This window comes from Carassius auratus, chromosome 6 (genome assembly GCF_003368295.1).
Source record: "Carassius auratus strain Wakin chromosome 6, ASM336829v1, whole genome shotgun sequence".
NCBI classification, from domain to species: domain Eukaryota; kingdom Metazoa; phylum Chordata; class Actinopteri; order Cypriniformes; family Cyprinidae; genus Carassius; species Carassius auratus.
The window spans coordinates 15,709,113-15,853,291 of NC_039248.1; the positions used below are offsets into that span (position 1 = coordinate 15,709,113).

The 144,179-nt window shown below is 38.9% G+C and overlaps 3 protein-coding genes across 4 annotated transcripts; all 3 read right to left on the minus strand.

Moving 5' to 3' along the window:
• Positions 1–48,049: 48,049 nt before the first annotated feature.
• Positions 48,050–50,266, minus strand: LOC113098340 (uncharacterized). Its single transcript, XM_026263367.1, has 2 exons — positions 49,478–50,266; positions 48,050–49,130 (listed from the first exon to the last, which is right to left on the minus strand). The coding sequence occupies exons 1-2, from the start codon at positions 50,062–50,064 to the stop codon at positions 48,272–48,274; spliced, it is 1,446 nt and encodes a 481-aa protein (XP_026119152.1). The 5' UTR covers positions 50,065–50,266; the 3' UTR covers positions 48,050–48,271.
• A 22,099-nt stretch (positions 50,267–72,365) lies between these two features.
• Positions 72,366–74,906, minus strand: LOC113098363 (protein phosphatase 1 regulatory subunit 27-like). The gene is made up of 3 exons (XM_026263395.1): positions 73,595–74,906; positions 73,173–73,323; positions 72,366–72,997 (listed from the first exon to the last, which is right to left on the minus strand). Exons 1-3 carry the CDS (start codon positions 73,824–73,826, stop codon positions 72,877–72,879), a joined length of 504 nt encoding a protein of 167 aa, XP_026119180.1. The 5' UTR covers positions 73,827–74,906; the 3' UTR covers positions 72,366–72,876.
• Positions 74,907–75,074: 168 nt separating this feature from the next.
• On the minus strand, positions 75,075–119,576 carry LOC113098347 (protein disulfide-isomerase-like). Of its 2 annotated transcripts, XM_026263376.1 has the most exons (12): positions 119,269–119,576; positions 117,938–118,144; positions 116,762–116,895; positions 116,549–116,686; positions 109,043–109,096; positions 87,628–87,732; positions 87,353–87,478; positions 87,070–87,270; positions 82,923–83,043; positions 80,769–80,950; positions 78,040–78,150; positions 75,075–76,343 (listed from the first exon to the last, which is right to left on the minus strand). In XM_026263376.1, the coding sequence occupies exons 1-12, from the start codon at positions 119,405–119,407 to the stop codon at positions 76,278–76,280; spliced, it is 1,584 nt and encodes a 527-aa protein (XP_026119161.1). In that variant the 5' UTR covers positions 119,408–119,576; the 3' UTR covers positions 75,075–76,277. The 2 variants fall into 2 exon arrangements, with proteins under 2 accessions (XP_026119161.1, XP_026119168.1); XM_026263383.1 differs by lacking the exon at positions 109,043–109,096.
• Positions 119,577–144,179: the final 24,603 nt, after the last annotated feature.

Below are 144,179 nucleotides of genomic sequence, written 5' to 3' on the forward strand. Positions count from 1 at the left end.
AGAAAAAGATATACATTTCAGATATTGCATTGTACATACAGTAGGGAAATGTTTATTCAATCCCCTGCTGATTTTGTAAGTTTGCCAACTTACAAAAAAAAAAAAAAAAAAAAAAAAAAAATGAAGGGTCTGTAATTTTTATGGTTGGTTTATTTTACCATACAGAGAAAAAATAACTAACAAAAAAAAACAAAACAGAAAAAAACATTACATAATGGTTAGAAATTGGTTTGCATATCAGTGAGTAAAATAAGTATTTGTTCCCCAAGCAAAACATGATTTTAGTACTTGGTGCAGAAACCCTTGTTGGAAAGCACAGAGGTAAGACTATTTTATAGTTGGTCACCAGGTTTGCACACATCTCAGGAGGGATTTTGACCTACTCCTCTTTACAGATCCTCTCTAAATCCTTAAGGTGTCTTGGCTGTTATTTGGCAACTTGGATTTTCAGCTCCCTCCATTACCTTAATGTGCTTCTTCTTAAGCCATTCCTTTGTTGCCATGGTGTTTTTTTTTTTTTGGGTCATTGTAATCAGTGGATCCATAACCCATCTTCAGTGTTCTGGCTGAGGCAAGGAGGTTCTCGTCCAAGATTTTGCAGTACATGGCCCTTTCCATTTGCCCATCAATGCGGTTAAGTTTTCCTGTACCCTTAGCAGAAAAACCACCCCAAAGCATAATGTTTCCACCTCAGAGTGTTCGCGAGTGAAAATATGTCTGTTCTAAACATATACTTAGCCCCCAACTAACACACTGGCGAGTAAAATATGAGAATATATTAGCCATTGGCTAATATTAGACATTAGTTAGTTGCAAATTTACTTGCGATGTAGAGGGCTCAATTAAATGCAAATCAGTCTCTAACCTTTAAATAATGTGTTTTTCTGGATTTTTGGTTGACATTCTAGTATTTGGTTGATATTATAGTTACTGAACAGAATGAGCCACTTTTTTATTCTAAATATAAGCAGGCTAGACATTATATTACTCACACAAAGCATGTGACTTTAGAATATTTGAAACAGTCTATGAATTTCTTTGTGCTTTTTATCCTTTTTTTTGAGCTTTGGCAGACTATGGTCATCACGAACTGACATTGTATGGCAAGAATTGTTTACTTTTGTATTACACAGAAAAAATAACATATAACATAATACACATAACACATAAATAATAACAAATAACATTCAGGTAAATAAATAATGACAATAATGAATATCAATTTATGGTAAACTATTCCTTTAATTTACATGCTCCTCTTTCTCTTTCTATTGCTCATGCCTTTTCAAAAAAGAAAGGATTTCTTGGAATTTTATCAGCATAACCTTTGATCCAGCTGTCCTGTCTATCTGTAGCTATATTTCACCATGTGTCAAATAAGCTTGCTCACTTTTCTGAAAGAAATCACCCAAATATTCCAATAACTGATCATTTTCACTTTGGCGCTCTAATCCAAAACAGATCTTCAATCTTAAAAGAGCAAATATATCATAATTTCCACTTCCATTATAAATATATTTTAGTATTTACAAACTTTTTTAAGCTAAAATTTAAATAGTTTAGCATTTAGCTGTACTTTATCTTTTCTCGTGCTCTGGTGAATCTGGTATATTTCAGGCATCTCTCCCTGATACACATCAGTCAGAGTGTCTTATTTGTCTTCATGCCGCAGTTGGTTAAATTGAGACATGTGAGAATCTCATCCTCATCCAAGTCTGTGAGGACCCTAGCCTGTCGCAGGTAAGGGATGATAACACAGGGACGGACGCCAAGAGAGATGGCATGACGGTTATCATTGATAAGATCCCACAATTCTTCTTCCTCAAGATCCTTCATGTCTGGAGTATTTAGGATAATCTGAGTCATGCTGAATTTCCTAAATCAGATTCTTTGCCAAACACATAAATAGAAAAGATGTTATTAAAGTAAAATTAAATAAATAAATAAAAACACTAACTACAATAAAAAGAAACAAGTCCAGTGCAGGCATAAACACAGCAGAAGTGAAATGAGAAATGAGAAGCAGTGAGAATGTAAAGGAGAGTTCAGAAAAAATATCCGCCCCTTTCACAGGTGCGTGAGGAAACCTGAAGGACAAGGAAAGGTTTCCCGAAAACACATACAAATCTGGTGTGGATTTCCCCTTAAATAAAAAGAAGTACACAGCATTTTAAACATACTTAAAGATGCTTGACATTATACACTGATTATTTTCACTAGGGGATTGGTTGAATTAGAATACATAGTTATGCCACTCAGATTACCAAATAAAGCAATAGAGAGATTTTATTTACAAAAGCAAATCACAATATAGCTACCAAAACATAGACCCATCCACTCATCTTGTGTGAGTCAAGCAAGTTCTTCCTATCTAAAACAAATGAAACAATCCGTGAACAGGTACAAAGTCCAGCAGGAAAAAAGGATTTATGGGAAATTATATGTCACATGCAAACACAGTATTTACATCCTTTGCTGATTATAATCTGCTTTTTCTAAGGTATGATGGTGCTAAAATGTTTGCTTAGGTCACTTCAATGACAGCAGTCTCCACTGTCATTTGAATGTGCCATGGATGGTTTCCTTTTTTTTTATTCTTCTTTTTTTTTTTTGTCAAACTGTCTGTTCGGAAAAAAAAAAAAAAAAAAATGGAACTGGTTCCATTTTACTTTTGAAAATGGAACTTCAAAAGTACTAGATAAAAGATAAAACCCCCATACAGATTTAGCACAATGATAATGTTTATACTGGTCATGGTGACGTGCACAACATGCCAGCATTACAAAGAAGAAAAAAAAACTATTCTAAAACACGTGTGCATCCTCATTTTTTGAGTTGCTGCTATTTAAAGCTGCAGTCGGTAACTTTTGAAGCTCTAGCGGTTAATAAACAGAACTGCTTGCGTGTTGCAGAAGGACATGGTAGCCAGAGCTACTTCTCTCTGTTTATGTCTATGAAGATTACGGACCGCAGCTCTGATTGGTTGTTTCTTACCGGGAGCGGTAAGAGAAACAACCAATCAGAGCTGCGGTCCGTAACTTTTTTTTGTGTTAAAAGTATACAAAATGTATATAATAAGCGAGTACACCATGAATCCATTTTCCAAACCATGTTTTTAGCCTGTCCTGAATCACTAGGGTACACCTATAATAAGTGTTTATATTCGGACTATTTTAGATTGCTTCATGTGTACCGCGGCGGAGTAACCCAGTACCTTTGTGATTCTTCATAGACATAAACAGAGAGAAGTAGCTCCGGCTACAATGTCCTTCCGCAACACGCAAGCAGTTCTGTTTATTAACCGCTAGAGCGTCAAAAGTTACCGACTGCAGCTTTAACAGACATCAACATATTACATATATGATCTACCCTAGAAACTAGAACTATAACAAGTAGCTTGTTGATGATGACAAATTTAGTTACAGTGTGTAATATACAGAAAATATTACGTAATTTACACTCTTATGATTATTAGAATCAATGACATGTTGTACTGATATTTCCTATTCAAATTAGTAATTAACATTTCTGCATTTGACATTGAGAGCATAGGCCGAAATTTAGATATATTTTTGAGATGGAAAAATTCAGTATTACAAATAGAAGCGTGGCTTTCTAAAGAAAGATTGCTATCAAATAACACACCTAGGAAATCTGAACATACATGTTGTTGGTTTAGATTATTTAACAAGTTTATACAATTCTTCCTCTCCTATAGTAATGAATGAGTGGTACTGTTCCTCAGGGGATCTATAGTGATGCGATTCTATAGCTGACGGCTGAATGGTTACAATTTTATCTCTAATAGTATCTGTGATGAGCGAGGCGGGGCCGAGAGCCATGGGAATGGAGCAAGGCCGGTGGAGTGATTGGGAAATGAGTGACACCTGCTCCACTCACCGGTCTCGCGTCCCACGGAGGAGATCGGAAGGACACAAAAGAGGAGCGACAACGGGAAGGATGAGAGAGGACCAGGCCTGAGCTTTATTTTGTGTTTGGTTTTTATTTGTGCGCTACAGTCGTCCATGAGGGGCTGTCGCGCTGTTTGTGGATATTTTATAATTAAAGTTTAATTTTGAATGTCTGCCAGTTCCCACCTCCTCCTTCCCTTTGCAGCTCAACTAACTGCAAAGGCTCGAATTGGACCCCACACACCCCTGTCCACATCCCTGAGACTGGTTGCCCGTGGCTCTCCAGCTGGTGGTGGAGGCATCCATGTGTACCACAACATGGCTCAAGACCTGGTCTAGCGGCACTCCTGCCTGAATAAATATGAGATCTTACCACGGGGTGAAGGTTCGATGAGCTGCCACACCCACCTCTGGACTCGGCCATGAGGTCTCATATGAAGCAAGCCCCAGTGGTTTAACTGCCGCTGCAGCAGCCATATACGCTTGGAGCCTCTGAAATTTTTTCAATGGGACCACTTTCCTGTCCTTGAATGAATTCAAGCTGTTCAGCACTGACTGTGCACGTTCCTCTGTGAGGTGTGCTGTCTGTTTGAACTTATCCAACTCCATACTCAGAAAATATATCTTCTGCATCGGGGAGAGTTTTCTCTTTTCCCAGTTGAACCAAAGGCCCAACAGGCTGATGTTCCTGAGCACCAAATCTCTGTGCTTGCACAACTGATCCCGATACGGTGTATGAGCCAGTCATATAGACGTTTAGTGAAGACACGGTGGGGGGTTGGGAGGCAGCCCCAAAGTGCAGGACCTTGTACTGATATGCCCATCCCTTAAACGCAAACATGGAAGGACTGATTTGCCTGTGACGTGGAAGGATTGACACATTGAACCAGTACTCAAACTAAACCAGTCCTAAATGGTTTAGCTCCTGCGTACCTAACTAGCCTTTTACCACGCTACAACCCATCACGCTCCCTAAGGTCACAAAACGCTGGACTTTTAATCCTAGGATAGCAAAGTCCACTAAAGGAGGTAGAGCTTTCTCACATTTGGCTCCGAAACTCTGGAATAGAATTTCTGATAATGTTCGGGGTTCAGACACACTCTCTCTGTCTCTTTCGCCAAGCATTTGAATACTGTATGTGCCAAAACTTAAAGGAGTTTTTTTTTTTCTTTATCTAAATATTAAAGTATTGATTAGAAATGGGTATACAAGGTGCTTTATTGGGACTTGTTGGTAAGATGCTCTATAATACTGATCCACTATTTTGAATGTTCACAACTGCACAACAGATTAATATTAAATCAGATTTTGCTTACCATCTGTGTATAAAACTGTCAGCAAAATTTGTTTACAACAAGTCAGCTAGCCAAGTTACATTAAATAGCAACCAAGCACAAAATCCAGCTGATATTGTCCTTAATAGTGTCTTTTACCCCCGGGCTCACAAACAGGGTTTATTGTTTTAGTTAGGGAAATATACAAACGATTAAGATGTCATTACTGCACAGAAATCCAAAAAATTAGGATACAGAGCACTGCCAGAGCATTCTTCCCTTAAGCCCTATTTCTAATCTTAGCCACCCTGCATGCATTTCGCCACACTAAACTCTGTTATACATGGTGAATTGTTTTTACTCCGGCTCAAATGATGCATTGTTTTTGTAAAACAAAACAAAAAAAGTCAACACTTTTCACAGTTTGAAAACTGACAGTTTAAAACTGAGAGCAAGTAACTATTGTATAGTGACTGATGACACTACATGTTATGTGAAATATGCTTGAACATCTGTGTACAATTCTGTTGTAGAGTATACAGGTATCTCTGTGATTATGTAAATGTTTTTATTTTTCTTCTCTGATGTGTACTGATCTACACCAATAAACACTTTGTCTCTTGATCAAAGGATGAATGTTGAACATGAACCATTCTTTCTTAACATACAGCAAAATTCTATGCATTTGTGTCATTCCTGTTTTTAAACAAGACATAAACAATCATCCCTGCTCAACTAGGAAAAACCCATCCAGCAGCAACATGCCCTTCATTGATACTGTACCACAAATGTGTACTTTCCCCTAACGTCAGAGATGTTAAGCAAGCATTCTAACAATGTAAGCAACAATAACAATGATTAATTATGATGAGAACATGTAAAGCCTACAGAAATGCTTTGTGAAAATTAAGGTCAGGAGTGAGACTATTTTGAGAGTTTTTTTTAATAATAGAGAGTCAGACAGGTATATCGATATAATTATATTATCATTATTCTAATATGTATATGTATGTATGTATGCAGGTGCTATAACAAATCTCTGTTAGCCTAACACAGTACATGTAGCAAGGTTTTTTTATTTATTTATATATATAGAGAATATAGAGAGAGTATAGAAGTTTTTATTTTTATTTTAAGAAAAGCAGTTAGAACATGAATAGAGTGCAAGTCTACATGGGCCAAGCTTTTTTTTAATTTTTATAATAAAATTAGAATAGGGCTAACTGATCAAATCTGCAGCCTATTATGATTCAAACTAAGATTTCTATAAAGACACAAAGCACTGCCATCAAGTTAGCATTTTTAAACATTCACTCACTAAAAAAAAAAAAAAATTTAATCAGTGACTTAATAACCACAAACAATCTGGATTTTATGTTTCTAACCCTTCCTAACAGTCATTTTATGAGTGTCTTCAGGACTGTTCGGAGAGGTGGAGGTGGAGGTGTAGCTGCTCTATTTAGAGTGTAATTTGGTCAGTACTTGTCTTTTGAACATCTAGTGATTCTGTTGAAAGGTGCTCCACGCATTATGTTCATCACTTTTACAGGCCTCCAAAATATTATCAATAATAATATAATATTTAATATTATCGCAGAAATATTATCAATTATTTCCTTGACTGTTTTGCTATTGCATGGGATTTTAATATTCACACAGATAATGCAGAAAACAAAACTACAAACTAACTTACTAACTAACTGTTATAAACACTTTTGACCTGATTCATCATGTGCAGACAGAAATTAGCTTGGAGAAAATCAACAGCAGTACAGAGTATGAAAAGACAAAGCTAAGCGGATGTGGCGGAAGACGAAACTTGAAATTCACTATAGCATCTATAAAGACAGCCTTCATGCTTTCCCATGACTAGCCACAGCTAAACAGTTTGTTCTCCAACCATATAAACAGCAACTTAAACTGAGAGACTGACAAACCCCCCAAGTCAGATTCCCAGTAAAATGCTCTCTGAAAGCAAATGCAATGACATTGCTTCCTACTTTTCTGAAGATCATTAATATCAGAAAGGTGATTAGAACATCCTCAATTTATGCAGAGGTCAGACAGATACGGCCGCAATATCAAAAAGAAGATACTATGTCTATTTTTGAAGCAGTTGATAGCAACATTTTGGAAGAAATAGTACAGCACTTAAAATTGTCAACCTGCTATCTCAACACACTTCCCACATCTTTTTTTCAAAAGTGTGCTAAACTGTTTGAAAGCAGATATCTTAGAAGTGGTGAACGACTAATTTCTTTCTGAGACTTTTCCAAACTCGCTGAAAACTGCAGTTGTTAAACCCCTTCTGAAAAAGAGCAATCTTGATAACACCATTTTGAGAAGTATAGACCATTATCAAATCTTACTTTTAAAGGCAAAATGATAGAAAAGGTAGTTTTTAATCAGCTGAACAAATACTTAAACTCAGATGGATACCTGAACAATTTTCAGTCTGGTTTACCCCATCACAGCACAGAGGCAGGGCTCATTAAGATTAAAAATTATATTTGCTTAAATTCTGGCAAAATATCAGTGCTGCTATTACTAGATTTCAGTTCTGCGTTTGACACTGATGATCATAACATACTTCTTCAGAGACTGGAAAACTGGGTCTGGCTTTCTGGGATGGTACTCAAATGGTTCAGGTCATACTTATTAAGAAGAGGTTATTATGTGAGTATAGGAGAGCATAAGCCTAAGTGGACATCCATGACGGATACCCACAAGGATCAATTCGTGCACCATTCTTGTTTATCCTGTATATGCTCCCACTAAGTCATATAATGAGAAAGAACCAAATGCCTATCACAGATATGCTAAAGATTCATAGATTAACCTAGCCTTATCACCAAATGACTACAGCCCCATTGACTCCTTCTGCCAGTGCATTGATGTAATTAACAGTAGGATGTGGCAGAACTTTCTTCAGTTAAACAAGGAGAAAACTGAAGTTGTTCCATTTGGAAACAAAGTTGAAGTTCTCAAGGTGAATGCATACCTTAACTCTAGAGGTTTAACAACTAAAAATCAAGTCAGCATACAATAACCTCAAAAAAAATAGAAATAATTATATGTTTTGTTTCCAGTCAAGACTTGGAGAAACTTGTTCATGCCTTTATCACCAGCAGGGTGGGCTATTGTAATGGTCTCCTCACCTGCCTTCCCAAGAAGACTATTAGCCAGCTGCAGCTCATCCAGAACGCTGCTGCTAGGATTCTGTCTAGAACCAGAAAATCTGAGCATATCACAACAGTCCTCATGTACTTACACTGGCTTCAAGTTACATTTAGGATTGATGTTGATTAAGTACTTTTACTCATTTATAAATCACTCAATGACCTAGGACCAAAATACATTGCAGATATGCTCACTAAATATAAACCTAACAGACCACTCAGATTGTTAGGATTGAGTCAGTTTGAAATACCAAGGGTTCACACAAAACAAGGGGAATCTGCTTTTAGTTATTATGCCACCCACAGTTGGAATCAGCTCCCAGAAGAGATAAGATGTGCTAAAACTTTTAACACTTTTTAAAAACTTAACGCTTTTAAATCTAGACTCAAAACTCATCTGTTTTCCAGTGCATTTATTGAATGAACACTGTGCAACGTCTGAATTAATTGCACAGTATTTTATGAATTGCACTGTATATTATTTTTATTTTAAATAGATTTTTTAATCATTTTCAAAGTTTTTAAATTCCTTGTTTTATTTTTGTGATGATTTTTAAATTATTATTTAACTTTTTTGTGTAAAGCACTTTGAATTACCATTGCCTGGCTAGTTAGAGGGTCAAATAAAGATGGAAGAGAAGAGATCATTGGTAAGACTAATGATGTAAAGCTAATTTTCTACAATCTGTTCCTAACTCAATGATACCTTGTATGTTTGTGTGGATGTTTGTAGTATAATCCGGACATACTAAATATGGCCTGTTGCCATTATCGTGTGACCTACAATGTAAACTGTATTATTATTAGTTTTTCCCCATAATATATATATATATATATATTGTGTGTGTGTGTGTGCTCTTGTTTTTGTGACATATCAGGACACAACTCTGTATAATGACATGGGTATGACAGAGGGTGACTTATGAGGACATAACCCATGTCCCCATTTTTCAAAACGCGAATAAATCATACAGAATTATTTTATTTATTTATTTTTTTTTTTTGAGAAAGTAAAACTGCACAAAGTTCCCTGTGAGAGTTAGGTTTAGGGGTAGGGTTGGTGAAGGGCGATAGAATATACAGTTTGTAGAGTATGAAAACCATTACATGTTGTTGGCGTCTGTATTGCGTTTGAGCTCCGTCACTATATTCTTTTTATTTACTATTTTTAACTTAAAGGGGGGGGGGGGTGAAATTCTCGTTTTCACTCAATATCCTTTTAATCTTGAGTACCTATAGAGTAGTACTGCATCCTTCATAACTCCAAAAAGTCTTTAGTTTTATTATATTCATAAGAGAAAGATAGTCTGTACCGATTTTTCCCAGAAAACACGACCGGCTGGAGGCGTGACGCGTGGGCGGAGCTAAAGAATCACGAGCGCGAGTAGGCTTTTGCGTTGAGAGCGTCTGGAAGCTGTGACACAGATCCAGAGGCTGAAAGAGCAGCATCAGCAACGACGTCTCGTCTCTATGTGGTATGTACTAAAACTGTATATATTTGCTTAGCGGTTTTGGAAAATGACTAAGTTCCACTTTATGTCGTCTTTTTTTTTTTTTTTTTTTTTTTAAGCTGTACATGTGGAAAGTGCAGTTTGATGACAACATCACATGTTGTTTACTTGATGTGCTTACGCGCCGATAGCTAAGTTAACAACACAGAGATATTTGAAGCAGTTTTACTCACCGCATGCGGTTCCAACACATGATCGTGACCCTTTTTCTTTGGGACTGCATTATCCTTAAGAAATAAATGATGTGCAAATCCGGCGTCTAACTGAGCCTTGTTTCTAAAACAAGCATCTTCGAAATGCAGGGAACAAACAAAAACACTTGCACAACTCCGTTGATGCTCTGTAAAAATAAACTCCATCCACTGGTCCCTTAATGCTGTTTTTTTTTTTTTTTTTGGTAATCTGTGCAGGGTTGTTTTGCCCTGGCAACCAAAAACACACTTCTGTGGCATTTCGCGACGCTCTCGCTCTGATCAGTGTATGTCTGTGCTCAGCCTCTCAGTGCTCTGCTATACGGGAGCGCGCGCTCTTCCGGCAGAATTGTCCTTAGGACCCATATAAGGAAATTCCGCTCCATCTAACGTCACACAGAGCCATACTCGAAAAAAACTTTCCGAAACTTGTGCCGAAACTTGTCCTTCAAACGTACAAATTAATTTTTGAAACTTTGTCCATGTTTAGCATGGGAATACAACTCTTTAAGAGTGTAAAAAAACTCAGTATGCATTAAATAGCATTTCACCCCCCCTTTAAAAATCAATTTTATACACCATCGTTTCCGTTTATATAATGTGTGAATATCATCCGCCCTTCCTCTTCTCCAGCGGGGCGGCATTCTTTTTTATGGGTAAGAAGGATGGTTCTCTGCGACCTTGTATTGACTACCGAGAGCTGAACAACATCACGATAAAGAACACCTATCCGTTGCCGTTGATGTCTTCAGCCTTAGAGAGGTTACAGGGAGCATCCGTATTCCCAAAATTGGATTTACGTAACGCTTATCATTTGGTCCGCATCAGGAAGGGGGATGAATGGAAAACCGCCTTTAACACCCCTACAGGGCACTTTGAATACTTGGTGATGCCGTTCGGGGCTCTCCAACTCGCCAGGGGTTTTCCAAGCACTCGTTAATGACGTGTTGAGAGACATGGTCGATCAGTTTATATATGTTTACCTGGATGACATACTGATTTTTTCTTCATCTCTCCAGGAACATGTTCAACACGTCAGATGAGTGCTCCAGAGATTACTCGAAAATGAGCTTTTTGTCAAGGCGGGGAAATACGTATTCCATGCACAGTCTGTTCCCTTCCTAAGGTATATCATCTCGACCAAGGGAATACGTATGGATCCTGACAAGGTTAACCCTCTGGAGTCCATTAACGCGGGTACGCGTTTTGAGTCATTTTCTCCTAATAACCCCGAAAAAGAACTTAAATTACACTTTCAAGTTTTAATCGTACAGATAAGAGCAATACATCAATCGAATCTGTAAAGGTTCTACTATTTTTTTTTTTGGATACAGACATAATAACAGCAAAACTTGCACTTATAGTGCACTTGCAGTGCACTTATAAAATAAAGATAACAAGGTGTGCTGTCTGCAGCCTTTGTCTGTGCTGATCTTCATTTACAAACACATCATTAAAATGAACTGTAACTCTGTGAATACTCAAATGAAAAGACATGAGATATCTATAGAAAGCTTGACATGTATATTTTTAGACTTAACAAGTGCCGCCGAAGAAAGATATTCTGTGATAAAGTAATCCATTTCAAAACAACGGATGTCTGTTTTTCATGTCTCCCTTCATAATATCTAATGTGACCACGCCTCCGCGCTGAACGCACTATTCAAACTGGTTCAAACTGAAGCGCGCGGTTTGAATACGCCCACACAGAAGAAAAAGCAGCAAGACTGTTTTAAGTTTCTTTATTTTACTGTTTGCTTCGCGATGAGAGGAATAAGACATAAATCACCCCAAAAAGATGTGATGTGGTTGAGGATTTGAGAAATGGATTTCCTCAGAAAAAAAAAGAATGAAGCACTTTATTCAGCAGAGATCATAAACATGAGTAAGTCTCTTTTTATTTATTTATATACTTGTACTAGTTTTCACATAAGGTGTAAGCATTTTACTAGATAAACTTTTTCCAAACTATAATTCCTGACTAAATGTATAATCAAGTGAAACATTATGAAGTTTCAATAACAATATACAATACTATACCATTCAAAAGCTTGATGTAAATAATATAAATGTAACAAATAGATAACTGTAACAAATGTAAAAACAATGCTTTTCTTTCAATTTATTCCCCTTAAAACCCAGAAAAATATTCTCAGCTCTTTTCAACATTTATAATAATGATAATAATAATAACTATATATATATTTGTAAAAAATAAGATTGTTAAAAGGATTTCTGAAGGATTTTGTGACTGGAGTAATGATGCCAAAACAATTGTTTGAATAATTTGTCAGCTTTGATTTGTTTCTAATAAACTGTTTTACTGCTCCCCCAAGTGGATATTAAATTATGTTGTGGGATAATTAAATATATTCTTAATAAACTACAAACATAAAATTATATACATTTATTTTGTTCTCACATTCTTTCTTGTAACTCCTCACTCACAGTGGCACAGCTGACTTAGAGGCTCATTATGCAGCTCATTATGCAGGCCTTGTCTTTTCTCAGGTGTAAATCACAATGATATTCATAGTTGACTTGCATATGACTTTTACCAACAAAAGTGTCTTAGAAAATTTAAATCAATATATTGTTTTCTGTAAGTGAGTAAACAATAAGATTTTCACATAATTTAGAAAGAAAAATTCTAGGCTACAAGCTCCAGTTCTCAAAAGTCCCGGGAGCCAATGTTCTCTATGTGTTTTATGGCCTTTTTCAAGTGTTTTGACATTTTTCGTTTTTCACTAACCACGCATAATATTTTTTTCTCAAAAACACAATCATGTACATACATGCATTTCACATATCATTATAGCCCAGTTTGTGCTGATTACAGTGAGATTAGACTTTACCCATTTAGATATTTATAAGAAACTGAAAAAGCACAAATGTCAGGGCATGTCAAAACTTCTCCAGGCCCCAAAAATACCCTTAGACTCCAGAGGGTTAAGGCTGTGATAGATTCGCCATCTCCAGATTCCCGTAAGGCCCTACAGCGGTTTCTGGGGTTTGCCAATTTCTATCGACGTTTCAGTCTTAATTTCAGCCAACTAGTCTCACCTCTGACGGCCTTGACCTCCCCCAGTACTCCGTCCAGGTGGCCGGATGCAGCCGAAACGGCATTTACCAACCTCAAGTGCCGCTTTGTTTCGGCTTCCATCCTTGTAGCCCCTGATCCCACACAGCAGTCCGTGGTGGAGGTCGACGCATCAGAGGTGGGGGTAGGAGCAGTTATTTACTGTATTTACTGTAAGTCGCTTTGGATAAAAGCGTCAGCTAAATGCATAAATTTAATTTAATTTAAATTTAAATTATTTCCCAATGTGCTGCCTCGGACAATAAAATGCATCCCTGCGCGTTTTTCTCCCATCGTTTATCTCCTGCTGAACGCAATTATGACATTGGTAACAGAGAATTGTTGGCCATCAAATTAGCTTTAGAGGAGTGGTGTCACTGGTTGGAAGGTTCAGGGGTACCTTTCATTGTTTGGACTGATCAGAAGAATTTAGAGTATATTAGAACTGCCAAAAGACTCAATTCCAGGCAGGCTCCGTGGGCACTTTTTTCGGTCGTATCGGTCGTATCGGGTTCGGTCAAACCCGATTCTTTGTCACATCTTTTTGATCCCTCCGCCCGCCCGGTGACTCCTGAGAAAATAGTCGTCTCAGCACTCGTATGGGAGGTCGAATCGAAGGTCAAGACGGCCTTAGAAGGGGTAACGCCTCCGCCCGGTTGCCCACTGAATCGTTTATTTGTGCCGGAAGAGTTACGGTCCGAAGTCATTCAGTGGGGTCACTGCTCTAACGTTGCTTGTCATCCAGGGATAAGCCGAACCAAGGTGTTAGTTAAACAACGATTCTGGTGGCCACTTATGGCTCGTGACGTCCACGATTTTGTTTTGGCTTGCTCAGTTTGCGCCAGTGGTAAGTCATCTAACCGGCCTCCTGATGGGCTTCTTCAACTGCTGTCTGTCCCTTCGAGACCCTGGTCACATATCGCACTAGATTTTGTTACCGCCCTCCCGCCCTCTAATGGCATGGCGGTTGTTTTGACCATAGTGGACCGGTTCTCGAAGGCAGCACATTTCATTCCCTTGCCCAAATTACCGACAGCCAAGGAGACAGCGGTCACTGTCCTAGATCACATCTTTCGGTAACATGGCCTCCCGGTAGACGTGGTTTCTGACTGGGGGTCCCAATTTATATCCAAATTTTGGAAAGAATTTTGTAAGTTGCTAGGAGCGTCGGTTAGTCTGTCTTCGGGTTATCATCCCCAGAGTAACGGGCAGTCTGAGCGAGCCAACCAAGATTTAGAGAGAACGTTGCGAGGTTTGGTCTCCAAAAATCCTTCTTCCTGGAGCCAACAACCCTCTATGGTGGAGTACGCTCACAATTCGTTACCAGTGTCAAGCACGGGCCTCTCTCCATTTCAGTGCAGCTTAGGTTACCAGCCACCAGCCATTCCTAGTCTGGAATCTGAAGTGGCGGTCCCCTCCGCTCACGCATTTGTCCAGAGGTGCCAAAGCACCTGGACCAGAGCCTGTGAGACTCTGCTCCGGGTGAGGGAGGGCACTAAGGCCAAGGCCGATGACCACCGGTCAAAGCCTCCCGTTTACGTCGTGGGTCAAAAAGTGTGGCTTTCTATGAACAATATTCCTCTGCGTTCCGTCTCTAACAAATTAGCTCCCAAATTCATTGGCCCGTTTACTATCACCAAGATCATTGATCCGGTGACAGTCCGCCTCAAACTTCATCCAGCGTACAGGAGGATACATCCCGCCTTTCATGTGCCCAAAATTAAACCCGTGTTTTATTCACGTATTAATCTGCCTACCCCTGTTCCCCCGCCGCCGCATCTCGTAGATGGGGAACCGACCTATTCGTTTAATCGTATTCTGGACTCGAGACGGAGAGGATGAGGATTCCAGTACCTGGTGGACTGGGAAAGTTACGGTCTGGAGGAGAGGAGTTGGGTACCTGCTAGAGACATACTGGATCACTCCATTATTGATGATTACAATCAGCAGGTAGGCCCTTCTGGGAACTCCAGGAGGTGTTCTTAGAGGGGGGGGTACTGTCATGGTTGGTAAACCGTGATCTCTGGGTTTTGCACTTTGTGGGTGAAGTCTGTGTGTTACACGTCAGTATACTCATCCCTATATAATGGCTTGTCTAGTATCTTGTGTTTGTGAGAGCGTTGTTTCCTGTTTGTAACCCGTGCCTTGCCTTCTTGTGTGTTTTTTGCGTTGGATGTCCGTGTCTTTCCCCGGAACCCCGTCCACTCTTCACAACCACCATCAAGCAACACAACTTACCTTCTGCTCACTTCCCCGCAGTTCCTGTGTCACCCTCTCCTGCTGCCTACTCACCTTTGCCTTCAGGATTCATCACTCCTCACCACCATCTTGGACAGTGCATTCCTCCAAGCATTATTTGTGTTCCAGTTTTGTATGTCTCATTATTCTCATTAAACATTATTAACCTCACACTTGCTTCCTGGTTCTCCTTCACATAGTCGTCACATATATGCTTTTAAATCTGCTCACCAAACCAGCGCGCATATTTTTATAAGAATAAAGTTTAAAATTCAATCCTACTGATAAATTATTCTGCATGTTGTATCACCATGTGGACTCTGATTGGATGGTAAAGAGGTACTCATGTTTATGTAATGATCTGTTTAAATGAAAATATCTCCAAATGCATTCTCACTAGTTCTTAATTAGGTTGAAGATATCTCCAAACGAACAGGGACTCTGAGTTCTTCTGTTTTTGATATCATCTTTTAATTTCTGACTAGTAATTATTGCAATAGTATCTAGTATCTATTTAAAGAGCCACACAGAAGGGAAATCAAAAATTACCTGTATTACAGTGTATGATGTAGCTGTCCATCTGTGTAAACAATGTGCAAATAATTAAACCAAAAAGTACATGATTTATAAAGTTATTGGCTTCTAAAGTAAGGAGTCGACTCTGAATCGCTGAAACGAGTCGTTATAGATTTCAAATCTTTTGCCCATCTCTATGTACGTCACTAGGAACACTTTGCATAATAATCTCCGCCTACCGTGTTGGGAGAAATGGAACTCTGACCTGCCCCGCCCCCACACTCAGACGATCTGTTTGGTGTGAGAGCATCATGTCGAGGAGACCGTTTGTTTTATTTTCACTGCCAAAGAATGAAGATCAGAAGAACCAATGGCTAAAATAAATTTTCACCACAATACCAGAGCAGTACAACAAATCCCTTTTGTTGTGTTCACAACATTTCACTGATGACTGCTTTTCTAATCTCGGTGAGTACAGCGAGTACACAGTGTTTGGCCATAAAAGATGGTTCATTACCAACTTTATTTAGAACAACGAGCATCTCCGAATCACAACGCCAAGTATGATTATGAAGTTATGTGTCTGTTTTCTCCCGAGCGTCTTATCAGTATGTGTGCTGTCTGCAGCCTTTGTTTGTGCTGATCGTCATGTACAAACACGTCATTAAAATGAAGTGTAACTCTGTGAATACTCAACGAAGAGACATGAGTGAGATATCTACAGAAAGCTTGACATGTCTACTTTAAAACTAAACAAGTGCTGCTAACAGATATTCTGTGATAAAGTAATCCATATGAAAACAACGCAATGTCTGTTTTTCATGTCTCCCTTCGTTATATCCAATGTGACCACGCCCCCGCGCTGAACGCGTTATTCAGATTCAAACTGAAGCGCGCGGCTTGAATACACCCACACAGAAGAAAAAGCAGCGAGGCTGTTCAAGTTTTTTATTTTACTGTTTGCTTCGCGATGAGAGGAATAAGACATAATTCACCCCAAATAGATGTTAACGCATAGTTTACTGTGGAGGTGTGTGCGGAACAACCAATCCAAACTGGTTATGTTAGTTGACCAATCAGAACACAGTATGCTTCCGAAAGGTGAGGTTTAAGGAAACTGAATCTTTTGAACAGCTTCGCGCGAACCGTTTGGGGATCTCTGAGAATTGAGGTAATTTTAAAATGATATTTTGACAAAATGACAGTTTTTTAACCTTGGATGGATTTAAACCTAATGTACAGGACTTATAAACAGTGATAGGAAGCTCAGAATTTTCATCTTACTGGCTCTTTAAATATTACTAGTAATTATTCATTAGAAACTAGTACTTATTTTTTAGATACTGGTAGTTATTCATTAAGTACTAGTTCTTATTCTTTAGACACTAGTACCTTTTTTAAACACTACTAGTAACTATTCTTATCTTACTAGTCAGATCTGATTTTTTTACTCGTCTTATACTTGACTAACTGGGGCCCAGGTCAGGAAGCAGACAGACTGGCTAAACCGACCGTCTACTAGCTGCCTAACGTCACAGAGGTCAGTTAATTCTCAGCACATAGAGACTTTTTAACCTAGATATCACACTATAGAGACTGTGTCTGTTCCCCGAACTAGAAAATACAAAAAAAGTAAAGTAACCTATCCTACAGAAAAGCATTAAAAACGGCTAGATCCGATTAGTTTTCTTCTCATTTAGAAGAAAACAAACATAGCCCCAGGTATTTATTCAATACAGTGGCTAAATTAACGAAAAATAAAGCCTCAACAGGTGTTGACATTTCCCAACACCACAGCAGTAATGACTTCTTCAGTATTAACTACTTTACTTCTAAAATCAATACTATTAGAGATAAAATTGTAACCATTCAGCCGTCAGCTACAGTATCGCATCAGACAGTGTACTATAGACCCCCTGAGGAACAGTTCCACTGGTTCTCTACTATAGGAAAGGAAGAATTGAATAAACTTTATAAATCATCTAAACCAATAACATGTATGTTAGACCCTACACCATCTAAGCTCCTAAAAGAGGTGCTTCCAGAAGTCATAGATCCTCTTCTGACTATTATTAATTCCTCATTGTCATTAGGATATGTCCCCAAATACTTCAAACTGGCTGTTATTAAGCCTCTCATCAAAAAACCACAACTTGACCCCAAAGAACTAGTTAATTATAGACCAATCTCTAATCACCCTCACAATTATATTCTTTCTTAGAGAAAAATGGTATATATGAGGATTTCCAGTCAGGATTTAGACCGTATCATAGTACTGAGAATGCTCTCCTTAGAGTTACAAATGACCTGCTCTTATCATCTGATCGTGGTTGTATCTCTCTATTAGTTTTATTTGATCTTATTGCTGCGTTTGACAAAATCGACCACAACATTCTTTTGCATAGATTTGAACACTTTGTTGGCATTAATGGAAGTGCATTAGCATGGTTTAAATCGTACTATATGACCACCATCAGTTCGTAGCAGTAAATGAAGATGTATCATATCGATCACAAGTGCAGTATGGAGTACCTCAAGGCTCAGTACTAGGGCCGTTACTCTTCACGCTTTATATGTTACCCTTGGGAGATATCATCAGAAAACATGGTGTTAGCTTTCACTGTTATGCTGATGATACTCAGCTCTATATTTCTTCGCGGCCCAGTGAAACACACCAATTTGAAAAATGAATGGAATGCATAGTCGATATAAAAATTCTGGATCACGAGTAATTTCTTACTGCTAAATTCTGAAAAAAACAGAGGTGTTAATTATAGGACCTAAAAACTCTGCATGTAATAACCTAGAACACTGTCTAAAACTTGATGGCTGCTCTGTCAATTATTCGTCATCAGTTATGAACCTAGGTGTGCTATTTGATCGCAAACTTTCCTTAGAAAGCCATGTTTCAAGCATTTGTAAAATTGCATTTTTCCATCTCAAAAATATATCTAAATTACGGCCTATGCTCTCAATGTCAAATGCAGGAATGTTAATCCATGCAATTATGACCTCAAGGTTATAGATTATTGTAATGCTTTATTGGGTGGTTGTTCTGCACGCTTAGTAAACAAACTACAGCTAGTCCAAAATGCAGCAGCAAGAGTTCTTGCTAGAACCAGGAAGTATGACCATATTAGCCCGGTCCTGTCAAGACTGCACTGGCTCCCAATCAAACATTGTATAGATTTTAAAATATTGCTTATTACTTATAAAGCCCTGAATGGTTTAGCACCTCAGTATTTGAATGAGCTCCTAAATTATATTAATTATTAAATATATTATATTATTAAATTCTAATCCTCTACGTCTGCTACGTTCTCAAAACTCAATTTGATAATACCTAGAATATCAAAATCAACTGCGGGCGTCAGATCCTTTTCCTATTTGGCGCCTAAACTCTGGAATAACCTACCTAACATTGTTCGGGAGGCAGACACACTCTTGCTGTTTAAATCTAGACTAAAGACCCATCTCTTTAACCTGGCTTACACATAACATACTAATATGCTTTTAATATCCAAATCCGTTAAGGTTTTTTTTTAGGATGCATTAATTAGATGCACCCGATGTACTTGCTACATCATTAGAAGAATGGCATCTACGCTAATATTAGTCTGTTTCTCTCTTATTCCGAGGTCACAGTAGCCACCAGATCCAGTCTGTATCCAGATCAGAGGGTCACTGCAGTCACCCGGATCCAGTACGTTTCCAGACCAGATGGTGGATCAGCACCTAGAAAGGACCTCTACATCCCTGAAAGAGAGCGGAGACCAGGACAACTAGAGCCCCAGATACAGATCCCCTGTCTCAGATGACCACTAGGACAAGACCACAGGAAACAGATGATTTTTTTTCTGCACAATCTGACTTTGCTGCAGCCTGGAATTGAACTACTGGTTTCGCCTGGTCAGAGGAGAACTGGCCCCCCAACTGAGCCTGGTTTTTTTTCTCCATTCTGTCACCGATGGAGTTTCGGTTCCTTGCCGCTGTCGCCTATGGCTTGCTTAGTTGGGGACACTTCATCTACAGCGATATCATTGACTTGATTGCAAAAACATGCAGAGACACTATTTAAACTGAACAGAGATGACATCACTGAATTCAATGATGAACTGCCTTTAACTGTCATTTTGCATTATTGACACACTAATGAATGTTGTTCAGTTGCTTTGACACAATGTATTTTGTTTAAAGCGCTATATACATAAAGGTGACTTGACTTTACTTATATTATGACTAGTCCAAACGGCTACAGTAGAGTTCAACAAAAAAAATTATTAGTAAAATAAAAAATCATACTAGTAACATTTACAATAAGTACTAGTATCTAATACATTTGTACTAGTATCTGTTAAATAGTAACAGACAAGTACTTCATTAGGTACTAGTGCTTATTTATTAAAAACTATTTCTCATTCATTAGATACTAGTACCTATTAATGGTCCTGTTCTTCGTGATCCCATGTTTTAAACTTTAGTTAAAAGGTTGGGGGTTTGATTCCCCGGGAACACATGATAGGTAAAAACTGATAGCCTGAATGCACTGTAAGTCGCTTTGGATAAAAGCATCTGTTAAATGCATAAATTAAATTTTAATTTTAATTTTAATTTAATGTTGTTGTTAGAGTATAAATAATATCTGTAAAATTCTAAAGCTCAAAGTTCAATGCCAAGCGAGATATTTTATTTAACAGAATTCGCCTACAAAAAACGACCCGTTTGGACTACATCCCTCTAGTTCCTGCAGTAATGACATCACTAAAACAGTTTTTTGACTAACCTGCGCCCACATGAATACACAAACAAGGGGGCATGGTCTTGTTGCACTCCGACCGAGAAGAGGAAGAGCTGCATTTGTGTTTGTCACCATGTCACCGAAAAGCTATTATTTTCATCTCGGAGTCCAATCACCTTTGTTTGGGCTTCCCAGGGACGCTGTACTTGGAGATTAATGGTTACAATTTATGTTTAACTTGGTTCCCGAAAATTATAATCCACATTTAAAACGATGTGCAGCACATTTTGCTGAGGACTGCTTGCTGAGGACAGCTTTCTCAATCTCAATCAGTTTAATGCCGGATTCACACAAAGATTATTCTTGAAAGATGGGGCAGTTCCCTCTTTGTCTGGAGAAGGCATAGTTTATGGACCACAACTGGTAAGTGTATTTTCTTATTTAAAAGACACCGTCTTGAAAGACAGCGGGGTCCGTCTAAGCGATAAACAGGTTTCAGAATGGCTGGCTGGTGAGGATGCTTACACATTACACAAAACAGCGCCTATAAAATACAAATGAAATAGAGTGGTCGTGTACGGGGTCCATACTCAGTTCCAGGCCGATCTCGTCGACACGATCGCCTACGCCAAGGACAATGTCAGAAATGTCTGCTGACGTGCATAGACGTATTTAGCAAGTACGCCTGGGCTCACGTGTTGAAGAATAAGAGCAGTCTCGAGGTCACTAGAGCGTTCGAGTCTATCCTCGAAGAGGGCCATGTGCCGCAGAAATTTCAGACGGATCAGGGAAAGGAATTTTTCAACAAACAATTTCAAGATGTGATGAAAAAGCATGACATTAATCATTTCGCTACCGCAACCGATTTGAAAGCCAGCGCCGTGGAACGATTTAACAGAACGTTAAAAAAGTCATATGTGGAGATTTTTAACGACTACAAATTCCCATCAATACATAGATGTTTTAAAAGACATCATGCAGGGGTACAACACCAGTTGTCATTGAAGTATCAGAATGAGACCCGTGGATGTCGGTGAAGTAAACGAGGATCATGTGTTTCAAAACGTGTACGGCAATATAAAGAAGACAGAGAGACTCTATTTTCTCTATTTCTATTTCTATAGTATTTAATTTCAAAGTCGATGACGTCGTTAGGATTTCTAAAGTGAGAGGCCCGTTCGCCAAAGGTTATGAGCAGAACTACACTGAGGAATTTTTCACCGTATCCTTGCGTATTCCATGTCAAAAACAAATCTTTTAAGGTGGAAAAGATTTTAGGTCAGAAAAAACAAGGGAAATCTACGTTTGTTTTAGTGAAATGGCTAGGGTGGCCTTCAAAATTTAAAAGTTACATAGATAAAAAAAACTCTGCTGGATAACAGATGAGATCATACCATCAAAGGACCGACATGTACGATGACGGGTGGGTACTACGCAAACATTCATGCAATCCTGCGTGCTATAAATCAACTTATCGCACCAGCGGCCATATTGAGTCACGACCAATTAAAAAACAAGGTGATTCTGACCACGAAACCCAACATTTCAGTGAGTTTTCAAGGGAGACCTAAAACCTCTCGGAGGTTTAAACTATCATAAAAAAACAGATTTTACCCTAAATGCCATCATGTACGCCCCTCATCAATGCGATATCAACATGGGGTTCTACACTATGTACGTCTACACGGATATTATCCAATTTCAAGCGGTCTGTGATTCTTATGTCCCTCTTTTAAGATGCATACATACACTAAGTAGACATCGAAAACGCCTCTTTTACCGCCGCGGCATCTATAAAGTGCATTTGCAGCCTTTGACCGCTGAGTGGCGCTTTAACCACAAGTTAGCGCATCAAAGCACATTTTCGCAAATTTACATCAGTTTTGCCTCACTGATGTGTTACATTTGACTGCTTCAGTCACGGAAAATGAAAGAAAAACACTATAGTTTAAATATTTAATATATTTAATATTTAATATTCACAGATGAAAGTTTGGTATTTATGAAGTTATGTTCATTTAGAACAAACGAATTAGAACGAATTCAAGCAGGATAAATGTCAAGCCTGTGCCTGGTTCTTTGCTTATATTTTCTAAGCTACATAATATTAAACCATATTTTTGATTTGACACATTTAAAAGGTGTGCAGTATTATTTATGTTATATTAATTATGCGTTATATTATTCAAAAGAAATTGTGGTTTACTTTGCATCGGAGCATTAAAAGTGTTAGCCTATTTTAGGGGGTAGGCTACATGGATTAATATGCAAAATGTCAACATTTTAATATATCATGCCTATATTTTAATTTATATTTTAAATATAAATATATTTTTCCTTTAATAAAACAACATGCATTTTTGTTATTCGTTACCTGACCTTTATTTTGACATATCTCATTGGGAAAAAGACATTTGTCTGTAAACTGATTAAGAAATTGTTGCATGTTTAAATGTGAAGCACTGTATAATTTGTTCCCATTATTTAGGCCTAATTTGCCTAAAACAATAAACGAATCAAATTAAACCGGCACGATTAAATCTTTGAAACTCTAAAGAATTAATAAAACGTCCTCAGGATTAAACTCAAGTTCTCTCATTATAATCAACAACATTCACACAATGTAAAAAAAAAAAAAAAAAGCTTTAGTAATTGACAACTTAAGTGATTTTAAAGGGAACCTTCTTGACTTGCTTTTAAAGTAGGGTAATATCATATGGCCTTTTTTTTTTTTTTTTAGAAAAAAAATTCTGATTAATGATTTAAACCGATTTTTAAATCAATATTCAAATTGACGAAGAAATTTTACAAATCAAGTTTTAATATAGTTCTTTATCATTCATTTAGCAGTCAAATTTATAACTGCAACAAGATGATTTAAAAAAAAAAACAGTACTGTTATACCTAAATGCTGGAAAGACCTTTATTTTTTATTTTTATTTTTTTTAATACTAGCCCATCATGCATCTAACCATCCACTCTGTCTTAAGAGCTGTTCAGATTAAAACTGGCAGATCAGCAGTGAGCCAGTGTCATGGACAGAGGACCTGTTAATATATGTTCTAGTTTATATTTCCATCTAGTTATGCCACTGGTTTAGATTTTTTTTTTTTAGAACTTGTTTGTAAATAGAGAAGAAACTTTCTGTGTGTCTACACTGGACACGAAAGTTGTCATCTGTGCCCCACAGCGAAAAGTGTGTCTAAACTTGATGACATCACACTATAGTGTCAAATCATCTGAACACAGTGTCAGAACATTTTGTCATAAACAGAACGAGCATCAGTTCACTGATGGGGATCGTGTCCAGTGTATCCATCACTGGGTTCTGCCGTCTTTTGTTGGATCGATCCACTTGTGTCCGGTGTAGGTTTTATTTTACAGCCCTCCTTGTTTTTAATGTTTTTATTAAATATCTGTATTGACTGCATGGTCATATTAACGAATTCTTTACTGCCATGCGACCTACAAAAGTAAAGCTTGTTCAGTTATTTTATCTAAACAGATCAATTAACTTCTTCAAGAATTCAAAATCGGATAGCATGTTGATAATGTAGTAGCAGTGTAAGATTACATCTGTTTGAACGCATTATTGCAAAAGTGATTCAGTGTGAATCTGTTTAAATCATGCTTTAACCCGAAAATAATCAGTAAAAGAAACAGACTAACTCTTAACATCCCGCTCGACTCTTGCAGTCATTGTAACCTTCTGATCAAGCTAAATATGTTTAACATGAATTCTTGCTGAATATGCAGTTATATGGCTGTTGGCATGAATTGTATACTCGTGATGGAGCGCTCTTGGAGCGGGTGAAAACCACGACACTCATATTCTAGTGTTTGTGCAAAAATTATTAATGTGCATTGATGACAGGGAGGCTCCGTCTCATCACTTTAATTTTTACATGATAATGAATGTATAATTTTTTTAATTAACATAATATTGTGGTGTCTCACATACATTAAAAATATACCTACAAAAGCTTGAAATGTTTTTAAACAAAAACGAATTGTGTAATATGTGAATGTTGCATTCCTCATAAGACACTGTCCATATGAAAGAGCAATTCACACCTTTTTCTCAACCCCCCAAAAGCCACACATAACTAACCCCAAAAACCCAACCCAGAAACCCAATCCTCGGTTCCCGCCTCACAGCGCGCGGGTCTCCGAGGCTTCACTGTCTGCGGTTTGACTTTACTAAATCAGATTGAGGCCAATACAACTTATTGATCATGAGCCCAACATTTAGCAAGGCAGGAAAACATTCATTCTAATGGAAGGAAGACGTATTCCACTGAGCTAATGCTGTTAGAGAGAGAGAGAGAAACGAGTCTAGGGCTATTCTTAAACTTGGAGCTCATTATATTGAAATACAAATCCAAACACCAGAAACGTTATGCATTTTATTTATTCACATGCTTTATGGTTGAAATAATATTTTAGTTCACAACTTTAAGTTCCGTTGTATAAAAATAATTGCTTCATTGGCTAATGTTTCATAAACCTTCAGTTGTTATGCTCTTAAATCCATGCCATTATTAATTTCACAGTATTTTTACCACCTAAATGACTAATCTTTAAAATCACAATTCTATAATGGTCAAAATTACTCAGGCCAATGGTATTTTTTAATGACATTATTTTATTATTTTTTATTTAATTTTTTTGAATAATTGTAGCCTACATAAATAGGCAAAGCAAAACAAATATTCGGATTGTCCCTTATTTTTTCCCTTGTTTTGTTAAAGAATAAACACATATTTTTTACAAGAAAATAAACATGATAACATATTATTAATTAATAAAAAATAATTTAAGCAATTAAAACCTTTTTTTTTTACTTGAATTTAAATAGGCTACTATTAAACTAACTTTAAATTCTTAAAAAAAGGAGTTTATAAGTAAAAAGAATTCTAAATGATTATGATAATTTGATTTTTTTAAAATGAACAATTCCGGTATAAAATGGGACAGCAACCTTGTAGTTCTCAACCTTTTTTTCCAGCAGGCCGCACTATGGTCTAAGTGCAAGTCGCGTGTAATTTAAATATTACGTCAGCAATACAAACCAACCTGATTTATAATATTATAGCCTAACTATTAATATATATAATCTATTACTTTAATTGAAGTAAACAATTCTACTCCCTATAAATAAAACACCTGATGCTGTCGGGAGCTGAGCATTTTTGTGAGATTAAGCTTGAAAGCAGTAACAGCACAAAGAAGTTGTGATTGTAACGCCTGTGTTATACTTTCCGCATGAGCAATCCGGATGCGTACACGGCCAGCGCGGATACAGACTTCTTCAATTTATACTTCTGAATGCGCAGGTTGATGGCCAGCTCTGCAATTGCCCAGAATTATTGCACATCTGACTGTCTTTATATTCTTTTATTGATGGATTGCACAGGTTCGAGTAGCAATGAGCTTCTTCACTCTGCCTGCACATGTGCAATTTTGCTTTTGAAGCCTACTGACCATGCACACCTGTCCGCGTGGTCGTCTGCTCAGAGCCTCGGCACACACTCTCCAATGATGATTTTTATGTCACGCCTACCTAGCGGTCCATAGCGGACTCGCGGACGCAGAAAGTTTGACAGAGGCTTTAAGATGCAGGCTTGCATGACCTGACACGCAACATTTCAGAAAATGTGCATTCACAAATGTAGCCTATTTTGATCCAAGTGGAAAGCACTTTTGAATTTAATAATATGAGGTTCTCTCCAGAGATGTTTTGCCACAATTAAGGATTGCTACGTAGTGTATGGTGTTTCTATTTGCCTGAACTTCTTCAAGTGAGTTGCGCGACAAAAAAAAAGAAAATCCAGCACTCCTCCTTCAATACTGATACTGCCAGTATTCACAGTTTGTACATGTTCATTCGTTGCCATTTTTTCTCCCTTAAAAAACAAATGTGTCCATTCTGATGCACAATTTTACCTTAAAGGCAATTTACCTAATGGCTGTTGATGACTATTTGAATTGAATTCTGCCAAAGTGTGCGCTTGTATGTGTTTGTTAAATGCTTATGCCAGTAGGTCTGCTCATGTCTCAAAATAATATATGAAGAAAAGAAAATTCACATAAAAACATTAGGATATAGCGTATATTTCATTAGTAGCATTTTTTTTTAAATGATGTAAAAAATACAATTTTACAAACTGATAAAGTTTTTTTTTGTTAATTCAGCATGTGGTGCGGGCCACATTTGAATTTGTGACGGGCCGCGGGTTTAGAACCACTGCTTTATATCAAACATTTTTAAATCATCCACAGCTGAGCATAGCTGGGGGGCTGATCTGGGCCAGAGCAGAGTGCGATAAGTGAATGTAATGAACAAAGTCATTTTCAGAAGCAAAAAAAAAAAAAAGTAAAAAAATTATAATTACTGTTAACCAAGAGTAACACATTTTAACGGATTAATCGCCTATTTTAATTTGCTGAATGTTTTCTTTATTTTTTATTTTTTAAACACGCTAAAAAAATAAATTACGTTTTTCAGAGGAAAAAAATATATGAGTCGTGTAAATGTTTCATTTTAACTGATTAAACACCTATTTTCGTTTGTTGCATGTTTTTTTTTTAAACACGCTAAAAAATAAATCTGAGTTTGTGAGAGGAAAAAAAATAGGCTATAAGAAAATATTTGACAACAAATCCTTTAAATTTAACAAATTTATCAGAACAAAACAATAATTAAAAATATATAATTCTAATGGATAAATATAATTGTAGTATATAATAATATAGGCTTATTAATAAAAAAAAATCAAGAATAATAACAGAGTTAATACTAATTATTGCTAAATGATGGACCGTTCCCATTTCACTCTGCATATGGAACCTGAAGATTTTTTTAAACCAAGAATGAACAGAAATGAAAATGAAATTAAAACATTTAGCTTATGTGTATATATATATTTATATTTATTTACTGTTTAATAAAAATAGCATACATATGATCTTTTGTGTAAAGGTCTTTTAATTTTTGTTTAGTAGACTGTAGCCTAAGACTATCCTATATTTTAAAAATTAACAAACTGTAAAAAAATTATGTTCTTTTTTGAAATGTTACAATTTTATATCATAATGTTATTGTTGTTTTACTTACTGCTATCTCATTTTATAATTACATTCATTTCGCAATCCGTCCCTTTGCGCCACCTGGCGGTAGTTTCGCGAATGATTTCAACACTCGACTGAATTACAGTTATCGCCGTGGCACCGCAGCGGCGGTATGGCCCAGATAGGCTGGCCACCTACTGTATATCGCGTAAAAGCAACGACTCAGTCATTGCTAGATACGACACCTCGCATTACGCATCGATCAGCAAGGATCACATATTTGTCACCGAGTACCATTTTCTTACTGGAAAGTCATCATAAAACTACACTTTAAACCAAAAAATGGTTTATTATAGACCCGGAGAGACCACTGACTATGTCAACTACTACCGAAATCAGGCCGGCGGGGATTTGCCGGGCTATGCCGGGGGAGGTGTTATGTACGGAGCAGGCTTAGGGGGTCTTTTCAGAGGCCTGTTCAGGATGGCTATACCTCTGTTAAAAAGAGGATTTAGCATCGCAAAACCCCATCTAAAATCGGCCACTAAAAATATAGCATCCGACATCATCTCAAACGTATTGACGCGATCTCATAATGATAAAGCTCAAGACGGATCCGGTCTGATGGTCATGGCACATAAGAGGATGTCTAAACCACCGGGTGTGAGGAGGCGTGGTCAGTGGGGAAAGAAAACAACACTTGGATCAAAGAAACGCTCAGTCGTACGAAGAAAGCGTAAGACGCCTGTTAGTCGAAAGGCGTCGATCAAGAGAGTCGCAAAAACCATTTTCTAACATGGCGTTATTGCACCGCATGTCGGGGCAGTGCATCAAGTCCGAGTTGGACCTATTTATGGTCCCACTTACGCAGACCGTTATTGAGAAAAACAGCTATTTAGAAGTAGCCCCATTATCTGCCATATCGTTTTTTTATCGCCGGCAACGGGGATGATTATTTGCATCTCAATAACACGATGCTCTATCTATGGGTGAAAATCACGGGGCCTGACAGAGCAGTTATTGCCCACCTGGCAAAGGTGGGGCCGATAAATTACCTGGCAGCTACCATGTTTTCACAGGTCGACGTAACCCTCGGCGACCACCTGATATCTCAGAGCTCCGGAACTCATCCGTATCGCTGCATCATCGAAAGTCTGCTCAACTACAGTAAAGATAGGCTGGAAACTTTTTTCACCGCCGGGCTGTTTCACAAAGACACAGCCGCTCACATGGATGTACATGACCCCGCAGGCCGTAACGAGGGGTTTACGAAGAGATCTCTCTACACCAGCCGAAGCAGTGAGGTGGAACTGCTTGCCCCCATACACAGTGACATATTCTTTCAAGAGAAACTTTTAATTAATTAACTTTAAAATTATGGTTTATACAGGCAAAGGATGAATTTTGTCTGATGAGGTCCGACGACGTGGCTTACAAATTACATACAGTGGCGGCATCCCTATTTGTCAAAAAAGTTTCCGTATCTCCCCGGTGAGACTGGTTGACGCCCAGACGCTGCTCTCTACCACGGCCAAGTACCCCATCGATAGGGTCTGTCTAAAATCGTTCTCCATACCCGCCGGCTCTCATGTTTCCAATCAAGAAAATCTGTTTTTAGGAACGCTGCCAAAGTCTATCGTTATCGGTATAGTCGATAATGACGCATTCACCGGTTCCTACAAGAAAAATCCATTCGCGTTCAAAGATTACAATCTGGAATTCCTAGCAGTCTACGTGGACGGTCAAAATTTCCCGCCAAGCCTCTACAACCTAATTTCGATGCCGGTTTGGTGGTGTGCAAATATTACCACCTGGCGATGACAACCGTGAGACACCTTAAAGATTGACCGCTCTGTATCGCCAGGATCAAGATCGGGTAACGAAAGCGTTAAAACACAGCTCTCACGATCCCCTTGTTTAACGATGGTCAAAAACCTGCTCAGGGTATGGCTGTAAAGTTTGACTTTTTTGTAAGGATTCAAATTGGTGCGGCGTAAAATATTTCTTATGGCAGCGTCCAAATCGCTCTCCATGGTCTGTTGAATGTTCTCGAGAGCATTTTCACTCTTGAGCTTATCCAGTTGATGGTGAGGGACTAAATACATCTTTTCGGCATACTCCATCCTAACGATTCACTATCAAGCTCATGTGAAACGACACAGCGACGCTTAGGAGCGGTAACAGGAACCCTCCCTTCTGGTTGAAGACTCGTTTTTTGGCCAATTGTTTTATTGGCTACAAATTTAATATCCGCTTTTCTCTTTTTTAGTTTTTGGTACTGTTGCCTGTTGACTGGAAAGACGCCATAGAGGATGTTTAGAGCCACTTCGCAGAGCGCTAAAATGAATTCGCCGGATGCCGATTGTAAAATAAGGCATCGTTGTTTAGGAGTGGCTTTATGTAGCATTTTTAACACCAGCCAGATGCTTACAAAGTCTGGCGGACATGGTATCACGCTCTTCTTTTTTTTCGGGATATAAACCACTTGACGGTCTGAAAGCAATCCTGTTCTGAGACGGTACTGCTCCAGAGTTTTTGCTTTATAGTCTATCATTGGATAGCCGAAAGGTTGGTCGACCGCGTCGTGATAACACTCCATAAAGTACTTTGTGTTTCCGGGGTACATTTGACGACATAGCATCGCCACTTGAGGGACGTCCCGAGGATTTTTAAACAGGATCATATAAATGGCTTTTAAGCTGATGGTTCGGCTCGACTTTCCCTGCGCAAATAAATTTTGCATTATGTAAATAGAACTGAGATTACGATTGTGGCAGTATTGAGTGAACACCCGCTGCATTTCAACGTTAGCGCTAGCTTGATCCATGAGATCGTCGACCACGAGAAGATTAGGTGGTAACAGGCAGTAACAGTGGTAACAGGCAGTAAATCATCATCATTCAGACTCTGGGGTATTCCTTGTATAAATTTAATGTCTTACAATTGAAGTAAATCATCGTACAAAATTTTGCCAGCAATCATACAACCAAACAATGGGTCTCATTCACGAATTCTTGCGTACAATTTTCTTATTTATACGCACATTTGAACTTCTGACGAGAACTTTCCGCCTAATTCACAACAAGTGCGTACGCACATGAGCTTGTTCTTAAACTCGTTCTTCTGTTAGTGAATTTGGAGTCTTCTAAATTAGCGCCCATGTGCACGAGGTCAGTAATTAGCATAATTCATGCCCAAACCAGCTCCATATAAGGGATTTCCACAACGAGGCACTTGTACAGAGAAAGACAATTATGGCACCGAAACAAAAGACAAAGAAAAATAACTTTAACGATAATGAACGTGAAGTTTTGCTGTCGGAGGTGGAAGCCAGGAAAAAATATTTGTTATTTAAAAGTGTATCCACTGGCATAACGGGAACAGGTAAGAAGGAAGCATGGGTTATAACACAGGCTTGGAGATGGTATAGGGTGAGAGTGGTTGGTGTTGTGGCTTAGGTGTGGTTCCAGTGAGTTGCATAAATCAATGAGGACTTCTCTGGGCAACCTAAAGCGACTGAACAGCCATTCGTCACTCTCCGCGAACATATCTGTGCGCTCTCTAAAGATGCGCAATCTCCTTAAAAGCACGCGCCACGATGTCTTCAAGCAGTACCAAGTGTGCCATGCCTCTAAACACAAGATGAGACACATTAATCACTAGAGTTGGGTCCGAGTCCACCTTTGTCGAGTACGAGTCAAGACCAAGTCCACAAACATCAAGTCCAAGTCCGAGTCCGAGTCCAAAAGGGGCCGAGTTGGACTCAAGTCCGAGTTCTTAAAGGCCGAGTCCGAGTCGAGTCCGCCCGAGTCCAGAAAGTAATTAAATTAAAAAAGATTATAAATTGGTATTGTAAATTTTTACATTTTATTAATATTTTAACCTTTCAACCCATTAAACCGATGGCAATATAAAAATGTAATAAAAAAATACCACTGTTACATCTAGTCATTGCCATTGAACATTTTTATTTTATGTTAACAGAACTAGTTTCCTATCAAAAAAGGTTTCAAAGGTTTTATTGTATTACAAGTGCATGAAAATACAAATGAACCTGTTTTATTATTGTATCACACTATATTGTCCTCCAGTTATATTTATATTTATTATAAATATAATATATTTATTTGTTAACCCTCCATCCTAGAACATCTCACTCAATCCTATTCCTTTATCATTTATAGCACAATTTTTTATACACTTAATTATTTGCCAATTTGTAAATCTCTTTTTTTTTTCTTTTTTTTTTAAAACAAATTCCTTGTATGCGTAAGCATACTTGCCAATAAAGCTCTTTCTGATTCTGATTCTGAGTTAAAGCTGACATTTCAGTTATTTAATGCCTCTCCCCCACATTTGACAGAGGTAAAGTGCAGCCAATGAAGAGATCCTTAATGATGATATTATGAATTTCTTGTTGTCTTGTAGAACTTGCATCATAAAGTTGCACTGCTTGTTTGGCCAATTCTAGTCTTGTAAATCCTGCAATGCTGAGCTGTGCAGCATCTGTTGGTTGCTGCTGCTTTCTTTGGTACTCGGTTGCATCGGTTTTCGGATCACCAGTACACTGAACCGAAAACCGTTTCTTTCGGACGCGTCCGATTTGAGAACCGATGAACCGATGATACCGCGCATGCGTGTAATTTTTCAAGTATTTTGTTAAACATCGGAAAGTGTGCTAAAATAACTTATATATATATATATATATATATATATATATATATATATATATATATATATTAGGGGTGTAACGATACGCGTATTCGTATTGAACCGTTCGGTACGACGCTTTCGGTTCGGTACGCGGTACGCATTATGTATACCGAACGGTTCGTTGGAGTAATTAATTATATTTGAAAAAAAAAAAAGAGAGAGAAAGAAATATAATGATATGCGTTCAACAAGGTAGCCCAATAACCCAAACAACGTAACAGGCAACGCCCCTGACACTCCCGAAGAAGAAAAAAACACCATCTTATATGTTTATGTTAGGCTACTCAGCAGGCGCTCGCTCACTCAGTACACGCTGAAGGCTCGTTGCAAAATAGCCAATGCGTTTAACAGACTAGAAATGAGAAGATCCTCCAATAACCAACAGGTCTGGTGTTTGGGTGCACTTTGGATTCCCTTTAAGCTATAATGGTGATGGCAAGAGAGTGGTGGATAAAAAAACAACGGTATGTCGCATCTGCAACATGACAGGGTACACCAGCGGGATTACAAAAAAAAAACAAAAAACAAAAAACAGCGGGAATATCTGGGATATATGCGTCAGTACTATCTGGGAAAAGACGAAAAAAAGGAGAAACATGCACGCAGCAAACTATCCCTGCAGCATTTAGACACTATAGCTTACAGGGAATCCAACCCAAACACCAGACCTGTTGGTTATTTTAGGATCTTATATTTCTGGTCTGTTAAATGCATTAGACATTTTGCAACGAGCCTTCAGCGCGTGCTGAGTGAGCGAGCGCCTTAGGGGCCGTTCACATATCGTGCCTAAAAACGCATGGAAAACGCTAAGCGCGTCTTTCTCCTCCTTTCCAAAGCGCTCGGGCAGAAGCGCTCATGAGGCGTCTGTCTTTGCTAAGCAACAATGACGTGCTCTCTCCATGAGACGCGGAAATTTCAGCGAAGGATAAATGGATTTGCAGCTCTAAAAATCGCTTGCAGTAGCTCTGCTACTGAATTTATTTCAAAATTGCAATCCATATACAACTATGATCAGCTGATCCTTCATCTTGGCTGAGCTCTCAACGTTGTTACGGGAAAGGATGAAGCTGATTGGTTGGTTCTTGTCACATGACCCGCGGTGCGCTTGCGGCACTCTGAAAAGTTGAGATGTTTTTACATTTTGCTGTATCTAAAACGTATCGAACCGAACCGAACCGTGACATCAGTGTATCGTATCGAACCGAACCGTGAATTTTGTGAACCGTTACACCCCTAATATATATATATATATATACACATTTATTTTTTTAGATGCATGTTTCTAATCTGTATATTATAGATTATGTATGGGCCACAGGGGTTTTCAGGGAAGTTGGACAACAATTAAGACTCTAAAGACTCCATGTTTAATAGGAATAAGGGATGATTTATGAAATATCTGTACTGTATTTATAGTTAATGATGACACATTCACAAATTGAGTTTGTAGTAAACAGAACATGAACACGAGTAGAGCAGTTGATGATACTGAACTGCCGCATGTGCCTGTTTGAGCGATTCTCGTTTTCAAGTAAAGAACCGGTTGTATCGGTTTTCGGATCATCAGTAAACTGAACTGAAAACAGTTTTTTTTCGGAGGTGTCTGATTCGAGAACCGAGGAGCTGATGATACTACGCATGCGTGATTCAGCGTGAAGCCGACTGACTCACTGCGCGTCTGAACCGAACTGAATCTTTTGGTGATTGATTCTGAACTGATTCTGTGCTAATGTTATGAGTGCGGGTAATCCGAGGGCTTGAATGAAGGGCAATCTGACGAAATGTAACTTCATTTAATAACAAATACATCGCAATGGATTATGTATAGTAAGTGGATCATGGTTTCTGCGCTGATGACACCTAATTTACTTTATATCTTCAAGACTTAAATCCTCGTATGCACATTATTGCAGTTACTGTATTTGGGTGTGTTGTTGCAAAAATTAATTGTAAACTTTTCATGAACCAGTGATCCGTTTGTTTTCAACCGGTTTATTGAATCAAACCGTCCGAAAGAACCGATTCGCGGAAAAGAATCAAACTTCCCATCACTAATCCACATTGATATCCAGTGAGTGGTGCGTGTGTTTCGTCTGCAAGCATGAGATGATATGAATCAGAATCAGAATCAGAATCAGCTTTATTGCCAGGTATGTTTACACATACGAGGAATTTGTTTTCGTGACAGAAGCTCCGCAGTACAACAGAATGACAGCGACAGAACATAAAACACATAATAAAAGAATAAAAATACAAATATGTAGACAGTGAATGACAATATACAAATGACAATTGTAGGCAGGTATATTACAGAGTGAAGTTATGTATGTACATATATATTGTGTGCAAAATTAAGTGTATACTAAGTATGTGTGTTAGATAAATAAAGTGTGTGTGCATATAAATATAAAGTGTAGTGTGTTCGCCATTATTATCAGCTGTTCAGAAGATGGATTGCCTGAGGGAAGAAACTGGTCCTGTGTCTGGTCGTTCTAGTGCTCAGTGCTCTGTAGCGTCGACCAGATGGCAACAGCTCAAAGAGGGAGTGTGCTGGATGTGAGGGGTCCAGAGTGATTTTGACAGCCCTTTTTCTCACTCTGGATAAGTACAGTTCTTGAATAGATGGGAGAGTTGAACCGATGATTCGCTCAGCAGTCCGGACTACTCTCTGTAGTCTTCTGAGGTCAGATTTAGAAGCTGAGCTGAACCAGACAGTTACTGAAGTGCAGAGGATGGATTCAATGATGGTGGAGTAGAACTGTTTCAGCAGCTCCTGTGGCAGGTTAAACTTCCTCAGCTGGCGGAGAAAGTACAACCTCTGCTGGGCCTTTTTCACAATGGAGTCAATGTGAATGTCCCACTTCAGGTCCTGAGAGATAGTGGTGCCCAGGAACCTGAATGACTCCACTGCAGTCACAGTGCTGTTCATGATGGTGAGTGGGGGGAGTGCAGGGGGGTTTCTCCTGAAGTCCACGATCATCTCCACTGTTTTGAGGGTGTTAAGCTCCAGGTTGTTGAGAGTGCACCAGACAGCCAGCTCTTTTACCTCCTGTCTGTAAGCAGACTCGTCACCGTCCTGAATGAGGCCGATGAGTGTGGTGTCATCTGCAAACTTCAGGAGCTTGACAGAGGGGTCCTTAGATGTGCAATCGTTGGTGTACAGGGAGAAGAGCAGTGGGGAGAGAACGCAGCCCTGGGGAGCTCCGGTGCTGATTGTACGGGTGCTGGATGTGTATTTTCCCAGCCTCACTAGCTGCTGCCTGTCTGTCAGGAAGCTGTTGATCCACTGACAGATGGAGGTGGGCACGGAGAGCTGATTTAGTTTGGGCAGGAGGAGGTTTGGGATGATCGTGTTGAATGCCGAGCTGAAGTCCACAAACAGGATCCTCACATAAGTCCCCGGTCTGTCTAGGTGTTGCAGAACATAATGCAGTCCAATGTTTACTGCATCGTCCACAGACCTGTTTGCTCTGTAGGCAAACTGAAGAGGATCCAGCAAGGGCCCAGTGATGTCCTTCAGGTGGGCCAGCACCAGTTTTTCAAATGACTTCATGACTACAGACGTTAGAGCCACAGGCCTGTAGTCATTTAGTCCTGTAATTTTGGGTTTCTTAGGGATGGGGATGATGGTGGAACGTTTGAGGCATGATGGGACTTCGCACAGCTCCAGCGATCTGTTGAAGATCTGTGTGAAGATGGGGGCCAGCTGGTCAGCACAGGATTTCAGACAGGCTGGTGTAACACAATCTGGGCCTGGTGCTTTTTTCCTTTTTTGCTTCCGGAAGACCTGGCGCACCGCATCCTCGCTGATCTGAATTGCAGGTGTGGGGGAGAGGGGGGATGCAGGAGGTGAGAATGGTGAGAGTGCTTGATTGGAGAGGTGTTCAGGATGGGTTGCAGGAGCTGTTAATGGTGTGAACGGTAGTTTGGAGAGGCATTCAGGGCTGGTTGCAGGAGTTGTGAAGGGTGTGAATGGTTGTGTGGGGAGGCGTTCTGGGCAGGTGATGGGTGTTCTTTCAAACCTGCAGTAAAACTCGTTCAGATCGTCTGCCAGTCGTTGATTCTCTACAGTGCTGGGGGGTGGTGTCTTGTAATTGGTGATCCTCTTTAGACTTTTCCACACTGATGCGGAGTCGTTGGAAGTGAACTGAGTCCTTATATTTTCAGAATAATTCCTCTTTGCCACTTTGATCTCCTTTTCCAATGTGTATTTAGCCTGTTTATACAAGACATTGTCCCCCTTCACGTAAGCATCTTCTTTGGCCTGACGGAGCTGTCTGAGTTTTGCAGTGAACCACGGTTTGTCATTATTGTAAATTAGTTGAGTCTTTGTAGGAATACACATATCCTCACAGAAACTGATATATGATGTTACGGTCTCTGTGAGTTCATCCAGATCGGTGGCAGCAGCTTCAAAAACACTCCAATCAGTGAGGTCAAAACAAGATTGTAAATCCTGCTCTGCTTCATTAGTCCATCTTTTTACAGTCCTTGATACAGGTTTAGCTGATTTTAGTTTCTGCCTGTAGGACGGTATAAGATGAACCAGAAGGTGATCAGAGCGTCCCAAAGCTGCTCGTGGAACAGAGTGAAATGCATCCTTTATTGTGGTGTAGCAGTGATCCAATATATTACTGTCTCTTGTGGGACATGTAACATGCTGTCTGTATTTTGGCAGTTCACGGGACAGATTGGCTTTATTAAAGTCCCCGAGAATGATTAAAACAGAGTCCGGGTGTTGTTGTTCTGTCTCTGTGATCTGATCAGCGAGTTTCTGTAAAGCTGAGCTCACATGAGCTTGCGGATGGATGTAAACACTGACCAGAATGAACGAGTGAAACTCCCGCGGCGAATAGAACGGCTTGCAGTTAATGAAGAGTGTTTCTAGATTTGAGCAGCACGTCTTCTTTAACACAGTTACATCTGTACACCACCGTTCATTGATGTAAAAGCATGTCCCGCCGCCGCGCGATTTCCCCGTGGATTCTGATTCGCGATCCGCTCTAAACAGCTGAAAGCCCGGCAGATGGAGCGCGCTGTCCGGTATGGTGTCATTCAGCCAGGTTTCCGTGAAACACAGAGCAGCAGAGTGAGAGAAATCCTTATTTGTCCGAGAGAGCAGAAGGAGTTCGTCCGTTTTGTTGGGTAGAGAGCGGAGATTTGCCAGATGGATGCTAGGCAACGGCGTTCGAAATCCGCGCTTCCTGAGTCTGACGAGCGCTCCCGCTCGCTTCCCCCGTCTGCGCGTCCTGAAGCGCTTGATCAGCGCCGCCGCTCCTCCGATAACAACGTTCACTAAAACATCTGAATAATTGAAATCCGGAAAAACATCTTGTGGTGCGTTCTGCCGAATGTTCAGCAGTTCTTCCCTGGTGAAACTGATGGCAGGAATATAACTAAAGACAGGACAAACTAACAAAAACACAAAAACATATGCGGAGCTCGTCACGGAGGCAGCCATCCTGTATCGGCGCCAGCGAGGCCCGATCTACTACTGCTGCCTGCCGGTATAGGTGCAGTAAAATGACATAAGGGGAGACATTCATTAATTTATCATCTCAATTTTATGCTCGTTTTATTGTTACACACGCGGACTCGACTGTACTCGGAATATTTTCCGATGTTCAAGTCCGTGTCAAGTCCTAGTACAAATTCACCCGAGTGCGTGACAAGTCCGAGTTCATTCAAAATTGGACTCGAGTCCGAGTCCAAGTTCGAGTACCCCAACTCTATTAATCACCTTTTATATAAGGATAGATCAGGTGATTATTGTTTGGACCTCCGATATTTTTTATATAAAAATAAAATTTGATTTCTCATAAACATCAAAGAAATCTAAAATTTTGATTTCTCATAAAAAATGTTGGAGATGGATCTTGTTTTACCATCGGCTGCACTGTCTGGATCAATCGCGGCCACTGTGAATAAAAAATATATATATTGTGACGAGTCAGCTGCCTCTTCCCTGATTGTCACCGGTGCCCCGTCCTAAATCGCCACCCTTCACCAGGCTCCCGACTGGAGTGGGTGTGTGAGAGGAGGGGCGCTGGGCGAGTCAGGGCTGGCGGCGTGTGATGGGGCACACCTGAAGGGAATGGAGCCTCATCACCACCGCTGTTTAAAAGCCCAATGCGCTTCTCCTCGGGAGACCGGTCTCTTCACCCGTGCATGCAGGCTGGTGTCCTCGTGGGTCCAGGAAGGTTGCGTTGCGTTGCGTTGCGGGATTCCCGCGCCACCAGAGATGTGAGCTGCCAGACCTGAGGAGAACCGCACCCGTTTACACGGCCGACGGGCCAGGATGCCGGGCCATCCATCCCCTACCAGCGCCGCGGCCAACGAGAGAGATGTGGCCGCTAGAGGAAGCTGCCGCCCCTCGCGCCCCGGACCGAGGAGGTGAGCGCATGCGGCCGCCGGACTCCGCCCCTTACCTGGACTTTTCCTCCATGAACACTGCCCGACCCACACGAACCCTGCAGTATGACGAGGACACCAGATTCCCTGTTATTTTGGACACTTTCCCCCTTTGGCCACTTATTCCCTGTGTTATTTTATGATTTCTGTTAATAAAAGCCTCCCCGAGGCCTGACGCCACGCCCACTGTGTCTGTCTTGTGGTCCTCCCTTGACAATATATATTAAATTTATAAAAAGACAAATTAAAATACGTTCATTTTAATTTATAAAAAGAATAGTTAATACGTACTTACATGTATTAATACCGTCAAAGGCTTGCTGCTCAATATTTGAACCTGAGATAAAAAAAAAAACTGTTATGATATAAAACACATGGAGAGGGTTTTTATTTGCTAGTTTAATGGAGCACACACACACACCCACACCCACACACACACACACACACACACACAGAGACCGACTGTGACAAAGAAATCATGATGTCATAACATTAAACCTTGAGCAGATGGTGCAATTTTCACTATAACACGGTGTCATTTCAGCCAGACTCACCAGGGAAAATGGTGCTAAGCTAGAACCGTGCATTCCTAACCGGGAGCGCTTACACAGCCCTGCGATGTCGAGTTCATGGATGACAAACGGATAACGCGGTGGCAAAACGTAAATTTAACGGACCCAGAATAGGCTCTATGCACGACACAGTTCCGGGTTCGCGTGTACTAGGCCAGGGGTTCCCAAACTTTTTAGCCCGCGACCCCATGATAAATGCGCTGCTGCCCCGCGACCCCCCCCCCCAAAAAAAACACCTCTCGTCGCGTGAAATGTACAGCAAATCGATTTTATGCCCAGTCTCAAAGCACACGAAGTTATATTTTATTGTTCTGCGTGCAAAATCAGTGTTACAATTCTGCATGAGCTGCTCGATATCCACCTGTTCTCTCTCGGAAAGTAACTGTGCAGCTATGTTGGGTTGAACTCGTTCATTATTCTGCCATCAGGAACCAGTCATATGGCGTGCATTTTGTGACACATCTAAGCCTTAGCAGGAGAAGGAGAAGGAGCAGTCGACCCTTCCGTCGCCGTCAGTCCGTGTTCATTTTTGAATGGGATTGAATGGGAGGGCAGACGACAGACCCGCGGCGACGTCGCGGCGACGTCACTGTTGGAACCAATCATAGGCGGCGACGTGACGACGGCGTACGTAAGAAATTTAACAAAAATAGTACGTGTTCTCAGTACGTCTGAACCTAGCTACGTTGCCTTAGATGACGCCTGATATATACGCCGTCTCAATATACGCCGCCTCACAAGACGCCTGATATATACGCCGTCTCAATATACGCCGCCTCACAAGACGCCTGATATATACGCCGCCTCACAAGACGCCTGATATATACATCGTCTCAGTATACTTTGCTTTACACGAAATGTAAGGTTTGCATTACAGTAGATGCATTTGTAACAGGTTGTTTTTAAGATATTTCCCAAAACGTGGTAACAGTGCATAATAATAACTGCATAAAGTCTATTTTATGTTTGATAAATTATGTTTATCTGTTAAGTTGGTGTTGAAGTGAAGTACAAGCACATTAATGTTCAGTTTGCTTGGATGCTACAAACAGTAGGGAAAAACTGAGAGGAAATGCATGATTTCTGCTTGAATTACATTTCTTTCTTGTTTCCTTGTGATCTTGACATAGAAGAGTGTAATTTTAACAGAAATAAAGTTGTATTTATAATAGATATTCATTAGACATTCGATCTTTAACATTAAATGGCATCGAGAACAAAGTCGTTCTAAGCAAACATGCTTAATTTTATTAATTTATCATATTTGGGACGCTAAGGCAGTGATATTAATTTTGTCCACTAGATGACGCCATGGGATTGATTTTAACCCAAATATAAGAAGTTTTTATTCTTATGAATTGAAAAAAAAAACGCGAATGATTTACTTAATTTGGATAACTATGGTAAACTGACAGTATAGTTTATAATTACAGTACATAGAATGCTTTGAAATTTATATTTATCATTATTATTTTTAACTTTTATAGACCTCAAGACATAAAACATCTCGATAGGATTAAATAGAAACCCATATTTAATATTTATTTGATTGACAAAACTGCAAACAAAATTTTCAATGTTTTCACTGACTAAATAAACAGTAATCTGTAAATATAAGATAAATGGGACAGAAACACGTTTCACACTGTGTCACGTCAACTTTCCTTTTAATTTCAGTGTTCAATTGTTTGTAAATCGAGGATAATAATTGTTTCTTCTTCAGCTGCTCATCAGTCTGTGGTCATCATTGCCTGAATGTCCTTTTCATGATCGGTCACACATGTTCAATATTCAGACAGATCTGGACTGAACATTCACTCTGTCTACCGTGCTTCTGTAGCACATGCAGAATGAGAGCTGGAATTGTCTTGGTCTAATAACCATGGACTTCTCATGAAAGATGTAATCTTGATGGCAGTATGCATCTCTGTACAATGCCAATATAAAGCCTCCATGTCTGTGTACCCTCACACATTCCAGTTACCCATACCTGATAAACCCCCATCCAATGAGAAATGTTAGCTTTTTGCATCTATCACTGGTAAAAGTCTGGAAGACCCCATTTGTCTTTAATTTTTATATCTCCCTTATCTTACACACTCAGTTCAGTTCACGGAGCTCTCTTTTACCAAGCTAATGAACTGAATCGGGAGTGTTAAATAAGAGAGACATGCAAAATGTGCATAGCAGAGGGTCCACATGACCAGGACTAAGAACCAGGCCTAGGGATAACCAATGAATGGAGTGCACCTGGCATGCAGAATTAGCTCCAACCCTAGTCAAACACACCTGCATTTGCCAAACAATTAATACAATTTTTTAAGCACATCAATATACATAGTAACACAATTTATCTCTGAAGCACAGAACTTAAAAAAAAAAAGAATAGACAAATAGTAGCCTATTATGATATAAAGTAAACTACAATATATAATTAGCAAACACATTCTTGTTATTTTGTAAATGTATGCAGACAGCACAATGGTTCTTAAGAACATTCCTGGAGGACCCCCATCACTGCACAATATGCATGTCTCCTTAATTAAACACACCTGATTCAGGTCACCTGTTCATTAATACAGACTGACTGACTTGAAATGGATGTGTCAGACAAAGGATATTGTAGCCTACTCTGTGTGACAAAATGATGACTCTTACATCCAGGTACGTTTACAATAGGTGTTTTCATAAAGTGATATATATATAAAAGGCATTGTCATCAAAAGGCTTGTTCTGTTTTTTATACATACATATATATATATATATATACATATATATATATATATATATATATATATATATATATATATATATATATATATATACTTGTTCTTTTTTTTTTTTTCTGTTGAATTCGAAATGTTTGACGTTGTCTTTTAAGTCTTCAAATTAAATGTTTGATACCAATCAAAATGTACTCTGAATTTTATTCACATTTTTAGATTAGTATTGTAATAACCCAAAACTTCAAATGCGTTTGTCATTAATGAATTTAAGACACAGAAAACTTCTCACAACATACAATAAAACAGCAATGCTGATTTATCATTACTAATTGTACTTTTATTTCTGAAAATGAGCAAGCAGTACAAACAGTGGCTTGAAATAATGTCAATTGCAAAAAGACGGAAAAAAAATGTAACTGGAAAAGGGATGCCATAAAACTGAAAAATTAGTTGTATATTAAATGTTAAATTTTAGTGAAATCATTGTTTATCCTACAGGCCAAAAGTTACATATTTAAGGGACATGCTAAATATTTGTGTCTCCATACATTATTCTAAAAAAAAGTTTGATCAACATGAAGATCCCCATTCCTTTAAGACTTTGAGACTTTAGATTTTTAATTTTAAAAATCCTTTAAGATTTTTTTTTTATCCTCCAATGTGTGGATATTTCTTGTCGAAGTGAATTTCTCGCTATATCAGCACAGTTTGTGGCTAAACATTTTGTAAAGCCTGCATTTTTCTGAATTGTACCAATATGTTTCCAATAATATTCATTGTTTCACTGTTATGTGGAACACATCTCTTGCAGCTCAGTCAACAAACTCATCTGCAAAGTTCATCTGTTGACTTAAAATGTTGAAAACATTCATATATATGAAATATATATATATATATATATATATATATATATATAAAACGCCAACACAAGATTACATCAATATAGATCTAAATATGCAAACTTGCTCAATCACTTAGGCTGCTGGCGCCCTCTATAGGCATTTACATTACACATTGTACATACGTTTATTGTTTAGATGAACATTCCTTTATGTATTTTAACAGTGTTCAGTGAAACCATATGATTACTCGCTTTTAATGTTTTATTTAAACCAATTATTGCCTCATCGTTACAGATATTTTAAGTCTACTTTTAAAGATTTACAGTTTAAGCAAATATTTCAAGTCTTTTCTGTATTACAAAAAAAAAAAAAAAAAATCATCAGTAGATTGCTCATTTAACAAAATAATCGTTAGTGACAGCCCAATTTAAAGTGTTTCAAAATGCACCTGAATTTTTAATACACTTCTTTAACAATTTTATTAAAATACCTTTTCATTACCTTCTATTGACCAAAATTATTTAGCTCAATGGTTGATATGCACATTTTATGGTCGACATGACTCTGAAAACAGGACAAACTGAGAACCGTAACAGAGTGTTAAGTAAAATTATTAACATAACCAATATATCAAAAGTAAAACCTCAGAATGGCACAAATCAGAATAATGTTTAATAATTAATGTGTGTGAATTTATGTTGATGTTATTGTGAAAATACAACTAATTTTCAGCTCTGTTGATGGTGTATAATTTGTAGTAAAATAATGTAAAACCAAAAAATTATTTAATTTAACTCTATTTGAGGTATTTTGTGTCACAGTCAGTTGAGGCGGTTTACTTATCACGCGTCTGTTGAGGTGACGTCAGTTGAGGCGGCGTACTAATCACGCGTCAGTTGAGGCGGCGTACTGATCACGCGTCTGTTGAGGCGGCGTACTGATCACGCGTCTGTTGAGGCGGCGTACTTGTCACGCGTCTGTTGAGGCGACGTACTCTTATGACACGCAAAAGTACACGACTGTCGACTTCGGCAGGTAATCCTGTCACATTCCACCCGCCATACCAGTCAAGTAAGTCTGAGCTGCTCACACGCGTGCTCACACCCGTGCGTGCGCGCGCGCACACACACGCACGCACACGCACACACACTCATGCTAATCCGCTAGATGTGTCACTTTATGCTTTCCATGGTGACGCGTCATTGCTTGTCACGTGACATACCGCAGCAACAACAGAGCTGAATGAATGATCTGCTTTTGTCATTTTTCCTTTTTTATTCAAAATATTAACAAATTTGTTAGATATGGCATGAAATAGCTGATATTCCGATTGTCAAATATATGCAAGTGGAAGTGTTTTGTTGTTTAAACACCTTTATAACGATCGCGTTAGTTGAGCTGTATGCGCGATGGGCGCCGCCATCTTAGTTTGTGCCGCAGACGCAGTTCAGAGAATCAGATCTGTTGGATTTACAACACGTGAATTCATCCACTTCTCCCGAAATACATAAAAGTAAGTGGCTGGTGAACTGGGAGAATAATGGAGTAAACTTTAAAGTTACTTACACAATGTGTATCTGATATGAATAAAATGTGTCTAATTATAATGAAAAAGATTATTATTGCCTCTTCCTTTGACATCAGTGTGTATTTTACAAACTCTAAATGTATTGTTTTTTCTAGTACTTATATGTCTGAAACCTAAAATAAACATTATGTGGTTGAAAACACTGAAAAGTTGTGGTGACAGCTCTGAGCGCACTTGTCTCTGGCTCAGCGCCAGCCAACTCGCGAGAGCACATTTGAATTTCACGTCATGCACTGACCGGTGTGGTCGTACACTCCAGGGACTAGCCTAGACTGATCACACCGGTGTGATCGTACGTGCGATGCGAAAGAGTTAAATTAATTGAAACAAAAATATATAAAGCCTATATCGAAATCATCTCGCGACCCCTGCGCCGGGGTCCCGCGACCCACCGTGGGGTCGCGACCCCTACTTTGGGAACCACTGTACTAGGCTACCAACTTCCGGTTCTAATTCCTGTTTATACACGGACAGATATGGCTCTCTTTTATAGTCGCTGTCTTCAGGATTTACCTCGTCTCACAGTAAATGACATAGACCGTTTTGTAAAAACATCATGTGCCGCTCCCAAAAGCAAGCGGGAAAAGGGATTCAAAATGTATATCGGCAGCTATATCGACAATTATGAGGGTAAGTAGCTAATGTTATCTCAATGCATTGTAATCAAGAAACTGACGTGACTGAACTTGTTAACGTTGGCTATATTCTTTCACAATACTCTACTATATTAAAACAGACAAACTAGCACAGTGTAAGAACGAGTGTAATCCAGTTTAGAAATGTATGTTCATCTTTTTCCGTAACAGTGTCAATGAAAAACAAGGTGACAGGAGAGGTCAGCGTCAGGGCAGTCTGTCATAGATCCATGAGGAAAAATGAAAAGCCACATGAATTGAAAGTAGGGTGACTAGGGTCAATGTTAGGGAAATGGTTAGGCCTGCTGATAAGTTGCCCAGTTGATGAATAACATTATCTAAATGTACATGGTAGGGCTGCATGATTATGCCAAAAACCATAATTGTAGATTATTCCCTTGAAATTGTAATTGCGATTATAAAATGCATTAAGCCTCAAATATATATACGGTTTATTCACACACACACACACACACACCTATATATATATATGTGTATATGTATGTATGTGTGTGTGTGTATGTATATATATGTGTGTGTGTGTGTGTGTGAGCTGTAGAAAGAAAAACACCTATCTTATCATCTTAAGCACACAGAATAATTTAAGTGAAAAAGTTCACCTACGTTATTCTGTGTGCTTAAGATGACAAGATTGGTGTTTTCCTTTCTGCAGCTCACACAAACACACACACACACACACACACACATATATATCTGAGGCTAAATGCAATAATTTTGTAATTGTGCCTTTAAACGATTACTTGTCATCTGTAATTGCGATTGCAAATTTGATTACTTGTGCAGCCCTAGTACATGGCTCAGTCTACTGTTTATGGATGTGAATGGATAGGTCTATGTGGCTCTAATCTACAATACAACTGTATGCTTTTATTAGTTATATTGTTCTCTTGTTAACAGTTTAGCTCTTAAGGGGTATTTCTCATCTAAGCTTCTATTTCTTCCTAGATGGTGTTAAAAGACTCGAAACCTGTAATTTTGGTGAGCACCCACTGCTCCTGTGTGGCGGGGTGTGCCTTATGCAACCATTTGGTTGCACTATTGTATCAAACAGCACATTTTTCACAATTAGGCATCCTTGCTGTACCCCCAGTGCACAGTTGCACAGAAACCGAGCAGACCTGGCATAAGCCAAGGACTTTGGTAAGTCATTTGTCTGTCATGTGAATTTTACCTATGCACATGTAATTATTGTGATGCCATGTCAAAATGTCTCATTGCTGTCAGGGTGTGAGGCCAGGTCCAGTGGGAGACATGGAGGTCCGCAAACCCCAAAATTCTACCGCTGTTTGTGTGAGGTGAGACTATATTACCTTTAGTTATATATATAGTTTAGCTATGTGTTGATGTGGTTAATATGTGTGCAATTAATATGCTGAATTTTATTTTTTTACATCTTTTCACTTCAACCTTTTCAGAAGTTCTCTGTACAAAGCACTGGATGGGGAAATGCCAGATCTTGCCACATTGAGAGTGGAAGAAGTATATAGGGACTTTCCCCCTTTGCTTGCACCTCTGGTGACCACCATGGGCATGTCAGCGGAAGTCCCATTAGTTCAGTCAGCTTTTGGGGCTGTCCAGGCCGGGAGTGTGCTGTCATTTCAGCAAAAACCACCAGAAATGCGGGAAATCAACAACATCCCAGAAGCCCCTGCCCAACCTTCCCTTCCCATCCAAGGCTATAGGCTTGAGCCAACCACATGTGCCAATGTGTTATCAGAGGAGGAACATGTATGAAATCGCTACAGGTGTCATTCCACATGGCCCACAGGATTGAAGCTGCAACACGGGAGCAGAGCTCATGCCAGGAATGGCATCGACTGAGAAAGATGCGAGTTACATCTACACGCTTTCACGAGGCATGCCATGTTCGCTGTCATACATCAGCTGAAAATCTGGCACACAGAATTCTGAGGGGGACTGTCATGACGAAGGACATGAGGAGAGGAATCGATATGGAGCCAGTTGCCGTGACAGAGTACTGCAGTTTAAAAAATGTCAACTATTCACCCTGCGGGTTCATTATACACCCTGATGCTCCATGGCTGGGATGCTCCCCCGATGGAGTAGTGTTTGATCCTTCTGAAAACCCACCATTCGGCCTGCTGGAAATTAAATGCCCCAACATCAAGAGTTACGTTGACTGTCCTTACCTGAAAATGTCTGATGGCTCTTTGCAGCTTAGGAGGCAGCACAAGTACTATTGGCAAGTACAAGGTCAGATCCTCCTGACAGGTTTGGAGTGGTGCGATTTTGTGGTATGTGCGCAGGAGGACATGCTTGTTGAGCGCATACACAAAAATTTAGATGTAATGTGTACCATTAGAGACAGAGGAGATCTTTTTTTTTTTTACCACTACCTACAGAAGTGTTTGTGTGTTTAAGTCATTTCAGATATAATGACTGTGTAAGTGTGGCCACATACCACTGGTGGTCCATTCAATTACACTGAAATTATTGTACAGTATTATATTTATCGTTTATTGTATCTTATGCAAACAATATATATATATATATATATATATATATATATATATATATATATATATATATATATATATATATATATATATATATACATACACACACACACACACACTACATTTATACAAGATATACAATATAATACATATACCTATCTATATCTATTATATTACATATACATATCTTTATACAGCATTATATTTATTGTATTATTCATAGTCATTTACACAAAACAATATTTACATACACTATATTTATACAGTATATATATACACACCTATTTTATTACAGTATATATACACATTATCTTTATACAGCATTATATTTATTATATTTATACATTATATACAATATATACCTATCTATTATATTACATTACACATGTATATACTATATCTTTAGGTTCTTATAGTTTTTTTGTGTTATTATAATAAAATATGTATAAGGAAACTGTCTGAGTTTTGTCTGTTGATCAGAGGTATTAATACAGAACAGAGTGTGAAATCCATAGTATTAACAAAAGAATATGTACAATATTTATACAAACCCTAGCACATCATCAAGTTTTTAGACTCAGTGGCTCCATGCCTTGACAAGTGGTCCACATTGGTAGTTCACAAGCAAACATGCCACTGTGAACAGTTGGTTTATGCTACCAGAAATTGACAAGGGAATGATTGTGTCAAACAACTTATGCTCTTTAACACGACGGATAAGACGTTCAACATGTACCCTGAGCCTAGCCACAGACTGAGTGTGTGTCACTTCATCAGCTGACATTTGTTTTCCATTGGTCAGGAAAACAGGCCGGTGGATTTTACATGGCACCAGGCTATCAATTAAGAAGCCCTTATCCACCATGATGGCCATGTCAGGGGTAAGAAGGTTAATGATCCCTGACTGTTTGAACAGCTCCCGGTCACTAATAGACCCTGCATACAGTGCAGAAACAAATGTTATTGCACCATGAGGTGCCATTCCTACTAAAGCTTTGAAGGTGCAGTGAGACTTGTAATTTGAAAAGACCTCACTTTGTAGTAGCAAAGAGGAAGGTGTTTGGCAGCGGATCTCTGTGCAATCCAGGATAACCTGTGTGTCTCGAAATTGATGGAATTCTTCTGGCAGATGGGCTCGTACTTTCTCTTTTGGCATCCAAATGCACACTGACCCCAGGACAAAGTACAGGAAGTTGGCCCAGGTTGTTATGATGCGGCTTACAGTGGTCTGATGTACTTGAAACCGATGACCAAGGTCCTTTTGCTTGAGGCCCAAAGCAAGATGCATCAAGAACAGGAAGAACTCATCTATTGCAGGAAGTGCCCGAGTGTTTCCAGGCTCCTTGAAGACTTTGGAGTTGGTGACACGAATCATCCTGTGAGTTGCCGGTTCAATCAGTTCCCAGAAGGCCATCAGGTGGTTGTATGTTGCAAATCTGTCAAGAAAAAAAAAATGTGCATTGGTTCTCACATGGCATAAAATACTTATACATGGCTTTGTAGTAAGTTTAAAGAACTACAAGTAACTGAATCAACAATCTTGCAATATTGAGTCATGACAATTATGGAATTTGCTATGTATAATTAAACTAACTCTGGTTGCTGTTGAAGACAACAGCTGGTGTTCATACTTATAATTATGTTGTTGTTATTATTTTGTCAGTGTAGAATACGTGTAGCTATCGTATACAACTCCAATAATATTTATCAGAAATGTGGACCAGTGTTTTCAGGACAGTGGTAATACTATTACAAATGTTTACCACAGGCAATACAATCTTACCTTGTATAAAAGCGAATGTCCTCATCGGACCCAGCAAATCTACTGAGACCAAAGCGGTGCATCATCTTTGTTTGCTCCAACTGCTTCCGTACATCTTCTATCTCTCTTTTTAACTCCTCGTTTTCATGTAGAACCATGTCCACGGCTGCAGCTTCGGGAACTGAACAATAATCATGTCCAGTGCTCTCCACATCGAAGTCCATATCTTCCTGTTCTGCGTCCGAGTCAGGATCAGGGGTCAGCGGTCTCTCTCGACGTTCCCAAACACTCAACCTCTGCGGCTGCTCCTGGTAGTGGTTCCACTCAAACAGTGTAGGGAAAACACCTTTTTTCAGACGTTTCAGACGAGCCCCTTCCATAAAGTCATCAGATCTGAAATGAACGCTACACACCTTTGTGTTTTTGTTGACTTGGAAGTCATCTCTCCTGATCTGAACGAGCCACTTTTTTCTGAGATCCTCTTCCACTGGAAATGAATGGAAACTAACCGTAGAGTTGTATCTTGCCGACACAACGCACAACGGCACACAACAATGTTCCGATCTAGGTCGCATTAGCTTTTGGTATCGGAAAACCTTTTTCTCCATGGTTAAGATGTCAAAAACGATATATACTAACAACCAGAAATGTTGAGGGAAATGTTTGTCGCTTTTAAGTTTCGCGCTATACCCAACGATCTCGCGAGGTTTAGCGTCAGATGTAAAGAGGGACCGGAAACTGTTAGCCCAGTAGAGAGTGTAGTCGGAAACACGTCACGATTACCGCTGCATAGAGCCTATTGTTTTTCTGAAATCCTATTGAGAATGAGAAGTCACGTGCCGATTTGGGTTGATTTGGGAGGGGTCTGAGCCGGTCGTCCCTGATGGAAGGATACGCTATCTGTTGCCAGGGGCAATGCCTTCAGAACTTCACAGAGGCGCGACTAAACATTTCAGAGCGCTTTCATTTTTGTGCATTTATTTTGTCGGCGGAACAGATCGAGACGGATCTACGAATATGAGAAAGAAAAGGAAGAAAGTAAAGCAATGCAAAAACATAAGGCGAAAGAAAGTGGACCTTACAGGAACAAGCTCACATCAAGCGCAAAACAGCGGTGTTTGGAGAAGCTCTCAGGCAGCTCCCTGCAGCGGCACAGAGACCTGAACCATATACCTCAGTGCACACATATGGACATTGGGAATAATATTGTTTACAATGTAAGTCAATTTGCATTCACGCTGTTAATGGCTTAATCTTACCCGGACATTTACATCTCGCAATCACACATTTAACTACCCTAGCTAACCCAGAACTGGTTTGTCCACTTTGCAGCCCCCCAACAAAAAAAACCTGGCACAGTATGTGTCATTGGGTTAAAATCAAATTATAACTAAACATACACAGCTTTAGCATACATCAAAACATGTTGGAAACGTTCGTATACATTGAACATCTCGTTACAATCTAGTGTTCAGTCGCAGTTAATTCTAAATGCAATGTAATTACAATACGCTAAAACGCATGTGAATAAACTTACTTTGGCCAGAACAACACTGTTTTCATTACCTGCTGTAAATGGACCCAGCCACAGCAGAAAGCCTCGTAACTTTCCAAAGACTTGTGGCTTTTAAACTCCTGCATTGTGTAGTAACTTAAACCAAAAACAATATAATTCCCAATGTCCATATGTGTGCATGGAGGTAAATGGTCCAGGTCTCTGTGCCACTTGAGAGCTTCTCCAAATACCGCTGTTTTGCGCTTGGTGTAACCTAAAAAAAACGGTATTTCATTGTTCCTATGTTTTCCATACAGTATTGTTCAAAATAATAGCAGTACAATGTGACTAACCAGAATAATCAAGGTTTTTCGTATATTTTTTTATTGCTACGTGGCAAACAAGTTACCAGTAGGTTCAGTAGATTCTCAGAAAACAAATGAGACCCAGCATTCATGATATGCACGCTCTTAAGGCTGTGCAATTGGGCAATTAGTTGAATTAGTTGAAAGGGGTGTGTTCAAAAAAATAGCAGTGTGGCATTCAATCACTGAGGTCATCAATTTTGTGAAGAAACAGGTGTGAATCAGGTGGCCCCTATTTAAGGATGAAGCCAACACTTGTTGAACATGCATTTGAAAGCTGAGGAAAATGGGTCGTTCAAGACATTGTTCAGAAGAACAGCGTACTTTGATTAAAAAGTTGATTAGAGAGGGGAAAACCTATAAAGAGGTGCAAAAAATGATAGGCTGTTCAGCTAAAATGATCTCCAATGCCTTAAAATGGAGAGCAAAACCAGAGAGACGTGGAAGAAAACGGAAGACAACCATCAAAATGGATAGAAGAATAACCAGAATGGCAAAGGCTCAGCCAATGATCACCTCCAGGATGATCAAAGACAGTCTGGAGTTACCTGTAAGTACTGTGACAGTTAGAAGACGTCTGTGTGAAGCTAATCTATTTTCAAGAATCCCCCGCAAAGTCCCTCTGTTAAAAAAAAGGCATGTGCAGAAGAGGTTACAATTTGCCAAAGAACACATCAACTGGCCTAAAGAGAAATGGAGGAACATTTTGTGGACTGATGAGAGTAAAATTGTTCTTTTTGGGTCCAAGGGCCACAGGCAGTTTGTGAGACGACCCCCAAACTCTGAATTCAAGCCACAGTACACAGTGAAGACAGTGAAGCATGGAGGTGCAAGCATCATGATATGGGCATGTTTCTCCTACTATGGTGTTGGGCCTATTTATCGCATACCAGGGATCATGGATCAGTTTGCATATGTTAAAATACTTGAAGAGGTCATGTTGCCCTATGCTGAAGAGGACATGCCCTTGAAATGATTGTTTCAACAAGACAATGACCCAAAACACACTAGTAAACGGGCAAAGTCTTGGTTCCAAACCAACAAAATTAATGTTATGGAGTGGCCAGCCCAATCTCCAGACCTTAATCCAATTGAGAACTTGTGGGGTGATATCAAAAATGCTGTTTCTGAAGCAAAACCAAGAAATGTGAATGAATTGTGGAATGTTGTTAAAGATTCATGGAGTGGAATAACAGCTGAGAGGTGCCACAAGTTGGTTGACTCCATGCCACACAGATGTCAAGCAGTTTTAAAAAACTGTGGTCGTACAACTAAATATTAGTTTAGTGATTCACAGGATTGCTAAATCCCAGAAAAAAAAAATGTTTGTACAAAATAGTTGCGAGTTTGTACAGTCAAAGGTAGACACTGCTATTTTTTTGAACACACCCCTTTCAACTAATTGCCCAATTGCACAGCCTTAAGAGCGTGCATATCATGAATGCTGGGTCTTGTTTGTTTTCTGACAATCTACTGAACCTACTGGTAACTTGTTTGCCACGTAGCAATAAAAATATACTAAAAACCTTGATTATTCTGGTTAGTCACATTGTACTGCTATTATTTTGAACAAAACTGTATGTATCGTGTGAGGTACTGGAGCAGTTTTTAACGCAGCAGTAACTTCCAGGCATGGTAAAACAGTGCAGAATTGTGAGAACCTCCTCTTAACAACACATTTAAACAATCCTGTTTCGCCGCCGGTATCATTCGCTGTCGCTTTCATTCTGTTGTACTGCGGAGCTTCTGTCACGAAAACAAATTCCTCGTATGTGTAAACATATCTGTCAATAAAGCTCATTCTTGCCGCGTTTCCACCGAAATTACCCGGAACATTTGTACCAGGAACTTTTTTTCCCAGGAACTTTTTTCCCCCCAGACCTGTTGCTTTCTGCGTTTCCACCGCGGTGTAAAGTACCGGGTAGATTAGGCAAATAGACTGGTGACGTAGGTCTGCGCGCGTTTCTCAAAACAAAGTACCGCTGATAAAAAAAAAAAAAGTACGCTGATTTTGGACGTGCATCCTCTGTAGTTGGTTCAGACTTTGTGCATTCGTCTCGGGAGTGTGATGTCCGCGACGACGCAAGTCCGGTAAATCTATAAACAGCAGCGTACTTGATAACTTCAGTCTGCTCGTCATGGCTACTCCAATTTTCCTTACTGTATATTTACAATAAAATGAAATATGATATCAAATACCACTGCCTCCTTTCGTTTTCATTTAAGCATAATAACAACTGCAGAAATGTACTTAGTTCAGGGAAATGTGTATATGCAGCCATTACAATGAAACGAAATATTATATAAATTTGCCTTTTTTATTTTCTTTTTAACATATAGATAAATTGAATACAGACCAAAGAAAACCTGTTAGATTTACCCCGCAGCTGAATTATATTTTATGTTTAACCACTAAAGACACATCAGAGCCAGTGGCGCATATCAGAAGGTCTATCCCAGGAGAGGCTGCTCTCTGCGGATACATGAGGACTGAGCTCCCGCTGATCGAGTGGAGCTCACCGTCTACGAGATCGGCGAAACACATTTTTAAATAAGCGCTGTCTTTATAAATAAACAACAGATTTGAGTTTGAAACAACTACATTCTCGCCTGAAATACTTTTAAAATTACATTTCATGACACAATAACGCCCCCGAAAGTTCCGGAACTTTAAAAAAGTACCACCTCGCTAGCAGGGACTTTCTGGGGGGCATTTTTTTACTCTGAACTTTTATTTAGTTCCTGGTTCCTGCGGTTGAAACACACCAAGTACCGGACCAAGTCCCTAGTTCCTGGGTAAAGTTCCTGCGGTGTGAAACGCGGCTTCTGATTCTGATTCCAACATGGCGGAGGCCGTGATATCGAGGGAGGGGCTTTGTGCTATGACGACAACTTCTCATTCTCAATACATAGCAAACTGAATTGTAGCAGGGGGCGGAGCAAGATGGCGCTCTGAGCACACGTGTCTGGTTGAGCTCTGCAAACCTAGCTGTTATAATAATATTGAATTTTGTGAACATATACTTTATTAAGTTTTTTTGACAATTACTGCTCACTGCAATTTTTGGCTGCTGTCCACGGACCAAAATGAGCAAACAAGAGAAGAGAAAGACTGAACCCAAGAGGTCGTTAGCTAATACCGGCTCTGTTGGCAAGCCTGCTAATATTAGCCAACCAGCAAAGCCACCTTCCACTCCTGATAAGCCTGCCGGCACTAAAAATACTCTTATCGACTCAATGCATGACTATTTGGAAGCAACTTCCGACCCATCACAACATGTCCTCATGGAAGAAGACTTTCCTTCTCTCCCTATCACACCATGTGCCTCTCCTGCTGGTAAGCTAAGAAAAGTTATGGACACAGAAGCATCTACCGTTCTCTCCCAACTCTCGTCACTTACCAAGTTGATTAACTCGAGGTCAGATTCTCTCGAAAAAATGGTTAGCGGCAACTCCATAGTGATCTCAGAGATGAAAAAGGTTTTTCAAGAGAACACAAAACATATCACAGCTGTGAAAGAGTCTTTTGATGCTGTCTGTGCCGAGATAAATGACATGAAAGACAGAGTTGCCAATATGGAAGCGCAAGTCGAAAAATGTCAGACAAACGCCGAAGCACAGGAGAGGCGCATCTCTCATCTTGAGAGCTACTCGCGCCGTTGGAATCTTAAACTTTATGGCCTAGCTGAGAAGGAGAAGCAAGACGTGCGGCAAGAAGTCATCCAGGTCTGTCAGTCTGTTTTACCGGAGGCAAAAGATAAACTTCCAGATGTTGTTGACACGGTGCACCGACTCGGCCTCATTAAATCCAACAACAACCAACCCAGAGGAGTCATTATACAATTTACATCCAGGATTTACCGTGATGCTGTCTGGCGTTCTGCCAAGAAGTCAACCTTCTTGAAATACAACAACTTGAAGCTGGCGGAGGACCTGTCAGCTGATGACCGCGCCCGGAGAAACCGACTCTGGCCAGCCGTGGATAAAGCACGCAAGGAGAACAAGCTGGCATTCTTCGTTGGAGGACGCGCGTTCGTGAATGGAAAATACATTTTTCCACCGCAGTGACTGGTTCTGTGATGGCACAAGGTACAAACTGGAGTAAAAACTGGAGTAAAATATGGCTTAGCTGTCTTTACTATCTCTCACATTACAATTATTATTTTTTATTTTTTTATTAGTATTTTTTATTACCTGATTTTGTATGCAATCGCGCTAAGAGCCGATTAGAATTTAACTGCTGTACTTTTGTTGATAATCTAAATATGCCCTTCAATTTAAGCAGGCATGCAGCACTCTGATTATTGCTCACGGCAGAGCTGAACAGCAGCCTTTTTTATTGAGTGAGGTTTTTGTTTTTTCTTTCTATAAAGAGTGAGAGATTTAATTGTTTGTTCTCTTCAAATGTACAATTATTTGAGGTGGTACATATGCCACATTACCTTAACTTACTACTATTTCTTGCTATGTTCTAAGTTCACATTTACCCATAGGGTTTGCAGTTCTCACCTTCTACAGTACTCTTTTAAGTGACCACAGGTTTTCAACGTAACTACTCATTCACTTATTCGGTCTAAGCTTTCTTTTTTTTATTATTATTATTATTTTTTTTTTTTAAGCCTTTATCCTTATGTCTTTGTCTATTATTTCCTTAAATGCGAGAGGTTTAAGAAACAACATTAAACGTAAAGCCGTATTTTTGTTTTGCAAGCAGTTTAACATAGATTTTTGCTTTATACAAGAGTCCCACTCAACAGAACAAGACAAGTCTTTTTGGAGGTCGCAGTGGGGTGATGATTTGTGGATGTCCCATGGCACAGAGCGAGCTGCAGGTGTTTGTATACTGAAACACAGATTTAATGGGAAAATTTTGATCTCTGACTGTGATAAAAATGGCCATTACATTTTTTTAATACTCGAGGCTGCACAGTCTTTTTATATTCTAGTCAATGTGTATGGCTTCAACTATCAAACAGAGAATAATATCTTTTTTGACAATTTGGAAAAGCGTTTGCTGTACTGGTTATCCAAATATCCAGATTCTTTCATAATTTTTGGTGGTGACTTCAACACTGTGTTGGACAACAGTATGGATAGATGGCCCTCTAGAAGTTCAGACTCCTCTACCTCACATATAAGGCTATTTGCACAAAGATTTGATTTGGCTGATTCCTGGAGGGACTCGCATCCAGGTCAAAGAGCATATACTTGGTGCAATAAGACACAGACCAGTCACTCGCGCATCGACTATTGGCTTATTTCAAAAGATTTGAAGGAAGTTAGGACAGATATTTTTCCTACGCCACTTTCAGATCACAAAACAGTCCATTTAACTGTCCCTTTGTCTTCCCCCTCTAGTGCCAAGTCCTCATATTGGAAGCTTAACAGTACTTTCCTCTAGCATAAAGAAGTGATTACCGAAGTTAATAATCTGATAAAACATTATTGGAGCAAAGCTTTAGCTGAAAAGATATTCTGTAATAACTGGGAGCTTCTGAAATATGAACTTGGTAAGTTTTTTAGAAAATACTCCATTGAGGTAGCGAGGAGAAGAAGGGCTGAGGAAACAGTGGTAATAGAGAAGATAGCTTTTTTAACTTCCAAACCGATAGAGGCTCTCGGTGAATCTGATAAGGCTGAACTAAATGACTGGCAGCATAGGTTGGATGAGATTTATAAGTGCAAAGCTGAAGGAGCATTTGTCCGGTCTCGCAAAAAGTGGCTTGAAGAAGGTGAGCAGAATTCGGCTTACTTTTTCAGACTAGAGAAACATCAATCCAACACTAATTCTATTACAAAATTGAATATTAACGGGACAATTTCTAATGATCAGAGCACCATTGCAAAATATTGTGCAGATTTTTACAGTAAACTTTACTCTTCCAAGTATTGCCCTCAAGATGCTTCTTCCTTTTTTAATTCTGTAAATAATATCACCCAGCTGAGTGAGGCTGATAGTGAATTTTGTGACAGGGTAATTTCCCTGAATGAAGTCACAGATGCTATAAAGTATCTTAAGCTAAACAAGTCCCCCGGGACAGACGGCCTTACTGCCGAGCTTTATAAACAATTCTCTGACAGCTTAGCCCCATTTCTTTTGGAAGTCTTTAGGTAGAGCATTGATAGGGGTGCACTCCCTCCCACTTTGTGTCAGGGACTAATCACCCTGATTCCGAAACCAAGAAAGGACCCTCTGCTCTTAGATAATTGGCGACCAATCTCTTTATTGAATAATGATTATAAGATACTGGCACTGATCCTTGCAAATAGAGTAAAACCTATTTTAGATACAGTCATTGATGAGAGTCAATCTGGTTTTATGCAGAATCGTCATATTTCTAACAACATAAGATTAATTTTAGATATAATGGATTACTCAGAACTTGTGCATGATGACAGTTTTATTCTTTTTCTCGATTTCTATAAGGCTTTTGACACCCTGGAACATGATTTTATTATTACGGCTTTGAATAAATTTGGCTTTGGTCAATCCTTTTGCAATGCAGTTCAGATGTTATATTCCAATAGTAATAGTTCTATAAAGCTTGCTAGCGGTACTTCCCCCAGATTTTCCCTGAAGCGTGGAGTGAGACAGGGGTGCCCTCTGTCAGTGTATCTATTTCTCCTTTCTGTACAACTCCTTAGTTCACACATCAAACTTAGTCCGTTAAAGGGCTTGGTCATTGCTAACAGAGAAATACTCATAAGCCTGCTTGCAGATGACACTGCTCTATTTCTCAGGGATGCATCTCAAGTATCGGCGGCAGTCGGCACTATCCAATCCTTTTCTAAAGCCTCCGGACTCTCCCTTAATCTAAATAAATGTGAACTTTTGCCTGTTAAAGCCTGCTTGGCGGCCTCAATCCATGGAATCCCTGTAAAAAATTCTGTTACATACCTTGGTATTCAAATCACTAAAAATGAGCAATCATGAAGCGCTATAAACTACACCCCCATTATAGAAAATACCCAAAAAATCCTTAATCAATGGCTCCAGAGAGACTTATCTTTAAAGGGCAGAGTTCTGCTTTCAAAGGCTGAAGGAATCTCTCGTCTAACCTATGCTGCTCAATCTTTACATGTTGATAACACTACTTGTAAATCAATTAACAAAATCCTACACAATTTTTTATGGAAGAATAAAACCCACAACCTACGAAAATCTGTCACTTTAAGCCACTGTGACAAAGGTGGTCTGAATTTCATCGATTTCGGTGCACTTAATAACACCTTCAAAATAAACTGGATCAAAAACTACTTGAAAAACCCCACATCCATTTGGCATTTTATTTCTCATTTCGTATTCTCAAATTTAGGTGGCCTTAACTTTCTGCTGCTATGCAATTATAGCATTCCAAAAATACCGCTGAAACTTTCTCATTTCCATCAACAGGTTCTTTTAGCATGGACATTGATTTACAAACATAATTTCTCTCCACAAAGCTGTTTTATTTGGAATAACTGTAATATTGTTTATAAAAACAAAACATTATTTTTGGATAATTGGTTTAACAACGGAATTGTTTTGGTTAGTCAACTGTTCAAGGAAGATGGCTTATTGTACAATTACTCTGAATTTCTCAGGCGATATAATGTACCAATAACGCCTAGAGAATTTTCTGTGGTATTTGATGCTATCCCGTCTGGTTTGTGCATGTTATTCAGGTGCTCCTTCAGCTCTCCTCCCTTATCATTTATTCCTCCTGATGTGTGTCAGTCTTCTCTTGGTAAGGTTTGCTTTTCATCTGGTAAGCATCTGAACTCCAAGATAAGATCTATGTTTCAGGATGCTCTAGTTTCTATCCCACCAGCCACGTTTTATTGGTCTAATTTTGTGGCTGATATTAAATGGAAAAAAGTTTGGACTTTACCTCAGAACTTCTTATTAACAAATAAAATTAAAGAGATTTCATTTAAACTGATACATAAATTCTACCCTGCAAGACATTATCTATCAAAATTCAAGTCTAATATAAATGTTAACAGCTCTTTCTGCCAAGGGCAGCCTGAAACATTTATCCACTTATTTTGGTCATGTGAATTCACTTACAAATTCTGGCAGGACTTCCAAAAGTTTATTGCTGATTTTGTATTTTCTGATTTTCACCTTTATTTTAAGAATGTTATTTTTGGTTTTCATCACTTTAATCGCAAAGATGGTAATGCCTTTTATTTTATAAATCTGTTTCTATTTCTAGCTAAATTTCATATACACAAGAGCAAATTCACCAATAGAAAGCCTGAACTCTTTCTACTGATGAAAGAACTTGAACAATATATGATGACTATCTCTTTCTCAAAAAACACAAAGGCTCTAAGGACTATTGAAATCTGTAAATCCCTAAAACTGTTTACATGAAATACTCTCGTGATTTTTTTTTTCTTCTTTCTTTTCTTCTCTTTTTCTGTTTTGCTTTGTTCTAGCTATATGTTATATCTGTATTCTGTTCTTTATTTGCTGTCTGTATTTTGAAAGAATTTAATAAAGCTTTATTCAAAAAAAAAAAAAAAACTGAATTGTAGCACAGGAAGCTAAGCACATGTCAACAGGATGTCGTCGTCTTTTCAAAATAAAAGTATTTTCAACAGGATGTCTAAAAACCATAAATAAAATCATGGTAAAACACAGTGCTTCAGCCAGAAATAAAAGCTTTGTCAAACAGATAGGTTTTTAATCTTGACTTAAAAATGAACACAGAGGGAGCTAATCGAATAGAAGAGGGCAACTCATTCCAAAATCTTGGGGCGATAGATGAAAACGCATGATCGCCCCTGGACTTCAGCCTCGTCTTTGGTGTAAATAATAGTCTCTGGTTTGATGACCGGAGAGATCTTGTTTCACTGCGTTCAATTAAAAGTTCAGATATATACGAAGGGGCCATACCATGTAGTGACTTATACACGATTAATATAATTTTAAAATCAACTCTATAGCGTACAGGCAACCAGTGTAAAGACTGTAAAAATGGAGTGATATGATCCCGCTTATGAGACCTGGTCAGAAATCTTGCTGCTGCGTTCTGAACCAGCTGTAAACCAGAAAGAGCTGTTTGACTAATCCCAGCGAACAGTGAGTTACAGTAATCTAATCTGGAGGTAATGAAAGCATGTATCACTTTTTCAAGGTTTTTAAAAGATAGGAAAGGTTTTACTTTAGCAAGAAGCTGCAGTTGGAAAAGGAAGATTTAACCACAGTATTAATCTGTCTATCAAAATTCATTTGCTCATCAAATACAACACCCACATTTTTTACATGTTGCTTAACATACGGTGATAACTCACCCAAATTTGGAATTGTAGAAGTCACAGACACAGAGGGATTCTGTTTTGCTCTCATTGAAATTTAAAAAGTTTAGAGACAACCATTTCTTTACATCACTCAAACAAAGCAATAGTGCATTCAGTCCATCCAGTGCATTCCGTTTTAGAGGCAGATAAACTTGTGTATCGTCCACATAGCAATGGAACGATAGCCCATACTTTCTGAAAATAGAGCCAAGAGGGAGCATATAGAGAGAAAAAAGAAAGGGAGCTAAAATTGATCCTTAAGGAACTCCACTGGTTATCGCAGCTTTACTTGAGGTATGATCTCCTAACTTCACTTAAAGGTCCTATTTGTCAGATAGGATCTAAACCACTGCAGGGCACTGCCAGTAATGCCAGCACAATATTCCAGTCGATCGAGAAGTACAGCGTGATCGACAGTATCAAATGCAGCGGTGAGATCTAAAAGGAGTAAAACCGCATAGTTACCTGAGTCACATGTTAACAGTATATCATTTGAAACTTTCAGCAGTGCAGTCTCAGTAGAGTGATGTTTTCTAAACCCAGATTGGAAAACCTCAAAGATCAAATTTTCAGCCATAAAAGATTGTATTTGATAAAGAACTGATTTCTCAATAATTTTTGAAATGAAAGACAAATTAGAGATGGGCCTAAAATTTGTCAGAATAGTAGGATCCATACCCTGTTTTTTAAGCAGAGGGCGAACAGTTGCATGTTTAAGCGACTCTGGAAAAGTACCTGTTTGTAAACAGCGATTTATAAAAGACAGAAGATTTTGAAAAACCACATCTATAACTTGCTCAAAGAAGAGAGGGGGCATTACATCAGTTGGGGAACCAGATGCTTTCAGGTGATCCACTATTTCTATCAGATGGTTATCTGTAACAGGAGTAAAACAACTAAAAACAGCAGTACATCTAGAGAGAGTTGAAGGGTCAGATGAAACTGGGTTTACCCCCATTCTTAAGTCATGTGTCTTCTGTACAAAGAAACAAAGAAAGTCTTCACAGGAAACTAATGACACTTCTATATCAAGACCAGTGGAGGGGTTGATGGTGGAATTTATAACATTAAACAGAGTTTTTGGTTTATGACAGTTCTTGTTTATAATGTCAGTGAAATAAATTGATCTTACCGTTTTCACTGCTTTCTGATATTGAGTTAGTGAGTCTCTGAACATTTGCATTGAAACCTGAAGTCTGTCCTTCCTCCATTTTCGTTAAAATCTTCTGCGAATACGCATAAGAGTGCGAGTTGTGTCATTAAGCCAAGGCTCAGATTTCGGTTTATGGAGATGAACACAGGTGGAGTTAAAACTGTGAAGTAGTTCTTCAGCACTTGAATCGGTGTTTAGAACGTCACTTCGTAGCAAACCTTCACTAAAGTCTGAGCGAAAAGCTTCTCTGGTAGCTGATGTGATAAGCCGAGACTGGCGAGCCGAAAACATCGGCGTAACAGTTTTGTTAAAAGATGGAAACGTAAACATAATAGTCTTGTGGTCAGAGAAACCATTTTCACACACCTCTAGTTCATTCAGAGAGCAGCCGTAAGTTAGCACTACATCCAGTGTATGGCCATGCTGATGAGTGGGTACATTGATCTGAAGCGACAGATCAAATGCATTTAGCAGATTGATAAATTCCTTTGCTAAGGAATCTGCTGCACAACAGACATGAACATTAAAGTCCCCAACAATCATTAGTTTGTCATATTTTGCAATGAAATCTCCCAAAAAGACAGCAAATTCCTTCAGAAAATTTGAATTAGGTTTTGGGGGACGATAAATCAGTGCAAAAAGAACTGGGTCGGATAGCTCCAGAGTAAACAACTGTAGCTCAAAGCTTTGGTATTCCTTTGAAACTAGGGGACGGCAAGAAAAAATGTCTTTATAAATAGAGGCCAGACCACCACCTCGTCCCGTTGTACGCGGTGAATTTAAAAACAGAGAGTTTGACGGAACCATTTCAGAAAAGGCGCTAATATCCCCCGGAGTAATCCATGTTACAGTCAAAAAGAGAAGGTCTAGGTGGCGAGCAGAGAAAAAGTCATTTATAATGAAAGTCTTGTTTACTACCAACCTGGCGTTAATCAAAGCCATTCTGAGCAGCGCTGGAAGTTCAGGAGAGGCCGCAGGTTGTTTCGACCGAGGCAGCAGCCGAATATTCCCCGGACACACTCCTCCAGGGCGAGGCGCGCGAAAAACTGGGAGCGGCTCCAACGAGGTGGGAAACACGGGAACAATCCAACCATGCACTGGCTCCAGAGAACGCCAGCGTGGGTAGCATTTCCCGAAGTCCTTCATAAAGCTCCCCGGGGAAGAACACGACTCCCGATGGAATCGCAGGTAGCATTTTAGCTTAGCAGCTAAGCCACCCCGTCGTCCACGTCGTCTCTTTCGCCTTCTGCCCGGCAGGAAGCAAGGTCAACGGCGTATACAGTCCGGAATTGACTTCAGAAAGGTTGTTTATAGGAAATTTCTTCCAACTTTAAAAGAGTACATCGATCATATGTTAAAACTGGTGAAGCACAATGTGTTAAACACTTCATAAATGAGCTTAAAACAAACAAACTCAGGACTATGCTGAGCGAAAGACGGCATGCCAACCACAACGGCGCCATCTTTACCACCTGAATGGATCTGTTCAATAGGTGGAAAGCTGAGCGGAGTCGCCCCGTGTCATCATAAATTCGGGGGCAAGAGAGTTGCTAGACGCTGACCAACCGTAATTCATAGATGGAACCATCAGAAAACTGTCAAAAACATGGTACTCCTGCATGAGATACGATGGTTTTAATTAACAACATCTTTAAAGATATTATGATTGTGTAGTAAATTCAGACGAGAGTGAACTGTGGCGTGCAAACACTGACACAGGGACCTTCAGCTCTCTAAAAAACACCTCCTTCGGCTCTCTAAAAATGTAGAATGGATTTTGTTTAACTGAAACAGTCGGTTTCAGTATATTTTTTTTATAATCATTTCATTTATAACCTTTTAAAAGAACAGAATGTTTTTCAACCTTAGTTAAATTGCTTTAGATTATATAAATTATATAAAGGAGGCATGAAAAGGAGGGGGGTGTCAGAAAGAACGCGTGCATGCGGGCACGAGCGCTGCTCAACTGTTTTTGAGACTGGGGTAAGCTCATTCACAGAGAGTCCGACAGATGGAGCTGTGAGTCCCCGTTTCACAAGCTGTAGGTTTTCTCTAAAATAAGCAAATTTTATTCAGCTAAAACTATTGGTTTTAGTAAGCTTTTTATATTCTTTTAAAGAACAGAATGTTTTTCAACCTTAGTTAAATTACTTTAGATTATTTATATTATATAAATTATATAAAGGATAGGATGTTTTATATATAAATGTGAAATAACTGAAATGTTTTTTTTCAACCTTTAATTGTTTTAGATTATATAAATCATAGAATGTTTTATATATAAATGTGAAATAACTGAAATGTTCTTTCAACCTTTAATTGTTTTAGATTATATAATATTTTATAAATAAATGTGAAATAACTGAATGTCACATATATGAAATAACAGATCCCATTTATATACTGCTCAGGAGGGCGCAGGCCTGTGACACAAGCCATATAACCACACACGCACACACATAACCACACACACACACAAACACACACACACACACACACACACACACACACACATAACCATATAACTGGGACAAAGTTCAAACAATCTAACTGGGACAAAGTTCAAACAACCTAACTGGGACAAAGTTCAAACAACTTAACTGGGACAAAGTTCAAACAACTTAACTGGGACAAAGTTCAAACAACCGGCAAAAAACATCTGTCAAAACCACATGATCGATGCATGGGAGGGTTCATATAGTGCTAAAACTACCCGTCACCAGGGTCTCACCAGGATCCCACCACATTCATTGTCACCTCACTTGGCTTGCTATGAAAGGTTTTTTTCGGGTTGTTTGGCTTACGTCCCCTTCCTGTTTCCCCAGGTGGCGCTCCTCCCCCGAAGATGGAAGATCAGCAGAGCATCCGCCAGCAACAGATAATGGAGCACATGGACTCCCGACAAGGTGAAATGGAATGCGAGTTCGCCGCCCTCCACATGGCCGCTGGCCCGCGAACTCCACTACCTGACCCTCGAGCCCAGGGTGCACAGCTCATCCCCAAGATGACGGCGCATGATGATGTCGATACATTCCTCCAAATGTTCGAGATGATCGCCGCCTGGGAGTGTGGCCCAGGCACAAGTGGGTCGCGGATCTTGGCGCCGTTGCTGGCGGGAGAGGCGCAACAGGCTTACTTTATGCTTACCCCAGAGCAGAGCGGTACATATGAAGAGCTGAAGAAGGAAATCTTAGGGCGGGTTGAATGTTGCCTATTAGCGCTGCCTAACTCTTCCACGACTGGTCCTACAACCCACGGCGGCCTGCAAGTCAATGACCTCGTATGCCTGACCCAGCTCTGGCTACTGGCCAGGGGTCCCACCATACACCAGGTAGTGGAGCTCATAGTAGTGGACCACCTTCTATGGGCCCTTCCCCGTCCTCTCCGGCAGGCAGTCAGCATGCGGAACCTCACCAATGTTGATAAGCTGGTGGATGCCATCGAGCTGGTGGAGGCCACCCAAAACTGTTAGGCTGAGGAGCAAGCGCCGCCCTTTTCCCGAAGGGTGGTCCAGGAATTACGCACGCCGGAGGGCACCTCCTTGTGTGCTCTTTTCACCAAAGAGAGAGATGTGCTGGCCCATGTATGGCCCAGCCACCCCCTTTTATGCGTTTCCTCAGACTTTTACCACAGGTGATCAATCGAATCAGGGAGAGCGAATGCTCTGTGCTCCTCGTGGTGCCATTCTGGAAGAACCAGGTTTGTTCCCAGAGCTGATGCAGCTAGCGAGTACGGCCCCGTGGCCGATTCCGGTGAGGAGTGATCTCCTCTCTCAGGCCAGGGATGCGATTTGACAACCGCGTCCCGACCTATGGGCCCTGCACGTCTGGGTCATCAACGGGTACCTGCGGACCTCCCAGAGTGTTGAACACTATTACACAGGCGAGAGCACCTTCTACTAGAAGGCTCTACACCTCAAATTGATCAGTGTTTTCCAGCTGGTGCTTGGGTCAGGACATAGACCCACAACGCTGTAGTGTTGTAGAGATCCTCTCCTTCCTTCAGGAGCTGTTGGAGAAGGGCAGGTCCACTTCCACGCTCAAAGTGTACGTGGCTGGTGCTAGGAGATTAAACCCTCCCAACCCCCTCTGGTTCTGGTCTGGGACCTCTCCACAATCCTGGACGCTATGAAGGGCACCCCTTTCGATCCGCTGCAGACCGTGGATCTGCGGTATCTTTCATTTAAGACCGCTATCCTTGTGTCTCTCTCCTCAGTCAAGCGAGTGGGCGACCTCTATGCGCTCTCTTGTGAGTGCTGCGTGTATCGAGTTTGGACCTACTGACCTACTGAGTCATTCTCAAACCGAGACACGGTTATGACCCCAAAGTGCCTTTCACTCCATTCAGTGCACAAGTCATTTCACTGTCAGCTCTTCCAAGATCTGATAGCTAGGATGATGCAAACCTCCTCTGCCCGGTTAGGGCACTGAGGATATATGTTGAACAGTCTGCTGTTTTCAGACAGTCAGAGCAGTTCTTTGTTTCTTTTGTTGGCTGTACTAAGGGGCTATCCAAGTCGAAACAGAGCCTTTCCAGCTGGATAGTTCATGCTATCGCAATGGCTTATGAATATAAGGGCATTTGCTGCCTGCTGGGCATCAGAGCTTATTCCACAAGAGGCATGGCCTCCTCATGGGCATGGTCTAGTGGTGTTTCACTCCAGGACATTTGTATTGTGGCAGGCTGGGCCTCCCCGTCTACATTCATTCGATTCAATAACCTTGAAGTTCCTGCCTTACAGGCTAAGCTGTTCTCAGTCTAGGTTTATATCCACTGATTTGTCGGACTGTGTCGTGCAAACAGTGTTTTATGAGCGTGCTGATAGCATGGAACTAAGCCTTACAGATCTGACTGTTATACTGTTATAAGCACATTTGTTCTTAGATGGTCATATTATATTCTCAGACCCATGTTGTTGGTCTGGATATACTCACTATTTTGTACTTACTTTAGATTATTTATATTATATAAATTATATAAAGGATAGGATGTTTTATATATAAATGTGAAATAACTGAAATGTTTTTTTTCAACCTTTAATTGTTTTAGATTATATAAATCATAGAATGTTTTATATATAAATGTGAAATAACTGAAATGTTCTTTCAACCTTTAATTGTTTTAGATTATATAATATTTTATATATAAATGTGAAATAACTGAATGTCACATATATGAAATAACAGATCCCATTTATATACTGCTCAGGAGGGCGCAGGCCTGTGACACAAGCCATATAACCACACACGCACACACATAACCACACACACACACAAACACACACACACACACACACACACACACACACACACACACATAACCATATAACTGGGACAAAGTTCAAACAATCTAACTGGGACAAAGTTCAAACAACCTAACTGGGACAAAGTTCAAACAACTTAACTGGGACAAAGTTCAAACAACTTAACTGGGACAAAGTTCAAACAACCGGCAAAAAACATCTGTCAAAACCACATGATCGATGCATGGGAGGGTTCATATAGTGCTAAAACTACCCGTCACCAGGGTCTCACCAGGATCCCACCACATTCATTGTCACCTCACTTGGCTTGCTATGAAAGGTTTTTTTCGGGTTGTTTGGCTCACGTCCCCTTCCTGTTTCCCCAGGTGGCGCTCCTCCCCCGAAGATGGAAGATCAGCAGAGCATCCGCCAGCAACAGATAATGGAGCACATGGACTCCCGACAAGGTGAAATGGAATGCGAGTTCGCCGCCCTCCACATGGCCGCTGGCCCACGAACTCCACTACCTGACCCTCGAGCCCAGGGTGCACAGCTCATCCCCAAGATGACGGCGCATGATGATGTCCATACATTCCTCCAAATGTTCAAGATGATCGCCGCCTGGGAGTGTGGCCCAGGGACAAGTGGGTCGCGGATCTTGGCGCCGTTGCTGGCGGGAGAGGCGCAACAGGCTTACTTTATGCTTACCCCAGAGCAGAGCGGTACATATGAAGAGCTGAAGAAGGAAATCTTAGGGCGGGTTGAATGTTGCCTATTAGCGCTGCCTAACTCTTCCACGACTGGTCCTACAACCCACGGCGGCCTGCAAGTCACTGACCTCGTATGCCTCACCCAACTCTGGCTACTGGCCAGGGGTCCCACCATACACCAGGTAGTGGAGCTCATAGTAGTGGACCACCTTCTATGGGCCCTTCCCCGTCCTCTCCGGCAGGCAGTCAGCATGCGGAACCTCACCAATGTTGATAAGCTGGTGGATGCCATCGAGCTGGTGGAGGCCACCCAAAACTGTTAGGCTGGGGAGCAAGCGCCGCCCTTTTCCCGAAGGGTGGTCCAGGAATTACGCACGCCGGAGGGCACCCAGCGACAAGTGAGCAAGCCAGCGGTTCCCGGGCCACAGGACGAGCCCATGCCCACCGAAGCTATCACCGCGCAGCTTCTCAGTTAACAATGCCTCTGTGTAGTAACAGCTGCTCTATGCGAAATCACGCCCCGATGGAATTTACCGCTGATTAGAGAACCGGCTTTAGTTGGAGGCATCTGTAGAGATTACTTTTCGGTTCGAGATCATCCCCAAATGCACGCCTGACTGATACCAGTTTGCCACCTTCCAGGGCTCCAGTGCTGCCACACAGTTCTGAGTCATGCCTCCAAGTCAGGTTGGGGTGCCCTCTACGAGGGCAGGCCGGTATTCAGCCTGTGGGCAGCCCAGGAGGGGCGCTTACACATAAACTGTCTGTAGATGAAAGAAGTCGAGAATGCTTTGGGATATTCCCTCCACTGCTTAAGGGAAATTGTCTTAGTCCATACGGACAACATGGCGGTGGTTTCTTAGATACACCGCCAGGGCGGTCTCAGATCACAGAGCCTCCACACACTGGCGCAACGCCTCCTTGTGTGCTCTTTTCACCAAAGAGAGAGATGTGCTGGCCCATGTATGGCCCAGCCACCCCCTTTTATGCGTTTCCTCAGACTTTTACCACAGGTGATCAATCGAATCAGGGAGAGCGAATGCTCTGTGCTCCTCGTGGTGCCATTCTGGAAGAACCAGGTTTGTTCCCAGAGCTGATGCAGCTAGCGAGTACGGCCCCGTGGCCGATTTCGGTGAGGAGTGATCTCCTATCTCAGGCCAGGGATGCCATTTGACAACCGCGTCCCGACCTATGGGCCCTGCACGTCTGGGTCATCAACGGGTACCTGCGGACCTCCCAGAGTGTTGAACACTATTACACAGGCGAGAGCACCTTCTACTAGAAGGCTCTACACCTCAAATTGATCAGTGTTTTCCAGCTGGTGCTTGGGTCAGGACATAGACCCACAACGCTGTAGTGTTGTAGAGATCCTCTCCTTCCTTCAGGAGCTGTTGGAGAAGGGCAGGTCCACTTCCACGCTCAAAGTGTACGTGGCTGGTGCTAGGAGATTAAACCCTCCCAACCCCCTCTGGTTCTGGTCTGGGACCTCTCCACAATCCTGGACGCTATGAAGGGCACCCCTTTCGATCCGCTGCAGACCGTGGATCTGCGGTATCTTTCATTTAAGACCGCTATCCTTGTGTCTCTCTCCTCAGTCAAGCGAGTGGGCGACCTCTATGCGCTCTCTTGTGAGTGCTGCGTGTATCGAGTTTGGACCTACTGACCTACTGAGTCATTCTCAAACCGAGACACGGTTATGACCCCAAAGTGCCTTTCACTCCATTCAGTGCACAAGTCATTTCACTGTCAGCTCTTCCAAGATCTGATAGCTAGGATGATGCAAACCTCCTCTGCCCGGTCAGGGCACTGAGGATATATGTTGAACAGTCTGCTGTTTTCAGACAGTCAGAGCAGTTCTTTGTTTCTTTTGTTGGCTGTACTAAGGGGCTATTCAAGTCGAAACAGAGCCTTTCCAGCTGGATAGTTCATGCTATCGCAATGGCTTATGAATATAAGGGCATTTGCTGCCTGCTGGGCATCAGAGCTTATTCCACAAGAGGCATGGCCTCCTCATGGGCATGGTCTAGTGGTGTTTCACTCCAGGACATTTGTATTGTGGCAGGCTGGGCCTCCCCGTCTACATTCATTCGATTCAATAACCTTGAAGTTCCTGCCTTACAGGCTAAGCTGTTCTCAGTCTAGGTGTATATCCACTGATTTGTCGGACTGTGTCGTGCAAACAGTGTTTTATGAGCGTGCTGATAGCATGGAACTAAGCCTTACAGATCTGACTGTTATACTGTTATAAGCACATTTGTTCTTAGATGGTCATATTATATTCTCAGACCCATGTTGTTGGTCTGGATATACTCACTATTTTGTATACCTCGGGCACATGCCCTGGGGAATAAATGTGTGGATGTTACTACACACACACAGCGTTTTACATTGGGTTCCCGTAGCGTAAGCTAGTTTATGCAACATGAGAGGACTCTCGTAGTCTCAGTTACTAATGTAACCTCGGTTCTCTCTAGATGAAAGCCATGCTCATTTTGGTGGGACGTGTCTTTTGATAGGTTACAGCAGTTGCTGCAGAGCGACCAATAGGCGTGCACATTTTTTGGCTTCAGTATTCTCGAGGAAAAGGGATTTTCCTATAGCGTAAGATAGCTTACGTAACACTCCTTCCCTCATCTAGAGAGAACCGAGGTTATGTTAGTAACTGAGAGCGGTTTCTATAATCTGAATCACTTCACATGTAACCGTAGAAGAATCACTGAATCGGTTTGTTGATCCAGTTATCACGTTTCAAAAGAACCGATTTGCGTAAACGACTTCCCACAGTACAATTGCGGTTCATTCAGCAGAGCTGTCAACCAGGTTCTTGCCTTTCAGAAGGATTTTCACATTACTTTCAGAAACCATTACATTTGGAAATAAAAGAAAATGTAAAAAAAAAAAGCATCAGTTGCATAATACATTTGCCAGCTAGCAAATGAAAATATTGCAACAGTTGTGAAGTCACAGAAGGAAAACGGACATAAATCACATGAAGCTATAACAAATCAGTAGAATGAGAAAAGAAGGTTCTGGCATTGTTACTAAATTTTACAAAAAAAATAAGGTTAGAAAAGTTAACATGGTAAGTTCTGAACAAAAAGACTTGGCGAACGGGCAATGATAAAAACAGATGTAGAATAGATTTTTTATCAATATTACAAAATAAATACAATGAAGATATACACTCACTGGTACACCTTGCTATAGTACCGGTTGGGCCCCTTTTTGTGGCATAGAGGTGTTGGAAACATTCCTCAGAGATTTTGGTCCATATTGACATGATAGCATCACACAGTTCCTGCAGATTTGTCGGCTGCTCTATTGGATTGAGATCTGGTGACTGTGGAGGCCATTTGAGTAAAGTGAACTCATTGTCATGTTCAAGAAACCAGTATGAGATGATTTGAGCTTTGTGACAGGGTGCATAATCCTGCTGGAAGTAGCCATCAGAGGATGGGTACACTGTAGTCGCAAAGGGATGGACATGGTCAGAAACAGGTAGTCAGGTAGGCTGTGGCATTAAAAAAAAATGCTCAATTGGTATTAAGCGGTCCAAAGTGTGCAAAGAAAATATCCCCTGCATTACACCACCACCAGCCTGAACCGTTGAGACAAGGCAGTGTGAATCCATGCTTTCATGTTCTTTATGCCAAATTCTGACCCTTCCTTCTGAATGTCATAGCAGATATCGAGACTCATCAAGATCAGGCAACGTTCTTCCAATCTTCTATTGTCCAAATTTGGTAAACCTGTGTGAATTGTAGCCTCCATTTCCTGTTCATAGGTGACCGGAGCGAGACCCAGCCTGGTCTTCTGCTGCTGTTGCCCATCTGCTTCAGGGTTTGAGGTGTTTTGTGTTCAGAGATTGTGTACTGCATACCATGGTTGAAATGGTTATTTAAGTGAACTTTTATTTTACTTTGTTAAAAAAAGTCTGTGAGGATAGATCTGTATGTTTTTCAGAGTTTGGATAACAGATCCTCCATTTAAATTGTGCTTTAGAGTGGCTTCCTGAAAAAAAAAAAAAACTTCTAATAAAGAAGTTAGTGCATTATTTGTCTAATACATAAACACCATGGAATGCAATAGTAGAGAAATTGTTTAAACAGCAATACCACACATAAAGTAATTTGTTACCAGACTATATATTTTCATTGTTTCAAATAATACATATGTGCGGGGAGAAGGATGATGTTCAAAATCAATTTTCCAGGACAGTTAGAGAACAAGAAAAACTAAAGGTACTCAAAACCAGGGTAACTCATTAGATAAACAATTCTTAATCTAGTTTATTTTGAAAGTCTGGCTAATGATTTTAAAATCTAAAGTATTAGGACCACCCTCCTTATAATTTCTTATCATTGATGTCCTTTGAACACATTCGGTCTCATTTTTCCAAATAAAGCAGAAAAGCGGTTCATAATTTTTAATTTGGTCTAACCTTGGCTAAAAGTTGAGTCTGAGATAGCCTAAGTCAGATCTGCAGATATCAACCCCTAGATATGTTACATTAGTTTAACTTTAATACCATCAACCAAATGTATTTTATGTACATATAACATTTCACCTTTGTTGGGATTTACAACTACTCCTGAAGATTAATACATTATTATTTTATGTATATTCTGTAGCTATGGACACAGACAACATCCAAAATAAAACAGAAAGCATTGTCTTTTTAATGTATATATAGGTATAAAAACATGAATCAATACATTTATCAAATTAAGACTTTCTGAACAATTTCATGTTTTATGTAAATTAATAAAAAAAAAAATCCCATACAATCACAGTGAGCTATTCATCAAACTTATACCATAGTGCATTGATCGAGATATAAAAAGAGAACATGGTTTAAAATAGAAAGTTTTAACTATAACAAATTTACAGAAAATCTGTTGTGACTCATTAGCTTACAGCAAGAACACACTGTGTCATCTACACTGGAACAGTTCCTTCTGGTGGAGGCAAGTGCATCTCGCATCCTAATCACTGGTCCAAATTCACATGACCAGACAATTATAACCAGACACTCCGTCAAGTGTATCAACTACCAGCTCCACTGCATACACAGTGGCTGTTCCACTCCTTTACAGGTTTCATCCTTTTAATGTGGCAACTGCCATAACAGATGAGAGAAATCAGAACTTTATAGTGTCAGGCAAGTTCAGGCACCACCGACCCCAAAGAGTTCAAGCAGTTCTTTGCTATCTGGGTCAATAAGGTCAGCAGGCTTCTCCCCACAATCATTTTCAGCCTCAGTGTCTGCACCCAAAGCAAGCAAGTACCTGAAAAAACAAAATATAAGAAAAACTACCTTTAAATCTTTCTACCTTTAAAAGTTGCTTGAGAACATAGCTGATAATGTAATTGTTTATGAGTAGTAGTAATATATTAAATATCCAGTTCTAATTTGTGTTTACCATAGTCCAAATAATACATTAAATTAAGAAATTTTCTTACTTCGCTATTTCTGGAAAGCCATCGCTACAGGCCATATGGAGGGGAGTCCATCCATCTTCATCCCTCTGGGTGATGTCAGCCCCAAATTTTACCAGAAGCTTCACACACTCCAGGTTTCCAGATAGGACTGCTTCATGAATTGCTGCCATGCCTGGACAATCAGCAAGGAGTTAATGTTAAAGGACAGGCTCAGACAGTTTATTTATCAGTAGGTTAAAGTTTGAGCCACTTTGGATTATACATTCAAAAAGCTAACTAGACAAAAATGGCATTGCTGATTATTAGGATAAATAGCCTTTATTTAAAGATCAGGGATTGCATAACTCCTAATTACTTGCATGCAGAGTATTTAATGGAGACTGAGCATAGATTTGCTTTCCATAGCAGACTCTGTAAAGTACACAAATAGTTGATTTTCCTACCTGAATGGTAGATGGTGTCTAGACTCACTCTTCTGGTTCTAATGAAGCGTCCAATTCTTTCCAGCTCTACTTGACGGACAAAATCTTGAAAGACTATGTCATTGGGAAAGTGAACATTGCGAACAGGTTTGAAAGAAGACTGTGAATGAAAGCATGACACTGGTCTAGTGGCATTTGGATTGCACCCCTCATAACGTATGGTCTGGGTGACTGGACACTGGTAGTATTTCATTCTTTAATGTTCTTGTTCCAAAGATTCTGCTCTAATTCTTAATTTCGGCTTAAAAGTTTCCGCACACTCAGAGGTTTTCAGAATTTCTTCTTGTCCAAGGTGCCGGTCTTGATGACTGCAGCTTCTCAGTCTGTCTGGTTGATGGTTTGTCTCTTCATGTAGAGCACCTTCCTAGATAGTAGTTTAGAAGTTAGTCTGAAGTCAGGGCTCTGTGTACCCTATATACACCCCCCAATAGACTATATTAAGAGATTGTCGTCTCATAGCTCAGATGACTGAATTGGAAGCAGAGTGGGTGTGATCTGGAGTCACACCCCTACAATTCTCAGCCAATTTAGCAATAAAATCTGTAACCTCAGCTTGTTTTCACACATCACATTTGAACCAAGCCTCCCCAGATAAATTCCCCCACCCCCAGCTCCTGTTGCCACACAGCAGGGAAACCAACAGTAATTTCTAGTACACACTGAATAGGGTATAAAAATGGCACGACCTGCAAAACGTGAAGGCAAGGACATGTTTACAGTCACAATTAGAATTTAAAAATAACACAAACAAACAGCCTGGCTCTATATCTTTAAGTTGGCTGCCAGCAAAAAAGATGATCTTGCTCTATTTGCAGATGACTGTTTAATCAGATTAATATGTCATTATTCCTATCAGCAGGCCTTACAGTGATTTCTACTTTAAGTCTACCTTACTTTCTATTTTGTGGGCTATTATTAATCAACCCCTACTAACAGTTTCAGAAGTTTCTCCCTGTTCTGGGTATAATGTAGCATATAAGTTACTTAAAATGGTAAAAACCCAGTGAAACATGGAATACTCCCCTCAAAAAAAATAAAAATAATAATAATAATAATAATTCATCACGTACTCCACTCTTTTTGTCAATATGTTAATGCAGCTCTTAGGACAGCATTCAATGGCAATTGTTGTCAAGCTCAAGCTATAAAACTATGGTACAAGCAGTTCAAAGAATTTATCAGTTTTATAGTCACATAATGGCTTTGTGGGTAGACAAGGCAGTAATTTCAGTCATTTTTTAATTCCTTTTGGTAAAACTGCCACCCAAAAAAAAAAAAAAAAAAATTAATTGGGTGTATATCTTTTGTTGTTTATTTTAGCTTGAGAACCATGAGGTCTTTGTTGTACTAATGAATTACTGAACCCTACTGAATTGTCTTAACTGACTGAATCTGTAATTTTAAAATGGAAAATAATTGAATAAAACGCACACCAAACACATTACTATTTTGTTGTTTATTTGGCCACCAGTTTATATTATCTATTTTAATGCAATGGAATGCTTTGTCTCAAACATTTTGACAAATTTTAAAACCCAAATCCTCTCAACTGAATTTCTGAACCCCCCCTTTCTTTAAACATCACCCCTGAAATTCACCGCTCCTAGAAAAATAGATAAAGACCAACAACATTAGGGTTAGACAAATCACACATGCGCACAACCCTGAACCCTGGCATAAGAAGGGGAAAAGACTGATTATGTTGGTTACAAGAACACTTTCTCCTCCCCATCACTCTGACGTCATCAACTGTTATTATACCTGCACGGAGGAATCTTACACTAAAGTGATGGAAAGCAAGGTATAGGGGAGTTATTGTCCATACAATATGATAAATCTTTATTCCAGTAACGGATATGGAATCTGAATGAAGTGCAAAACATTTCAAATCATCCTCCCAGACAACCAGAAAGCTGACAGGGCCAACTCTGCCCCAGGCAATTCAACAGAAGTGCTGTTTCTGGGCCCTTCAGTATGGAAGATTATAATAAAGAAAATAATTGAAATATAAAATTAAATAAGTTCTACACTTTTACATCTTTAAAAATAATTCAGTAGCAGGTGTTAATTTGGAAAAGGAAAAATATGAAAATGTGGTTTGACTAATGAAACCGCAAAGGTACCTCAGTTTGGTTCACACTGTAATAGCATCCCATAATTTTTATTTCCACCCAAATGGAATGACCTACAGCTCCTCTGCCCTGAAATGTCCACTCATGCATATCGCAGAATTAAGGCAGGATAATTGGCCATCCCCCTCCTTCATCAGGAGAGTATTTCCAGAATTATACTGCAAAATCTTAATACTGATCCTCCAGATCACAAAAGGAGGTAGTGGGTAGGTATAAAGAGCAGTTCAACAGATTACCATTAGAATTAAACCTAAAAACCTAATATGTTTTAATGCAAAAAACAAACTGTACAGTAAAACAATTCAGAGATAAAAGTTTTTGTGGGCAAAGAGGCATTCTCTGGGCTGCAGATGGTTGGGCTGGACTGGTAACGGCAGCTGGCTGAAAGACCCTGTAATGCCCAGGGGCTGTTTAGTTAGGATTAGTTCAGAAAAGCTTTAGTGTTCGTAGACAGGGAGGTCTAAATTGGAGGTGGTGGTGAAGGGGTTTGTCTCGCCTTTTCTTCATGACTCTTATAACTCATCGTGTCCCTCATCCACATCTGAATCATCCTCTTCTGCATCATCAAGATCCAGATCCTGTGGAAAAAGCAAGATTTTTTTTAGAATACAAAATATATTTTTCGTGCAGTGGCAACAATTGGGAAATTTGCACACCGAAACAAATTTTTTCGAGTCACAAGTCATGGTCTACCCTACTAGAAGGCCATGTGTATGAGAATGACTTCAATTCATCAAAACAAATCTGCCCTGCCACAAACATGCCAGTAATCCCTGCAGCAAAACAAGTGCAACCGGCACGAGTTCACAGGAGTTACCAGCAGTGTTCGGTTGCAGAGTCCTTTCCCTCATAGCTGGGACGTGCGGACTAGCTAGTGTTGACTAACTTAGTACTGTCAGTAGTGATGGTAAGTGGTGGGAAGGGGGGAAATTGAAGGTAAATAGCTATAACAGTTGTGTTGGGCATTAGCGGCAATGATAATGTTCTAAATTTAAAATTCCTAGAAGTATTCCTCTGGGTGGATTTCTGTGGTCCTGGATTGCGCCTAATCAGTGTGATAAACTCCAGAATCTGTGAGCCAAATTGTTTAGAAAAAAAAAAATGGGCCACTGGTCTAATATGATCTGGAGATCAGTGAAGCCAGCTTAGCAATGAAAAAAACAAAAACAAAAAACAAACCGGATTAAACCCATTCTCTTGAAATACTGGTAGTTTTAGCTTGAATAGTGGTACTTCGTAACTAACAACCATAACTACTGTTTTCTCATGGTAACTTATGGGTCGGTGATCTCACAATTTAATATTGCAATTAATCGTCATATCAGAATCTACCTTTTACATGAATTGTAGAGACTATGATTTTGTCCATGTAATAATAATAATAATAATAATAATAATAATAATAATAATAATAATAATAATAATAATAATAAGTAATGCATGCACCAATCGGGTTCTGGCGCAGTATGGCTGCCGTCGCATCATTCAGGTGGATGCTGCACACTAGTGGTGGATGAGGTGATGTCTATGTAAAGCTCTTTGAGTGCCTAGAAAAGCTCTATATAAATTTAATGAATTATTATTATTTAGTCAGTCTTTAGAACGGTCTGTGCCATTTATGTTACTCAACTGAATTTTAGTAGCTTTAATAGAATCAATGTATATTTAATTTACACAGTGAAGACTATGCAGTGCTTTAAAATTTTTCAACATTGACAACTGATTTTTTTTTAATATTTGAAAAGCAGACCTCAGAAAAAAAAAAAAAAAAGTCCACGTCAAGCTTTTAAGGACAGATTCAAAAAAACACCTGCATACTCATGGTTTAATATTAATTGGTGCAGATTAAACGTATGATGAAACAATGATAATCATGCAGTAAAAAATTATGTCCTTATTTTAAAAATGTCAAAAATTTTTATTTTGAATCTTCAGAAGCAATGGGTCATCCAGTAGACAATTGATAACACCCAAATTAAGTGTCCGAAAAATAACTAAGGAAATAAGCATAAATAAAAAAAGGGAAAAGCTGAAAATATAATTGATAATGTTTGCAAACATCCAAAACATTCAACATCCAAAATCCAACATTCCAAAAGTTTATTTACTGAAGTAACAAACTAAGCAGAAACCGATTTCTGTGTGACCAAAGCTGCCAGTTATTCAATTGAAATTATGGTATGGTATACTTATGGTATGAACAGTTGTACCAGTTCAATGAAGTTAAACCAAACAATTGAAGAAAAACTGAACTGCAACCAAAATCATACATACATCAGAATCTTCATCCTCCTCATCATCTGCTGGTGCCCCACCTTCTTTTCCTCCGCTCTCCAAAAACTTAGTGAATCCATCTAGCGTTCTCTCACCATTGTAGTCAATTACCTAAAGAAGGGGGGGGGGGTGCAATGATAAAAAAAAAAAAAAAAAATGTTAAAGTCATTTAAAAACAACAACAACTGAGTATTATACAGATATCTTAATTTATGGAGATGATCGCACCTGGGTGACCTTGCAAAACAGGGCTCTAGCCTAGATTTAGGTTTAGAAGTAGCTTACGAAAATCCATCACACTCATTTACCAACAACTAATTAATTCTTTACATTTATATAGCGCTTTTCTAGACACTCAAAGCGCTTACATAGTCAAGGGGTATCTCCTCATCCACCACCAGTGTGCAGCATCCACCTGGATGATGCGACGGCAGCCATAGTGCGCCAGAACGCTCACCACACACCAGCTTAATGGTGGAGAAGAGACAGAGTGATGAAGCCAATCAGCGGATATGGGGATTGTTAGGAGGCCATGATGGTCAGAGGCCAATGGGCGAATTTAGCCAGGATGCCGAGGTCACACCTCTACTCTTTACGAAAGACATCCTGGGATTTTTAAATGACCACAGAGAGTCAGGACCTCGGTTTAACGTCTCATCTGAAGGACGGTGCTTGTTGACAGTATAGTGTCCCCATCACTACACTGGGGCGCTAGGACCCACACAGACCACAGGGTGAGCACCCCCTGCTGGCCTCACTAGCACCTCTTCCAGCAGCAACCTAGTTTTCTCAGGAGGTCTCCCATCCAGGTACTGACCAGGCTCAGCCCTGCTTAGCTTCAGTGGGAAACCGGTCTTGGGCTCCAGGATGGGGGTCTTTTGCAGGCACATCTTTTATTCAGTGCTCCACTTAAACAAAAGATACTCTGGACTGAGGAAAAGTTTTAATTCTAGAAATAGATCAATGCAGAACCTCTAGAGCTCTCAGGGTCTAGACAAGGGGTGAATTCACTGGGTTGGGAGTGTCTTGTTTCCTATGCATGTGTTGTGGGGCAAGCTATATCGAAGCATTTGTAAATCTGTTGACTAATCCAGGTGAAAAAAAAAAAAAAAAAATTCAGAAAAAAAGGGGGGGTAGATTTAAATAGGTTATTTTGTGTAACCCCGGTTAAGTGAGGTATCTCACTATAGGATACACTCCTTCTGTCCATTCCTCAGAAACCCTATTACATTGCATTAAAAGAGATTACGTTACACCAGCCCCAAATGACCTATCGGTAAGCCCCTCCCCTGACATGCAGATGAGCTAATGGCAGTCTAGTATCAGTTACTTGGCGAGTAGAACTGACATCTTTAGGTTTCAGTGCCATAAAGAAATATAGGAAGATTCTAAGCTTGCATTGGTCTAATGGTGCATATGCTACAAAAGGATGAAAAACTATGTGCCTACGGTACTTGTAACACTAATTCCAGTTATCCTGAGTGGACAGGCAATGTAACTTTACTCCAATTCCAAATCCAACCAAAACAAAGCAAAATGTCCCCTAAGCATTTAACAACAATATCACAATTTTCTGGTTGTCATACTAACATTAACACTAATGTTAGCTAGTTTTACCTAGAGATAGCTTTCCCATGTAACTTAAGAGAGAGTCCATGCTAATGTACAAACCTAAATGGCGAACGGTTCTCATGTCATGTACCGTGCAGTTCAAGTCAAAGACACAAAAAGGTATATATACACACACGAGTGCCTCACCATATTAATCTGGTCAAATGTAAATTTAATCTTACTCTGCAGTATTTAAACTGTGTTGATCTGGGATGTTATCATTGTGACGACTGTAACCGTTGTCCCGTTTGCATGGTGATCTTTATTTTTATGTTTGTTTTAAATATATATTATATATCCCTCCATGGTATATTTAAGTCCCCCTTGAAGGTCCATCTGTGTCCCAAATTGATCAGAAACACATCGGAAGGTTTTCCAATGAAAGCCATCATTGTAAGACAGTGAGCATCTCCGTTTGCTTGTCAGAGTGAGCAACAGTGACTAAGGAGGGGGGGGGGGATTGGTCAAATGGCTGGCAGACATGACGGTGTCTGGGAGTGGCCTCCCCCACCTCTGAGTATAAAAGGCAGAAACTGTAGACTACAAAAAAAAAAAAAAGGAAAAAAAAAAAGCACACCTCTTCCTTCGCTTCGCACAGCAGGGACGGTGGCTGGTGAGACACCTCTAGGACTGGCTTGGCCCAAAAAAGGTTTAGAACCACTGACATTAACCAATTGCCCTGACACTTTTTTTTTTGACAGCTCACATTATCCCTCATTCACGGTCATAGTTAACAGTTCGGTTGAATAGTCATAAAACTTTTAAACAAAAGGAATTAATGTATACAAAATTATTATAACGATTGCTTTTATACTATTAGAAATATAAAAGTCAACATTATAATACTTTCGTTTGCCATCAGCATTAAGCAAATAAGCATTTATATAATTTAAACAAATCTTTGAATGGCTAATGAACATTTCACATACCTTGCAAACTTAGTCAAGTTTATATACACATGCTGGTACATAATATACGCATTCTGATCAGTCAGATCAACTGTCAATCAAGCTCTTTGCAAACTGTCAATTCCTTAAAGAATTTTTTGTTTTTTTATATTCACATTACATTATGCTAAAAATAAACCCAAACAGAAGCAAATTGTCTCGAGGCCATACCTTACGGTCATCACCAGCAGGGAAGAACTTGAGCGTGGGGAAGCTATGCACTTTGACAGTTTCAATCTCATTGGCTGTGGAGTCCATCTTGGCCACAACAATATTTGCGGTGTCTTTGAATTTCTCACCCAATTGATCCCAGATGGGTGCCAGCTGTTTACAGTGACCACACCATGGGGCATCTGTATAAAGGAAAAGCAATGGGAATATATAAATAAAAAAAAAATCTTAATGAAAGGTGAATTTACACACACTTTAAAAGTTTGACTTCAGCCAGATATAAACCACAATCATCCCTTTAAAAAAAAAAAAACACTATAGTCTGACTAAAAATTTTTGTCCAAGACAAACTAACCTCCATTTTAACAACCATTCAATTATTGGAAAGTCAGTCATGTTTAACTGACATATACACACAAACCTAAAGGATTATTAGGAACACCTGTTCAATTTCTCATTAATGCAATTATCTAATCACATGGCAGTTGCTTCAATGCATTTAGGGGTGTGGTCCTGATCAAGACCATCTCCTGAACTCCAAACTGGATGTCAGAATGGGAAAGAAAGGGGATGTAAACAATGAGCGTGGCATGGCTGTTTGTGCCAGACGGGCAGGTCTGAGTATTTCACAATCTGCTCAGTATTTTTTTTCTGCTCAAGGATTTTCAGTCCTGTGGGCGAAAATGCCTTTTTGATGCTAGAGGTCAGAGGAGAATGGACCGACTGATTCAAGCTAATAGAAGAGCAACTTTGAAATAACCACTCATTACAACTGAGGTGTGCAGCAAAGCATTTGTGAAGCCACAACATGCACAACCTTGAGGCGGATGGGCTACAACAGCAGAAAACCCCACTGGGTACCACTCATCTCCACTACAAATAGGAAAAAGAGGCTACAATTTGCACGAGTCCACCAAAATTGGACCATTGAAGACTGGAAAAAAATGTTGCCTGGTCTGATGAGTCTCGATTTCTCTTGAGACATTCAGATGGTAGAGAGAGAATTTGGCGTAAACTGACTGATAACATGGATCTATCATGTCTTCTTACCACCGTGCAGGCTGGTGGTGTAATGGTGTGGGGAATGTTTTCTTGGCACACTTTAGGTGACTTAGTGCCAATTGGGCATCGTTTAAATGCCACGGCCTACCTGAGCATTGTTTCCGACCATGTCCATCCCTTTATCACCACCATGTACCCATCCTCTGATGGCTACTTCCAGCTGGATAATGCACCATGTCACAAAGCTCAAATTATTTCAAATTGGGTTTCTTCAACAGAATAATAATAATAATAATAATAATAATAATAATAATAATAATAATATTCACTGTACTAAAATGGCCCCCACAGTCACCAGATCTCAACCCAATAGAGCATCTTTGGGATGTGGTGGAACAGTCGTGCCCCGGATGTGCATCCCAAAAATCTCCATCAAGTGCAAGTTGATCATATGGGCCAACATTTCTAAAGAATGGTTTCAGCACCTTGTTGAATCAATGCCATGTAGAATTATGGCGGTTCTGAGGGCGAAAGGGGGTCAAATACAGTATTAGTATGGTGTTCCTAATAATCCTTTAGGCGAGTGTGTATATGTACGCATGCATGCATGTACCATATTTTTCGGACTATAAGTCGCACCTGAATACAAGTCACATCAGTCCAGAAATACGTCATGGTGAGAGAAAAAAAAACAAAAAAAAAAAACAAGTCGCACTGGACTATAAATCACAATTATTTAGAACCAAGAGAAAACATTACCGTCTACAGCCGCGAGAGTGCTCTTGGGTAATTTCTTGGTCAAATTAATTTTGATAAGTCACACCTGACTATAAGTCACAGGACCAGCCAAAATGATCACAGCATTTCTTGCTCTATTAGAGCATGTTAAAGAGTATACAGGAAAGAGAGCTCTTAAATTAAGTATCCTGTGTAGGTGCCCATGCCAGGATTAGCAGTATGCATTTTGACAGATACAGGAATCTTGTGTTTACCATGTCAGGTTATTAGGAGGGGCACTTAAAAGATCCCGCTTTCAAAAAATCAGGCAATATGCCATGCAAAGTGATCTCTCAAACCAAGGCAGACATGCAATGACAAGACTACAGAACTTGCATTTAAGCAAAAACACTTTTATATAGACAAAATACGTACAAAACTCTACAAATACATTCTTAGCAGGGTCGAAGGCAACCTCTTCAAAGTTTTTGCCCACCAGGACCTTGACCGGGTTCTTATCCCAGTCATCGGGAATGTCCTGACTCATCAAATGAGGCTGAAAGACATTACAATCATTCAAAACAAGCACACAGACACACAAAACAATCATTCCAAAAAGACAGAACACATTTAAGTGCCAATTTTAGGTAACTAAATCTACCATAAAGACTAATTTCCTCCTTTACGTCAGACATTTAAAAGCTGCAGTCTGTAACTTTTTTTTTTTGGTTAAAATTGATCTAAAAATCAATATTTGAGCAAGTACATAACCAGCCAGGGTTCAAAACGGATAGTTTACAACAACGTTTTCTAATTTGAGTGGTACTGGTAGGTTTTCACTGGAAATTTAAGCATGCTGCTGTGCCATGTCGGTTTAAAAAAAAAAAAAAGTTGTCCCAGCTTCTAGGTCACCACATGCGTACAGTAAGAATAGGTTACCAATCAAATCAAATAAGTATTAAAAATAATTTATACTACTGAGGTGGCACAGAAGAACATAAGTGGCTTGCAGATATATTTTCAGATGTTTAATGAGGCTCAGGTGGCAATTAAATTCAGAAGTTCATGTTGAGGTTAATGTTTTAAATAAAATTGATTACAGAAATAAATTAAATAAAAGATCCTTTTAAAATTAAAGTAAAACTGCCAGTAGGTGGCTGCGAATCATTGAGTTTATCACGGAATCATTCAGAATCATAATTCATTCAGGAATGAAGCAAGCAACTGGCTTTAATTAACCCTCTGGAGTCTAAGGGTATTTTTGGGGCCTGGAGAAGTTTTGTCATGCCCTGATATTTGTGCTTTTTTCAGTTTCTTATAAATATCTAAATGGGTAAAGTCTAATATCACTGTAGTCAGCACAAACTGGGCTATAATAATAATAATAATAATATGTGAAATGCATGCATGTACATGATTGTATTTTTGAGAAAAAAAAAAACGTTACACATGGTTAGTGAAAAACTAAAAATGTTAAATCACTTGAATAAGGCCATAAAACACATACATGACATTGGTTCCCGGGATTGTTGAGAACTGGAGCTTGTAGCCTAGAATTTTTCTTTCTAAATTATGTGAAAATCATCTTGTTTACAAATTCACAGAAAACAATATATTGATTTAAATTTTCTAAGACACTTTTTGTTGGTAAAAGTCATATGCGAGTAGGCGTCAACTATCATGAATATCATTGTGATTTACACCTGAGAAGACAAAGCCCTGCATAATGAGCTGCATAATGAGCCTCTCATTCAACTGTGCCACTGTAAGGGAGGACTAACAAGAAAGAATTTGAGAACAAAAAAAGTATATAATTTTTTGTTTGTAGTTTATTAAGAATATATTTAATTATCCCACAACATAATTTAATATCCACTTGGGGGAGCAGTTAAACAGTTTCTTAGGGACAATCAAAGCTGACTTTCAAACAAATTTTTAGGCATCCTTACTCTAGTCACACAATCCTTCAGAAATCCTTTTAACAATCTTATTTTCTACCAAAAAAAAAAAAAAAAAAAACATTTATTATCATCATCATCATTATTATTATTATTAATAATGTTGAAAAGAGCTGAGAATATTTTTCCGTTTTTTTTAGGGGGAATAAATTGAAAGAACTGCATTGTTTTTACATTTGTTAGAGTTATCTCTATTTGACACATTTATATTATTTACATCAAGCTTTTGAATGGTTATAGTATTGTATACTGTTATTGAAACTTCATAATGTTTCACTTGATTATACATTTAGTCAGGAATTATAGTTTGGAAAAAGTATTTGGAAGGTCTAACTAGTAAAATATTTACACGTTATGTGAAAACTAGTACAAATAAATAAAAAGACTTACTCTTGTTTATGATCTCTGCTGAATAAAGTGCTTCATTCTTTTTTCTTAGGAAATCCATTTCTCAAATCCTCAACCACATCACATCTTTTTGGAGTGATTTATGTCTTATTCCTCTCATCGCGAAGCAAACAGTAAAATAAAATAAAAACTCGAAGAACAGTCTGGCTGCTTTTTCTTCTGTGTGGGCGTATTCAAGCCGCACGCTTCAGTTTGAATCTGAATAGCGCGTTAAGCGCAGGGGCGTGGTCACATTAGATATAATGAGCGGAGATATGAAAAATAGACATCGCGTTGTTTTCATATGGATTACTTTATCTCAGAATTTTTTTTTTCGGCAGCACCTGTTTAGTTTAAAAGTAGACATTTCAGGCTTTCTATAGATATCTCTCTCATATCTCTTCGTTGAGTATTCGCGGAGTTACAGTTCATTTTAATGACGTGTTTGTACAGCATACCTTGTGTGTTATCTTTATTTTATAAGTGCACAAATGTGTTTTGTTATTATGTCTGTATCCAAAAAAAAAAGTAGACCCTTTACAGATTTGATTGATGTATTGCTCTTATCTGTACGATTAAAACAGAGTGTAATTTAAGTTCTTTTCGGGGGTTATCTGGAGAAAATGACTCAAAACGCATATGCGTTAATGGACTCCAGAGGGTTTTAAGAATGGGTAATTGAACCAGATGCATTTAATGCAGGTTCATAAACAAAACAACTGTTTGTTTGGAGATGTTCAGCGGCTCAGCTTTGATTTTGCTCCATTTCTTCAACAAATTTTTTTTTAAGCAGTATTTTTTGAAATCTTTAGATTTCAGTACTCAGCACTTTACAAAACTCTGGTGTTTGAGCAGTGAGTGGTTTTCGATAAATGTGTTCAAGAAATCAACAGATGTCTGCGATACATTACTTAATGCAGCAAAAACACGTCAATAAAGCTGGGCATACACAGTGTGATTTTGGCAAGGTACCAACTCATACTGTACGAGTAGATCACATGCGATGTAACGCCAAAGCTCACGATTAAAGTGCACTCACTGTACGGTCCGATCGTCGAGTGGCGATTTGACTGCTCACACTATACATGGGGAATCAACACGTAGGATCCCTCAGAACATGGATATTTGTGGCTGTTTCAGAATAAACATGCTTACCCCAGGATGAACGCACTTTGGTGATATGCACAATTTTGTGCGCTGAAACGGTTTTGCAACAGAGATGGCAACAAATGCCCCGTTTCCACCGCAGGAACTTTACCCAGGAACTAGGGACTTTGGCCTGGTACTCTGTGTGTTTCCACCGCAGGAACCAGGAACTAGAAGTTCCTGGTAAAAAAATGCCCCTCAGAAAGTCCCTGCTGGCGAGGTAGTACTTTTTCAAAGTTACGGAACTTTCGGGGGCGGGACTGGAGCGCTAAACATCCTGATTGTTTGACTTCACGCAGCATTGGTTGAGTTCGACCACCATTTATTTGGATCATTTTAAAAATATTACTGTTATTGTGTCATGAAATGTAATTTTAAAAGTATTTCAGGTGACAATGTAGTTGTTTAAAACTCAAATCTGTGGTTTATTTATAAAGACAGAGCCTATTTAAAAATGTGTTTCGCCGATCTCGGAGACTGAACTCCACGCGATCAGCGGGAGCTCAGTCCTTAGTCTCTTTAGTAGTTAAACATAAAATATAATTTGTTTTGGGTAAATCTATCAGGTTATCTTTGGTCTGTATTCAGTTTATCTATATGTTAAAATAAAAATAAATAAAGGCAAATGTATATAATATTTCGTTTCATTGTAATGGCTGTATTTATACACATATCCCTGAACTAAGTACACTTCTGTAAATATACAGAGAGGAAAATTGCAGTAGCCATGGTCAGCTGACTGAAGTTATGAAGTACGCTGCTGTTTGCAGATTTACCGTATTCGCGTCGTCGCAGACATTACACTCCCGAGTCAAATTCACAAAGTCTGAACTACCGAGGATGCACGTCCAAAATCGTACTTTGTAATGAGAAACGCGCGCAGACCTACGTCACCAGATTATTTGCCTAATCTTCCTGGTACTTTACACTGCGTTGGAAACGCAGAAAGCAACAGGTCTAGGGGGAAAAAGTTCCCGGGAAAAAAAAAGTTCCTGATACAAATGTTCCGGGTAATTTTGGTGGAAACGCGGCAAAAGAGGCACAACTTACAGACAGCAGCTTTAAACCTACACCCAAACTAACTTAGTGACCTTAAGTTTTCCCTCTGTGAAGGCTGTGCAGAAGGAGATGATGTTCTCTGCTGTGATTTCTGAGGTTTCTGGTTTATATTTGGTCATCTCTTCCTCTAGGGTAATGAGGCGGATTGCTGGGCACGCTTCCTTCTTAAGACCAAAGAATTCCAGAATTCGCTGATTATCATCCACATCACTGTCAATAAAGATGAAGAGGATCTGGAGAAAGAGAACAAGGTTAAAGTTCCATGTATTCATCAAAATATACACTGACACAGTTGAATAAAAAAAATAAACCCACTTTGCCTTTGAAACCCTCAGCTGCCTTCTTAAATTGGTCCATCTTATCCTGGAAGTCTTTGGCCGTTTTGGGAACAAACATTAGGATGTGGGACTTGATGACGCCTCCAAATATTTTTGGAGCAGTCTGTAGCCAAGAAATAATCTCAGAATCAATTGTTCAATCAGTTTTTTAATGAAATTATAAATAGGCCAACTGAGTCTGTATGCAACAGGTCAAACACACATCTGTAATGTCAGTATATACAACAAGAGCCAAGTGTGGATAGAGAGTACCTGCTCTGTAAACTCAATGACCAGGGGAAGTTGGTTGGATCTGATGAAGGTCAGTAGCTTCTCTTTGCTGACCACTCCATCAAATGCATTGCGACCTTCATCAAACTGAAAAATAAACAAGAGCAATTCAGCGAGTGTGAGAGAAAGAAAAAGTTAAAAACGAGTTTCTCTATGTCCATAGAAACAAAATGCACTATAATTGAGTGTTAACAAGGGAACTATGCACCACTCAAGCATAGAAACGTGACTGCAACAGTTGTTTGCCACAGGGCAGCAGATTCAATACATATAGTGGGCATTAATAGCACACAAAGAGAGCAGCTGCGTTCTAAAACGAAATGTATTGTCCCTACTGCCTCAGAGTAGGTGTCTGGGTGCCTAGACACAATCCCAAAGCCTCTCTCTAGTGACCGAAGCAGGGCCACTGCTAGCCAAATGGGTGTCCTAAGAAGAATTTTATTGTTGTGGCCACTCCCCAAACGAAGTAAAAAAAACAAAAAAAAAACAACAACTACAATAGGGGTCAAAATAGAACTTAATTACGATTTTTATTTTTTTTATTTACAAAATACAATTCTAGCAAGACTGTTGCCTATGGCTATGATTTTACTAATACAGTTGGCTGATTGACTTTAGTCAAGTGGTGAGGTCCAATTCGTAGGGCTGTAGTACTCGAGTCTGGTCTTGGACTCAAGTCCGGACTATCGTCTCGGACTCGTTGCATTTGCACTCGGACTTGTCTCAGACTTGGCCACTGGACTCACCAAATGTTCTCGATGGTCTCGACAGAGTCCAGCAAAAAAAAACAAAAAAAAACAAAAAAAAAAACTCCTTCAAAACAAAACCACATTTGCATGATGTTGCGACTGAAAACGCTAGGCGCGCAACTTTCTCCTTTTTTCCCAAAGCACTCTGTAGCCTGCACTATACGCTCACGCTCCAGTGGCGTCTGCTGTTGCTAGGCAATCATGACCCGCTCTCCATGAAGATGCAAAAGTTTCAGCAAAGGATAAATGGATTTCCAGCACTAAAAATCCCTTGCAGTATTGCAGTAGCTCTGCTAATAAATTCATTTAAAAAAAAATGGATATCCTTGGACAGCGATCAACTGTTTCTCCATCTTGGCTTAGCTTTCAATTTTGTTACGGGAAAGGATGTGCATGACCAGCAGTGGACTTGCTGCGTTCTGAAAAGTTTAACGTTAGAGGTTTCTTACTCATTTTTCTACCCGTTACATTGTGTTTTAATTACGTCTACACCTAGATAGCCTTAAACTTACCCTTTACAACAATGGAATACTAATTAATGCTGTACAGTATAGGGCAGGGTTCCTCAAATCTTTCCCTGGAGGGCCAATGTGCTTCAGAGTTTAGCTCCAACCCTGATCAAACTCACCTGCCTGTTATTTTCAAATAATCCTGAAGATATACTGATTAGCATGCTCCGGTGTGTTTGACTAGGGTTAGAGCTAAACTCTGCAGGAAAATGGATCTCGTGGGCCAGATTTGAGCATACCTGGTATAGGGGTTGCAAGACTACTGGATTCTACTAATCGATTTTTTTTTTGAGTTACTCGACTACTTGTGGTTCATGCTATTGTAAATGAAAACACATTAAATAGTTTATATCAATAAATACTTAAAGTATATCCTTATGCAACAATTACGTGTACATTTTAAAAACTTTATAATTGTGACATTACATATTTAAAGTTTCATGTAACAGCCAGTATTTGTATCTGTAACAATCACATTTTTCGTATCATTCGGACACGTCATACAGTTACTTAAGACAGTTATGACTTTTTAATATTTTTTTTCTTCGTCATCACTGAACAAGTATGTCATGTTAAACTAAAATTATTTCTAAAATAATATTTATAGTGCAAGCAGAGAGATGTCATGACAAAAATGCGCACATTTTCATTATGCAGAACTCTTTTACAGAGTCTAATCAGCAAAAAGGTAAAAATGCAAACATGTAGGACGAGTAGAAAATTCTGTATCTAAGCTGATTATTAGCCTGCTCTCGAGAGAACTGATTTGGTTTTTGAGAGACTGAGACGCACTGCGTGGGTGTTTGATTTGAGCGCGCTGTGCTTATTCTATTCATTCTTATATCATATCCCAAGGTTAAAATCATTGCCTTTTAAATATATACAAATAATAGAACGTGTATGTTGTAATATTATAGGTAAAATTACTCTTACAAAGCTCTTATTTCTGAGAGATGCACGGAGAGACAACAGAAATGCGGTGTTTGATTTGCTTTGCTGCAGTAGTTTACATTCATTCACTTCATTCTCTATTGTGTGACTTTAGAGGTCCTTTTATAATATTGCGCTGATCCCCTGGCTCTACTGTTATCTAGCAAACACCAGACTGTGTCAGCGTTTATTCGCCTCTCCACACGAGGAAGACTAATTCCAAAACATTTTTTTTTTGGACTTTTCAAATAGCGCGATTCCTCAGCAACTCAGCAAGGACGCATCTCACATGCGCGCCGGTCTGGCGTCACACAGAGACACTTGCAAGTATCGTTTTCTATGGAGATTTAAATGCTGCTTAAAGTTTGTCTATGATTGGAATCGTTGGTGTCGTTCAAGGTTTACTGTCTGTAAGTTTGCATAACTGAGCTCATTCTGTGACCACGCGCTCTCTCTCTCTCTCTCTCTCTCTCTCTCTCACCTCCCTTCTCTCACTTTCTCTGTGTTTGAGCTAATGGAATGATTTTTGGTGACCAATCTTATTTTGACCCATATTTTGGGAAAATGCTTTGAATTTTTTCAAAAACTCAACGGTACACTGTGGGCAAATTCACTACCCTTTCGAGTTGTTCATGGATGAAAACATCCATTCAATTAAACTGCTGTAAAATTGTACCAGAAATATTTTTTTCGCATAACTATTAAATCAACCTCAGTCCTGATCAAAACTACCAAATGTTTAAAAAAAAATTCCAAGATTTTAACTTTTTAATTACCAAGTTCAATGATGTCACTGATTTAAAAAAAAAAAAAAAAAAAAAAAAACACAAAATTACATATTTTCAATATAAATAGTTACATTTTTATCATGTCAAAGATTAGTAACAAGATTGGCTTTGATGCATTGTTAGTTTTTGTGCAGCATTAGATTTAAATTTCTCCCTGATTAGTAGTTGGTGGCTGTTTTTGCCCCATTGACTTCCATTATAACAACATTTTTTGATTGCAAAGCCATGACCACCACATTCTTGTTTGTGGTTTTCCCTTTTGGGAAGAGGTAAAAAAAAAAAATATATTTTTACAGTTGATCACAAGGTGGGACCATTAAACCTTTAGATAGGCCTGTGAAAAAAAAAAGGGCTTAGTTTCTGGCTTGTATATGGAGTTATATAGCAAATTATAGTGTGTGTGTGTGTGTGTGTGTGTGTGTGTGTGTGTGTGTGTGTGTGTGTGTGAGAGAGAGAAAGAGAGGCTGTGAGAGAGACCTTTGTGCACTTACCTTGATGAACAGTATCGGAAAAAAATCCAAATATGCACCTCATGCTCTCAGAACTACATGGAGTAAACAATAAAAAAAGTAGTGTGTCTATGCAGATGCTTCCTTTTGATGGTGAAAAGTACAGATGGCCTATATGTGAAATGCTCATATTTTCTTGATGGTAAAGCCAGTTTAAAACCTTAAAATCCTGTAAAAAAAAAAAAAAAAAAAAAAATCTACTTTGCATTAAATTTATGAACAATGTATTATGAACCAAAGTGCAATACCAACTTCAAATAAGCTGCAGCTCGCTGGAGGGGTCAAGCTGCATAATCATTTCTAAAACTTTGGTACAAGTTGCTTGCTGCTCTTCTCACCATTAAATGACCAGCACGATGCCATGCAAGTGTTTAAATCCACGTACTTTGCTTTTGTTTAGTCTATTCCCTTGTAAAGTCTGACGTCATGTAGCAACGCTTCCGTGTCCAAACACTCTATAAGTTACCACGAGAAAACAACAAAAAGGTGCTAATATAAACTCACAATGTTATAGAATACTAGCAAAAAAGTTATAATCTTAACCTTTAACTCCATACCAAAGTCCCTGATAGCCAGACAATGAAAATATAAATCTAAAAATAAATAAATATATATATATATATATATATATATATATATATATATATATATATATATATATATATATATATATATATATATATATATATATATATATATATATATATATATATATATATATATATATATATATATATATATATATATATATATATATATATATATATATATATATATGTCAAATGATTAACATTTTTAATTAAATTAATCAGAATTTTCAGTGGATTAATCATGATTAATCACTATTTGCAACTACACCTGAATCCTAACCATTTTTTTTCTGAAATGCATACCAAAAGATAAATAACAGGACACAGATACATAATTTTCATGTATTGATTCATCAATATGTGGTTCTTTTTTTCTGAATTTCAAAAGTTTAACATTTACTTAGATCAAATTTACCTGAGCACTATATCAAACCATGCCATTTAACTACAGATAGTGTAAGAGTTTTAAGTGAACCAGTGGTTAAATATAGCCACATATCTATGAAATTATGCATAGAGAAACTCGAAAGAATGAACTCAGAAACACAAACATGCGCCACAATCACATAAGCAGCACTCTGGGCACTCTTGTTTTTGGGAGGTGTTCATTTGCTCTGCCACAATACTTTAGGATCGATATTTTCACGTTCTGAAGGCTTCAAGTGCCAGTAAAACCAAGTAAAAATGCATATGCTTTTCCAAACAGCTGTAATTTTCGCTGCATTGCATGTAGGCGTTCTGCGCATGCGCAGTGTGAAACACAGGACGCTATAACACAGTGATCCTCAAATCTGGCTCGCGAGATCCACTTTCCTGCGAAGTTTAGCTCTAACCCTAATCAAACACACATGAGTTTGCTAATCAGTGTCTTTAGGATCATTAGTAAATCACAAGCAGGTGTGTTTAATTGGAGTCTGCGCTAAACTCTGCATGAAACTCGCGAGCCAGATTTGAGGATCACTGCTATAACGGGAAGAAGAAGCTCCAGCATATCAACTACCAGAGTCGTCTCTGTTTATCGAGCTTGGCATGAATGTATTTGAGAGTAAATGGGGTTAAAAACCTTAAGCTTCTACTGTGTTTTCGTCGCGGCGCTCGCCGCTGTTTTTTACTATCTTGAGAATTCAGAGATCGACGAGACTTTCCTAACCTGAATAATTTGTCACACTGCGCATGCGTGAAATGCGTTAAAAAATTTGACGTAATTAACGACAACCAACTAATTAACGCCGTTAACGCGCTATTTTTGACAGCCCTAATATATATATATATATATATATATATATATATATATATATATATATATATATATATATATATATATATATATATATATACATACACAAATAATTATATATATATATATATATATATATATATATATATATATATATATATATATATATATAAAATTATTTGTGTTTGGGAGACTGTAATGCATATCGTAAGTTTGAAAGCGTTTAGCTTAAATTATCAATATGAATAAACAATGCTCATGAATGGCTGCTGAGGTCATATTCTCAAGTGAAGCGAGTTGAGGCCTGGACCCGAAACAGCGCTTCTTACGTCATCACTTAACAGAATACTTTCACCACCATTAAAAGGCAGCAGGTGCATAAATACACTTTTGTTTACTCCATGTAGTTCTGAGAGCTGAGGTGTACATTTTGATTTTCTGAAATTCATCAAGGTAAGTGCGCAAAGGTCTCTCTCTTTCTCAAACACACACACATACACAGACAATATAATTTGCTGTTATACTCCATATAACTCCATATACAAGCCAGAAACTAAGCCTTTTTTTGCACAGGCCTATCTAAAGGGTTAATGGTCCCACCTAGTGATCAACTGTAAAAAAAACAAAAAAAAAAACAAAAAAAGAAACCTCTTCCCAAAAGGGAAAACCACAAACATTCAAAAATACAAGATTATAAGGTGTCATGGCTTTGCAATCAAAAAATGTCGTTATAATGTAAGTCAATGGGGCAAAAACAGCCACCAACAACTAATTAGGGAGAAAAAAAAATTAATCTAATGCTGCACAAAAACTAAAAATGCATCAAAGCCAATGTTGCTACTAATCTTTTACATGCCCAAGACGGTTATAAAAAGTAAAAAAAAAAATCCAGCCACAATTACTTTTATATTGAAAATATGCAATTTTGTGTGTTTTTTTCCCCCCAAATCAGTCACATCATTTATGAACTTGGCAATTAAAGAGTTAAATTCTTGGATTTTTTTTTTTTTTAAACATTTGGTAGTTTTGATCAGGACTGAAGTTGATTAACAGATTTATGCAAAAAAAAATTGAAAAAATATGAATCTGATACATTTTTAAAGCAGTTTAATTGAGTGGATGTTTTAATCCACGAACAACTCGAAAGGGTAGTGAATGAACAATCCACAAGGGTTAATCTTATGGCCGTTTGTTGGACAAACCACTGTTTGATTTGCTGTAATTTACAGTAAGAGATATTACTATAATTGATATGAAGAATGGAATATTGACATTAATAAATAACAGTTCCCTGTAATGAGTTATTGATAAATGCAATTGAGCCATTTTTCATAATCAATAATATTAATGTAACTGTCATATGATATATATATATGCATTAATCATATTCCTGATTAATTACCCAAATTCCCTATATATCATTTGAGTTAATTATGTACAACCCAGTGCGGCTACACTGTATTTGGGTGCGTTGTTGCAAAACTTAAATTGTAAGCTTTTCATGATTGAGTTTTTTTCAACTGACTAAAGTTATGATTACTGACTTTATATATTTGAATGTTTGATAGAAGTGACGCCATTACGTTATCGCCAATGACATCATTACGTAGAGTGTAAAAGAACCTGTTTATTGAATCGAACCGTCCGAAAGAACCGGTTCGTGGAAAAGAATCGAACTTCCCATCACTAGTCTCAAGCATTCAGAAATGACAAGAACATTTTACTATAATAAAACCAAGGATTAGTTTTTGTAAGGGTTGTGATATCCACTTTTTTATATTATAGAGACTTGCATTTCGATCACAAAAAGGTGGCCAAAAAATAAAGATTAAGTGGATATTTGAATTAAATGTTTGGTCAATATTAAACAAGGATTTGATCATCCTTGTAAGTGTTACAACAGCAATTATCAGGCCTTTGGCGCCCTTTGTAATAATAGCCCATGCAATGTACATAAATGGTTTATTTTGTATTCAATTATTTTAACAGTTATTGAATAAGACCATACAATTATTAACCAATCATTATTGCCTCATTTTTAATAATGCATTTTAAAGGTTGTTTGCTTATGTCCGTTTTTATTACCACAATAAAATATCTGAATACTACACAAATTATTTGAAGCGATTTGAAATAAAGCCATTGTTAATTTGATGTTACCACTGCTACAAGAACCATGTTTTTTTTTTTTTTTTTTTTTTTTATAGTAAAATTATGGTTCATTTTTCGGAAAGGAACATGGAAACTCTGAGAATATTAAGGCAGATGCGGCCGTGATATTATCACAGACATTAAAACACTAACTTAAAACCAAGAAGTTCCTCAGGATTATAAAACCTAGGCTACTTAAGTGATGCAGAGGCCTCATTTTGGGCTTTTTTCCCCCCCTTTTTCCTCCTCTCTGCACAGGACTACTATAGTCTTTTCCTGGCCATAGGGGTCCTTCAGTTATGATCATTTGCAGTCAGCCGACAGCAGCAAAGTGAGCAAACATGAGGTGAGAGCATCACTTCTACCACAAAAGACTACTTTGTAAGTAATCTTCCTGATGCATCCCAATTCCTTAGCATATCCAAAACCTTTTGATGTAACAAACTACAGGGTTTTTCCTACATTGAAATTTTTTTGGCGGCCGGCAAAACGATTTTTTGTCCCGCCAAAGCCTTATTTGATCTGTAATTGGGTTTTGTGAGTGAAGCAGACTACTGACGGAGTGACGGAGAAAACGAGAACAGCGCTCCACCCCCGCGCGGGCACTTTCCATCTTCAGTTCTGTCTTTGCCCTCTCCCTCACATAAAAATCAGCTGATCCCAGGGTCGTCGCTAGTGGGGTGAAAGGTGGTGACGATTATAGGGGCACACGGCTGAGGGGGTGCCCCTGGCGATCTCAACAGCCTGGCTGAGACCAGCCTAAAAAGACGCTCAGGATAGTTGACAGGCCACTGCTGCTTGTGGTCACAAAAGCTTACCATTTTAACGTGTTTTTAAGCCTTGCCACTTGTCGATTTAAACATTAAAAAGAGTTTAAAGCATTCCAACACAAGACACGGAAAAGCTGTTATTCGCGCAGAGCTCGCTATGTTCGGTGAGCACGCGGAGAGAGAGTCGCATATCACAGACAGCAACACTGAACCAAGCTCTCCTTTGTGAAGTTCTCCTCGAACTTCCCCCTGCACCTGAATGAACAAATACATATCGCAGTTTAAACAAACAGAAAAGGATGTGAAAGTCCAATTCAGCACCGCGGTGTTCTGGTGTTCAGAGCTCATGCAGAGAGATGAGTCTCAAAACGCCTAAACACTGAATTTGCCTTATTTTGCTCTTGTACCGACAAATACAAATACAGTCAAATTCATACCGTCTTGGAAAGCATGTTCGAAATAAATGGTCGGTTAGGTCTTTGATGTTTGATGTTCATCAAATTTGATGTGCATTATATTGGATGGATTCATCGTGTCTTAAAGTGACCGCGTGGAATGTTAGTTAATCCAAGAAAATGAAAGATTAAAAAAAAAAAAAAAAAAAAAAAAAAAAAAAAAATCATACACTGCTCTCGACTGAATTACTTCTTTTTACCAATAATTAATGCACAGTCAAACCAGCCATTATTCAGACACCAGATATATAATTTACCTAGTAGGTGCAGGACACTATAATACATTTATGCAGGTGAGTATAGCAAAATAAAGTGAACTGCGACATATTATACCCAAAAATTCTTCATACAGTGGACCACTAGTGAAATTGATTAATAATAATAATAATATTATTGATAATGATAAAATTGGGACCAAAATTATTCAGCACCATGTATTTATAAATAAAAAAAAATCTATACAGTTATGAGGCGTTTTGTGTGTGTGTGTGTGTGTGTGTGTGTTGACAAATCTTTCGTGATGTCCTAAAAGCCAGGATTCCCACACAACATGTCCGCTAAAGTCTGATTTGTGACCTAATGACTCTTTTGAGCCGATTCATTATAATGAATGGTTAAAGCAATTGGTCTGCCCGTCAGTGTCTGAATCGGTGTATAACAAATCATTACTTCTTAGAAGAACATACACATCTGGAATGAGAAAGTAAGTGTGCTTACCCCATTTAGCAAGAGTGTTAAGTAAAATTAGCCTTAATAATCCACAGTATGTATAGGCCTATGACAATGTGTAGTAAATTACCTATAAAATAATTAGGGCCCGAGCACCGAGGTGCGAGGACCCTCTTGTATCTGCTTTGTTTTTTATTATTATTATTCTTCTTCTTCTTCTTCTTCTTCTCCCGAATGAATCGCATTTTTGAGGGCTTTAACATGCTCAAAAAGTCATGAAACTTTGCACACGCTTCAAACCTGGTGAAAATTTTCGTCTGATATAGGATTCAGAAGAGGGTGTGGCAAAATGGCTCGACAGCGCCACCTATACCAAGAAAATCAACAGCCTTCCAGCTATGTTTCACGTACATGCACGAAAATTGGCACACATATGTAACACACCAATACCTACAAAAAAGACTCTTGGAGCGAAATTCTAAACCCAACAGGAAGTCGGTTATTTTTAATATTATGAGCATATTTTGTGTAATTTTGGTCATTTCCATGTGTTGTATTTTAACGAACTCCTCCTAGAGAGTTCTTCAAATCAACACCAAATTTGGTATGCCTAATCTAAAGGCCTTTGTGATGTTAAATTGCGAAGATCCTGACTTTTCGTTGAAGGGCGTGTCCGTGGCGGCCTGGCGAATTTCGATGATTCGCCATGAAAAATGAAGTTGCTATAACTCACACATACAATGACCAATCTGCCCCAAACTTCACATGTTTGATGAGACTCCGAACCTGAACAGATTGACATGCCCATATTCAGTTACAGTCATAGCGCCACCTATTGGCAACAGGAAGTGACATATTTTACGCTGCGACGAACTACTCCTAGAAATTTTATGACATCAATGTCTTTTTTGTGGTCAGTCTAATCTAAAGGCCTGTGCGATGTTCAGTTGTGAAGATCTTGAGTTTTCGTTAAAAGGCTTGTTCATGGCGCCGCGACGAAGTTCGATGTCTCGCCATGCGAATAAAAGATGTTATAACTCAGGCATAAGATGTCCGATCTTCCCCAAACTTCACATGTGTGATAAGAGTCCTGGCCTGAACAGATCTTCAGGCCAATATTCCACCGGGTGTGGCAGAATGGCTCTATAGCGCCACCTATACACTTTCAACGGAGTGCGCCTCGAGCTATGTTTCACGTACATGTACAAAAATTGGTACACACATGTAACACTCCAATACCTACAAAAAAGTCTCTTGGTACGAAATCCGGATCCCAACAGGAAGTCGGTTATTTTGAATTTTCCCTTCAAAATTGCTGTTGTTTTTGCCATTTTCAGGGGTTGTACTTTAACGAACTCCTCCTAGAGATTTATTCAGATCAACACCAAACTTGGTCAGTGTAATCTAAAGCCCTTTGCGATAATAAATTGCGAAGGACTTGAGCTTTCGTTAAAGGGCGGGTCAATGGCGGCCTGACAAATTTCGATGTTTCGCCATGATAAAGGAAGTTGCTGTAACTCAGACATACAATGTCCAATCTGCCCCAAACTTCACATGTTGGATAAGACTCTTGACCTGAACAGATCTACATGCCAATATTCAGTTATAGTCATAGCGCCACCTATTGGCAACAGGAAGTTACATATTTTACACTGCGACAAACTACTCCTAGAAATTTTATGACATCAATGTCTTTTTTGTGGTCAGTCTAATCTAAAGACCTGTGTGATGTTTAGTTGTGAAGATCTTGAGTTTTTGTTAAAAGGTGTGTCCATGGCTCCGTGATGAAGTTCAATGTCTCGCCATGGGAATAAAAGATGTTATAACTCAGGCATAAAATGTCCGATCTTGCCCAAACTTCACTTGTGTGATAAGGGTCCTGGCCTGGACAGATCTGAAGGCCAATATTCCATCGAGTGTTGCAAAATGGCTCAATAGCGCCACCTATACACTTTCAACGGAGTGCGAATACACTTTAAACGGAGTGCGCCTTGAGCTATGTTTCACGTACATGTACAAAAATCGGTACACACATGTAACACACCAATATCTACGAAAAAGTCTCTTGGTACGAAGTCCGAATCCCAACAGGAAGTCAGTTATTTGGAATTTTCTCTGCAAAATGAGTGTTGTTTTGCCCATTTTCAGGGGTTGTACTTTAACGAACTCCTCCTAGATATTTATTCAGATCAACACCAAACTTAGTCAGTGTAATCTAAAGCCTTTTGCGATCTTAAATTGCGAAGATCTTGAGGTTTCGTTAAAGGGCGTGTCCATGGCGGCCTGACAAATTTCATTGTTTCGCAATGAAATAGGATGTTGTTGTAACTCAGGAATAAAATGTCCAATCCTCCCCAAACCTCACATGTTCGATAAAAGTCCTGCCCTGAACACATCTGAAGGCCAATATTCCATTATAATGATAGCGCCACCTGCTGGCAACAGGAAGATTGGCACATATATGGAATAAACATTGATATATTCTACTTATATTTATGAGTTTAAACGCATATTTCTCACCGTTCACCTATTAACTAAAGCCACTCGCTGCCGGTGAGCCCGGGTGCGAGGGCCCGTTCATCGCTGCTTGCAGCTTTAATTTAGTTTAAAGTTAGACTGGAGTAAGATGAAACTAGATCTGTTGCTATAGCTAGCTAAAATAATTATTACATTTTAAATGGGAAAAAATACACTTATACCTTTTAACGTTACGTTTTTAATTGATACGATTATACTAAAATTATTATCAGGTCTATCAAAAAAGGATTTTATCTTTCTTAACTATGAAAGCCAGTCATGGAAAAAAAAAAATCACAGCTTTTTTTGCAAAGAGGTCAAGAAAAGATGACAGTGATCGTTTTTTCATGAATAGGATAAAAAAAAAAAAAACTTTCTTTGTATTTGTTTTAAATTTAACATTTATTGTCAATATTGGACTTGCAGATCATGTGGGTACTAGGTTATTCTTTGCTGTGTGTGGATGACCATGTCGGTCAGCCACCACCGAAGACCAATTTTGACCCAGGAAAAACCCTGAAACTATGGACTCTTTTTTCTAGCATTTTAAATATAGTTGCTCCTTCACGCTTAAGGGAGATTATGGAAAACAGTCTGACACCATTGTATAATGAGCACATGCACCCTAAAGGGAGCAGCCTGGAAAATGGAGCACAGCTGGATTAAAAAAAAACTAGAGGCATTTCATATTGCTTGGCGGGAAAGTAACCTATCCTACAGAAAAGCATTAAAAATTACTAGATCTGATTACTTTGTCTCTTTTAGAAGAAAACGAACATAAGGCCATCCTTAAAATATTTTGGTTTGCAGTAACGGTAAAAAAAAAAAAATAATCTTTTTTTTTAAAAGCATCGGTAGGTAGGACTATATTTTGTAAAGTTTCAATGTAAAAAAAATAAATAAATAAAAATTGTTGATGGTGATTACGTAGGTATGAATTTAAATAAATTAGCATATTGTGACATCACTGACTGGGTCTTCAACCCGTGCCTTCAGGCGCATCATTGCAAACCTCATTTTGATGCAGGCTATATTGACCACAAAATAATAGAAATCTTTGTCAATCTGTCCTAAATTGACAGGGTCAGTCGGGTTACAGCAAACAAGAATATTTAAGGATGGCCTAACCCTAGGTGTTTATTCAATACAGAGGCTAAATTAACGAAAAATAAAACATCAAGTGTTGACATTTTCCAACAGGACAGCAGTAATGACTATTCTATAGGAAAGGAAGAATTGTATAAACTTGTTAAACATGTTAGACCCTATTCTAAGCTCCTAGAACCTCTGACTATTATTAATTTATCATCGTCTTTAGGATGTCTCCAAAACCTTAAAACTGGCTGTTATTAAGCCTCTCAAATTAAAAAAAAAAAAGACCCTAAGAACTAGTTAATTACAGACCGATCTCGAATCCCCCTTTTCGGTCCAAGATACTAGAAAAAAGGTATCCTCACCTAACCATTATATTCATTCTTAGAGAAAATGGTATCTGTGAGGATTGCCAGTCAGAATTTAAACCGTATCATACAGAGACCGCTCTAGTTAGTTACAAATGACCTACTCTTATCATCGGATCATGGTTGTATCGCTCTATTAGTGCTACTGAACACTGCATTCGACACTATTGATCACAACATTCTTTTACATAGACTAGAAAAGCTTGTTGGCATTAATGGAAATGCATTAACATGGTTTAAATCGTATACATGACTGCCATCAATTTGTAGCAGTGAATGAAGAGGTATCATGTTGATGATCCTCTGCTCTACATTTCTTTGCGGCCCAGCGCAACATACCAATTTGAAAAACTAGTGGAATGCATAGTCGATAAAAAAATAAATAAATGATGACTGTTTCTACCGGTTAAATTCAGAAAAAAACCGAGGCGTTAATTATAGGACCTAAAAATTCTGCATGTAATAACCCAGAACACAGTCTAAGACTTGATGGCTGCTCTGTCGATTCTTCATACCCTAGGTGTGCTATTTGATAGCAATCCTTCCTTAGAAAGCCACATTTCTAAAACTGCATTTTAGGGATGCACCGAATCAGGGTTCGGATTTGGACGAATTCTGGGCTTTTTGACGGGGTTCGGTTTCGGCCAAACCTTAAGTTTTTTTTTTACCGAACTGAACCCGAGGCTTGCACTACGCTGGTCAACGTCACGCAGCCGTTGATTGCGTGAAGGTGTTTATATGAAGAACACGGCCCGACAGTTTGCTCTAAACTAAACTGTTCATGAATCTTGATCGGCTGGGACGATTTATACCATAGCATTACAGAGCCAGCCAGTCACATCTGGTGCTGACGTGGAGATAAGAGTTTTTTTTCAGTGAGCCTTTGATTCCTCTTAGAGAGGATCCTCTTCAGTGGTGAAATTCAAACCAGCAGCGATTTCCACTGATGGCAAAAACGACAAAATTCTACCTCTGTGTGCCAGTAAACATCTGTGCCCAGTGAAATACTTTTCAGTACTGATGGGGACATTCGTTCCCACACTCGCAACCGGCTGTCACCTGTTAATCCAGAGTGTCTTTTTAAAAAAATTTTTTTTATTAAACTCATTTCATGTGAAAGATTAGAGGTTTTACGTTAATTTAATTATGATGCAGGAGATGTGTGATCTTACGTAATATTTCTCGTAATATTTAGCTACTGTTCTAATCGTAGCCTATAAACGAAAACTAAACCGCCTACTATCCATGTTTATTGAATTAATGTTCAATTACATTAATTTCAGTTAAATCACCAAACATATTCAGATTTTTAAAAAGAAAAGAAAAACACTTCTTTGCATTGCTGCACTTTTATTGAAAGGTTTTGGTTGTTTACTTGGGTAAGCATAAACTTGGTAATTGTCAAAAAAGTTAATTTTCAAAAAAATTAAAAATACATTGTTGTGCACGTTGTTTACTTCATTAATGTGTTTTACTGTGTTAATGGAATAAGGATGCGAGTAGGATTCGGTATTCGGTTTAGACCGAACCCCAAAAATCTGGATTCGGTGCATCCCTACTGCATTTATCCATCGAAAAAAAAAAAAAAAAAAAAAAAAATCTAAATTATGACCTATGCAAACAATGTAAAATACAAAAATGTTAATCCCAGTGTTTATGATTTCAAGGTAATATTATTGTAATGCTTTTTTGGGTCATTGTTCTGCACGCTTACTAAAACTCCAGCTGGTTCAAAATGCAGCTGTTAGAATTTCTTACTAGAACCAGGAAGTAGGGAAATACCGGTATCTAATTTTCCTGTTGCGGTTAGTTGATCATGCTTTTATCACTGTATACGGTATTGAAATTTTGTTTAAAAAAAGTTGTCATACAGTATAACAGGTTAAACTAGATAAAAATTTTTGTCAAGACAAACTTTAAGTTGGCTTGAGAAAGCCTGACCAGAAAGTTTGAAAAGTTTGAAAAGTTTAAGAAGTTTAAAAAAAGACAGTGATTAACATTTTGCTAGCATAACAAGCAAGTGACTAGCATGTACTTAGAATGACTAGCAAGGTATCTAGCATGTCGCTAGCATAATTAGCAAGTGACTAGCCATGTCGCTAGCATGATCAGTATGCGACTAACAAGTAGCTAGCATGACTTTAGCATTATTAGCATGTTGCTAGCATGTTTCTAACATGACTAGCATACGACTAGCATATTGCTAGCATGATTAGCATGTTGCTAGCATGTTGCTAGTTTGATTAGCATGTTGCTAGCATTTTTCTAGCATTACTAGCATGCGACTAGCATCATTTTAGTATGATTCGCATGTTTTGCTAGCATGTTTCCAGCATGATTAGCATATTGCTAGCATGTTTATAGCATGACTAGCATTCGACTAGCATGTTTCTAGCATGTTTCTAGCATGATTAGCATGTTGCTAGCCTGATTAACATGTTTCTAGCATGACTAGCATGCGACTAGCATGATTTTAGAGGTGTTTCAGTGTTATGGTAAGATATGAACCGGGAAGTTTACAGGAAGCATGTGACACGATGTGGCCAGTGTTGGGCAGTAGCGTCGCTACAAGCAGCGAAGCTACTAGTTTAACTACATTTCTCAGTAGCTTGGTCGTAGCTGAATCAAATAGCTTTTCAGTAGCGAAGCTCTTTTTTTTTTTTACCAAGTAGTGCGGTAGCTTCCACACAAGCTACATTTCGCAAGCATTTCTGAAGCTCAAACTCAAATCGGGAAATACAACTGCTAAGATCGCTGATCCTGGATCAGTAGTGACGTGACGGCACCACTTCATCTTGTTCGTGTTTACGGTGGATAGCAACCAACCAACCATCTTTATGATGCATTACCGCCACCTTCTGCTCCGGATGGTACCACTCCTTGGCCAGTCACGCAAAAATATTTGATGAAATGATGGCATAGGATGAGGTCGGAGTACAATTAATCCCGAGGAGTGAGTCGCCGTGGCCGTACCTCGACAAGTACATGGCACTGACCGAGATAACAGAGAGAAAACATGTTTTCAGATGCTGCTTGTAAAAATTATCAGGGTCCAGCCTGGCCATTTTTTTTGTACTGTTTGGAGGTCTTGCATTTTGTTCTGCAAAGGCCTACAGTATATTAAGCATGCCCATGCAACAGGTGCATACACTTACTTGTGCGCACATTGTTAATTACATGTATTTTGATTGTTTTTGTTGCCAAAGTGATAAGGAACACAAAAAACTATTAAACTAATAAATTACACCTGCCTATCTGTTTGACTGACAGTTTTGAGCACTGAGATAGCATTGACTTGTAATAAAACGTGTTCAACATAAAAATTTAATTTTAAAAGTAGCTTAGATGTAGCAAGCTACTGTTGATGTAGCTTAGCTTGCTACATTTCCCAAGGGGGTAGCTTCAGTGTAGTTAAGCTTAATTTACTGTAGAGTAACTGGTAGCTTAGCTCAATACATTTTCCAAGTAGCTTGCCCAACACTGGATGTGGCGGTGTCCGGTTATGACATTCTAAGATTGACATGGCGAAGGACCAATCGAAGTCTGACTGACACACACGAGCACCCAGCACTGCAAACACATACAGAACACTGGGAGAGGCTGTTTATCATCAGATCGCATAAATCAGTGGAAAATGAATAGAAATTACGATTCTGTCTGAAGAAATATGAAATAAACATCAGTAAATATATCCATATATCTCCGTGGATATGCATCTTTGGTCTATAAATCCTTATTGATGCTGTTCAGTGAGTCTATGTGAACACAAATAAACCGCTGCTGACGTGACTGAATATGAATGAGTGGTGAATTTCTATTAAAAATGTGGCAATACGGATTTATTACTCCTGACATAAATTACTAAATAACGGTCACTGCAACAATGTTTTATCAAAACATTGGTCAAATATCGAAGCTTGATTCTTTAAACTTTCAATTGATGCACAATTTTTTCTAGATAAAGAGTGATGTTTAACGTGCTGTGAAAGTGAAACAATAATAAACTGGGGCCGTCGGCGACGTTTGCAAGTACAGGGGTTTTAATATTCAATCCAGCATTAATACCACCCATTTTCAATTTATTTCTCACCAGTTTATGTTCACCTGGCTGGTTTCGTTTATATTTGCCAAGTTATTATGAAATTTGAAATAATCTTGTACTTTATTTGTCCGATCTACAGACGAAAAGCCAGAATCACTGTCCTCTGAAGCTGGAGAAATGGATGTTATTTTCACTTAAGACAAAAAGATCATACAAGCACTCATTTTGATCTCTATAATATATTCTTCTAATTGTTTTGTGTTGATTCGCTGCACTGTTTTAATTTAAAAGGCTGTCGTGACTTTTTTTTCCTTCCAGTATTCATAAGCTGTATCACGCTGTCAAATAGCCTGGCTGATGAAGTGCTCATTATTTCGCTCTAGTCTTTCTCTCGGTTCTTTGACCTGAGACAATTTATTAATGAGATCCGATAATAATAACATATGTGAGTTTAGCTTGGCAGTGTGAATGAAATGTGTATTTATTTATCCGATCTCGCCCAGAAACGCTGCTGTCATGTGACTTTTTCCCTCAATGTCAACAAACACCTGGATTTTGCTCTTGTTGTGTTCTGAGTGGATTGTGTGGATTAATATTTTATTTTAAGCTCTTAAAAAAATATAAAATGACTTCACCATGTTGTGACGATGGATAGCAATTGAGGTGACGTTTCAGCCTGACAGAGAAAATCTCACAAGCACATATAAACACTAATTTTCATGTGTATAATACATTCTTCTAATTGTTTTGTGCCGTTTCGCTGCAGTGTTTTAATGAAAGTGAAAGGCTGTAAATTCTCTGTGGACTTCAAGTGTTCAGAGAAATGCATCGCAAGCTCGCGGGCAGTTGCCTGCCGTAAATATATCATGTTATTACTTTAAACAGTTCAGAAACATCTGAATTTAGCTCTTCTAACGTGTGGATTGAGTGCAATCGTCATTTTAAAAGGTCTTAATGAATTCGCTCGTTGTGAACTCCGTGGGGACAATGCCTGCATGACCAGCAGCTGATTCTTTGCTCATCTTTCTGACTGCTCTCTGCCCAGTCAATTATTAATGAGCCCTGACCCCTGTAATAATCAGATATGTTGGTTTAGCTTGTCAGTTTGAGGGAAATTGTATTATTTACAGTATTTTTGACCGATTTAAAAGTGAAATTAAACCTTTCAAGCCAACATAATAAGTTTAAATAGGATTTCAGTAAGTTGGCTTTCTCAAGCCAACTTAACTTTCTTATAACAAAAATAACTAAACATTTAAAACAAAGCAATACAGAAATATATATAAAAGTTAAATGTTTTACACATTAAAGTGCAAAAGAACTATAAAAACCAATAAGTATCACTTTACAGTAAGACCTCATTAGTTAACCTTAGTTAATGCATTATATTCAAGGCAAGGGAAGTTTATTTATAGCACATTTCATACACAATGGTAATTCAAAAAGAAAGTCCTGAAGAAAAATAATCAAAAATAAAACAATCAATTTAAGAAATTGAAAAGGATTTAAAGTTTGACTTAATGAATTTAAGAGTTTAAAAACAGAAAACGATTTTACATAAAATATAGTGTAATCAGTTCGGACAACACAGTGCTCATCCAATAAGTGCACAGATAAACAATGAGCAATAACTACATTTACTATAGACCCCTTTTGCGCGGACGTCAGAGGTACGTCACGGCGCTAGCTGGAGGCAAAACAAACGGAAAACTGGAGGCGGCTAATACAAACCAACACAGGGTCGGCTACGCAAGGAGCTTAAAATGTAGTCTTGTTGTGTTGTTGGTTGCCAGAATCGACGGAGAACATTTTATATACATTGTTGTGATTAATTGTGACCGGAATTTAAGAACATGGTAAGAAAGAATAAATACAGAAAGTTTATAATTTGCAGTCTTCAGAATTTTTATTTCTAGAAACTAATTACATCTTAATTTTACTGTAATGTCACTCTTTATTTAAATCAAAGGATCTATACGCCCTCATTTTCTCTTTACTATACACGCTCGGTTTCTCTATCAGGTAAGTGTAGATGTCAGGCCACTCAATCGGAGGTAATCCTGTCAGATCGTCCATCCAATGAGTGATTGTGTACGGGTCGACCAATCTGGTTCCGTCCGTTAAAGTTAACTTTTTCAAATAATTATCGCGGTCCCGGACAGTGAGTGACCTTAAATATTAAGATAAAGCAGATATATTCAGATTTTCTCCAGCCATTGTTAAAAAAAACAAGCTAAGAAAACTCGCTAGCTACCATTTGTTCAAGTGTTGAGGGGAATCTTTCTGCCTCCAGCTAAGCCCCGCCCACACAAATACGTCACATTGTTTACCAACTGTAAAAGGGTCTATAGAAGTTATTAAATTGTTAAAAAAAAAAAAATACAAGTCTTAGTTCATGTTAGCTCATTAAATAACACTGTTGCAACTTTCAATTTTAACAATGTGTTATTAATATATTGGAATACCTGAGATTAATGAATGTTCAGAATAATTTTTTAATTGGCAGTTTATGTTAACTAATGAAGCCATAATGTAAAGTGTGAATGCACAATAAATGATCAAAACTAGAGCTGCAACTAACGATTATTTTTTCTGTCAACTAATCTAACGATAATTTATTCGATTAGTCGACTAATCTAACGATTATTTTTATTACAATAAATAATCTAATGTTTTTTTTTTTATTAGCTAATGAATCCTTTGGATAACTTCACAAAAAAATATATATAAAGTACAACTTCTAATGTGCTTCAACCTATGTGGTTGAAGTTTTTACAGTATAAAATAATAAAGAGGCAAAGAAAATTATTTTACTATGGTAAATGAGCTTATGATAGCGTTTATAATTAAACAACAGTAGCCATAAATTTGCAGTTGTCTGAGACGTCATGAAATGTTCTTTAGCATCACAAACCATAAAATGTAGTCAGGGTTCTGCTATGGTTTAGCATGGTTTCCAGAGATCTGGAGCTGATTCGGGGTAGCTCGGTGGTTTGTGACTGTCTCGCGGCGCGCTGTCTTTTAAGGTGCCGTTCACATATCACGTCTTTTGCGCGCTCAAGTTCGTTATTTCCAATGTAGGCGCGCGATAAATGCGCTCATAATGGAAGCGAAGTGGTCGCGACGCGCTCATTTTTTCCAGGCGCGTCCGCACCGCATCGAGTTAAAAACATCTCAACTTTTCAGAATGCCGCAAGCACAAGAATATCAGACCTGAACCAGGAAGTTGGCCACATGATCACACGGTAGCCAGTTAAACCGTAACACCGGAGAGCGCCAAGATGTTTTCCTCTGAGGTGCTAGCGCATCGCAGTTGTGCTGCCGTGGTACACCATATCGGTTTTGCAAAGGGAACAAAGGGCCATTTTATTTGTCCTCTGTTTAAAGTATTCCCATACTTTTGATAACAGGGGTCTCTGTTTTTGTGATAGAATGCAACTTTCTCCATTCCCAGTATGCCATTACGCGAGATGTAAACAAACAGTGTGACCCGTCGTTGCAGCACTAATCAAAACACTTTCAAACAATATCTAGGGCATTTGTAATCCAGATTAAAGGGGGGGTGAAATGCTCGTTTTCACTCAATATCCTGTTAATCTTGAGTACCTATAGAGTAGTACTGCATCCTTCATAACTCCAACTAGTACACTAGTACTCATAACTAGTTTTATTATATCCATAAGAGAAAGATAGTCTGTACCGATTTTTCCCGGAAAAACACGACCGGCTGGAGGCGCGACGTGTGGGCGGAGCTAAAGAATCACGAGCGCCAGTAGGCTTTTGCGTTGAGAGCATGTGGAAGCTGTGACATTACCGTGAGGGAAAACCATCATCCAAAACAAACCATGGCTTACAGTCAGATTTAGCCGTTTATTTATGATCCAGAATGCGATCGAGGCTGAAACTGAACGAGAGCAGCAGCAGCAACGACTCGCTCCGAGCGGGGCTCGAACCCGGGTCTCCGGCATGGGAGGGGACGCACTAACAAGGAGGCAGAGATATTTTAAGTAGTTTTACTCACCGCCTGCGGATCCAACACACGATCGTGACCCTTTTTCGTTGGGATTGCATCATCCTTAAGAAATAAACGATACGCAAATCAGTCGTCAAACTGGGCCTTGTTTGTAAAACAAGATTCTTCGAAATGCAGGGAACAAACAAAAACACTTGCACAACTCCGTTGATGCTCTGTAAAAATAAACTCCATCCACTGGTCCCTTAATGCGTTTTTTTTTGGTAATCTGTGCAGGGTTGTCTTTCCCTGGCAACCAAAAACACACTTCTTTTGTGAATTTTCGCGACGCTCTCACTCTGATCAGTGAATCTCTCTGATCAGTGAAATGTCTGTGCTCAGCCTCGCTATACGAGAGCGCGCACTCTTCCGACAGAAGTTCCCTTAGGACCCATATAAGGAAATTCCGCTCCATCTAACGTCACACAGAGCCATACTCAAAAAAAACTTTCCGAAACTTGACAAACCGGAAGGAGTATTTTGGGAGCAAAAATACTCCTTCAAACGTACAACTTAATTTTTGAAACTTTGTCCATGTTTAGCATGGGAATCCAACTCTTTAACAGTGTAGAAAACTCAGTATGCATGAAATAGCATTTCACCCCCCCCCCCTTTAAAATAAATAAGTAAATAAAAAAAAAAATTAATAACGTTTGAAGTTAAATAGCCTATTAAAGCTGCAGTAGGTAACTTTTGTAAAAATATATTTTTTACATATTTGATAAACCTGTCATTATGTCCTGACATTAGAATATGAGACAGATAATCTGTGAAAAAAATAATATATAAAAATCAAGCTCCTCTGGCTCCTCCCAGTGGTCCTTTTGCCATTTGCAGAAAGTCATCCGCTCCCGGTAAGAAACAACCAATTAGAGCTGCGGTCCGTAACTTTTTTTGTGTTCAAAATGTAGAAAAATGTATATAATAAGCGAGTACACCATGAACCCATTTTCCAAACCGTGTTTTTAGCTTGCCCTGAATCACTAGGGTGCACCTATAAAAAGTGTTTATATTCGGACTATTTTAGATTGCTTTGGGGGTACCGCGGCGGAGTAACCCAGTACCTTTGTGATTCGTCGTAGACATAAACAGAGAGAAGTAGTTCCGCCTACGATGTTCTTCCGCAAGACGCAAGCAGTTCGGTTTATTAACCGATGGAGCGTCAAAAGTTACCTAACACAGCTTTAAGTCTAAGTATTAGCCATCTGCTGTCAGAAACTGAATGTGCTTTCATTCAGCGCGTCGCTCACGTGTTCCTCCATGTGCTTCTCATGCTGCTTGTTTACATCAGAGTGCATGCACTCTTTCAAGCAGCATACAGCGGTGTTGTGCATTTTAAGCAGCTGATGGGAATAATATTCTTAAAATTAATTCCAAAATCTAAATAATTTGTAATGTATTCACAATATTTAAGTGCCCACGATAACAATATCGTGCATATTAAATCACTGAAATATATCGCATTACCGAATACCGGCACAAGTCTACCAGGAAGTAAGACCATATTACCCCAGTTCTGTCAACACTGCACTGGCTACTAGGGATGCAAAATATCGATTAATTCCATAATTGTCTTTTGAATTAACGATCAATTAATCATTAACCATAATGCTGCAAAATGCATCTATTGCAAGCAGCAGTCACTGCTGAAGGAGTGGATGCCGAGTTGCCATATCCTTCATACTGATATTACATGATTTCTTGTTTGACTATTAATCAAGTTATGGCAAGAGTGAAATGTGTAACCTTATGTGCGCTTATGAAAAAGAATCCTGTTCTACCCTGTATTTATTTTCCTCAAGATTAATGTCCACATATTATGTGTGTGTATCCAACCATAATAAGACACTCGCCAGTGCTAGAAAGCCTTGGATTTTAGATAAGTTCTGTGTATTTGTGTTAGTATCTGTCTGAACAGGGAGAAGCTCAGACAGTCCCAGGACAAACCATCAACTGCCAGTGTCCAGCGTATCAGATATACGTCTTTGGAGAGTTTATCTAGGTTTTGGAAACAATCAGAATTGTGTTGACTTCTGTATTGACGCAATTAGTATCCTCTGTCAGGGTATAACTATGGTTGATTTTGAGTTGTACTGGGAGCGGCCTACGAACTCAGTCGAGAGTATTGAAGCTGATGAAATTGCTGCTGATGAAATTGCAAACTATTTTCTTCAAGTAAAATTAACTCATCTCTGACTCCTGGTCTTCATTGCCAAATATCTGGTCCTTGGGTTTTAACTGTAAATTTCCCTACACTGCCATGAAAGGATGTGCAAAAGCCACACACACACACACACAACGCTTCCTCACTTGAATTAATGGGGTTTTAGTCTGAATAAAATGCTAGTAGCAGGATTATAAAAGAGATGAGATTATGATCATTTCATAAAATCAAGAGTGCACCATACGTTTGAGATAGATTTACTTTGACTTACCTATCCTGCATGGAGACTGCTGAACGCACCTCTTTAAATTCTTTTGTGGTGCTCGTAGTTGTATTTTAAGACACAATTGCAATGTTTTCAACTGACATTATGTCATTTAAAATAAAATGATCCTAATTTATCTGTGGCGCGCTTAACTGCACTGCGCATTAAGTGAACCGCATCCATCGGCGCTGCTGCAGCAAAACACACTGGTGCTCACATTAATTTGATCCTGCTGGATTCTGTTTCTAGAAAATGTCATATTTAGAATTTTTGCGTTCCGGTAGGCTTAGCCTATTTGTTTTTTAAAATCTGACATAAGTGCTTTAGATCGTGACAGTGCGTGCGTGCAGACAAGGATGGCCGAGCAAGGCTTTGACTAGATTTATTTGGAGATTACTGCTCATGTCTCTTTCAGCACAAACCCAAATGTTTCCATATTTGCAATGTATTTGAATAGTTTAAATTATAAGTAGCAAGTTTGAATCGCTAGAATGTGTGCTCCAGCGCGATCGAAACAGCGGAACAGCGGAGACAGAATTTTTTATTTTTTTTTCGCAGGGTTAGGAAAATGTTAGATCGCGACCATGTCTCTGGATGTCGTTCGAGATCTAGCCTTAATGTAGCTTTGTTCTAGTATGCCGGTTTCATTTCTTAAATCTACTAATTTTGCAGGTTTATTTTATTATCTTTCACTTTTAAAGTCACATCTCTTACTGTGTGTGGTAAACATGGGAAGGGAAATTAAAGATTTCATGAATTAAGAATTTGTTTCTATTACCTTGTTCCCTTATTTCAGTTAAATCATGGGTTATTTAGGGAACAAAATTAACGAAACATGGACAATTGCCACAAATTAATAAGTCGTAGGAACGAATTAAGTTGTAGGAATGAATAGACTACCTGTCCTGTCACTGTGTCCCGCAGCCCTGCAAAGCACAGTTATCTGATGAAAAGACTTAGTTACTACATTTCTATTGCTTTTCATGTTGAAGAACTTGTCATTTTTATTTTAATGTACTTTTAAAGTTTACATCACATTAAAAGCTTAATTAGTACACCGAATTAATGATTAATTTATATAAAGTCACCATCACTCACAGCGACTCACACATGTTCTGCGCACGAGCCGCATGCAACCCAACATTAAATCAGTTAACCGACCATCAACAACCTTAATCGATCAATCTCTTATCGTCAATTAACCTATAATCGATTAGTCGTCTGCATCCCTACTGGCTACCTATTAAACATTGTATAGATTTAAAAATCTTGCTCATTACTTTTATTGCCCTGAATAGTATAGCACCTCAGTATTTGAACAAGCTCGTTACATTATAGTTCTCCACGTCCACTGCGCTCTCAAAACTCAAGCATTTTTTGAGAATAACTACAATAACTAAATCAACTGCGGGTGGCAGATCATTTTCCTATTTGGTGCCTAGAATAACTCTAGAATAACCTACCTAACATTGTTCAGGAGGCAGACACAGTCTTGCAGTTTAAATCTAGATTAAAGATCCATCTATTTAACCTGGCTTACACAGAACACACTAATACGCTTCTAATATCCAAATCAGTTAAAGGATTTTTAGGCTGCATTAATTGGGTAAACCAGAACCGAGAACACTTCCCATAACACCCAATGTACTGGCTACATCTTTAGAAGAACGGGATACACACTAATATTAGTCTGTTTCTCTCTTATTCTGAGGTCACCACAGCCAACAGATCCAGTCTGTATCCAGATCAGATGGTGGAAAGGGCCCTAGAAAGGACCTCTATAGACCTGACAGCAGAGACCAGTACAACTAGATGAGCCCCAGATACAGATCCCCTGTAAAGACCATGCCTCAGACGACTGCAGGAACCAGTTGAGTCCCCTGCACAATGTGACTTTGCTACAGCCTGAAATTGAATTACCGATTTCATCTGGCCAGAAATTGTTTGTACATTTAAAAAGCACATCCTTCCACCTTGCTCAAAGAATTCATAATTTGACCGATTTCTATAAATCAGCAAATTATTTTTTCACAGCAGAACTCCTATCACTTAGGCTTGGGACGGTTACCGCACTACCGCAGTCACGTGATGCCTACTGCGGGTCTAAACCTGTAACGGTCATCACCGCACCAAAAAAAAAAAAAAAAAAATACAACATTGGCCTGCACATCTGAATGCCTTCGGCAGAAGTAAAATGAGCCATTTTAATCTAGATTAATTCCAAGATTACAGTGAGATTAATCTAGATTAAAAAATGTATCTATGCACCATCCATTTGTATTGACTAGAGTACCTGTGTAATGTCTTGTAGCCTATATATTCATTTTACTAAAGCATAAAATACAGGCGGATGACTCATGAGAAAGACAAAAAAAGCAGGACCTCAGTTTTTAATTGCACGTGCTTATTCTGCTTAACACAATTCTCTCACGTGGTTGTGCAGCCGACAATTGTGCATTTAAGCTACTATTCCATCTAAACATGGCAGAGAGGGCTAACTTGGTGGCAAAGCCAAATGTCACGTCGCCAATATGGGCACATTTAGGCTTTGAACCTGATGAAAAAAGGACTTCCAGGCAATTTTAATGAGCCCATTTGTAGAATTTGCTACAAAAAGATTCCGGTATCACGTTCAAATACGTCCAACCTGAGGACGCATCTTACAATACAGTCTTTTTTTTTTTTTAGTAGTAGGCCTACTTATAAATATTATTTATAAATATTTATATTTATCTTGTTTGTAAGTAAAAAAACAACCACAATATTTTGAGCACCGACACTTAAATTAAATAGCATCCGTTAAATTATAGCCTTAAACCACACTGAGACCAAAGCGCACACGAGATACAGGCTAAATAAATATAAAAAATATAATATAAATAATATTTATATATATTATAGATTTTTAAATATTTATATTAATTTAGCCTATATGTCTACATATTTATATTACTCTATATGCCTTCGTTAAAGAGTCTTCATCAACCACTGAGACAAAAAAAGCGCACACGTAATATCTATATAAATATTAGAAAGAATAGAAAGAAAAAATGTCTGCCGTTTTGATGGAAAAATACAGTGCACCCTCAACTCAACAGCTATTGGCAAAGACCGCGTTTGTCGACCCTAGGTATAAGGATATTGACATTTCTGACGAGGTGCAGGATGAGCTCATGGAGGAGATGATGAATGTCCTCGCCCAAAAATATATGACCATTTGCGCTACAAGCATTCCCTCAGAACGTGTGTTCAGTGCTGCAGGTAACGTCGTTACGTCTTTCAGGGCCTCCCTTAAACCTGACAAAGTGACCATGCTAGTTTTTCTAGCAAAAAATATGAAGGCTGGGATGTAAATCATTATTCTAAATGTGAAATAATAAATGTTAAATAAACGTGTTCCTTATGCTCAATTGCCTTAGACTCTGTGTGCGCAAAAGTCATTATAGTTTAAGTGATTGTTTGATGACGACGACTGTAGCCTAATCTGAAGGTAAAAACATGGAAAATAAACATGCAAATTAATATCTATTACTGATCAATATGATAAATAAAAATGTGTTTGTTTGTCTTTATGATGCTCTATCTTCAGATCTCTGTTGTGAATTGCGATCAATTATCGCCCCCAAAAAATATGATGGCTCGCCTATTATTTCGTTTTGCAGAATTTTTATTTCAGACACCATTCCATTTCTGTTTTAAATGCTCTTGTTCTAAAATGTAAAAAAAAAAAAGTAAAATAAACCTGTTCCTTATATACACACCTCCCGTGTGTGTGCAAAAGTGGAAGTCCATCGATCATGGTGGTGTGGGGGGGGGGGGGGGTTGGGTTGCGGTTTACCGTAATACCACGGGAATTTATTGCTTTTCAACCACGGTAAGAAAAAAATTAAATACCGTCCCAGGCCTACTAATCACTAACAATGATAAACGAGAGCATCATTTCCTAATGTATTCCAAGGTCAAGGGAAAGCTCTGAGGTCTGCTTTAATCAGTAAGAACTAGAAAATCTAAATCATTGCATGGCCGAGCAAAGACCCAAAATAGAAACAACAGTGTTGCCAGAGGAGACTACAATAGGTGCAGCAGGATCATGTTACCGTGGCTGAACTGAGAACTTAAATTATGGACTCTTATGGATTTCATAACCTAAATTGTCTCTCGAGAGCCTGGCGTTTAAGCGGAGAACACACCACACGACTGTCAGGCTGATTATGAATGTAATTTGGTATTGACAACTCATCGTGCCAAGTCCAACCAGGTCTCTTTCAGTTGGGCTCAGTCGCTTTTTGCAATCAGCAGAAAAAGTTGTATAGCATGTGGTGTCAAGAACCAGTTGTTGCTAGTGGTTTTCTCAAAGATTTTTTTTAAAAACAGCAATTTTTTTATTAATTGTACATGCTGCTTTGCAGTGGAAATGTGCTCAATGTCAAGCCATCATTGTTAATTTTCACATTGTAATGATCACTCATTAATTTATTGATGTACTTATCAGCTGTCAGACTATGAGACGACACCGTCATAACATCCTATGGGTGCGTCCCAATTCAGATTGAATGACTGGCATTTTGACACCGCAAGCTAAATTCTTTCTAACCTTATCTCCATATTATCTTGCAATTATTATGCTTACTGCACACATAAAATAAGGAGTTTATATTAGTAGTCCCATATTCATAACTGACCACAAAGCCTGTTTACAAATGTCTACCATTGTAATATACATCTGCCAATGTCTGTTTACAGTGTGTATAAACAAAAAGTGTGTGCTTTTATTTATTTTACTCTCTGCACAACTCTTTAAACATTGGATTGATTTTACTAAATGAAGTGTGGACCAAATAGAAATTCCAACAGGAAAACTTGGTTTTGGCAGATGCTTAAAATTCAATGACTAGGATCAGGTGGGGGGCAAAAACAAAATACTGATCAAGACATCCCTAATAGTTACATTTAAATTTTGCTAAATCTTTTGCTACTAGATCTCATCACAGCCCTAGTTGGGATCCATTAATATAAAAAGTTATAAATCAATATTTATCAGTTCTGAAATTTTGTCAGCAGAGTTAAAGTAGAGAACCTTCTTTACCTTCTTAAAAAGAACAACACCATCCTTGGCCACTTCAAACTTTGAAAAGCCTGCATCATCAGAGATGATGCCAAAGGGGATGTCATCCACAGCCTCTGCTGTTTTAATGAAGGCCTTGGCATTTTCTGATTCAACATCCTGCAAAGAAGCCGAAATTTTTTTTTGTAAAAAGCACCCAAAACTAAACTAGCTGAAGAAAACAATGACATTTACCTTAAAGAACCCAATGACTGCAACCTCATTATCAGCAATAAGAGACTCTGCCTGGGTCACATCAGTTAAAGTAGTAGCTGCAGGGCCAGTTCGCTTTTTCAGCCAGTTGACAATGTCATCAGCCTGTCGGCCAGCTGTAAACAGAGAATGAGAATGTCATAGTGAGACAAAGGAAACTGGTGGTATAAAAGCAAACACTTGTACATGTACAGAAAAAAAAGCACCATATCAACTATAGGAGATGTGCCACATTTCGATTTGGCACATTATTAATATATATATATTTTTCCCCAAAGCACCTTGCACTGCGTTTCATCAGTTCATGCATTAATTTGGAAATAAACATGTGACCTCGGTGTGTTAATCCCCAGTTCTACTTTAAGCTACAGAAATAATGCACTGATATTAAATATACATGCACGCTATTAAATGCAGTAAACATAACTAAAGTGTTCCTTTCACGCATCCGCACCAATTTATGTCCATTTATGACCACAGGGCAGGACCGACATGCTGTCAATGTGATTGACATGACACGGTCTCAACCTTATAGAGCCCTTCCATCAAGGACTCGACAAAGATTAAATATTCTGGAATTTAGTTTTCTTTGATCGCTCAAGGAATCTGAAGAGTGTTACTTTTTTTTTATGACCTTGAGACATCTGAAAGTCATGGAACTTGCATTTGCTGAGACAGGTCTGGCCTGCAGGAGTAAGACAGCCATGGAGAGCAGACTACAGCAACCATACCAAAGGCAACGTGAGAAACTGACCGTTGAAGGAAAAGGGGGAGGGGCCCTTCTACAAATAGGCTGGAACTCCGGGCTTCCACGTACAGAATGACATTCACGTCTTCAGCAGTTAGCACTCACATTAATGGTATGCAGACCACTGACCAGTCTAAACTGAATAATGCTTTATGGTATAAGATGGCATCAATACAGCTCAGTCACACTTCACAGCAGTTAAAACCAAAACAAACCTGTTAGAACTTTGTGCACTTACTGATTTCCTTCTGTCTGGTTTTAAGCCAGGCTTGTTATTGATTTTGGAAAAAAAATGAAACCTTTTTCCTTCACACAAAAGAAGAAGTCAAAAGCTGAACACAGTCTAGTAGTCCACAGACAAAGATGCACCATGAATATTATACAGGAAAATTGTGGCTGATATCTCTAACCGGAATACTCCTTGGGGTTTTCCTTCTCTCCTCCCTTGAAGAACTTGATGGTGGGATATCCACGAACACCAAACTCCTGAGCGAGCTCAGATTCCTCCGTTGCATCCACCTTTGCTAGTTTGATGTCTGAGCCTTCAGCTTTCAGCATACCAGCTGCTTTGGCATATTCGGGGGCCAGGGCTTTACAGTGCCCACACCATGGTGCATCTGCAGTTAGCAAAAAATAGTTAAATGCAATAAACCTGACATATACGGTCACTGCATGTTAGCAATTTTACATTCATTACACAAGCCACATTAGCAGTAATTTGATATATACACACATACATATACACACTCTAGTGTTCAACCCAGTAAAACGGAATAAACTAAGTAGGCCAAACATATTACTCTAATCTTTCTCAACACGTCATCTCTCACAACCTGACATGCTATTAAAGTCAAGACCAAAGGTCAGTGGTTTTAAAAATTCACATGCATCAAATACTCACTCTTATCAGATAAAACACTTATGAAAGACTGTATGGTTTACGTTTTCATTACATTGTTCACATGAAGAGTGTTTTTAAATACCAAATTGAATTTAAGTTATTTTTCTGATGTACACGTCAACCTAACGTGATGTTGCTGCAAAGTCCGTTCCATACTTACTCGCAGTCACACCTCTGAGTATGACGAAACACTCGTGTAGGCTAGTGATTGGCTAATTCGAGAGTCCATCACGTCCCTCTATCAGGATATACTCAAGAGTGCCCAATAAATTTAGCCCGATAAAGCGTAGATAAACTAACATAGCAGCCCGGTTACACACAGTCTGTGAAGTCTGTTCTGGTTTAAAACTCATTCTTGCTTAACCATAACATAATGCATCCCATTATTAAGTGGCGAAACCGAAAAACAAAGCAGAAGGAAATCAAGTGAAAAAGCATATCAATGAATTCATTATCTTCAACACGACAGGAACTCAGAGCTACTGCTCCAAGACTGCCATCGCCCTGAATACATACAAATCTACCAACTTGAATGTATTATTCTTAAATGGATTCGACGTACTGTACTTCAGCGTTGAACGTTTTGGGGCGAGTGGCAAATACCTCTTCAAATCATTAACTCACGTTCTTACATTGCGGTTTAATGTTATCATTTACATTTGGTTAGCGCACGTCTATTAATTGGGTTATGATTGCAAGAGATTAAGTACTGCAAAACTAAGAATAAAAAAACAACACACTTCACTAAGAGTTGGTTTCGTTTTGCGTTCTCCTCATGCACAAGCTATAGACATGAACGCAGCAACAATTCAAACAAAGTTGGTGACTAACGTTACTTACAAAATTCAACAAGGATATTTGGGTAAGTTTTGAAGGCCTCCTCGAAGTTACTTTTCTTGAGTACGAGCACGTCCTCCTCCTCGGCGATATCAGCCGTGCTCATAGCGGCCAGTGCGCACACAATCAACAACTTCAGCATCTTGGATCACTTCCAAACGTGCCAATTATTGATAATACCGTGATGGAAACCTGGGACACTGTTAGCGCAGCGGGTCTGCTTTCACCTTTAACAGTCTGAAGTGTTGCTTGAATTTTGCGTCTGCCGCTAATTACGTGGCATTGAGCGCAGGAAACAGAGAGGACAGCGCTGCTGCGCATGCGCATTTATCAGGCCGAACGCAGTTCGTGTTGAATTGTGGAGATAGGTTTTTTTTTTTTTTTTTTTTAATTTTATTATGAACAATGCACAGGACAATAGGTACAGAGAACACTACAACTACTGTGCAACCTGCACAAAAAAAAAAAAAAAAAAAAATGTACAGACCAGAGGATAATAACATATTAATTTATAGAAGGGGAAAATTAAAATATATTCAGTTCCTTCAGGAGATGAAATGTTCTTGTAGCCTTCATATTTTGCATGTTTTCTATTGTTTTGTAATATGTTTTAAAGTCCAGATGAAATACATTAAAGCTAGGTTGTGAATTAGACCATTTACATTTGTGAATATGGTATTTTCCGAAGATAATAAACAGTTGAATAACAAAAATTAAATTTTTGGACAAATTGTGGAGATAGGTCTGACTGCAGAACCGCAGAACCATTACGTCACGACAGTCTGAGGACGACAGCGCCAGCCCGACTGTCTGAGGGCGGAAGTGGGCGGGGCAAGGAATTACGCTACTTCCGTGTTTCGGAACTTTTAAAGTTTAAAACCACTCGGCTCTCTGTCGCATTATCGTACAGACAGGAGGAGAAGCTCGCAGGCAATTAACTTAATATGGTGTACTGGTGTTACATTTTAAAATGCTATACAAAATAATTAATCAGAATACTTACTCCTGCTCACTCACGACAAAGAACTCCCCGCTCAAGCTCGCCGTCTCTGCAAGATTAACGATGGCAGTTTGCACGCACAGCCACTTAGAAGATTTACATCTGGCAGACAGGTTGCTGACGTCGTCAAGCTTCGTTTGAGTCAGCGCGTCAGAAACGGAAGTGCTAAAAAACGCTAAAACTGGGCTTCATTTGTCTCAATTGAGTTCCAATGGGGTCGCTGTGTCCATTTCTTTTACTGTCTATGGTTATGACGCAATCATTAGCCTATTTTTACAAAAACTGTTTCTACGGGCCATAATGTAACATAGAAGGTAATGGAGCCCTTTATACATTGTCGTGTATCTTTAGAAATAAATAATGGACAAACAGTCTTTAAACGCCTCAGATGTAAAGTTATTTGCTGTCAAAGTGACGCCAAAATGAATGGGAGTCAATGGGAATGCTAACGCAAGTGAAGTTCTGCTAAAAGGAGGAGGAGTTATGATGGCGGAGTGAGCGGTAGCGTTTTTGCAGGCTCCGTTATTAAAGTCTTGAAATCGTCCTAAACATTTAATCTCCGACAGAAAAAATCCCAACAACTTCACGTAAGAACTGCATAAATAACATCTCAGCCCCACGGAGTTCTATTTTTCGAAGCGGACTACCTGTACTCGGTTTTTTTTCTTTTCTTGTTCTGCAACGTGAACGAGATGGCTAACGCTAGCAAAGTGGCTAAAGCTCAACTGTTAACTGACCACGACTATAACTTGACGGCCCTGCGCGAGGCATGTGAGGAAGAAGAAATAGAGGCAATGGAGGAAGAAAATCGGAAAATGTCTCATGACCACACACCTTTGCCTAGCCCAAATCCCAAGAAAATGAAACCAAAGAATCAAGATGTGGAAAAACAGCCGGGTGAGATAACAAATGAAACCATCTTAGATGCAATTCAAACTTTGATAAAGAGATTTGATGAACAAGATGACAGACTGAAAGCTTTTGAAAGTCGAATGGAAGCTAATACACAAGCAGTGAGAGAAAATAGGGAAGAAATAAGCAAAGTGAAGGAAGAAATGTTGCTGTTGAAAAAAGAAAATGCATCACTGAAGCAGATATGTCTGGAGCAAGCCAGGTATAAGAGAAGGTGGGATCTTAGACTGATGGGCCTTCCTGAAAAAGACAAAGAGGATACAAGAGAGACTGTGATCGGCATCCTGACAAGAGTGATCCTGGTGTCAGTGGAGAAACTACGTGAGTCAGTTGACACAGTGCACCGCTTGGGAAAGAAGAACGATGCAGCTACCAACAAGATGCCCAGACCTGTAATCATCCAGTTTGCCTTGAGAACGGTCCGTGATGAAGTATGGAGAAGATCAAGAGAGGCAAGAGTGTGCAGAGAGATGAACATTCAGTTCAAGGAGGACTTTTCAAAAGAAGATCGTGAGGCTCGTGCAAAGCTTTGGCCTAAGGTGCAAGAAGCCAGAAGAAACGGAAAAAAGGCCTCCCTAAGAGAAGGATATGCTCTCATTGATGGACACAGAGTTGACCCCTAAGTACTGTGTAGTAAGCAAATGCTCAGACACTTTCTGCTTATTCAGAGCAAAAATTCAGTAACATGGTAAGATGTATTTAAGTTTTACAGAAATAAACTCTCAGGTATTTTTTTTTTTTTTTTACATATTCTGTTAGTATGAATCTTACCAGGTGAAAATTTAATTGATTTAACTGCTAAAAGGGGTTAGAGGACTTCAATTTCGAGTTGATGTTTTTTCTATATTTTTGATATGTTCTCAGGACATGTTCATTCCTGCAAAAAAAACAAAGTTAAGCTCATTTAGAACAACCATACTTTCTTTTATATCAGTTAATGTTAGGGGATTGAATAACATTACAAAGCGTAAAGCCATTTTTTTGTTTTGTAAGGATCAGAAATCACAATGCATCTTTTTACAGGAGACTCATTCTGTTATGGACAATGAAAAATTTTGGAAAAATCAATGGGGGGATTACGCCTTCTTTGCACATGGAACATCACATTCAGCAGGAGTCATGATACTATTCAATAGATTTCCAGGTAACATAATTGATCATAAAAAAGATTCTGAGGGCCACTGGTTAATGGTGGTTGTGGAGACAAATGACAAACATTACATTTTGATATGCGTTTATGGCTTTAACAACCAAGCAATCAATGTGAAGTTGTATGAAAAATTAAGCCAACTTATAATTGAATGGAAAACAACATATGATTCAGATAAAGTGATATTGGGAGGAGACCATAATATAGCCCCTGATTCATGGCTAGACCGAATACCTCATAGGAATTCTCAACCTGTATATAGCGACACTATACTGTCTTTATTTACAACAACGTATATAATTGATTATTGGAGAGCATTAAATCCAACATCAATTCAGTTTACATGGTATAACTCTGCAGGAAACGGTCAGTGTTCAAGATTAGATTACTGGCTGATTTCATGCGAGTTATGTAGTGATGTTTCAGATTGTAAAATATCAGCCTCTCCACTTACAGACCATTGCATGATTAGTCTTAACCTATTAACATCCAAACAGCAATTACATTCTCCAAATATCTGGAAGTTAAATAATGATTTCTTAAAAAATGCTGAATTTTGTGAACAGGTGAAGTCTCTTATCACAGAGGTTGAAAAGCTAGACATGAGTGATATCAGTAAATGGGAATGGTTTAAGTTCAAAACCAGACAAATAGCAGTTGACACAGGTAAAAAAAATATCATGTACAAGGAAACGGAAGCAAAAGGATCTAATTGACAAAATCAACCAACTAACAAGTAATGTACAATTATCCTTAGACAACATTACTGAATTAAAGTTATTGCAGTCCCAATTAGATGACATGTACAAAACAAAGACAAATGGAGCTTATGTTCGATCAAGAGCTAGATGGATTGAAAAGGGTGAAAAAAGTTCAACTTATTTCTTCGGACTTGAAAAACAAAGACAAAGTAAGAAAAAAATAAATAAACTTATAATAAATGGTATAACAATGGAAGATCAGAAATTAGTCCAAGATGAAATTAGTCTCTTTTATAGTAACATATATAAATCAAAATTTAACAAATCAGATTGTGACTTTTTATTTGAAAAAATCGATGAAAACATTAAAAAATTGGATGTGGAAGACAAACACATACTCGAAGAAGAATTAACTATAATAGAAATTGAAACTGCATTAAAACAAATGAAAAATGGCAAATCCCCAAGAATAGATGGGCTAACATCTGAATTCCTAAAACATTTTTGGGCAGATATTAAAAAGTTACTATATAAAGCTTTTTTTGGAATGCATTAAGGAAGGATGTTTGTCCCCTACAATGAAAACAGGATTGATAACCTTATTACCAAAACCTCAAAAAGATTTGTTGATGCTAGACAACTGGAGACCAATAACCTTATTGTGTAATGATTATAAACTTCTTGCTTTAGTGTATGCAAATCGCTTAAAGCATGTAATTGGAAAACTTATCGAAGAGTATCAATCAGCTTTAATAAAGGGAAGATATATTCATAATCATATTCGACTGATTCTAGATATGATGGACTACCAATCATTCATTCAATCAGATAGTCTTGTTTTATTCATAGATTTTTTCAAAGCTTTCGACACTGTGGAACATGATTTCATTTTTACGGTGCTCAAAAAAATTCGGATTTGGAGAAGGGTTCTGCAAAATCATAAAAATGTTTTATAATGATATTTATAGTTACATCTCCCTCAACCCTGGAATGACACCAAAAATTAAGATTTTGCGTGGTATTAGACAAGGTTGTCCAATTTCACCGAAATTATTTATTTTATGTACACAAATGCTAGCATATCTAATCGTAAATCACCCTCAAATTAAAGGAATCAACATTTTCGATTACGAATATGGAATAAGCCAATTTGCAGATGACACAGTAATCTTTTTAAAAGATAAATCTTTAATTAGAAAAGCCCTAGATATAATATCAATTTTTTCCAAAGCTTCAGGATTATGTCTAAACCTGAAAAAATTTGAAATACTATGTCTTCATCCATGTGCTGAGACAAATATAGACTCCATACTTGTCAAAACTTAACTAAAATACCTCGGATTAATAATGTCTAAAGATAAAAATAAGAGAGAACAACTAAACATTGAAGAGAAAATAGAGAGTATGAAAAAATCTCTTAATCATTGGCTCATGAGAGATCTCTCTATTCTTGGTAGAATCTTACTAACAAAAGCAGAAGGTTTATCAAAATTAGTATATCCTTGTCAATCTCTTTATGCCCCCCTTAATTCCTTTGTCAATAAGTTTAATTTGAAATGCTCTTATAAAGAATTTAACCAAATCAGTAGAGCTATTCCACTTGCCTTAAAATTCATGATTAAAAATATCCTCACAAATTCAAATGTGACTGTTAAACTTCCTGAATTAAAAATTGGTGAATTGGAATTTGGAGAAAGAAAATGTAATAACAAAATACTTGGAAGTGTGTTTAAAGAAAAATTATTCTATGATATCAAAAAGCCAACAAAAACAAAGATAACAGATAATCAAGTTACATTAACAAAGACTAGTTGTAGCTATCTTAAATGGCCAATTTTACCCAAGGTAAAAGAAATTCAGTTCAAATTAGTAAATAATATTTATCCTGCTGCTGAAACCCTAAGGAAAAGGTTTAATTTTGAAGTTAATCTGTGTGTTTTTTGTATGACAGAACACGAAACAATTGAACACCTTTTTTTCTCTTGTTCAGTCACAATGGGGTTTTGGAAGGATGTTTATCGATGGTTAAATATTGGGATCAATAACTCTTTGTTTAACAAATTTCAAGTGATGATATATATGGATGGTATGTCAAAAAAGGTATCTAAAATGGTGAACATTATTTTCATGATGGGAAAGTATCATATACACAAAAATAAGTGGAATAACAGCAAGCCCAACATAAACTGTTTTAAGAATTAAATAAAAAATTATATAGCATCTCTAAAGGTGTTATCGGAAGAAAACCAGTCCATAAACGAGTTATATGAAACAATGTCAGAGTCTCTTGCTCTTTGAGTTTACAGTCCTATGTTCTTAAACACGCTTGTAGCATTTATGTTGTTTTATCAGCCCCTGTAATTATTTTTATTTTATTTGTATTTGTATTTTTTATTTTTCTTACTTGATATGATGTGAGTTTGTACTGTTTTAAATGCGAGCACATCTTTATTTATTTTTTTCCTCAAACGAGTTGTTGATGTAAATTTAAGTTCAAAGTTTATATGACATATTGTACTATTTGAAAAATTTAATAAAAAAAAAAAAAAAAGAAGTTCTGCTAAAAGATGGCAGCCCCCACCCGACTTCAACTTCCGGTCGAGTTCCTTGCCCCTTGATTGTGAGTGGACCGCGCGTCTCCTAGCACCTGGAAGTGAATCTGTCAGTCTTGAAAATGAATTCACAGCGGTGAAAATAATACTACTAATAAAATAAAATCTATAGACTGATTAGATATTCTCGTGTGCTCATATCATACACGTATGCACATTATAAAAAATACTGGAATAAACGTCATACAATGTCAATTTTGTAAACGATTTAAATTATGTTTCATCTTTCAATACGTAAAATGTAGGGATGGGTAGATCGACCCAAGTATAGAGTCTGGGAACATGACGTCAGCAACGCAATGCATTCTGGGACTTTAGGACACGGACGCTGCTGTATGTATTGTATTGTATTGTATTGATAATAGACTGTTTTGTTTGCTCTCTACAGCTAAACAATAAGTTACAATGGTAAAACCTTGTTGTGTAATTAACTGCCATACTCATACTCATGACCGGCATGGAAAAATAATTTGAATGGAGTGCGATTTTTCAGCTTTCCCGCTGGAAAACCGCACCTTGAACTCAGGTCTCCGAGTTAACAAAGCGGCGTCACATAGCTTGGTTAGCAGCAGTAAGAAGGAAAAGAAGGATTGTCCCTTTGGTCTGATATATACACACGTATGTATGTGCATTTATATATATATATATATATATATATATATATAAATATACAGAAATGTACGTTATATAAACAACTTTTTTTTGGATGTGATTAATCGATTTGATAGACTTACATTAAATGTTACCTAAAAGACAATCCTTCTTTTCCTTCTTACTGCAAGAGAGCAAACAAAACAGTCTATTATCAATACAATACAATACATACAGCAGCGCCCGTGTCCTAAAGTCCCAGAATGCATTGCGTTGCTGACGTCATGTTCCCAGACTCTATAGGTCTCTGCAGGAAAGACACACTCACTAGTGCTTTGTTTTCTTCTTCTTCTTTTAGAGTTTAATTGAAGTAGGAGGCGTAACTTGATGTTGTCCAAATCACACAGAACCACGCGAGATCTCAAAACGATAAGTTGTTGGCAATATGGCGGCTTTAATTAGGGTACAGAGTAGAATATTGATTACGTTTTAAGGGAGGCAGGGGTTTTAGGCAGGTTTTTAATGCATGATGTGTGTGTAGATATTAATGTTAGGGGACAATGTGAGAGATGTGTACGTTTTAGTAGGAAAACGTATTATCTGATCCACACTCCGGAACAGAAGAGGGCGGTAATGCACCAATAAGCTGGATGCCAACCGCCGTTAAACTGGAAAGAAGACGAATGTGACAGCTTGCTGTGAGAGACAACTGTGAGAATATTTCCCTTTCATAGGTCACTTCGATGCTGCGGTGACGTCACCACTATGGGAACACCTTCGGTGTGACGAATGTCTGAAGCCCTATACCATCCCGCCAATCCTATTGGCCAAATAGCGCATGGCACCACCCTACACATGCGCACGCATCATATACCTGGGTGCCGTGCACCATTTCGCTCAGATTACATTCCTTCAGGGAAGCGAATCATCTGTGCCCTAAGATTCATCTCGTGTTCTCCAGCGGTTTTCTTCGAGCAGTGTTTAACTCCTCTTCGTGGACGCGATGAGTTTTCAGAAATGCAAGGAGCCGTGTACCAGGTACATCACGATGGGTGACACTCATGACAGGTGCATAGTATGTCTTGGTTTGCATCACACACAGGCGGTGATAAAGCGGCCTTTCTTCCTGTCCCCATTGTGAGGGCCTGCGGCTCAGAGTACTGCGCTCCAGGGTGGAAGTATTTTCCGATGTCGCCCCCGAGTCTAACCCCTGTCATGTCACCTCTGTGACTGCCGAGGCACCGCACGAGGCGATAGCTTGGGGTGACACGTGCGACATGGATTTCGTGGACAGCGCAGCTCTGGAATATTCTCCACATCGCTCGCTCTCCCCTACCCTGTTGCAGAGTAAAAGTTTTATTGAGCCTGTCGTCTTCTCTAATGAGGATTTACAGCCCACACCGGAGGCATGTGGCGCCATTTCCTTTGGATGTGGACGCTATGATGATGACGTTTTATCCACCTCGGCCTCGGGGTCTGAGGACTTTGCAGCCTACCAAGCGGAGCTATTGAAGAAACTTGACGAAGGGGAGGGTATCACACCCGAGGCAGTGAAGGAATTGCGAAGAGCAACGGATTTGGTGCTACGTGCTACCAAACATACTGCTCGAGCAGTGGGCGGTTCCATGGCCGGTTTGATTTCAGTTGAGCGCCACCTCTGGCTTAATCTCACCGATATCAAGGAAAAGGACAAACCTTTCCTCATGGATGCCCCTGTTTCCAAGGATGGTTTGTTCGGAGAGGCTGTCACTTCAGTAGTGGAAAAGTTCAGGGCAGCGAAACAGCAATCAGCCGCTTTCCGCCAGCTGATTCCCCGCAGACCCAGGGAGGTTGAACGCCGGCAAGCGCCCACGCGTTCTCACTCAACCTCCTCTCACCACCAGCGAGCAGCCTCTCGGGAGGAGCCTTTACCTATGGCGCCCCCTCACAAGGATTGGGGTCCTAAGGTTTTTCCGCCAACTCACCAGCGTCAGCGCCTCGAGCAGCATTGGATTGAGCTGTAATGCCAAATTTTCCCTCAGACACTCTTCGCAATCCTGCTTTCAAAATTTGAGGGGCGATTCAAGAGTCATGCACAAACGACCCATTTATGACGGCTTGCACAGCCACCGCTTTTCCGCTAGCGGCAGAGCCCGATGTTCTGAAGGATGCATATTTTCATATTCAGATCATCAAGAGACACAGGAAGTTCCTCAGATTTGCTTTAGAGGGCAAAGCGTATCAGTACCGCGTTCTTCCCTTTGGCTTGGCTTTAGCTCCCCGTACTTTCTCAAAATGCATGGACACAGCTCTTGCCCCATTGCGGCTCCAGGGCGTTCGTGTTTTCAATTACTTGGACGATTGGCTGGTGTTAGCTCAATCGCAGACTCAAGCACACTCTCATCGGGATCTTGTGCTGAATCATTTAAACAGCCTGGGCTTACGCACGAATTTCCAGAAAAGTGTTTTAATCCCCTCTCAACGGATAACCTTTCTGGGAATATAATTGGACTCTCACGTGATGACAGCGAAGCTTTCTCTCCCGCGCATTCAGTCAATTGTGTCATGCGTGCGGCGCTTCAAAGCGGGTCGCACAGTGACAGGGAGATTATGCCTCAGACTTTTAGGTCTAATGGCAGCGGCATTCCCCATAATTCGTCTGGATTACTTCACATGCGCCCTTTCCAGTGGTGGACGAAAAGACGAAATATTTCACCTCGTTGTCTTCCGCATTGGACGATTTCGGTGACACGGCGGTGTGTGATGTCGTTAAAACTATGGATGCCAACCGAATTTCTCCTGACCGGGGTCCGGCTGGGGATTTGTGCTTTCCGAGAGACTGTCACGACGGACGCGTCTTTTGGGGAGGACGGTTGGGGAGCTTTTTGTCAAGGGCGCCCAGCCCACGGAGTGTGGACAGTGGCACAACGCAGCTGGCACATAAACAGGTTGGAATTACTGGCGGTTTTTCTGGCCCTCCAGTATTTCTCGAATCTGCTGATTGGCCGTCATGTGCTGCTCAGATCAGACAACACATCGGTTGTGTCATACCTGAATCATCAGGGAGGATTACGCTCTCGCCCCCTGTGCAGGCTGGCGAGACATGTTCTTCTTTGGTCTCAGAACAATTTTCTGTCGATCCGAGCTGTTCATGTCCCCGGACGTTTGAACCTCAGAGCGGATTTGCTATCCAGACAGGCTCTGGAACAAGGGGAATGGAGATTACACCCCCAGACGGTGAATCTCTTATGGCAGATTTTCGGAGAAGCGAGAGTGGATTTATTCGCGTCGAACATGACTACGCATTGCCCGCTATGGTTCTCCCTATGCCCCCCATCGCCCCTGGGCATGGAAGCGTTAGCTCACAGCTGGCCCAGGACCAGTTTGTATTCTTTTCCCCCGATTTGTTTGATCCCAGCAGTATTATCCAGAATATGGCTGGACAGAGTGGAACAGCTGCTGCTGGTGGCTCCGCGGTGGCACACGCAGCCGTGGTTTGCGGACCTGATCAGTCTGTATAACCAATATCAGTAGTGTGTCCCGGTCTTTCGGTTGAAACCACTGAGACTATACTGAATTCTAGAGCAGCTTCTACGAGATGCTTATATGCTTTCAAGTGGAGACTGTTTACAACCTGGTGTGAAAATCGTAATGTGGATCCAGTTTACTGCCCAGTGGCTTCAGTGCTGGAGTTCCTTCAGGACCGTTTTTCTGATGGAGTGACACCAGCCACTCTAAAGGTTTACGTGGCAGCCATTTCAGCTTACCACGGATATATAGATGGTGCCTCAGTGGGCCGTCATCCACTGGTTTCTCGTTTCATACATGGTGCGTGACGGCTGAGGCCTTCCCGCCCCGTGCGAGTTCCTTCATGGGATTTATCCATTGTGTTGCAGGGTTTATCGGGGCATCCTTTTGAGCCCTTGGAAACTGTACCGGATAAAATCCTGACTCTGAAGTCACTTCTTCTTATGGCTTTATCCTCCCTCAAGGGGATTTACAGGCTCTCTCTGTTTCATCCTCGTGCATGGAATTTGCACCAGGCTCTGTGAAGGTGCTGTTGCGACCGAGGCCTAATTATGTTCCTAAGGTCGCATCTAATCCCTTTCGCTTTCAGCAAGTGGTCATGGAGGCTTTACCCCCTGCTGAGGCGGGGTCAGGAGATCTAAGTCTTTGCCCTGTGAGAGCTTTAATTATTAAAGCACACATTATTATTGTATTTTTTATTCTTTTATTATGTGTTTTATGTTCTGTCACTGTCATTCTGTTGTACTGTGGAGCTTCTGTCACGAAAACAAATTCATTGTATGTGTAAACATACCTGGCAATAAAGCTCATTCTGATTCTGATTCTGATTAAAGGCTTATGTGGATTGTACAGCCCCATGCCGTGAGTCTGACCAGCTGTTTGTCTGTTTTGGACATAAGAATAAAGGCCATGCAGTTACAAAACAGTGCATGTCCCATTGGCTGGTGGAGGCAATATCTTTAGTCTATGAGTCGCTCGGGCTCACTTCACCCTTAGGAGTTAAAGCTCATTCCACAAAAGCTGTGGCTTCTTCTCAAGCTTTTCTCAGTGGATCTTCAATGGATGATATCTGTGCTGCGGCAGGATGGTCCTCACCGAGCACTTTTATCAAGTCTTACAGTCTGGATGTGAGGATGGCTCCTGGCTCCCGGGTTCTCTGTGCTTGAGCAGATGCTTCCTCGGATCCCAGCTATCAGGTACGTCAGGCGTTATGGTATAGCGTTCCCATAGTGGTGACGTCACCGCAGCATCGAAGTGACCTATGAAAGGGAACATCTCGGTTACGTATGTAACAATGGTTCCCTGAATAGGGAACAAGATGCTGCGGTCCTGGCCTGGATAGCATTCTTCTTCTTCAGTCATGAAATCTGAGCGAAATGGTGCGCGGCACCCAGGTATATGATGCGTGCGCATGCGTAGGGTGGTGCCATGCGCTATTTGGCCAATAGGATTGGCGGGATGGTATAGGGCTTCAGATATTCGTCATACCGAAGGTGTTCCCATAGTGGTGACGTCACCGCAGCATCTCATTCCCTATTCAGGGAACCATGGTTACATACATAACCGAGATGGGTTTTTTTCCCTGAAATAATTATTTAAATTGAAGTGTATAAGTCATTTTCATATAGTGGTATTGTTTTTGAAGTTACTAATTTATTAAAACTAAGGTGTAAAGTAAGCAACCTATAAGCAAAAGGTCTAAAGACGCTATCCCCAGGTTTCACAGGCTTAATCTAAACCCTGTCTGTTACCTACAAAATATAGCATGCTTGTGATTTTGCTGTAAACATGTTTTATAATGCATAATTAACAGGGGAGCTCCATTAAATGATGGTAGTGGAACAAGGTTTGACATTAGGAGGCATATAAAATCATGTGTAGATCTAACAATAGTCTCAGCGTCAATACAGCAAAATGTCAATGGGAGGTGTTAGAACAGTCTTCAGTTGGGAGTGACCACTTTCCAATAATTTGTACGGTAGGAGTTGAAATGCAAAGAAGTATGATGGTAAAACAATATAGATGGAAATTTGAAAAAGCTGATTGGGAGAAGTATAATGAAACATGTGAATTAGAATTAAACAATTATAGTACAGAAGATGATATTGATAAGTGTGCAGAGAAATTAACTTTGAGTTTAGTCAAAGCAGCAGAAAAAAGTATATCAAAAGTTGAAGGAAATGGGAGGAAGAAAGCTGTTCCATGGTGGAACGATGAATGCAGAAAGTCAATTAAAACCAGAAAGCATTTTAAAAGGCTGAAAAGAACTATCACATCAGAAGCAGTAATAGAATATCAGAGGGAGAGAGCAAAGGCTAGAAGGACAATTAAGCAGGCAAAAAATAAATATTGGAGAGATTATTGTGCATCCATAGGGAAGGAAACTGAATTAGGAGAGGTATGGAAGATGATTGTTAAAGAAGATGATTGGAGTATATAAAACCAGGAACATACCAGTTATCTCAGGAGATGGAAGGACAGCTATAACAGAAAAAGACAAGGCAGAATTATTAGTTAAAACCTTTCAGAAAGCACACAGTACAGAAAATCTAGATCAGAAATACAGAATGAATAGAAAGGGAATTTTAAATCAACATCCTGGTATTTATACTAAGAGACGTGATGGAAAAGGGGCATAAGATGCTGACTTTGAAATATGGGAACTTAAAAGAGTATTACAGAGGATAAAACCAACAGCACCTGGACAAGATGGAATTTGTTATATTATGATTAAATACGCAAATGATAAAACTCTTAAAGCAGTATTGGACTTGTTTAATAAGATATGGACAGAAGGAAGACTGCCTAGGTCATGGAAACATGCAGTAATAATTCCAGTAGCTAAACCAGGGAAAGATGCATCGATAGCAGGGAATTACAGGCCAATAGCGCTTACATCAAATTTATGTAAGCTGATGGAAAAAAATAATTGTGAACAGGCTTAATTATGTACTTGAGAGTAAGGGAGCCTTGGCATCTAATCAGTATGGTTTTAGGAAAGGACGATCAACATTAGATGCATTAGTAAAACTGGAAACAGATGTTAAAAAAGCTATAGCAGTTAAAGAGGGACTAGTGGCAGTTTACTTTGATATGGAAAAAAGCATACGATATGTTGTGGAAGGAGGGATTACTTATTAAAATGAAGAGCACAGGAATAGAAGGAAGAATTGGGTTTTAAGTTTTTTATTTGACAGAACAATTCATGTTAAAGCGGGTGGTGAAGTATATCAAATTCTAAGTGTGGAAAACGGAACACCTCAGGGAAGTGTGATTAGTCCTATATTATTTAATATAATGATTAATGACATATTTGGAAAAGTGGCTCCGGGAATTAGCACTGGGTTATATGCAGATGATGGAATAATGTGGAAAAGAGGAAGGAATATATCTTTTAATATGAATAAAATTCAAGAAACTATAGAAGTAGTTGAAAAATTGTCATTAGAATGGGGATTTAAATTCTCAATATCCAAAACATGTTACCAGATATTTATAAGGAAGAAAATTAAAGAGAATAAACTACTTAAATTATATGGGTCTTCTTTAGAGAAAGTGTCAAAATTTAAGTATCTAGGAGTATGGTTTGATGACAAATTATCATGGAAGGACCATGTAGATTTTATATTAAAGAAATGTGGAAAAATGTTAAATGGAATGAGAGCAGTAGCAGGTCAAGATTGGGGTGCTGATAAGCAGTCATTAAAGGGCATTTATGTTGAGCTTATGTGATCAACCCTAGACTATGGATGTATTGTTTACGAGTCGGCATCATCAACGTTGTTAAAGAAATTAGATGTCATGCAAGCTAAAGCATTAAGACTAATTTTAGGAGCAGTTAAAACCACACCTATTGCAGCATTACAAGTAGAGACTTCAGAAATGGCATTAAGTATAAGAAGACAGAAACTAGCAATGGCATACTGGGTAAACTTACAAGGACAAAAAGATAGTCATCCTGTAAGGGAAGTTCTGAATGATTGCTGGGAAATTTTAAATGCAACTGGTAAAGGATTTGCATGGAAAATAAAGGAGTGGGTTTATGAAGCTGGGCTAGAGTCAATATCATTTGCTCCAATACACTGTAAAAAATGATTTGTTGACACAACTTGACTTGGTCAAGTCATCTTATTGCATTGACTCAGTTAAGTTTAGCCAACATGAGGAGTTAAGTTCACTCAACTTATATGTATTTGTTGAAATAACTTGCAGTAAATTGGGCCAACGTATTGTATCAATTAATAAGCATTTAGATTTTTTTGTTAAGTCAACTTAAAAACATATTGGCTGAACTTAATTTTTCATGTTTTCACAACCATTAACCAAGTCTAATTGACATAAAATAGTAATTTTTCATCAACATCAGAACTTAACTTTTTGAGTTTACTAGACTTCATTGCTTGCTTTGACAAGAAGTTCTAGATATCTACCTGGAACCAGATTTTTAAATGAAATCAACACAGCTGCAAAATTGAAACTCTCAGCATTTATTTTTCAAACAGATGCACTGCACCCAAAAACTATTAGCTTGCAAAGATATGAAAACATCACAAGAAAAACCCTCACATATATTCAGCTCACACAAGCATGTGCAAACTTCTTTATGCACAGACCCATTCTTAGAGAATAGTACAAATAACTCTCCTTGTCACTATAAGATATTTTCATTGCAGGAACAGGAGTACATGAAGAATTCACTATAAGCTGTTTAACAACTTCAAATAAAATAGTGTCTTCAATTCCCAATCAAACATCAAACATGACAAGGAAAGAAGCAGGACAAGGGAACAAGAAAACAGTCTGTTTGAAATTCTTTTTAGAATACCAATGTTAAAATATACAGGTCACAGTAACACGTGCAAACTTCTCTATGCACAGACCCATTTTAGAGCCAAAATAGTACAAATAACTCTCCTTGTCATTATCAGATATTTTCCTTACAGGAACAAGTGCACATGAAGAATTCACAATAAAAGCTGTTGAAAAAATTCACTGTCTAAAAACAGTGTCTTCAATTGTAATTAGTAGACACATGACAAGGAAAGAGAAGCTGGACAAGGTAAAAAGAAAACAGTATGTTTAAAAAAAAAAAAAAAAAACAATTCTAGAATATCAAATATTAAAATATATAGCTTAGAGAAACATCTGCAAACTTCTCTATGCACAGACCCATTTTAGAGCCAAAATAGTACAAATAACTCTCCTTGTCATTATCAGATATTTTCCTTACAGGAACAAGAGTACATAAAGAATTCCCTTTAAACCTGTGTTTAACAACTTCAAATAAAAGTGTCTTCAATTCCCAATCAAATGTCAAACATGACAAGAAAAGAAGCAGGACAAGGGAACAAGAAAACAGTCAAGAATACCAATGTTACACTTAAAACAATCAAATATAAAATAACAATGGTCTTAATATTTAAAACAGTGTAACAGTTTAAGTGCTAATAGTAGCAAGAAGGAGAAAATAGTTTCTTATCTCAGCAACTTGCCCTTCAAAGAGTGAACTCTTGCGGTGCATGAGTCTGATCCAACTCCAATGAACAGGCGCTGTATCACTTCAAAAGTGAATTTTAATGGTTAAAGTACCTGCTTTATTTGTTCAATCCTTTGTTTTTCTTTTCATTCATCCTTTCACCCCCTCCCTGTCTTGAAAAATAAACACATTAATTTCAAATATGTACACTTGTATACTTTTGTTGTAAATAAATCACCAGTGATGTGGAACAACAACTGTTGTTTGTTACCTTTTTGTTCAGCACCAAAATAAGATTTAATAGTGGATGTAACCAGCTCATGTCACTTAACCAGGAGTGTCTAAGGCTGCTTTCACAATGGGATCGTTTGTTGCGGTCTTATGGACTCCGAGCGCGATTGTTTCCGGCGACCCCCGCAGCGTTGCTCTGGTTTCACACTCAACTGGATTCTATCAAACCCTGGTGCGTTATTAATTCATCACAAATGTGCATGACGCATGATAGAAAACAGAACGTGGCTCAATATATATTTATTAATATATATTAATAATTGTTGTCCTGATTCCACACACTATGCACGAACACACTGAAGGCTAACTCTCGCTCGTATCCAAGGTAAATCATCAACACTATCATCCCTTACATGTATTATATGTAACTAAATACATCATAATAAGCTTTAAACGCATGCACAGGTCACATTACTTCCTGAACAAGTGTGCACCCGAGTCCGTGTCGCTTTCCTCCAGGTAGTCTTGGCTTCGGTACCCCAGTGCACACCCGAGTCCACATGACAAAATCATAATGTGAACGCGGTCATGTGGACTCGGGTGTCCACTGGGGTACCGAAGCCAAGACTACCTGGAGGAAGTGGTCTTTGTTTGGTTGCACTCAAACCGTGCCGCAGTTCGGGTGAATGTGAAAGCAACACGGACTAGGGTGCGCACTTGTTCAGGAAGTAATGTGACTGCTTTAAAATAAATTGACTCACATTCTTATCAAGGCTCTCCAGTATTGAAGTCATTTCTGGAATGTCCTCATAACGCTTTGATCGGAATAACTGTATCAGCTTTGAGAGATGACCATCTAGGCCTTCCAAAAAGGACTTGCTCAGATCCTTTGACACAAGCCTGGTGAATTCTTTGCTGATCTATAAAAACATAAATATATTTACAAATTGAACAAAGATCTCAGGGACAGTCTTAAAACATTAACAAGTAAAAAATAAATAAATAAATAAATCACTCAACATAATCTTAGGATATTAAGTTTGCCCATATCTTTCTAATAGAACAGCACAACTTTCACAGCCCAAGATTTTCTGATTAATTCAAAGCACACAGAAACAAATAAACACAATTTACCTGTCTCTCAGTGAAAATTGCTGGCCATCGGATTTTCATTTGTGACACTGGTGGCTCCTCATCAACGACTTCTTGGCTTCTCAAAGAATATGTGCTGCTCATAGCAGCATCAACCAATGTAATGTCTGGAGTCCTCTTCATCATCTCCACAGCCATTTGCTCTCTTTCCTTTTCTAGACTTTCCCGGTCTTTGCCCTGAGGTAGATCTGGTAGAAAATTAGTTTCACAGCGTCTTGGTTTCTTGACTTTGTTTCGCTTTCCTCTTGTCTCCCCAAGACTTCTCCTTTCAGAATTCACTTTCAGTTCCTGACAACCAGCATCTCTCAGCTTTTGTCTGTAATTGCCCATTTTAAATTTCAAACTAATTTTCCACCCATACAAACCAGATGTGGAGCTTGGCTCTTTGAGACAGGGGTGTTTTTCAATTAAGGCAGCCGCTACACTCTCAATCTCTTCATTCCCAGGATAGGCTTTGTATGAGTATATATTTTCTGCGAGTTTCTCAAGAATTTCAATCTTAATGTCTCTGGGAATTGACAGAAGTGTTCCATCCTTTCGAAATGCCTCATTACCTTGTCTTAGCCTCAGCTCCACATCATAGGTAAAAACAGGGATGGGAAAGGTGGTTGGCCATGGCTGCGAACGGGCGGCAGATAACTCTGAATGGATGCTGGGTGAAGAAGTTGATGGAGATGACGATTCACCTAAAATTGTAGTGTCTAAACTGGAGTCTGACAATGTATCTGGAAAGGTAAAAAGGACCTTCAGTGTCACCTTGTCTTTGGGCAGATCAGCTACGCAGGTAAGGTTACAGAAATCATGGAAGTCTTCATCTTCATATTGAAGGTCAAAAGAATCTTTTAGCTGGAGCTTGCTTTTGAGTTCAAGCTTGAGGCCATCAACAGAATCTGGAACAGGATCAAGTCTAACTTTTTGAATGTTCTGTGGGGAGATGATCACGCGGAACAGCATTTTGAAATAGGAACAGAAGATTCCAGGGTTTCTCTCCAACTGGGTAAAAAGTAAAAAGATGTTATTAATTTGATTGATGATTACATATTTTAATGTGAACACCTAAAAAAAATTAAATGTACCTTAGTGAAGCAAGAAGGTTTTTGGTGTGATATTTAACTTGCCAGCTCTGACATAAGGATAAAGTGGATGGTATCCATTAAGCTCCTGGTGTTCCACAACCTGCAGTTCTGAAGAGCAATAACTCGTAAGCTCATAACTTCGCAAATGCTCTATGTACCAGGCTTTGAAGGGTTTGAGGATGAATGACACTTTGTTTTTCACAATTATCATTTTAACAATCTCGCCAAAGTCGGGCAGTCCACTGGTGTGCCCTACAGACAAAAACATTCCCTCTGAGTTCTTGGTACCATAGATGCATGCATGGGTTGAAAGTAGTACAGTGTTTAGGTTTCCATATTTATGCTCAATGGCCTGCCTCACTGAACGTTCAAGTGTGTCAGGTGAAACGACAGCAACGCGTCCTACTTCTAGATCAGGTTTGAAAACACTTGGCAAATCCAAGAAGTAAGTCAAAGCAAGCTGATGCTTTTTGGCCTGAGTGAGCAAGACATTCTTGAAGTTTTTACTATCATGTACAACTCTCTTAAAGAATTTGTGCTTCGCCTCAAAGCGAATAGTCCAAAAATCTGTCACAAATCGACGAATCATCTCAGGATAGTGTTCCAAGAAGTGATGTTTGGGGAGAATATGGAAATCTGGGAAACACTCTTTGAGCAAGCACCTGTGTTCTGAGATTTTGGACTCCAAGTAGCACAATGTCTCATCAGAAAATTGTCCAGTAGCTAGGAGCTCAACAATATCTTTCAGATCTAGTAGCCAAGTTTTGTCTCCTTCTGGTACTCTGTGACCCATCATCAATGGCAGTAGCCTTAACAGAGTCCAGTTTTCATGGCAGTTTCCACCAATTGAATGTTTTGACACAAAAGTCTTTGAAATTTGTTGTGGTTTGTTTGTTTTGTCAGTAAACTTGAAAGGAAATGATTTGATGACAGCATTAAGGTCATCTAATGTGAAGTACCTTTTGGAGATAAAGGACTTGATACAAAGACTTAACTCTGTTGGTACTATACCTTCAAACAGGTTGTGCATAAAATCGGGAGGAAACCCTTGAATTGTCTGAAAATAATTCAGTTTCTCAAGAACACAGTCTCTCTTTACACCATTCAGGGAAACCAGTGAATTCATCTTCAATTCATCAAGGGTGTGTTTGTGAGTTTCAATTGTCCTGAGTGGAAACACCCCCTCTCTGACTTCATGCAAGTCAATATCCTTGCGACTAGCTAGGCAAAATCTGCAGAATTTATCTACATTAAAATTTTCTTGGAAGCCAGCTAGCGAGTGGGCCCCCAAGTTGTCCGCTGACACATACAACACAGAACCCTTGACACTTGTTCCCAGTTTTTGAACATACAATCCTTCCTCTTCAAGGACTTGAATGTCCTTAATGAGTGGTTGAAAAATGGCATCATAGCCATAAATCTTTACATCACTGCTATTACACAGACAAGCTAGATAAATTGATTGTACCGAAGACCTATACTGTGCTGGCAAGTTTGATATTAACCAATACACTGCACAGACCTTATGCTTTTTTTTTTTATGTGCCCAGTGGGTTACATACCTCATAGTCATCTATATACATCCCAAGTGCAATGTTTAGACTCTCTGAGGAGAGCAAAGGATTCCCTTTGCAGCACAGTCCATCTCTGTATGTTTTAATCTGACCGGATTGGTCAGCAGTTTCCTGCAGGATTTTATCCAAAATGTCATCACGGTTCAACAACTCAGTCAAAACTTCCAAAATTGGAATATAAATAAACTTTCTTTGGGAGGACGATTCTAACAAATATTCAACTGGCTCAATTACTTTGAAGTTGTCCTTGTAATAAGTGGTTCTTTTGTATTCGGTTCCAAAGGGCCACTATTTGAAATGGAAGTTAGGGGATTTGTTTTTTCAACTATCTCAGCTAAGGCAGCAGTCAATTCATTGGTTAATAAACAATTGTGCTTAACCAATACACTTTCAATTATTCTTGGAGTGAACTCTTGCACAATTGAATAAACACTGCAAAGCTCATTTACAATTTCCTGTGTGGTGGCCTTTGAGACGTGTAAAGTTGTTTGCATGCGAAGTAACAGTGATGCTACTTTGTGTTTTATCAAATCCTGTAGGTCTTCAACATCTATGTCACTATCTACTGTTGAGCAATCTATGTCACTATCTACTGTTGTGCAAGTTTGATACAAGTCTGTTCGAAAATCTTGAAAAGTGCTGTGGCGATGATTCCTACTTTTGTAGGAACTGCTCTGCACACACTGCTCTGGAAACTAGTTTTGAAAGGGGCACGTCACTGACTCTTTCTTTTTAATGTGTGTTGTAAGATGAGCAAAATACTGTGAAATACTGCAAGCCTCTGAAAAATTACACAGGTCACAGTTCACATTTGATGTTGCTTTAAGCAATTTTGAGGAGGCTTGAAGACATTGACTATGTTCGCAGGTTAAATGCTTCTTCAGAGACAGTTCACTCCTAAATGTGCATACACAATCTTTATAGATGCATGGGAGTGGACAGTGACTTGCCTGATGACAGTGTTTAAGCTTGTAGTGTGTGATTAGGGCACGCTGGTTGGGCGAGGAAAATCTGCAAATCTTGCAACACCACCTTATTGATTTCTGCTTCCACTCTGCTTGCACTATACTAATCCTGCAAATAAAAAAATAAAATCGTAAAACTCCATCCAAGTACACATATACATGTTACATACAGAAATATTCACTGAACATAGGGCTGCACAACTATTCAAATATCTAATTGTGATTACGGATGCCACCATAACGTAATTGTTCAAACAAAAAAGCAGCACAATAGGAACTACCAGTGACCAGTGACGTAAGTGTACTCTGAAATAAAAAGTCTCTCACCTGTCACAGCCGCTAGTAGCGCAGTGCACACACTCTTTAATTGCACCCTGTATATTGCTTCACTACATAAGAAACTATGAGCATGCAACGTCGATACATTGTCAATTAGAAAGTCACAAAATAAAAAGTAAAATAACACGTTACTACTAGTACGCCGTGTTAGCTGAGAAGGATTTGCATTTTCATTCTATTAATCAGGAGTTTCCGTGTTGTATTAACAGTTTTTGTACGTATAGTGTATGGTAAGTGTTGTTTCCATAACCCAAAAATGGCAAATTATGTTCACTTTGTCTTATTTTGTATATAGCCTGATATTAACTTTGTATTTTAAAAGACTGTGGTAAATCCAACATTGTTTTAACAAAACTAGTTTGGGACTGCTATTAAACACACTTGTTAAGTGTTTATTTATCAGTATTACTCATATTCTTACAATTTATGTTCATGTTAAGTAAAGGGGGACAGTACTTGTTTAAGTCTACAATTTTTGTGTAAACAAATTTATTATAATAAGCATAAAAAATTACCATGGGGAAATGTGGGTGCCATGGGCAAACGAGTCAAGAACCACTGTGATAAAACTAGGCAATCCAAAACATCATTCAATAATTTGTAATTAATAATCCCCCATACAATTTTAAGGGAATAATCAACAATTAGGCTATGATTTTTTGTCACTATCGTGCAGCCCTAAAACATCTTACTTCCCAAATACAATTATGAGGAATTTTTTTATTTCTTATTTCTATTTCTGGTGATACATTTAATGTTACACCAATGATGTTGCTGTCAAAATAAAATTTAGCAGTGCTGTAAATATAGTTTTTATTAGGCTATGTGAAAATGTTTTATATACATATGTGTATGAGTATATAAAAAAATTATACTACACGTTTCTTCAAATTTATACAGATTGGTCAAAGAGTACAGAGACTGGAAGGACAGGGGCTGCATTCTATGTTCCAGAGTTTGAGGTGAGGAAGGCTGGAAGGATATCAGATGGTGCATCAGTATATACAGCAGAGATGATAGCTATTTTAATGGCACTAGAGTGGGTGTATGAAGTTAGACCGGATAAAGTTATAATATATTCTGATTCAATGGCAGTCCTTTTAAGTTTACAATCACTGGAAACAAATAGATCTGACATTTTAACTGAAATCATAATAAGGTTATACGGTTTACGACAGATAAGAATAATAATACAATTTATGTGGGTACCAGTACAAATGGGAATTCAAGGTAACGAGGAAGCAGACAAGATTGCCAAAGAATCAATTAAAATGAAAGAACCAAACATAACGATTGCACTCAGTAGATCAGAAGGAAAACATTTGATTTCAGAAGCATGCAATAGGAAATGGCAGACAGTGTGGGACTCATGTCATACAGGACGCCACTATTATAAGGTTCAAAAAACCATAAAGAAAAGCAAAATAATTCACAACTTAAGAAGAAAAGAGCAAGTTATTTTCACACATTTACGAACCGGGCATTCAAATCTAAATCAAACTTTACACATTATAGGGAAACATGACACAGGTCTATGTGATGTCTGTTCAGTACAGGAAACTGTAGAGCATGTTATGCAGAAATGCAAGACATATGAATTACAAAGGAGGATTCTTAAGGAAGAGTTACAAGAACTAGGATGCCAAGAATTTAATATAACTAGCATGTTAAATGATGGTCCAAATTCAAGGAAACAAATGCAAGCAGTCATGAGATTTATTAAGAATAGTGGGCTATGTAATAGGATATAGGAGGGTTATTCCATAGACAGTAAAAGGGTTATTCATTCTTTTCACACTCACAGTAGGTGGCGGTATGCACCTTGGAAGTTGGTTCGCAACCCGCCATTAAAATCAAAGAAGAAGAAGAAGAACCCAATTCGAGTCCCAATTCGCCTACTTATACTACGACCTAAAAGTATGTACTTTTTTGTGAGGAAAAAGTACATACTTTTGAGTGTGTAGCAAAAGAGTATGCACGTTCTGGGACATACTTCGATGACGTCATGCAACATGAATGACAACGTGGTTGACTAGTTACGCACACCACAACTGTAAACCTTTCATTCATTCTTTATGTCCAATAAAATTTTATTTACTATTCCCATCTTTTTTTCTCATTGTTTTTTATCACAATACATTTTACAATGTGTTCTTCTACCAAGAAGCAGGGCGGCGTCGTCGTAGAACTAAACGCAGGTCGTTTGTGAGGCGGCTGGTTCTGACGTTCATGTGCAATGTGTGTAACGAAATAAAATATAACTTTAATTAGGGTTAAACATTTGAATTCTTACACTTAAAAGCTGAGGGCGCATCTCCGCTGCTGCATCCGGCTGCCATATTTACATCACCGCAAAGCCATCGCAAAGCTCCTCCCTCCCGCACGCAATGGGTTGTGGGCAATATTAGCACTTAGGGTGTGCATTGATCTGCACTTCGAATTCTAACCGGAAATAGTAGACCATCCGGGTATCTTTGGAATACTCTTCTCAACATACTACGATTTGGGACGTACTAATTCTAGTTTCGCATACTATTTAGGACGGATAGTATGCGAATTGGGACTCAGCATCACCTTGCTCGTCTTGTGCACATCGATCTGGATGCTGCTGGGGAGGGCCGGTAATCGATGAGCTCTGCTCCAGGGCCTCTGCTGCATCCCTTAAGAGTTTACTAATTAAACTTTTGTCCATTTTAGGCTACAAAAAAATCTATATCGTCGAAGCGTCTGTCTGAGTTTGAGCACTGATGTAAAGTTAAGTTACTATTGATTTCCCGTCCGTTCCGTCTCAAATCTCCGCCCATGCTACTTGATTGACATTCATAATTTGCATTTGATTTGCCATTTGCGATGTCCGTTTGAGCATTTGATTTATCATTTGCGATGTCCCTCTGAGCATTTGATTTGCCATTTGCGATGTCCGTTTGAGCATTTGATTTATCATTTGCGATGTCCTTTTGAGCATTTGATTTATCATTTGCGATGTGCGTTTGAGCATTTGATTTATCATTTGCGATGTGCGTTTGAGCATTTGATTTATAATTTGAGCATCTGATTCATGATTTGAGCATTGAGTTTTATATTCAATTATGACAGGTTTATACTGGGTTGATGATGAAAATTAAAAATCAAATCCGAATGAGGAAATGAAATATGGTTTGAGCATTTGATTTTTAATTTGTGCAGCCATTTTGAGAGTTTGATGTATTATTTAATATTTTGACCATTTGATGTATCATTTGAACAGTTGTTTTGAGACTTTGATTTATTATTTGATCTTTTTAAGCATTTTCATTTTAATTATGTTAGGAAAAAACTTCCATACTACAAGAAACACTTCAAATCATTAAATAACTGTAATAATTAAATTGATGCTACTATCTATAAAAAAATCCCAATGGGGAAATACATTACGGCAATTCCACTGTGGTACAGTGTTGCCATATGGCAACGCACCTATTTTTCCATAGTGGTACAGAGTTGCCATATGGCAACCTTGATATTTTCTTAATTTACATTAAAACTATGTTAGACAAAATTGATTTATGAATTAAAATATCTAATTTACTTACCAAAGATGTTGCAAAAAAATCCCCCTTGAAAAAAATATGTTTAGAAATTAGGTTAA

Excerpts from the sequence above, each read along its gene's own strand:
- LOC113098340 (XM_026263367.1), bottom strand. The coding sequence starts at position 50,064 with ATGGAGAAAAAGGTTTTCCGATACCAAAAGCTAATGCGACCTAGATCG. Across the intron at positions 49,131-49,477 it reads GACATTCGCTTTTATACAAG|ATTTGCAACATACAACCACC; the intron begins GTAAGATTGTAT and ends TTTTCTTGACAG.
- LOC113098363 (XM_026263395.1), bottom strand. The coding sequence starts at position 73,826 with ATGAAATACTACCAGTGTCCAGTCACCCAGACCATACGTTATGAGGGG. Across the intron at positions 73,324-73,594 it reads AGACACCATCTACCATTCAG|GCATGGCAGCAATTCATGAA; the intron begins GTAGGAAAATCA and ends CTGATTGTCCAG. Across the intron at positions 72,998-73,172 it reads GGCTTTCCAGAAATAGCGAA|GTACTTGCTTGCTTTGGGTG; the intron begins GTAAGAAAATTT and ends TTGTTTTTTCAG.
- LOC113098347 (XM_026263376.1), bottom strand. The coding sequence starts at position 119,407 with ATGCTGAAGTTGTTGATTGTGTGCGCACTGGCCGCTATGAGCACGGCT. Across the intron at positions 87,479-87,627 it reads TCATTGAGTTTACAGAGCAG|ACTGCTCCAAAAATATTTGG; the intron begins GTACTCTCTATC and ends TCTTGGCTACAG. Across the intron at positions 80,951-82,922 it reads GAATGTATTTGTAGAGTTTT|ATGCCCCATGGTGTGGTCAC; the intron begins GTACGTATTTTG and ends TCCTTTATACAG.